Consider the following 144179-nt stretch of genomic DNA (forward strand, 5'->3'; position numbering starts at 1 on the left):
TTTTTGGTGCACTTCATTCTCCAGAGCTCCTGAAGAGATTAGGCTGGAACTAGAGGCAAGCTGAGATGTACTCTGTGTTTAGCTTCTTCATCTGCCTTTTCCTGCTTCCTTCCCTCCCTTTCTCCTGAGAGCATTCCCCTCAATGAATCACTGCATCCAAATCCTGTCGGATTTTCTTCTTAGGGAACCCTAAGACATAAGGTATTAATATGGTAGAATATGGGCGAGGTGGGGATTAGTTTAGGGGATTGCTGTCAGAATTAGCACTTCTTTTGAGGATAAAGATAGCTCTGGGTCAGCAAGTCCTTGCCCTATCCACTGTGGAGACAGGCACATTTGGGAAAACAAAGCTAAAAGAAGTTGGTGGGGCAACTCAAGGATGGTTGCATTTAAGCAGCACCAAAGACAACTTGTCTAGAAAAAAAACATTTAGGTGCTTACCATTAATTAAAGGATTGTGAAAGCCTCAGGGCTTTTCTTTCCTTGTGACAGCTCTTCCTTTCTGACCCCTTTTCTCTTCTTAGTTATTTTCTCAGTTAAAGATAAGATAGAGGAAAGACACTAAAACTGCTTCTCTTACTGTTTAAAAAGTTTGGGACTTTGTAAGTGCTTGCTGTGTTAAATTTACATAGCACCCTTGACTTTATGGAATTCACAATCTGGGATTCAGAAGCTTGGATTCACAGACTTGAAAGAAAATAGAGAACTTTGTAAAAATGGCATGTCTTCAAAGAATTCTGTGCACTATCAAAACTTAAAAATGACATAAATATGTTATGATTATTAAAAGCAAACTTAGTACAATTTAGAACAACTATCTGACCAATCATATCCAATGTTTTTATATTTCAAATGCATAAGCCAAATGAAAGCAGATTTTGTAAATAGGAAGGAAAATTGTCTTATGGACAATATCTAAAGAGAACTGAAGTCACATTGTTACTGTGTGGACTGAGACAAATCACTTAACCTGTATGGTCTTCACAAATAGTTCAGTCAAACAATGTTAAATGGTTATGCTACATCAGGGAGTTCTTGGTCCCTAGGGGTCATAGAGATATTTCAGTGGATTAATATCATTCATCATCCATATTGGTAATGATTTCTCTGTGTGTGTGTGTGTGTGTGTGTGTATGTGTGTGTGTGTGTGTGTGTTTAAAAACCCTCAATCTAAAATGGGTATCTAGGCCGAGTGTTGGGGCTGACACCTGTAATCCCAGCACTTTGGGAGGCCAAGGTGAAAGGATCACTTGAGGCCAGGAGTTCAAAACCAGCCTGGATAACAGAGTGAGACCTCATCTCTACAAAAAATAAAAAAAAACTAGTTGGGTATGATGGCATACACCTGTAGGCCTAGCTACTCAAGAGGCCGAGGCAAGAGGATCTGTTGTCTGAGCCCAGGAGTTGGAGGTTGCAGTGAGCTATGATCGTACTGTTACAGGAAAGTGGACCCCAACTCTGGGGTCCATACTGAAGGCCAAGCAGGTTCTTGGCTTCATGCAGAACACAATTCAAGAGTAAAGTATAAGTGAGTTTATTGAAATAAACATAAGGAAGCCTTGCTTCACAGGCAGAGGAGCCAGTGGCTTATCTCTCAAGAGTAACAAAAGGTAGCACTTCGTGAGTTTCCAGGGTCTTATTTTACATCTTCTATTTAACAGTATGTTAAGCAGAAGGAGGATTATTCATAAGATTTCTGTGAAAGGGGTGGGAAGTTCCTGAAACTAAGGGTTCCTCTTCTTTTGAAACCATATAGGATAACTTCTGAGAGTTGTCATGGCATTTGTAAACTGTCATGAAACTGGTGGGAGCTTCTTTTAGTATGCTAATACATTATAAGCAGGATATGATGAGAATGAGGGTAACCTGAGGTGGTTTTTCATGGCCATCTTGGTTCCAGTTGGTTTGGGCCAGCTTCTCCACCACCTTCTGTTTTATCACAGACTTTACTTTGAGGCTTATACTCTTGATTGAACAAGGCCCGCTGGTTCCCTGTCTCAGAACCATTGTGCTCCAGCTTGCGCAGCAGAGTGAGATTCTGTCTCAAAATAAAATAAAATATGAAATGAAATGAATAAATCTATAACTTTTTCTCTTAGAACAAGAATTTGAGAGTCTCCAAATTTATATCATGTGTTAGTGGGAACTAATGTCTGTACTAGTGTTGTTGTGTTGATGGTTTTAACTTTAATACAATTTAAATTGCTTTTATTTATTCATTTATTTATTTATTTTTATTTATTTATTTTTGAGACAGAGTCTCACTCTGTTGCCTGGGCTAAAGTGCCGTGGTGTCAGCCTAGCTCACAGCAGCCTCAAACTCCTGCTTTTATGTGTTTATTTTTTGAGACAGAGTCTCACTCTGTCACCCAGGCTAGAGTGCAGTGGCGTCATCATAGCTCACTGCAACCTAAAATTCCTGGGCTCAAGTGAGCTTCCTGCCTCAGCTTCCTGAGTAGCTGGGACTACACATGTGCACCACTGAGGGCCCGGCTGATTTTTTTCTATTTTTAGTAGATACGGGGTCTCATGCTTGCTCAGGCTGGTTTCAAGCTCCTGATCTCAAGTGGTGCTTACTCCTCGGCCTTCCAGAGTACTAGGATTACAGGTGTGAGCCACCACACTCAACCCTGCTTTTATTTTTAGTCATAAATTGTTTATTTATACTCATAATGGTTGCTTTAACACCGCATCATAAGGTTATAAATTACTGAGGTGCATGATACTTCTGCAAATTTGTCTCACAGTGATGTTTATCACTTCTGAGATGCAGTCATCTTCTGTTAATTTTTATGTAGACCACCAGGATGTTTCTCGTACCATAAAATATTTAAAAAGAGAAAATATGGTGACAATTTTATCTAACTTGGCATTTCCTTTATTGTGAGTAAAAACTGCCTGTGCTGCTGATTATTTGAGAAGTGCTTAAAACTAGTAGTTGGAAATTTGCTAATCATTTAGAAACAAAAGGTAGTATTTTTTTTTTTTTTTTTTTTTTTTTTTTTTTTTTTTTTGAGACAGAGTCTCGCTTTGTTGCCCAGGCTAGAGTGAGTGCCATGTGTCAGCCTAGCTCACAGCAACCTCAAACTCCTGGGCTCAAGCAATCCTTCTGCCTCAGCCTTCCGAGTAGCTGGGACTACAGGCATGCGCCACCATGCCCGGCTAATTTTTTCTATATATATTAGTTGGCCAATTAATTTCTTTCTGTTTATAGTAGAGACGAGGTCTCGCTCTTGCTCAGGCTGGTTTTGAACTCCTGACCTCCAGCAATCCTCCCGCCTTGGCCTCTCAGAGTGCTAGGATTACAGGCATGAGCCACTGAGCCAGGCCAAAAGGTAGTATTTTTAAAGTATTACTTTTTAGATGCAAAATGAAAGAATTCCAAATATCATAATTTGCAAACTCTTTTTGTTCATTTTTGATGCTATTTCATAGCCTAATTTCATTGCTTTAATATAAATTTAATCTTCAAAATAAACTAGTTTTCTTCTACACAACTAATTTAAAGTAAAATAAATAGCAGACATCAATTGTTAAATGGAAAATAAGCGTTGCCAGCATGTTTTTATTACAAACTTTGTAAAAATTGTATAAAAATGAATTTTATAATGCTACCTTAATATAGCAATATATAATAAAATACCTCTTCTTTAAAATTACCTTTCTTTTATATATAATGAAAATATAAGATTATTAAAATTCCTTGTAGTTAAGTTCTGATTGGCAGAGAAATAGAAAATGAAAGGTAAAATAAATAAATTAAAAATATAAAATATTTTTTAAAAGACAAAAAAAAATTCCTTGTAGTCCCAGCTACAGGGGAGGCTGAGGCAGGAGGATCACTTGAACCCAGGAGTTTGAGCCTGCAGTGAGCTATCATTGCACCACTGTACTCCAGCCTGGGCAATAGAGTGAAACGCTGTCGAAGGAAGGAAGGGAGGGAGGAACATTCAAGGGTTTTGAAAGATTACATAGTACTATGAAAGGGGGTTGTGAATATAAAAGGAAAAACATTAGATTAATGATTCCTAAGATTTGATTTAGCCCCAGAATACTCTACATACTCCCCAAAGGTAATTTTTTAAAGACCATTTCTACCTAATTCATCAGGTTTTCAATATTTTGATGTGTCAACTGAAGAAATGACGAGGTTCATAAATTTGGAAAGGAGAGCTTTATTTGTCATAAAGGATTGCAGCCAGCAGGGTGGCCATTCTGACATACTGGGTAACAGACTGGGGTAGAAGCTGAGAGCATTTAATTCCAGGGAGAGATGGGAACAGGAATTTATGCTGAGCTGGGCTGGTGAATAAACATGTTTAACAAATTACAGGAGGGAGGAGTCATGAATATTTATGAAAGGAGAAACATGCTTATGCACAATTGAGCTTCATGCCCCTTTGTAGGTTGCATGTACAAAAATGCCTGCATTATCTTGATCCGAGGGTGGAGCTTTGGGCCCTCTGAGATTAAAAAGTGAAGCAGAGGACACCCAAACCTTCACTGTACATCATCCGTAGACTTGTCAGAAGCATTCCACGTAGATGACTTCTTATCAGGAAGGAATTCTGGTCAACTGTAGTGCTGAAACCACAAAAAGGGAGGAGCAGCCTCAGTAGCTGATTGAAATCAGCAGTAGAACAAATCTTTCCAAAGGGCTGGTTCTGTTTAACCCTTAGGGAAGAAAGTTTAATGGCATTTAGGGAGGGGGTATAATAAGGTGTGTCTGACCTCCCATCCTGGCATGGATGGGATTTAAATCTTAGGGTTTTTCTGGGGTTCCCTTGGCCAAGAAGAGGTCCATTCAGTCAGTTGGAGAGGGGGGACTTAAGATTTTATTTTTAATTTTATTTCTCAGATGGCTTGTTTGTTATAATGCAAAATCATAGTAATAATGATATTAGTACCATTTTCCTGAAGTTGTTAACATGCATTGCCAGGACCTGAGAATAGAAACAAGAAAATAGTGGGAGGATTTGATGCCTACTGCCTTTCATCTGACCTTTTACCAGAAAGTATGACAATAGAGTGCCTCATCTGAAAACTATGCAGTGTTAAACAGAGAACTCTTATAATCTCATAGTTATTAAGTAATTTTTATTTTATAAAATTTTTTTTTTGAGACAGGGTCTTGTTCTTGTTGCCTTGGCTGGAGTGCAGTGGCATGATCGTAGCTCAGCCTCAAAGTCCTGGGCCCAAGTGATACTCCTGCCTAGCCCTCCTGAATAGTTGACTTTACAGGTGCATGCCACCGTGCATGGCTAATTTTATTTTTTTTTTGTAGAGACAGAGTCTTGCTATGTTGCCCAGGCTGTCTCCAACACTTGGTCTCAAGCAATCCTCCTTTGGGAGGACAAGTCCTCCCAAAGTGTTGGAATTAGAGGTTCAAGCCACCACCACCATGCCTGGCTAAATTTTATTTTTAAAATGCAAAATTTTACTTAAAAATAATGCAAACATTTTATAGAAAAACACAAAAAATAGGAGGGGAAAGGCCATAATCCTTCAATTTACAACCTACTAGCATTTTTTGATGTATTTCTTAACAGTCCTTTTATATAATTGTAACTATAGTATACACACAATTTTATATCTGTTTTTATTATTATCCTGGACACTTTCCACATTGTTATGCAGCCTTCATTATTTTCACTTTCAATGACTGCACAATAGTCCACAAAGTGGATGTATGTGCCATTCCCATATTACTGGACAGTTAGGTCCCTATTTTAAATAATGCCTCAATGATGACTTCTTGCCTACTTTGTATTGTTTTTATAGAATAAATATCTAGAATTGGAGTTATGGGATAAAAATATAGTCATACATCTAAAGGTTTGGATCAGGTGTGGGGAAGTTTTTCATGTTTGAAGGCTGTATTAATTTACTTGTAATCAAATAAGGCTGAATTCAAGAAACTTCAATTAGATATACTTAAAAATGTACATTATTTTGTAAAAATCTAACTACTATGTACTTAATAATTTCAAAATGAAAACTATTAGTTAATTCTAAAGTTAACTAATCTTTTAATGACTTTGTTATGTCTGATTTTTGTTGGAAAGTATTTGAATATTTGGTTGCAGCATAGAGGTCTGTAGTTTCAGTTGATCGTCTAGATGGGTATCAGTCATTTGTGACCTTAAGGTTTTCTTGATTTTGGTTGGGTAGGAGAATGTAGATTTGCAGCAATAAACAGTTGAAAAGCAAGAAAGCATTTCTGGGGCATGTTACCAAAGGTATGGGCTTCTTTTTAATATTTTAATTGGATCTTTGTTGGCATCAATGACTTTAAAATCTCATCTACTGAGAGTTCAATCAATTCCATCTGTAGTTCTTTAGGTGCCTTGGTGATATCAAGTAGGTGAGACCAAAATGCTAATTTGAGTGTGATGTCAAGATTCTCATAATCAGTGAACCTTTCATGGTATTCTCCAATTAATAGGCCTATAACAGTTCAATATTCTTCAAATGATTTGCATATATCATCCTGCTCATCAGTGACTTCTGCTAACTGGGGAAAATGTTCATCCAAAATTTTCTTTTGAAGAAGTGTTTTGAAAAAAGATAGCTTTTTTCCAAATGCTGGATTTTTTGCCACATATCATAGATAGACTAAGTTTTATGTTGCAAAGAAATATTCAAGTCATTTTGATTTGACATGATATCACACAGAAATGCTACATTCCTGTAGAATTCTTCTTTCAACAATTCACACTGCTAATTCTGTTCTTCATAAAATTTAACTATCTCTTCTGTCACAGATAAAATTTGGCTAACACCTGTCCCTGTGATAGCCAATACACTATAGAATGATAAGTCCACGCTGAATACCTCATTGTTCAACTTTAGCATGTTATAAAACTGATAATGCCATGTTGCATTTGCATGAATATAGTGAACAATACTTATAACTTGTTGCAAAGTGTCACTTAAAATAATAGCTTTAGCACAGAGAGTTTGCTGATACAAGATACAATGAAAAGAAATGAGACCAGCTGGATCTGTCAATACTTTTTGAATCTATGCAATAAACCCTTCATGTTTTCCTGTCATGGAAGGTACACTGTCTGTACGAACACTTACTAAATTTACCAAATTCAGTCCAACTTCAAGACATTTATCTTGAAAGTTGTTGATGATTCCCTGTTTTCTGTTGGCAAGAGTGCCCAAAGCAAGTAACTCTTCTTATGGGTCTCCTTGAAAGAGGCAGTTGTTTGTACTTGGAAATGTTATTGAGGTCTAAGCATCCTATAGCTTTGACAATACATTCTTTCACAATTTCTACATCACTGAATGGCCTCCCTTTTCCCTGAGCATATAAACTACTTTATAAATAGCATTAGTGGCATTATTTCCAGGTCTTATTGCTGCTTGAAAGAATTGTATTTGCTTTTGCTTTTCATCTTTTAATTTCTGCAACACAACCTTATGTGCCTCTCCCTCTATAAGTTAAAATATTTGTAGTCTGTTTGAGTGTTATAATGCTGAAGAGCATTGAATTTGTTTAATGTTGATATTGCAGTATCACAAAGCAAGTACATTATCTTATCTTTAGTAAAAACAAGCTAATATTGCAATTCTCAATCTTCATTAAAAAATCTGTTTTTCTTCCTTCAGCATTCTCCTGGTCTTCTTTGACATGTTGATGGGCTGTTAAGCAGACAGAATTAAAAAATACTGTTGAGCTGTGCAACTATTCACAAATCCCACTTCAAACAGAAACACAGTGCACTGTTGTCAAAAGCTGATAATGGACAGGCCTACCTGACCCCCATAAACTCTGCCAACCGGCCTCATACAATAATGGCGCTAGTCAAGAGGGGAAAGTTAGAAGTAAATCATGAGTGTAGCAGTCGTCACTTCAGTCCTTACTAATGTTTTTTTTTTTTTTGAGACAGAGTCTCACTTTGTTGCCCAGGCTAGAGTGAGTGCCGTGGCGTCAGCCTAGCTCACAGCAACCTCAAACTCCTGGGCTCAAGCAATCTTTCTGCCTCAGCCTCCCGAGTAGCTGGGACTACAGGCATGCACCACCATGCCCAGCTAATTTTATATATATATATATATTAGTTGGCCAATTAATTTCTTTCTATTTATAGTAGAGACGGGGTCTTGCTCTTGCTCAGGCTGGTTTCGAACTCCTGACCTCGAGCAATCCGCCCGCCTCGGCCTCCCAGAGTGCTAGGATTACAGGCGTGAGCCACCACGCCCGGCCTTTACTAATGTTTTAATTGTGCTGGTCAATCAGGGAGGGTTATTTCATTGAAATGTATTTTATTCTTTGGTATTTTAAATATGCTTATTTTACAAATAAAATAAAAATATAAAACACAAACACAAATGTATTAATAAAAGTAAAAGAATTTGTTCTGTAAAATTTGGATTCAGTCAAAAGGCTGCACTTAAGGACCTAGAAGGCCACATGTGGCCTTAAGGCCCCAGGTTTTTACCCCTGGTTTTTGAAATGTGTTTTATTACTACTTAAAAACATCACAGTGGATGAGCATATTCTTCCTTTACAGTATATAATGTTACCAAGTAAATATTTTTTTCTAATTTGAAAGACAAAATAAAATAAAAAGGTACCTTGTTTTAATATTATTGATCAAAAGTGAAAGTAATAGATTTCTGTATGTTTGTGCAGTAGCCACCTTCTTTGTGAATTGTTTTTATAAACTATAAAGATATTAAATCTTTGCATATATTTTTCTCAAATTTTCATTTATACTTAAAAATTTTTGTGACACATTGAAATGTTTTATCTTTACTTTTCATATCTGTTTTTTTTCTTTATAATTTCTTCTATTCCTTTTGAGATCAGACAGTTTCCTTCTGGTAGGGGTGGAATTCTATCCACTCAAATATGTTGAACTCTTTACTCCCAGTATATTAGACTGTGACTGTAGTTGGAGATAATGTCCTTAAAGAGGCAATTAGGATAAAATGAGGTCAGTAGGGTGAGCCCTAATTGAATATGACTGGCATCCTTGCAAGAAGAGAAGATGAGACGCAGACAGACATAGAGAAGACCTTGAGAAGACACAGGGAGAAGATGACCATCTATAAGCCAAAGAGAGAGGACTTGGAAGATTGGTTTGGTTCCCTGGTGACACCTTGACCTCTGACTTATAGCCTCCAGGAGTGTGAGAAAATAAATTTCTGATGTTTAAGCCACCCAGTTTATGGTACTTATTTATAGCAATCTAATAATATATCTTCCACCCTACAAAATTCTATAAAATTCTATACAATTCTCTTTTCTCCTATCTCCTCTATGGCTTTATTTTTTAGTTTATTTCTAAAATTTATCTCTATTTTTCTCTTGAGTCTAAATTGATGTATTTTCCCCATATGGCTAAATAGCTAACCCATCTTCATATATTGTCTATTTTTCCCATATTGCTAAATAGCTAACCCATCTTCATGTATTGTCTATTTTAATATGGTGTTATTTTAGCATCAGAGACAGAATTATCTGGAATATTTGGGGACCTAGGGAAAACCTTGTCAGATACCTCTGCAGGATAATTTATTTGCCTAAGAAGCACCTCTTCTCAAGAGTTCAATTCTTCTTTTTTTTTTTTTTTTTTTTTGAGACAGAGTCTCGCTTTGTTGTCCAGGCTAGAGTGAGTGCCGTGGCGTCAGCCTAGCTCACAGCAACCTCAAACTCCTGGGCTCGAGTGATCCTTCTGCCTCAGCCTCCCGAGTAGCTGGGACTACAGGCATGCGCCACTATGCCCGGCTAATTTTATATATATATATCAGTTGGCCAATTAATTTCTTTCTATTTATAGTAGAGACGGGGTCTCGCTCTTGCTCAGGCTGGTTTTGAACTCCTGACCTTGAGCAATCCGCCCGCCTCGGCCTCCCAAGAGCTAGGATTACAGGCGTGAGCCACAGCGCCCGGCCAGAGTTCAATTCTTCTTGTTTGACAATCATTTGCAATCTCTCTTCTAGAAGATCACAAAAATCAGAAAAGCAGCTATATCTTACTCATCTGTATTTCTATAGGCAGAGCACTGTGTGCACGAAGGAAGAACTGATGAAAGTGAGTCAAGGAATGTCATCTCTCAGTTAGACCTTGGTTTACTACAGGCTAGCAGTTAGATTTTGGTTTACTATGGGCCAGCAGTAGTCTGTGGGTCTCTGGGGCCATTTCAGAGCTGTCTGCAATTTTAAAACTATTTTCATAACACTAAGATATTATTTGCCTTTTCACTGTGTTGACATTTGCACTGATGGTACAAAAGCAATGGTGGTTAATATTGCTGATGCTTAAGCATAAACCAAAGCAGTGGCTCCAAACTGTACAACTAGTAGTCACCATATTCTACATGCCATGCACTGACATTTTATATAAAAATGTCCTTTATGAAGCAGTGAAAATTGTTAATTTGTCTCAACTCCTAAGCACATGTCTTTTTTAATATTATGAGAGATGACATGGGAAGTATGTATAAAACACCTTCTACTGAATATTGAAATCCACTAGTTGTCTCACGGAAAAAGCATTTGTGTGATTAAGTTGCTAGCTGAACTTGCTGCTTTTTTCATGGAACACTATTTTTATTTGAGGGCACTACTGACATCATGATTATTCAGACTTGAATATCTGGCATACATTTTCTTGTGAATTCAAGGAAGGAAACCTCAGTTCAAGGAACACAACTGATATTTGTTACCAATGCTTAAATTTCAAGTACAAATTAGAATTTTGGAAAATGTGTGTTTACCATCTGAATTCGATAGCTTCTCAATACTTGACTTTTTATCTCCATGGTGATATTGATAGGATGGGGGGGGACATTATATAATGAAGTCACATCCTGCATTGCAACTAACCTTTCAAAACACTACCACTTGTTGAGTTTGGAACAAATTTTCTTCATATACTTAAACAAAAACAACATACAGCAATAGATGGAATGCAGAAGCAGACCTGGGACTCCCACTGTCCATTAAGGTGGACAGAAAATAGATTTGCACACAATGCCAGTAGTTTCATTTTATTATTTTGGAAAATATAGTTATTTTTTCATTAAGATATTTATGTCATGGGTTTATTTTTTAAATAAATTAAATTTTTTCAGCTCTAATGTCTAATATGGCAAATAATCAGTAGATCACTTACACAAGCAAATGGTCTTTGGGGTCTTCAATAGTATTTTTAAGAGTTTTGTAACGCTTATTACAGTGGAACTTAATTCTTTGCACGTCCCTTTCCATTGCCAGAGTGAAAGAGGTCAGAATCTTTCAGGGCTTCACTTTAACGCTCTCTACGCACAGGGAGAAAGACGCCTAGGGTCACCTCAGTGCCAGAGTGAGGAGGAAGCCAAGAGGGCATCTCCTGTCTCTGTGGAAACCGCCCAGCCCCGGTTTTCCGGACCTTGTCCTTCGTTCTTCTCCGCCTCTGATTGGAGCAGGCTGTCAGTGGGCGGTGCGCCGGGGAAGGGGCGGGGCTTCATCTTCGTTGCGGGAGCCAGTCGCATGAGCGTACTGACGTCACGCAAAACGCCGCTGCCCTGACGCCCAGCTTGTGCAACCCCCGCGGAGACGCCGGGTTTATCCCTCAGAGGGGGCGTGAGCGGCCTGTGGCGGCGGGGTCCTAGGCCTAGACGCCAGCAGTCTCTCTTAACCCGCCTTTTTTCCTGCCTGGTGCTCCCTGGCGCGTCCTTGCAGTCGTCATGGAGCTGGTTTTAAACCGAGCGGATTATTTACAGGTAAACCGAAGGGATGAGGCGGGCGCTGCGCTGGGCGAGTCCCGTTCCCTGAGAGGATTCGTTCCTTCCACTGACGTAAAGCGGGGTCGCCGGGAGCTGGGCTGGGTGCTGCCCTCCCGGCTCCCCTCATCGCTGGCAGCTCCGCCTCGTCTGTGACGGTCCGCTGGGACTGGGAAAGAGGCGGCACAAGCTCGCGCCGTGCGAGCGCGGGCCGGCTCCTGGGGATGCTCCCCGCGTCCTGACGCGGTCTGATCCGGAATTCCTCCCCCCGGCCCTTCCCGCCCGCTCCCTGCCTGCTCCCATCTCCTGAATCTCCGTCTCTACCCGGTCCCTTCTCCCGAGCGCCAGATACTTGTTTTCTTGCTGTGAGCCGGACCACGTCAGTCAGATCATAATAAAAGCAATGCCAACCGTTTATTGTGCCTCTAGTTAGTTCTGAGAGCTTAGCACACATAATTGTTTAATCCTTTTAAGAATTTTCAAAGTAGTCAATATTAGAAGTGAGGATCCAAGGGCTTAGAGAAGATAAATAGTTTGCTTAATTGCTAAAAATTATGGAGTTGCTATTTGAATCAAAGTCTCAGGCTCTGGAGCTGGTGTTCTTTTCTGTCATACCACACTGCCTTCAAGAGTTCTTTCAGCCCTAGAATTGTCTCTCTCCCAATTCCCCGTCTCTTCCTTTTTCAGCTATCCCATTTTAGCTGATGGTACAAATGTTTGCCCAATTTTCCAGGGATGATGCTAGGTATTTCCCACCTTAATATCTTCCATATCCAACTGGTCATCACATCCTGCTGCTTTTATCTCCTGAATATCTCTTGAATTTGTATCGTTTTCCTCTGTTACCCTCAGTTTGAATTATCATCTTCCCTTGCTTGAATAATTGAAATAGCTTCCTATTTGGGCTTCTAGCCTCCACTTCATCTCTCCAAGCCATCCTTCACATCTCTTGCTAGATTGATGTTTCAAAAATACAAATCTAGATAGATTACTTTAAACTTTAATACTACGTGGAATGCAGAATAAAATCGTATGTCTATACTACATGCAAGTTCTTTCATGTTGTGTTGTTTTCTCCAGCTTCTCTCCTATTAGTCCTATTCTCCTCCCCTAACAGTGACAGTTCCCTGCCAAATAAGCCATGTTGTTTTCATTCTCTACCTTTTGTAAAATAATTTAAACCATCAGTTAGATAGGATGTTACTGACATCAGCATGTTTGGTATTTTATTTATTTTGGAGACAGGGTTTTTGCTTTGTTGCCTAGGCTGGAGTGCAGTGACACAATCACAGCTCACTGTTACCTTGAATTCCTGGACTCAAGTAATCCTCCTGCCTTGGACTCCCAAGTAGCTGGGACTACAGGCATACGCCACCATGTTTTTAAATTTTTTTGTAGAGTTGGGGTCTCGCTATGTTGCCCAAGATGGTCTTGAACTCCTGGCCTCCAGTGATCCTCCTGTCTTGGCCTCTCAAAGTGCTGGGATTATAAGTATGAGCCAACATGCTTCGCCATCATATTTGGTATTTTAGCAGAAATCTTCTACGTTGCATTTTTAATAACTATAACCTATTTCCAAAGATTTTTAATCACTTTAGAAAACAACTGAATGAAGATAGAAAAAAAGCTTCTAGAAATATTTTTTTCATAACATTCCTTACTGGTAATGTCACACAATTATTTTTGGCGTGACAACTTTATAGGATAAATTACTGTTTTGTTTGTTTCCTATATGCTTTCTGACTTTTATGACATATTTCATTAGAAAATAAGTTCATAGTTTGGATACTATGGCTCACTTTTATAATCCCAGCGCCATGGGAAGCTGAGGTGGGAGGATTGCTTGAGGCCAGGAGTTTGAGACCAGCCTGAGTGACGTAGTGAGACCCCATCTCTAAAAAACAATTTGTTTTAAACTTCATCACTGATATTAATAGTTATATTGCTAATTTCAGTAAAAAAAATAAAAGCTCACAATGACCTGAATCTATTGATACTTTTAATCTCTAATATAATAACTTCAAATTAAATTCACTAGGTGGCTGATGTTTTTCCTTAGGTGGGAGTGACCTCTCAGAAGACTATGAAGCTACTTCCTGCCTCAAAACATAAAGCTACACAAAAGGTACTGTATAGATTCTGATTGCTCTACTTTTCCCTAGCTCTGACAGTAGAGAGGTTCATATTAATAAGTTACTCTTTTAAAAGTGCTAATGTTAAAGTAGAAATTAATTTTTAAAAATTTGAACAGAAGTTGGAATACCAAGGGACATTTATAGACAATAATCTTGGACATTAAAACTATTACATACAATTAGGCCGGGCGCTGTGGCTCACGCCTGTAATCCTAGCTCTTGGGAGGCCGAGGCGGGCGGATCGCTCGAGGTCAGGAGTTCAAAACCAGCCTGAGCAAGAGCGAGACCCCGTCTCTACTATAAATAGAAAGAAATTAATTGGCCAACTGATATATATATATAAAATTAGCCGGGCATGGTGGCGCATGCCTGTAGTCCCAGCTACTCGGGAGGCTGAGGCAGAAGGATCACTCAAGCCCAGGAGTTTGAGGTTGCTGTGAGCTAGGCTGACGCCACGGCACTCACTCTAGCCTGGACAACAAAGCGAGACTCTGTCTCAAAAAAAAAAAAAAAAAAAAAAAAAAAAAAAAAAAAAACTATTACATACAATTATACATATATACTATTACATACAGTTAGTAAATAGTGTAGCAAATTTGCTAAAAATCATACTCTATTTTTCTGGTAATAATTTATTGTGCTATGTGTACTTGTGTCTACCAGATTGTGTGTGTGGAAAAGAGAAATAAAAAACACAATATGATATGGAGAAAATGCTTTTTTAAAACTTTAAAATAGTTACAAATAAGATAAAATATCCAGGAATAAATTTAACCAAGGAGGTGAAAGACCTCTACAATAAATGGAAAGATGTCCCATGTTCATGGATTAGAAGAATTAATATTGTTAAAATGACCATACTACCCAAAGAAATCTATGGATTCAATGCAATCCCTATCAAAATACCAGTGACATTCTTCACAGAAATAGAAAAAAAAAATCCTAAAATTTATATAGAAACCACAAAAGACCCCTAATAGCCAAAGCAATCCTGGACAAAAAGAACAAAACTGGAAGTATCGTACTACTAGACCTCAAAATATACTACACAGCTGTGCTAACCAAAACACCATGATACTAGCATAAAAACAGACATGCACACCAATGGAACAGAACAGAGAGCCTAGAAATTAATCCATGTATCTATAGCCAACTGATTTTTGACAAAGTTGCCAAGAACACTCATTGGGGAAAGGACAGTCTCTTTAATAAATAGAGACAGGAAAACTAGATACGAATATGCTGAAGAGGGAAGCTAGACTCCTACCTCTTACCCTATATAAAAATCAATGCAAAATGCACGAGAGACCGAAAGGTAAGATCTGAAACAATAAAACTACCAGAAGAAAACATAGGGGAAATGATTCAGGACATTTGTCTGGGAAAAGATTTTATGAAAATCTCAAAAGAACAGGCAGCAAAAGAAAAAAGTAAACAAATGGAATTATATCAAACTAAAAAGCTGCACAGCAAAGGAAACAATCAACAGAGTGAAAAGATAATCTACAGAATGGGAGAAAATATTTGTAAACTACTCATTTGACAGAGGATTAGTATCCAGAATATAAAGAAGATGTACAAATGGCCAACAAGTATATGAAAAAGTGCTCAACATCACTAACCATCAGGGAAATAAAATCAATACCACAATGAAGGGTTGGGTATGGTAGCTCATGCTGGTAATCTCAGCACTTTCAAGGCCAAGGTGGTAGGATTGATTGAGGCCAGGAATTTGAGACCAGTCCAGTCAACAACATGGAGAGACCCCAATTGTACAAAAAATAAAAAATAAAAATATAAAAAATTATTTGGGATTGTGATACATGTACGTAGTCCTAGTGACTTGGGAGGCTGAGGCATAGAGGATTGCTTGAGCTTAGGAGTTCCAGGTTGTAGTGAGCTGTGATCACACCACTGTGCTCTACCCTGTTTCTAAATATAAACCACCACAATGAGGTATCATGGTATCATCTCACCCCAGTTAGAATGGCTATTTTTTTGAGACAGAGCCTTACTCTGTTACCCAGGCTAGAGTGCTGTGGTGTCAGCCTAGCTCATGGCAACATCAAACTCCTGGGCTCGAGCAATCCTTCTGCCTCTGCCTCCCGAGTAGCTGGGACTACAGGCATGTGCCACCATGCCCAGCTGATTTTTTCTATATATTTTTAGTTGGCCAATTAATTTCTTTCTATTTTTAGTAGAGACAGGGTCTCGCTCTTGCTGAGGCTGGTTTTGAACTCCTGACCTTGAGCGATCTACCTGCCTTGGCTCCCAGAGTGCTAGGTAGGATTGCAGGTGTGAACCATCGCACCTGGCCTTAGAATGGCTATTATCAAAAAGACAAAAAATAACAAATGCTAGCAAAGATGTGGAGAAAAGGGAACACTTTTGTACTGTTAGTGGGAATATAAGCTAGTATAACCCATATGGAGAACATAGAGATTCCTGAAAAAACTACAGATAGAACTATTAATAGTATATGATCCAAAAATTCCACTACTGAGAATTTACATGTTTACCCCCATGTTTACTGTAGCATTATTCACAATAGCTAAGATATGGAATCAACCTAGGTGTCCAACAACAGATAAATGGATAAAGAAAATGTAGTCTGTATACACAATGAAATACTACTGAGCCCTAAAAAAAAAAAAATCCTGTCATTTTTGGCAACATGGATGGAACTGGAGGACATTATGTTGGGTGAAATAAGTCAGGAACAGAAAGTTGAAATGCTACATGTTCTCTCTCACTCATGTGGAAGCTAAAAAAAGTTGATCTTGTAGAAGCAAAATGTAGGACAGAGGATACTAGAAGCTGGCAAGAGTAGAGGGAAGGAAGGGATAAGGAGAGATTTGTTATAGGATACAAAATTACAACTAGATAGAAAGAATAAGCTCTAATGTTGTGTACCACTGTAGGGTGACTATAGTTAACAATAATGTATAATTTCAAATAGCTAGGAAGAGGATATTGAACAATCATAACACAAAGAAATATTTGAGATGATTGATATGCTTACTTAGCCCAATCTGATTACTATACGTTATATGTATCAAAACATCAATATGACACACTTAATCTAAACATTTGTACCTCCGTAATATGCTGAAATAAAAAAATAATAAACAAAAAACATCAGTATGTATTCCATGAATATGTACAATTATTATTTGCTGATTAAAAAATTAAGTGAAAAAAATAAAAACAAATCAAAGACTTTATTGCCACTTATTATATTCAGTCTACAAGATCAGTACTTCTCAAACTTCTTGGTCTTTAGGACCCCTTAACACACTTGAATTGTTGAGGATTTCAAAGAACTTTTGTTTATGTAGGCTATATCTATCAGTATTTACTGTATTAAAATTAAAGCAGAATATTTTGTTTTAAAAAAGCTCATTACATTTACATAAATGACACATTTTTACTGTTTTTTAAAACAAAAAAGAATTAGGTAAGAGTGTTACTCTTTTTGTACCTTCCTTACTGTCTAGCATAAGTAGAAGCACATGGATTCTCATATCTGTTTTTTGCATTTAGTCTGTTGTGATATGTTGTTTTGGTTGAAATATATGAAGAAAATCAGCTTACATTGATAAGATATTTGAAAATATGGAGGAATAAATAGCTTTTCAAGATAATTAAGACTCTGCCTATTTGACACTACATGTAAGCTTGATAAGTGGTAGTTTCTTAAACGCTAATTGCAGTGTGGAATCTGAAAACATATTGACGAACTTTTCATATTTTTGTACATTAAAATCCGTTGGTCTGTTTTTTCCCATACATGATTTTATAGCATCCAATAATGGTCATTTAATATGACCACTTGTTGGTTCAATGAGTTACACATATCTTTCAAATGTTGACATGTTATAGAATATTATTATATTCTGTAGAATATCAAATCACATTTGTTCATATCACTACTGATTTCATCAGAAAAGTTAAGTGTTTCAAAGCTGTCATGCTCACAGAGTCAGATACAAGTCTTCCAAGGTGCTGATTTTCATTTGGAAGCTCTAATTTTATCATTGGCAACAAATATTGTCAGTTGTTTTTCTTTTCTTTGAAGTGACAGGTTCACTTTTTTTAGTTTTAAGAAAATGTCTATGAAGTATCCAAGTGTTATAACAGTGGTTTTCAGTTATTCTTTAATTCTTAAAAATGGTGTTTCTTACACAAGGGCTTTTCCTCAAGACCGTTTTGGTATGTATGTAGCAGAAGTGCTTTATGCAAACTTCCTATTTTGTTTCACTAAATATTAAAAAGACATGTACTTGGATTGATTAAATAAAATTAATAGTATTTATTGCTGCATCAAGGACATTTTTAAGTGAAATGATTTTTTTTTTCTTTACTCTTAAGTGGAGATGAAGATTATGGTGACTACTGGTATAGTGTGGTGTCATCTTTTTTGAACTTTTAAAAAAATGTTTTTAGGTATCATTGTTTTGATTCTTGCCAGATACTTGCAGTTTTACCCACTATTGCTTCTGTATCATCATTGCAAATATCATCCCAGTGAAAAAGGAAAATAAAGATTTATAGTGATTAAAAAATAGTTTTGAACTGGCAGATTCCCTAAAATGGTCTCATTGACTTCCCCCACCCCCACCAAGTAGTCCAGGGATCACACCATGGGAATCACTGTTAATAGATCATTATTTTACAAATTATTCAAATAGTATATTGTCAATAAATTCAAAACCTTAACTATTCTTATATATTTTTTCCATCTTAAAATAATTATTTGTGAATATACATTATTCTCGGAAGAGTGTCCACAGCTTTCATCAGATACATAAAGGGGTTTATGATCCCTGCAGAAAATTAAGAATCAATGGCCTGAGAACATGCTCTGTACAATATGACCTTTTTGATATTTGAGACTTGTTTTATGTCCTAATACATGGTATATGGTCAATTTTCTAATGTTCCTATGCTTGAAAAGAAAACTTTAATTCTTGGAATGGGTGATTAATTTATTAATATACACCCCTATATATGTACATGCACACATAGATACATATGTGCATATATATTAGGTAAAAAGTAATTGTTCTTCTAATGTATATCCTTTTGTTTGCTTAATCATCCATTTCTGAGAAAGAAATGTTAAAATGTCCCTCTGTATTTCTTTTGAAATAATTCATTGGCCACATGTTGATAATTGAAGCTGGGTGATAGATACATGAGAATTCATTATAATATTTTGCATACTTTTTATATATTAATTTTTTCATTGAAAAGGTTTAAAAATTATCAACTAGGTCAGTCACAACCTTATTTGATAATGTGTTTTTAAAGTTAGTCTTGGCCAGGCGAGGTGGCTCATGCTTGTAATCCTAGCACTCTAGGAGGCTGAGGCGGGCGGATTGCTTGAGGTCAGGAGTTCGAAACCAGCCTGAGCAAGAGCGAGACCCCGTCTCTACTATAAACAGAAAGAAATTAATTGGCCAACTAATATATATAGAAAAATTAGCTGGGCATGGTGGCGCATGCCTGTAGTCCCAGCTACTAGGGAGGCTGAGGCAGGAGGATTGCTTGAGCCCAGGAGTTTGAGGTTGCTGTGAGCGAGGCTGATGCCATGGCACTCACTTTAGCCTGGGCAACAAAGTGAGACTCTGTCTCAAAAAAAAAAAAAAAAAGAGAAAGTTAATCTTAAAATCTTCTTATGCTCCAATTCAGAAAAAAAAAATTACTCTTTGGGCCACTTATGCCCATATTTTCTTGTTCTGTCAACATTGTAGGAATAAAATATGTGGCCAAATACTTTTGAAATGGCTTTCCATAGCCTTCTCTTGGCTCTTATTCTTAGGAGTTTTAACTTTTATGAGGGTGTCTTTTCTAGATTTTCTCATCTCTATTTTTAATGTCATAATTTATGTATTGAGAATCTTGTTTTCTCCATATACAAATTACTAGGGTATATAATAATAGTAATTTTAGATTTACCATTACAGGTGGTTATTGGAGATCATGATGGGGTGGTTATGTGCTTTGGCATGAAGAAAGGAGAAGCAGTGGTAAGTATAGCTTTTTAAAGGGGGAAAACTGGTTTTCAGAGAAATATACTACTTATTGAACACTCCTAGGTTAAAAATTTCCTAAAATACAGACAATGGAATACGGGTTGTGATGGAAGTAGTTATATGAAGTATGAGGCTGCAGACAGCACAAGGGTCATTTGCTAGCTATTTATAAAACATCTTTGGCGGCCTATGGTGGTGTATTAGTTTTCCATGCTGTGTAACACTGAGGTCCCCAACACTTGAGTTGAGCACGGGTACCAGTCCATGGCCTGTTAGGAACTGGGCCACACAGCAGGAGGTGAGCGACAAGCAAGTGATCAAAGCTTCATCTGTATTTACTGTAGTTCCTCATTGCTCATATCACTGCATGAACCCTGCCTCCTGTCACATCAACAGCAGCATTAGATTCTCATAGGAGCACAAACCCTACTAAAAACTGCATGCAAGGGATCTTGGTTGCCCATTCCTTATGAGAATCTAATGCCTGATGATCTGAGGTGGAGCTGAGGCAATGATGCTAGCACTGGGGAGCAGCTGCAAATACAGATTATCATTAGCAGAGAGGTTTGACTGCACGATACATGTGATGTGCTTGAATCATCCCCAAACCATCCCCCTTCCCAAGGTCTGTGGAATAATTATCTTCCATGAAACTGGTCCCTGGTGCCAAAAAAGTTAGGGACTACTGGGGTAACATTATTATTATTACTATTATTTTTATTTTTTAATAGAGACAGGCTCTTGCTTGTATCCAGGCTGGTTTCAAACTCCTTGAGCTCAAGCAGTTCTCCTGCCTTGGACCTCCCAGAGTGCTAGGATTACAGGCGTGAGCCACCACGCTCTGCCTAGTATAACATTATTACCTCCAATTTATTTTTTTTTTATTTTTTATTTTTTTTAGCGACTGCAATCATCTGGCAATATTACCTCCAATTTAGAAGCTTAAAACAATACACATTTATTATCTGACAGTTTCTGTGGTTCAGAAGTCTGGGCTCAAGGTTTCACATGGCTATAATTTAGGTGTGGGCTGGACTGTATTCCTTTCTAGAGCATGGGGTTTTATTCCAAGCTCATGTGGTTGCTGGCAGAAATCAGTTTCTTGCTGTTGAGGACTGTGGTGCCTTTATTGCCATCTGTAAGCTAGAGGCTGCTCTCAGCCCCTTAAGGCCTCCACAGTTCCTTGTCATGTAGTCCTCTCACAGCTCCTCACACAATAGGGTAACTTAATTCTTCAAAGCCAGCAGGAAAATCTCTAGTCTTCTAAGATGGAGTCTTATATAGCGTAATGTAATCAGGGAAGTGACTATCCATCACTTTTACCACTTAATGTAACCTAATCAAGGAAGTGATTCCTATTATATCATCATATTCACAAGTCATAGCTTACAAGTGGTGGGTCTGCAATGTGAACTTTGATATTCATTGTATATTATATGGCATTTACAAAAAGATGAGTAAAAACTACTAGGAACCCAATGTTTCCATTATTCATATATCCTTTCAGATATGTTATTCTCTGTATGAAGTCTTTGGTGGGAGAAGGAAAGAAATTGGTGCAAATAATAAAATGGAAAATAACCAGAAAAAAATAATGATAAGAATGTTGTTTTCAGTCTGAGCGTGGTGGTTCATGCCTGTAATTCTAGCACTTTGGGATGCCAAGGTAGGGGAATTGCTTGAGGCCAGGAGTTCAAGACCAACATAGTAAGACCCTGTCTCTACAAAAAATAAAAAATTAGCCAGGCGTGGTAGTAGCTGCCTATAGTCCCAGCTTCTTAGGAGGCTGAGCCAGGAGGATTGCTTGAGCCCAGGAGTTTGAAGCTGCAGTGAGCTATGATCACGCCACTGTACTCTAGCCTAGGCAATAGAGTGAGACCCTGTCTCAATAAAAATATAAATAAATAAATAAAAATGTTGTTTTCAGTTAAATAAAGAGATACATGATTATAGGTATTAAGTTATACATTCACATTTTCAGTAAATTCTGTAGTCCTCAAATATTAGAATTTATAAAAATTGAAAAGCCAGGAGAGATTAGTTTTTAAAAGTTGATTGAGAGTAAAAACATATTCATTGGATCTAAAGAATTTGCCAAGTGAACTTCCCTGTTGATAGGAGTATTATTTAACTTGGTGCTTCTCAAATTTTAATATGCATTAAACAAGCTAGAGAATGTTGTTAAAATTCAGATTTTCATTCGGTTGATCTAAGGTTGAGCCTTTTTTTTTTTGAGGTAGAGTCTCGCTCTGTTGCCTGGGCTAAAGTACTGTGGCATCAACCTAGCTCACAGCAACCTCAGCCTCCTGGGCTCAAGCGATCCTCCTGCCTCAGCCTCCCAAGTAGCTGAGACTGCAGGCATGTGCCACCATGCCCGGCTAATTTTTTCTATATATTTTTAGTTGTCCAGCTAATTTCTTTCTATTTTTAATAGAGACTGGGTCTTGCTTTTGCTTAGGTGGTCTCGAACTCCTGAGCTCAAACAATCCGCCCACCTTGGCCTCCCAGAGTGCTAGGATTACAGGTGTGAGCTACTGTGCCTGGCCAGGTTGAGCCTTATATTCTACATTTTGAATAAATATAGTGATACTAATGTTGCTGTTTAGTGAACCCTACTTTGATTTGTAAGAGTGTAGGTTTTCAATGATGTAATAAAAATATTATATTTATAGGAATATCTGGTCCAAAGTTTAAGGATATTTAGCAAAATACCTGAAGACCCACTAAATAGATTATTATCTATAGTTGTTTTTATGTAGTAGAACAATAGCATTTTGTAAGTTTAAAATGAAGATTTTTTTATGGTAAAAGGAAATGCTTATGATAAGATAATTTGTGTAATTTTTTCCAAAATGATTTTTGCAGGCAGTGTTCAAGACTTTACCAGGACAGAAGATTGCAAGGCTGGAACTAGGAGGGGTTCTTAACGCACCTCAGGAAAGAATATTTATTGCTGCGGGATCTGAGATTAGAGGCTTCACAAAGAGAGGAAAACAATTCCTCTCTTTTGAAACAAACCTCACTGAAAGCATTAAAGCTATGTATGTTTATTTTTTAAATTTTTACATATTTACAATATTTTGGATAGATGTAGGGCATCTGATTAAGCATCATATCTTAATAGGTTTTCTGGAAAATAAAATTTACTAAAGGTATTAGTCAGAAACTAAATTTGACCTAGAATCAGTATAAAATTGGTTGTTAAAATGTTTTCTTTTTAAGAATCTTACAGTATTTATACATTCATTTTTGACTACTTGGTTCAGTTTTGATTCTTGATCAAGGTATGGAGGAAAAATTGAGAGAAATTTCTAGATATTTAGGTTCATGTTCCTTGGCTATCTTTGGTAGTTTTTATTTTGAGGTATCATCATTATGTTAAAAAGCTGGCTGTCAAAAGTTGGTAACTACCAATAGGGTATAATTTCAGGTGAATCAGGTAAGACTCTAAGTGAAAAATAGCTCCCTTAATGGTTTCCTGATATTTGAAATTTTGCAATTAAAATTTTAGTTTTTGAATCATGACAAGCTGGAAAGGGCTTTAAAGTTCAGCTTATACCCTGTTCCTCAAACCTGCTACTTAGGAAGATCCCTTGGGACGCTTAAACAATTGATTCCTTGTTGCACCTCCTCATACCTGCTGAATCAGAATAATCAAGAGTGGTTTCTTGTGTTTAAAGTTCTTCATTTGAATCTGATGCAGCTAACTTGTATAAGCAACCAGACTCCTGGGTTTAGAAACTACTAATTCAGTCTGGAGTTCTGTGTAATGCACAGCACATCTCTTGATGTTTGAGCTGTGAAACTTTTGCTTGTTGGAAGTAGAAGTATGTGATTTCAAGTGGTTTAAAAAGAATGTGACACTTCTGAAATACTCTTATAAATACACATGGCCAATGATAATTGTGAAATACTAAAATCAAAGTAATACATTAATATATTTAGAGAGATATGTGAATAATGGTATGAAGAAGATAAGGAGTTTCCCAGTAATAATTTCTTTAACTATAATAGTTTCTTAAATGTTTTTATTAGAATGGAAGAAGTGGGATAGAAAAGTTCTTTACTCAGTTTTTGAAAATTGATTTTCTGAATCCCCACATTTATAAAGTTTTATAGGAAAACAAAGATTATTACTTGAAAATATTGAGTAAGGAAACTGACCACTTACATCATTGGTCATCACACATCCTTCCTTTCTTAATGCTGCCATCTGTCCCTACTCTTGTCAACAACAGTAATTGCTAAATAGTACTTTGGCCAATATAATGCAGATTTATTCAAAATGGAATTGCAAATCTTGAAAAAGATAAAGAATTTCGTGAGGTTGATAAAAATGATTTTAAGAAAACTGCTCAATCACATGCAGAGCCACAAAGTGAGACCACTTAATAATTGAAGAGAAACATCAGTGAAAATCATTAAAGGATAAGCTTTTCAAAGAATAACTTTAATATAAAAAATTTTAAATAGACCTTGGAGGTAGAGGAATAGCTGAAAGCTTCAAATAAAATTACCCTCTTTTTGATCATATGGTGATAGAAATCTAGAAGTGAAAGATATACTAGTATATAACTTTTGTCCAAAAATTTCAGCTTCCCCAAGCAAAAATTGATTCAGTCTAAGAATTAGAACATAGTTGTATGTTGCCTAAATTTTGTTAAATATAATTTGAAATAAACTTGATTTCATGTTTTTTCAAGATAAAGTTATAATAAAATCATTTTTCTACTGCTTCTCATTTAATTTGAAGTAGATTCACTTAAAATAGATTTTTCTGGGCAATTTAATGTGGTTGTAAGAAAGCTAAGTCAGGTACAGTGGCGCACACCTATAGTCCCAAGTACTTGGAACATAAGGCAGGAGATTCACTTGAACTTGACCCCTGTCTCAAAAAAACAAGCTAACTCTAGAGATTAAAACTACCTGAGTTGCAATCCAGTCTCCTACTTACTAGTTATGTGCCAGTAGGCAAGTTAATTAACATTTTATTATTCACTTGTAAAAAGGAACAATAATAGTCTCTGGTTTATAGGGTTATAAGTATTAATTGAGCTAATACATGTAAATCACTTAGGACAGTGATTGGCGCATAGTGTACAAAAAAGTTACTTTTTGACAACTGTCTTTGATATAGACAATTAAATCATTATCTTGTCTTTGTTTTCAGTTTTTCTGAGCTCAGCTTTTATTGAGAAGCATGAGGCCTTAAGATCCTCATTTTCAGTTTTTGAAATTGAAAACAGTATTAAACCAAAAAGGCTAGAAATTAACTGGGGAAATGAAAATAAATTGTGTTCTCTAAGTATGTGATACAGTGATAGTAAACTATGTAAATAAACTTTTGCTTTCATCTCTGAAAAAAATTCACGAGTTACTTGTGCTTATTTTCAGAAATATGGTTGTGTTAAATTACTATTTTAATGTTCTCAGGCACATATCTGGCTCAGACCTCTTTCTCAGTGCAAGTTACATCTATAACCATTACTGTGACTGCAAAGACCAACATTATTACCTTTGTGGGGATAAAATCAATGATGTCATCTGCCTTCCAGTGGAAAGATTACCTCGTATTGTACCAATATTGGCTTGTCAAGACAGAATGCTCAGAGTTTTACAGGTTGCTGTTACTTGCATTTTTATAATTTTTCATATTTTAGGTAAATGAATATTGATAAATATATTTGAAATAAATTACTTTAGTGATTACTACTTTAGTGTCCTACATAAAATTATATCTGAGAAAATGTTTTAAATAATTTAAATGATACATTTTTTAAATTGAATCAAATGTGTTGAAATCTTTCACAAGTTTTTGGAGAGGCGTATATGGAAGGAAAAGGAAACTTCCCTTTCCAATCCACAATTTCTGAGCTAGTACAATCAGAATGGAGTACTTTAGCTACAGAGAAGCTTTCCTAGCCTTATTTTGTTTTGTTTTCTTCATCCATTACCCTCTCCTTCCTCAAAAAATCAAATTAAAGGAGGAAATTGGGTTGGGGAGAGGGTGTTATATAACGAGTTTATCCAGCATTTTTGACAATATGTAGATTAAAGTAAGTACTCAGTAAATATTTGTTGGATAGGTAAATGAGTGATGGGGGAAAATCATTTTGGTGTCCTTATATTTCTGGTAAAAAACATAATTGGCTAAAACAATTGCTTCAGGTCATTGTTATTCCTAATATTAGTTGCCACTGTGTCTTGAGAGTGGCTTTTAATAAAATACACATACACATGCACACACTATAGGACCCTTACAATAAAGTTTAAATCTAAATAGCATATAATATGTAGATTAATTAGATCAGAAACTTAGGCTGATAATAGTTGATGCAGTTGATCAAAAAGTTTCACTGTGAAGTCCGTGCCATCTCAGGATATCTCTCTCTTGGAATTTCATAGCCAGCTGGCCATTTCTTGGCATCAGCTGTTTTGTAGAAAGAAAACTCTAGTGAGTCTATGAGGATTTTAACCCCCTGTGGGCAAAGTAATGGTCGAGGTTTATTCTAGAGGTATGAATAATTAATTTCTTCCCTTGGCCTATAGTTTCAAATATGAGTTGTTTGAAAATGGCTTCTAACAGAAACAGGCTAATATCCATTAAAAATTGATCTGGCTCAATTCTAGGATTCTGTTTTGTTTTATAAGAAGAGATCCATATGCTTAGTGCTTAAAAAAAAACCACTAAGGATTTGGAGAAAGTAGAGTTGAAGTTTTTCCCTATTCCCTGCACACTTCTCCCGTACTCCCTATCTGCTCATGTAGGCAATCTATTACCCCAGAATTTACTTCTTAACAGTTTTGTGTATATTTTGTATTTATATAGTTATGTATAGATATCTATAAATTTTATTTTATTTTTATTTATTTATTTTTTTGTTACCTGGGCTAGAGTGCTGTGACGTCAGCCTATCTCACTGCAACCTCAAACACCAGGGCTCAAACAATCCTGCCTCAGCTTCCCGAGTAGCTGGGACTTCAGGCAGGCATGCGCCACCATGCCCGGCTAATTTTTTCTATATATTTTTAGTTGGGCAATTAATTTCTTTCCATTTTTTAGTAGATACAGGGTCTTCACTCTTGCTCAGGCTTGTTTTGAACTCCTGACCTTGAGTGATCCACCCCCTAGGCCGCCCAGAGTGCTGGGATTACAGGCATGAGCCACCTCGCCCAGCTGATGTCTATAAATTTTAAAATGGTATTTTAAATTAAAGATAAAGCATATGGTTCTCATATGTTCTAAATATAAATTTTTTAAAAAACAAAAATATATTTACTATAATTTTGCAAATTGTTTTTTCTTTGAATATATTGTGGATATGTTTTCAGTGTTAGTATTATAAGTATTACCTCTTTTTTTTTTTTGGTAGAGATAAGTTGTCGCTATGTTGTGCAGGCTGGTCTTGAGCTCCTGGCCTCAAGTGATCCTCCCGCCTCAACCTCCCAAGGTTCTAGGATTACAGGCATGAGCCATTGCACCTGGCCAGCAGTTTTATTCTAGATGTTATTAAGAGTACCATATTTGAATATTGATGTTACCCATGAATGCCTATATTATTTTAAATATGTATTCTTTTTCAGTTATTAAATACTTGTTCTCCTTCAGGGATCCGATGTAATGCATGAAGTCGAAATTTCTGGCCCACCTACTGTCTTAGCACTACACAATGGAAATGGCGGTAATCAGGATTTCATTTTTCACAATCAATTAGGTGTTTATAAAAAACATTGAGTGAAAATGGGGAAGTTTAGAAAGGACATGAACTAGAATTGAGAAAGTTGTGTTCTGATAACTTGCCAGTAACTAACACTAATGAGTTATTGAACTTTAATTTTCAGTTTCTTCATCTTGAAATTAGATGATGGGGAAGGGTCTTAACTCTTAACGGTTATAAAATTCTGTGACTATATAACCATGCTCCCAAATTTAAGTTTTCTGTCCTTTTATAATACCTTTAAAAATGAGATTTTTACATGAAAATATTGTAATTTTAAAGATACTATGAATTGTAGTACAAATATAATATGTTGACTTTATAACTAGGTGACTCTGGAGAAGACTTTTTGTTTGGAACATCAGATGGAAAACTTGGGCTTATTCAGGTCACTACACCCAAACCAATACTCAAGTGGCAAATTCAAAATGAAAAAAAGAGGGGAGGTATGCTTTTGATGTATTTCAGACTCTGAAATTTCAATGTTTCTTAAGTAAAATATCTTAGATTATATAATTCATTGTGTTTTATTTATTCATATATAGCAGATTTAGCAATTCACAGAGCCACCTTTGATTTATCTACTGTTTCTTAGGTCTGCTAAAGTAAGAAATGCTTATAGTAATTGGGGATAGATAGCTTTTATAAGGTTCCCCATTCTATGCTAAAATCCATTTTTTATTGTGTGGGGTAGGGAATTAATTGAAATCTGGAAGTCTTTGGTATGAGGCAAAGAAGTAGTGTAGTGGGGTCAGGAATAATTCTTGTTTTCTAAGGAATTTATACCTTTTGGAGGAGACTTTATAACTGACTTGGTAGGTAGTGAGATGGCTATTTATATGTACAGAATGTTTATATATTCATTGCATATATATTCATGTGTATATATTCATGTTTATATATTCATATATTCATTTATTCCTTCAAATACTTGTTAGGGGACACAGAGTCTAAACTAATTAAAACATGAAGTAGCTTCACCTAGTCACTTGATAAAAATACATTATAGGGCAATGAATTCAAGAGTGATGGTGGAAAAAGAAGGGCTACTTTTCGACTACATTTAGGTGGTCAAAGAAAGCCTCTGAGAAGAGGCAAAATTTGAGCTGAGACATGATTGATAAGAAAAAGAGTTAGCAATATGAAGATTTGAGGGGAAAGAATGTTCTAGTAAGAGAACAAAATAAGTGCAAAGGATTTGAGGCAGAGGCAAACTTGATTCATCTGAAGAACAATAGGAAGACCAGTGTGCCTAAATGTATTAACATGGCAGGAGATGAAATCAGAGAGTTAAGTGTAGAGCCAACTTGTGTAGGTCCTCATAAGCCTTGGAAGAGTAAATTTTAATCTGAGTACAGTAGGAAGTCATTGGAGAATTGTAAGGGTGGGTGTGACATGATCTAATTTACTGAAAGCAAAACAAAGTACACTGCATGGAGAATGGATTTGGGGGAAGGAGGTCAAAATTGGAAGCATGGAGGCCAGTTAGAAGTTATAGTTAAGCTGGGCACGGTGGCTCACGCCTGTAATCCTAGCACTCTGGGAGGCCGAGGTGGGCAGATCATTTGAACTCAGGAGTTCAAGACCAGCCTGAGCAAGAGCAAGACCCCATCTCTACTAAAAATAGAAAGAAATTAATTGGACAACTAAAAATATATATATATATATATATATATATATATATATAAAATTAGCCGGGCATGGTGGCACATGCCTATAGTCCCAGCTACTCGGGAGGCTGAGGCATCAGGATTGCTTGAGCCCAGGAGTTGGAGGTTGCTATGAGCTAGGCTGATGCCACAGCACTCTAGCCTGGGCAACAGAGTGAGACTCTGTCTCAAAAAAAAAAAAGAAGTTATAGTTATAATTTATTCTAGTCAAGGCTAGGGTAGTCCAGGCTCATGGTAGCTGGAAATGGAAAGAAGACAAATTCAATATATATTGTGGAGGTAGAACAGATAGAATTTGCTAGTGGATTTGATATGTGGGGATGGGGTGTGAGAAAAAGACAGAAATCAGAGATGTAGCCAAGATTTTTGACTTGTGCAACTGGGTGGTATAATTTACTAAGATGGGAAAGACTAGCAAAGGAGCAGTATTGCAAGGGGTGGGGTGCTAAAGAGGAGATTGAGAGTTTTGTTTGGGGCATGGAAAGTTTGAGATGCAGATGTTTATGAGAAGATGCTGAATTGGATTTATGGGTCTGGAGCTCTGAGGAGGGGCCAGAGCTGGAGGGAGATGTAAACTTAGGGGTCATTGCCATGTAGATTACATTTAATATTTAAAGCCCTGGAAATTAGATAAATGTGGCTAGATAAGAGAAGGGTACCTGCTTATGCTAAAAGTTGTTTCTTCCCCCATTCTGAGTTGGTATATGTATTTTTTCATTCTTACTTGGTATGTACTTGACTATAACTATTTTCTTAATAACTTATCACATATCTTTTTTTTTAAGGTATTTTGTGTATTGACAGCTTTGATATTGTGGGTGATGGGGTTAAAGATTTGCTTGTTGGGAGAGATGATGGAATGGTGGCAGTATATAGTTTTGATAATGCAAAGGAGCCTGTTCTACGATTTGATCAGGTAAGGTTCATTAAACAAAGACTATATGTGCTTATTATTTGTCAAATTATTATACAGATGACTGATGGGTTGAATTTTAATAAGTGAGAATGTTAAATTGTTATGTTTGGTTTAAAATATTGCTATTTTGATGTTATCAGAATCTTTAAACTACTCTTATGTTTGAATAATAGACTACTGCCTTCAAGCAGAATAATATATTACTTTTTCATTATACTTTTAAATATTATAAACTTCTAAAATATTAAATATTTTAGTTTTTAATGTATAATAACACAGTGGTGGGAGTAACATTTTATATGTTTCGTTAATATAAATGAGACTTGTTTTATTTATTTATTTATTTTAGCATATTATGGGGGTACAAGTGTTAAGGTTACATATATTGCCCATGCCCCCCTCCCCCCTGAGACTTGTTTTAAAGCAATAAGATTTTAGGAATAACCTTCATATTGTTAGGACAGTATCAGAAATGTCCTTAAGCAGAGAGGAAAAGTAGCATGTTCACTTTTAGCTACTGAAGTGCCAACTTTATAAGAAGAAAGACTAGGCCGGGCGCGGTGGCTCATGCCTGTAATCCTAGCTCTCTGGGAGGCCGAGCCGGGCGGATCGTTTGAGTTCAGGAGTTCGAAACCAACCTGAGCAAGAGCGAGACCCCGTCTCTACTATAAATAGAAAAATTAATTGGCCAACTAATATATATACAAAAAATTAGCCGGGCATGGTGGCGCATGCCTGTAGTCCCAGCTACTTGGGAGGCTGAGGCAGGAGGATTGCTTGAGCCCAGGAGTTTGAGGTTGCTGTGAGCTAGGCTGATGCCATGGCACTCACTCTAGCCTGGGCAACAAAGCGAGACTCTGTCTCAAAAAAAAAAAAAGAAGAAAGACTAGATAAAGTAACTTTATAAACTATAAATGTAAGTAAGCTTATTTGTGCCAAGCTATAAAGTCATATACAGAAGCATTCTGGCATAAATTCATGAACTGGTGTTCTCCAATCCAGGGCTTCACCAGCCTGCCTTATGCAGGAAACACTGAGGCTATTAACAAAAGAAAAAGTCCACAACTCAGTCTCAACTCTTTTCTTTTTTTTTTTTTTTCTTCTAATTTCTCTTAATAGTGGTACATCCCAATCCCAACTTAGTTTAACTACAGTTCAGCAAATACAAGTGGTTTGGAGCATAGGTAAAATATATAGCTAATATGAGGATAAAAATGTTACACAGTTGAGCTTATTTTATAGATTTATTTTAAATTTATTCACCTTGTTGAAAAAAGTCATCCTGTTAATGATGCAAGTAATAGTTTAGGCTTCAAAGTATGTAATAATCCTTTGTTGATGATCTACTGTTTTTTCTCACCAGCCCTTGAGAAACTTTCTTATTTAGACCCCATTCTCCTCTTTGACTTCAATTCTAAACCCCCATTTACCTGCTATGATAGGCCTGGCACTAAGAAATCTTATCTTCTCTCTATTTCTTCTGTTAGTCTGATGACAGAGGTACTACTTTTACGTTATGCTTAGGCTGGGAATAATTTGCCTCATCTTGAATTTATTGTATTTTAACTTAAACTTATATACTCATTTGCCAGTATTTTCAGGGATGACCAAGGTTGTAAGTTTAATTCCATGTTATTTTCTTACATAAACTGTATCCATACAATATCATCTAGGGTCTCTGATTTTATGGTTCCATGACTGTTTTTTTTTAAATGTTAATAGATTTAGATAAATCTACATCTCCAAGAATTTTACAAAAATGTATTTAAAGTACATAAGATAATGAATTTCATTAAAATATTGGCAAAAATGTATTAGAAATGAACAGTTTTTAAGGTACTTCTAGGTGGAGAGTAAAAGTTATAACAGTCACTTGAAAAACCACTCAGCAAGTAAGAATGTATGTAAACCAGTTGACTGGGTAAATTAAATCATCTTTCTGCAAGTCAGGTGATTTCTAGTGTTTTGCATTCAATAAATTAAAGGAGGACCTAACTAAGTTGTTAGATGGTGTATGTGTGTCATTAAAAAACATTTGGGGGCCAGGCGCGGTGGCTCACGCCTATAATCCTAGCTCTCTGGGAGGCCTAGGCAGGCGGATTGCTCGAGGTCAGGAATTCAAAACCAGCCTGAGCAAGAGCAAGACCCATCTGTACTATAAATAGAAAGACATTAATTGGCCAACTAATATATAGAAAAAATTAGCCGGGCATGGTGGCGTATGCCTGTAGTCCCAGCTACTCGGGAGGCTGAGGCAGCAGGATTGCTTGAGCCTAGGAGTTTGAGGTTGCTGTGATTTAGGCTGATGCCATGGTACTCACTCTAGCCTGGGCATCAAAGCAAGACTCTGTCTCAAAAAAAAAAAAAATACTTGGGGTGGTAGATTAGTTGGTGATTTAGGTAGATAACTTAGAAGATGTTTAAGCAATTGGGTGAATTTTCTGTCACAAAATTTCTTTTATTCTCATCAACATCATTATGTGACCAAGGTTGATCAGGGCTTATTATGTAAAAATGACAGTTTGAAGACTTCTATTATGTATGATTGACTGGGACACTTGTTCAAAATGCAGGTATTTGACCCCACCTGTGAATCTAACTTCATTAGACGTCTAATCAAAGCATTGTTTCTTGAATTTCTCAGGTAATTAGCCCCAGGAACAACTAAGATATAAGATAGCCTAATTTGCAGGATAGCACAGAGGTTTGCCTCCTACAGGGTAGATGAAGAGAAGAGCATTTTGCTAATTGTCTAGTTTAATGCTAGTCACCCTCCACCCACTTAAAACAATGGTTCTGGCCTGGTAGCTCACCTCTGTAATCCTAGCACTTTGGGAGGATTGCTTGATCCAGGAGTTTAAGATCAACCTGGGCAATATAGTGAGATTCTGTCTCTACAAAAAAAATTAAACAAATAAAACAATGGTCTTAGCCTGGCTTGATAAGAATTTCTACCTGAGTTTTTCAAACTGCTAGTCAAAACCAGTTAGTGGGTTGCCAATGCATTTTTTTAAAAAATGAAATATTATTAATAGAATAGATTAGAATATATCAGAGTGCAACACAAACCTTTTAAGTTTTATACGTTGTTGTGTACATTCATGTGTGAATGTATACCAGATTGCAATATGCAGTTTATTGCTTGCTTTCCAAATAGCTTGGAAGCCAATGACCTAGAATGCTTGTTAAAAATACAGATTCCTAGTTGACTTACCTAAGTGATTGTGAAAGGCAAGCTTGGGAAGTATTACTTAGAAGATGGTTATTATAAACCGTGAGCCATCTGAGAAACTTGATTTCTCTCCATAGTAGCAGATTTCCTAAAGGTTCCATATAGGCTATCATCTTCTTTATGCATCTAAAAAACTATTTGGAGAAAACACAAGAGAGATAATAAACTAAACTTACTGGGAGTTTTGCTTATATAATTAAAAAAAAAAACTTGTTTATATAAATAAATAATTTGTGCTCACTAGATGATTATAGTGTTAGCTGAGTGGTACATACAGATATACTAGAGTCATTTCAAGTCTCCCTACCCAAGTTCAAAATCCTGGCCAGGCACAGGGGCTCATACCTAAAATCCTTGCACTTTGGGAGGCTAAGATAGGAGGATTGCTTGAGCCCAGGAGTTCAAGACCAGGGCAACATAGTGAAACCCTGTCTCTAAAAAAATTTTTTTAATTATCTGGATGTGTTGGAATGTGCCTGTAGTCCTGGCTACTCTGGAGACTGAGCCAGGAGGATTGCTTGAAGCCCAGGAGTTTGAGGCTGTAGCAAGCTATGATCAATCACGCCACTGTACTCCAGCCTGGGTGATAGAGCTATACCCCGTCTCTAAAAAAAGAAAAAAAAGAAAAAAAAAACCACTGCAGTTTTCTGCCATTTGTTCAAGATTTTGTCTTTCTAATCTCAGTGTCTGTACACAATAAGCATTCAATAAATAATGCATGTAGAATGTCTGGATACAGGAAAATAAGTTATGTGACTTAATTTAACATATCTGGGAAATTTTTAGTTACTGATGATGTGCTTGTCTTAAATTTTTCTAGATGTTGTCTGAAAGTGTCACATCTATCCAGGGTGGTTGTGTAGGGAAAGATGGCTATGATGAAATTGTGGTGTCCACATATTCAGGTAAAGTAAATGATAGGTAGTTGAAGAAAGATTCAATAACAAAAAATCTAAATTTAGTAAATAACTTTTGATGACAACTTTTTACAAAGTATTACAGTAGTTTCCCCTTATCCACAGGGGCTATGTTCTAAGACCCCCCAGTGGATGCCTGAAACCTCAGATAGTACTGAACCCTATATATAATGTATTTTTTCTTATACTTACATACCTATGTATAAAAATCTAATTTATAAATTAGGCACAGTAAGCAATTAACAACCATAACTAATAATAAAATAGAGCAATTATAACAATATTCCAGCATCACTACTCTTGTGCTTTGGGGCCCTTATTAAGTAAAATAACTTAAACAGAAGCACTGCATACCACAGCAGTTGATCTAATAATGAAGATGCCTTCTAGTGACTAACAAACAGGTAGTGAATACAGTGGGGGATACACTGGACAAAGGGATGATTCATATTCAGGGCCAGATGGAGCCAGATGGCTTTCATCATGCTACTCAGAATGGCATGCAGTTTAAAACTTATAAAGTTATTTCTGGAATTTTCATTTTATATTTTCAGGCAGCCATTGACTGGGTAACTAATACCATGGAAGGGGATACCACTACTGTATTAGTAAATCATTCTTACCTACAGCATTAAAAACTTTATTGGTTGAAAAATAAGGAGGGAGATTAGGCTTCTTGATTTATAAAATAGTTAATATTTGAATAATATTTTTAAGAGTGCTTAGCATGTCTCTAGCACTTTTAAGTATTAAATGACATTCTTTAAGGAGAAGTATTTATTGAAATGTAGTTTATGTTTTGCACTATGTGCATTTCTTATAAAAACTTGCTTTTGAGTAGATAATTTTTGCATTTGCACAATAGTCATATGTGAGTTTAAATTTCCATGAAAGTAATTTTTGAAAGACAATTCATATTTTTCAACTATTTTTGAATTTGCTAGAATGTGTTGACTTAATTCATACTTGAAAACTAAAACTGTTAAGACGTGCAAGACTCTCATAATCATAGTATTATAGTATGCAAGCAAAAAAAAATAGTATCACAAAATGCTTAAGTAATTTTTTTTTCTTTTTTAGGACGCAGTTCTTGCTTCAGATTAAGTAATTTCTTCATAGTTTGAATGTTTTCCAGCTTGATTTTATGCTTTGTTTCATTTTTTAAAGTAGTTAGGCTATGTTAGGTTAATGTTGGTGGACAAAGGGGCATGTCTTGGGGTTTCTGCTCTACAATGTATAATATATCTCTTTTAACACCGGCAGTACTAAATGGTGCATGGTTGTAATTCATCTTTATAGGCTGGGTTACAGGTCTGACAACAGAGCCAATTCATAAGGAAAGTGGACCAGGAGAAGAACTAAAAATCAATCAGGAGATGCAGAATAAAATTTCTTCTTTACGGTAACATTGAGCTTTTTGTTTGCTTTTTTTCTTCCATCTCATAAAATGTATGGTTGTTGCTTTTTGTTACTTATAGATGCAGTATATTTTATTGGAAGGAATAATATAATTAGTTTATCACCTTTTAAAATGAAAGTTTATGGGTTTGAGAAAATTAGCAGTGACGATTAATATTTTGGATTTAGAAATATACTTTTGTATGCTTTATTCTGTATTGACTTTTTCATAGATCAAGAATTGTTATTGTTTTTTTCCATTTGTTTGGTCATGGATAGTTTTTGTTTTTCACAGACATTAGAAAGAAACCAACACAGATGGCTGTGTTTGTCATTAACTCTAATGTTCACTGACTCTCTGAAACTATGCTGCTAGTTTTAAGTTTTCTTACTGGAACTGAGTAACATTGATTCCCTTAGATGCAGGGATTGCTTTCATGGCCTGCTTAATTTGACATGTCCTGTGAAAAGGAACCCTAGACTCATGTAGTTGCTTCATACAATGAAAAAGTGGGAGTTGCTGAAATTTTTAATGACTGCTTGGCCCATTTCAGCCTCTGCTAAGCTCTTGTGTAAATGAGGGCTGATCTTTTTTTGGTGACAGTTGAAGGGTTCAGAAACTTTTAAGGCAGAAAATGTCGCAACTACTAGTAGCACAACCAGTTCTCCAAAGCCACCAGGACAGCAAGCTGTTTGTTCTGGATCCTTGAGGGTGGCCTTTTGATTGAATCCAAATTTTATAGAACAAATCCTTCTAATAAAGGGATTTGTTCTGTGAAGTTTAGATTCAGTTAAGGGCCTGCACTTGGGGATCTGGAAAGCCACATGTGGCACTGAGGCTGCAGGTTCCTTATCACAGTACCTTTTATTTATAATCAAATCTACCCACCTCGATTCCACTGGAATGTAATCTTTCTGAGAAGTTTTGTTTGTTTTATTCATTCAATACCTGGAATATTGCTTGCTACATAGGAGTAAATATGTAATATTTAGCAATAAATATTCCTTGGATAAATGAAGCTTTTCCTTTGTTCATTGCAGAAATCCCTTCCAATCTCCTCCCCAGACTTTTCTACCTAAAATGGGGCTAGCTAAGCCTCATGTGCTACCCTAGTTACTATTAACTTCATTTGCATGTGGCTTTTCCCCTTAACTGGAGCTACTCTAAGCAATACTTGTACAATCTCAGCAAAATCCTCTCTAACACTTAGTAGAACTTAAGCTGTGCCTCTAGTTCATGATCATCTCGTTTTTGTTTGTTGTTGTTGTTGTTGTTTTGAGACAGAGAGTCTCACTCTCTTGCCTGGGCTAGAGTGCTGTGGCATCAGCCTAGCTCACACCAACCTCCAACTCCTAGGCCCAAGTGATCCTCCTGCCTCAGCCTCCTGAGTAGCTGGGACTACAGGCATGCGCCACCATGCTTGGCTAATTTTTTCTATTTTTAGTTGTTTGGCAAAATTTTTCTATTTTTAGTAGAGACAGCGTCTTGCTCTTGCTCAGGCTGGTCTTGAACTCCTGACCTCAAGCGATCCTCCCACCTCAGCTTCCCAGAGTGCTAGGATTACAGGCGTGAGCCACTGCGCCTCACCCATGATCATCTTTATGATCCCACAAATCTTAAAACTTGCAGCTTCCTCCTTATTTTGTTCGCCTACCTTAATGTCTTATTGAAAGGTACATATTTACTGGGTTCACCACATTTTGTTTCTTCTTCTTAAGTCTAATATGATCTTCTGCATATTAGTTTCTCTTCTGATTAGTACTATTAATGTATACAACTGTTACTAGATTTCATGTGTTAGAATTGATTATTTGCAACCTGCCTTGATGCTTAAATTCTTGATTAATTTTGCTGGTGTGGGACTGAGAAGATGTTTTAATTTTTGGATTAGGGATAAATAATGTAGAATCATTGGTCAGTCATAGAAACAAAAATTTTGTTCCTATTGTTGTTGTAGTTCTAGCTCAACCAATAAAACACATTTTGCAAAAGCAAATGTCTCAAATTTTTGTAAACATTCAGAAGACTTCAAATGTTTATACTTACAGGTGACAAAGTTGTATATATTTTCCTCTAGGAGTGAGCTGGAACATCTGCAGTATAAAGTGTTGCAAGAAAGAGAGAACTATCAACAGTATTCTCAATCAAGCAAAGCAAAATCAGTAGTACCTTCATTTAGCATAAATGACAAATTTACATTAAATAAAGATGATGCCAGCTACACCCTTATCTTAGAGGTGCAGACTGCAATAGATAATGTCTTAATACAGGTAAGCAAAATATCTACTTTCTTAGTTATATGACTGGATCTATTTTGCAAACTAATCATAAGCACTAATTATTATTGAATGCTTTTAGTGTTAGTATTTTGAATGTTTATGACTTTTTAGTTTTCTATTAGATAATCAGTTTGCTCATAATTTATTGGAATTATATCATTACTTTTATTTGCCCTATACTTAATAAACAAACAAAAGATGTACTTAATTTTCAGGAAAAGGACAGTTAGGATTTTCTTCTTTAGCTATCATCTGGGAGAATCTTAACACAGATGTGACTTAGAAAACTACTGTATTTAATGCCTTTATTAGAACTTCTTTAAAAAGCCCCAGACACTAAAATGATATCTTACAGTACAGTTTGCTCATTAACCTAATAGTTTCTAGGTAGGTTAACAGGCAAAGTAGATAATCCCAAAGGGTGAAATTTAGAGATAATAATGTACAACTCCATTTATCACTATATATATTTACTTATTTAAATTGGAAGATATTCAAGAAGTAGAAAAGGATGATAGGATGAATGTAAAACAAGCAAAAGATAGTAAACCCATCAAAAAATGAGAAAATAATAAATTAGAGAAAGAATACAAGATTTACAAAGATGTTATGGAGAGGTCAGATTATTAAGTAAAACTTAAAGGCAGAAAACTCTCAAGTAATGCTAGCTCCGGCTGTTGCATTGAACAACTCTAAGAGTGGCATTCACACATAATATGATGCAACAGCTTTGTCTTAGAAACTGCTCCAGAGAAGAAAAAAATTATCTTCTTTCTGTGTTTCGGGTAAAATTAAAATTGATAAAAATGAACTGATATAATCAGAATGGCCATATGATTATTTACAGCTCATGGTAACATTTTTAGCATTGACAAAAATAAGTAGCAAGGTTGTACTTTTAAGAGGATATGAGAGATGATATTTTATGATTTTGGATAATCCAAATTAGAAAAAAATAGGTAATTATAAAGTAATATTCTTTCTTTGTTTTCTAGAAGTATGTACTGTCAAATATCCATTAAGAGAACTCTTGAATTTGAAGATGAACTTAAATTAGAACTAAAGAGAACACTTAGAGAAAACGTAATATGTGAACATTTTTAGGTATTCCATGTGAACTTTTTTTTTTTATATTGACTGTAGAGTGATGTTCCAATAGATTTACTTGATGTGGATAAAAACTCTGCTGTTGTTAGCTTTAGCAGCTGTGATTCTGAGGTGAGTAAAAAGTATAAAGAATTCTTCACATGCTTTTATTTCTTTATGCCATTGGATTAAAGTCTATAAATGCTACTAGGGTTTGATGTTTCTTTTTCAATCATTTCTTACATAACCTTTCCCTTAAAATCTGCTTCTGTTCTCTTTCCCTGTCCTCAGATAATCCAGAAACCAGGGTGTTGTCCTAGATTCCTTCTTTTCTCTGATCTGTTATAGGTTTATATCCTTTATGTGAATGCTTAGGACCACAAGTGTTTCAGATTCTAGATTTTTTTGGATTTTGGAATATTTGCATTATATTTACTGATTGAGCATCGTGGATTCAAAAATCTGAAATCTACAATATTCCAATTAGCATTTTCTTTGAGTGTCGTGTTGGTACTTAGAAAGTTTCGAATTTTGGAGAAGTTCAGATTTCAGATTTTTGAATTTGGGATGCTTAACCCATGTATCCAGTTAGTCACTAGTTGACTAGTTGTCAGTTTTACTTCCATGGCTGTCATACCTCTACTTGGCTTCATTCCCACTTCTATTAACTTTGTCTGGGCTCTCATCATGTCGTGTTTGAACTACTTACTCTATCAGTTTCTCGGCCTCTAGGCTATGCTGTACCTTGGCCACCTGAGAGGTCTTCCTAAAACAGAACATTATGTTATCATTTCTTTCTCAAAACCTTGCAAATATTCCTTATTTCCTGGTGGATATAAGTCTAGATTCCTTATTGCAGCATAGAAAACTTTCCATGATTCAGCTCTTGATTAAATTTCCAACTTCTTTGTCACCAGCTGCTACTTCCCCTCCCATGCACATTATTTCTGCCAAATTGAAGTTCTTAAAATTTCTTGAAAATGCTATACAGTTTCACACATCTTTGCATTTGAACATGATCTATTCCTTCCCCCGCTCTTCCTGGTCTGCCCCACTTTTTCTGGGCTTGTTCAATGTGTGCTTAACCTTCATTCAACAGACATTTATTGAGCACTTACTATGTGCAAAGTACCTATGATGAGATCATGTCAGTGCTTTTGGACCTGCTTACTGTATCACTTCCTTTCTGCTTAGTACTAGGAGACAAGCAGTCTCAGAGTTAGGTGTGACTTCTGAAGAGAAGTTAGGGTAAAGATAAGGTCTGGATTAACTGCATTGGAGAATGCAAACCAGAGTAGGAGGAGATGGTGACTGGAGTTGGTGGGTAGTTAATTACATATTTTTAAAAAGGAGGAACAAAAGAATAAAGAAAAAGGTTGATAGTTATATGAGGGAATAATTTGCAATAAAAATTCATAGTAAGCATTTTCTTTTTAATAAGAGATTTTATAACAATTGTATTATGTTACCTGTATATGGTTTGCCATCCTTGTTTGAGAAGAAAACATAAAAGATTTGGACCTAAATTTTAAGATCATTTAAAAAATCAAGTTAACATAAACTTAAAATCTTTGATTCCTAAGTTACTATGAAAGATTAATCTGTTTTACTTATATCACTGCAGGATTCTCTGAAATGAGTTGTTTTATACTAATTTAAAACCTATCTTCTAGGATAATGGCTTTTTTAAAAAAAACTTTTTTTTCATATTAATCATAGCTTTTTAAATTAACAAGTAGTGAATAGGACACTGTAAGATATTGTTTACTATATACCAAAATAAACAGATCTGTTTAAATTCAGAAACCCGGCTGGGCGTGGTGGCTCACGACTGTAATCCTAGCACTCTGGAAGGCAGAGGCAGGTGGATTGCTCGAGTTCAGGAGTTCAAAACCAGCCTGAGCAAGAGCAAGACCCTGTCTGTACTATAAATAGAAAGAAATTAATTGGCCAACTAATATATATAGAAAAAATTAGCCAGGCATGGTGGCACATGCCTGTGGTTCCAGCTACTTGGGAGGCTGAGGCAGCAGGATTGCTTGAGCCCAGGAGTTTGAGGTTGCTATGAGCGAGGCTGACGCCATGGCACTCACTCTAGCCTGGGCAACAAAGCAAGACTCTGTCTCAAAAATAAAATAAAATAAAATAAAATAAAATAAAATAAAATAAAATAAAATAAAATAAAATAAAGTAAAATAAAATAAAATAAATTCAGAAACCCATTTACAGTAAAATGTGCTTATACATAAATATGACCAAATTTATTTAAAGCCCCTGTTAGAGAGGTCCTAAATATATGCAATTACCATGTAAGAACAAGACCATGAGGTTTATGTAAAAAATGACAAAATCACTAAGTCACCAAAACTAGAAAAAAATAATGAAATGGAAACTAAGATAGTCAAAACATAAGGAACATAACAAAGCAGCTTTAAAAGGCCATGCTAATCTTTCCATTTTCAAAATTTCTTAATCTAGTAATTCCAAAAACTGCCATTTATAAAATGACATTCTAAAAATCTACACTTGGAATTTCAAAGCATCCCAATTCAGAAAGCTTTGACTACTTTCTCCCCAGCCTAAAACTTCCAATAATGCAGGAAAAGCACTGACATAAGGAAGAAAATATTCCAAGGAAATGGTATAAATTTTAAAAAAACAAACTTACTGCTTTCAGAACCTTTTGATTAAGACCCACATTCATTATTAATAATAATAATTTTTCCTATTTTCATCCATTATTTTTCAATTTCATGTTAGAGATGAATAAATTCTTTGAGCCCATAACTGAAAGATTAATAATAAACCTGGTTTTATTACGTACAACATCGTATTTTTGTCATTGGTACTGCACAAATTATATACAAAGAAATATATACAAAATGTTCAGGCCAGGCACAGTGGCTCACACCTGTAATCCTAGCACTCTGGGAGGCCGAGGCAGGTGGATTGTTTGAGTTTAGGAGTTCCAGACCAGCCTGAGCAAGAGTGAAACCCCGTCTCTACTAAAAATAGAAAGAAATTAGCTGGAAAACTAAAAATATATAGAAAAAATTAGCTGGGCATGGTGGCGCATGCCTATAGTCCCAGCTGCTCGGGAGGCTGAGGCAGGAGGATCACTTGAGCCCAGAACTTTGAGGTTGCTGTGAGCTAGGCTGACGCCATGGCAGTCTATCCCAGGCAACAGAGTGAGACTCCATCTCAAAAAAAAAAATGTTCAAGTATTAGTTAAATTTCAATTCAAGGTTTCTGTTTCCAAAAGCTACATTTAGCATATTTCATAAAGATAGCACAAATTAGTCATTTCAAATAATCTTTCCAACTACATATATATATAAAATTCCATAGGCACTAAAAATCCATGAAGCTGCATTGTGAGGGGCTTGCTCCTGCCCTTAGGTATAAGCAGGTTCATCACTCCAGGTTGAGAGTTTGTCTACTATCCATTCATGCGTAAGTGCAGTAGATGATTTTATAAAATATGCTGTGATGCACTGGAAACCAGAGACCAGTGTAGGTCTCAAATCGTTTTATCTAGCAACAAAATGTTTACAGTTGTGCAAGAACAAGGATTCCATTTTCCTACCAAATAACAACAAAATAAAACATTTTATATGTAAGATAACTTATATCTTTGGACTCCTGAAAAACTTGTTAATTATGAACATTTTAAAAATAAAAGACAGCAGAAGCCCTGGTATTACCTCTTTTTCCTCATTTCTTATACTACGTTTTAAAATAAAGCAGGAAATGTTATGGAGATTTCAAATATACACAAAAGTAGAAAGACTAGTATAATAACCTCCGTGTACCCTATTAGTAATTTTCAATATATGGCAGGCCTTATTTTATGCTCTTCACCTTCTTCCCTGCTCTCAAACCTAATCCCAGACTTATTATTTCATTTGATTTATCATTTCAATCCCTAAATACTTGACTACTAACATTTTTATTTTTAAAAATTTTTTTTAAATATTTATTTATTTATTTTTGAGACAGGGGCTTGCCCTGTTGCATAGGCTAGAGTGTAGTGGCATCATCATAGCTCACTGCTGCCTCAAATTCCTGGGCTCAAGTGATCCTTCTGGCTCAGTTTCCCAAGTAGCTGGGACTATAGACACATGCTACCATGGCCAGCTAACTTTTTTATTTTTTGTAGATATAGGGTCTCACCATGTTGCCTAAGCTAATATCAGACTCCTAGCCTCAAGCAGTCCTTCTGCCTCACCTTCCCAAAGTGCTGGGATTACACGTGTGAGCTACTGCACCCAGGCTTATTTATTTTAAAATTTTTATTTTTATTTATTTATTTTTTTAGAGACCAAGGTCTTGCTCAGTCTTAGGTCACTGCAGGCTCAAACTCTTGGGCTCAGGTGATCTTCCTCTCTTGGCCTCCCGAATTGCTGGAATTATAGGCATGCACCACTGTATCTGGCTGATTTAAAAAAATCTTTTTGTAGAGACAAGGTCTTAATGTGTTGCCCAGGCTGATTTCAAACTTCTGGCCTCAAGCAATCTTCCTGCCTCAGACTCCAAAAGTGCTGGGATTACAGGTGTAAGCCATCATGCCCAGCCAACATTTGTTTTTAATCACATGAGTATATAATATATATTTTTACATTTTAATTATGGGTACATAATAGTTGTATATCTTTATAGGATGCATGTGATGTTTTGATATAGGCATACAGGTGAATTAATCAAATCAGGATAATTGGGGTATCCATCACCTCAGGCATTTAACATTTTTTTGTGTTGTATATTTACTTTTTTAAAAAAATTATTTAAGACCTTTATTAACAGGTGCTTGTAGTTTGTTGACTTTTTGAAAAAATCAAGTTGTAAACTTTTATTACAAATTAAAAATGAAGTTCTTAAAAATCTCAACTTGATCAGCTATGAAACAATTTAAAAGCCTTTAAAGGCATATTGAGAAAAACCAGGCTTTTTAAAAAAACATGTTTGTTATCAAAAAAAGACATCTTTAGGTAAAAATAAAAAAAAAAACCTATGCTACATAGATAATGCACATAGTTCTAGTTATCTGGTCAACAAGCAGAAAGCAAGCACTTAAGGTCTTCAGCTCCAATCTTTTCTTCATTTCTTTTTGCTGGAATTTCATGTTCATTTCTTCTTATTGGATGACTAAACCGGACGATGGTAGAGATGGTAAAGCCAGCATTTACTCAGCCCTGTCATGCTTAGCCTGGGGAGCAGATGAATTCTCAGCTGGTGGATTGGCTGCTTTTGTCTCTTTGCCATCTTGTGGTTTAAGGTTTTCTGGGCCTCTGCATTGGTAATTGGGTAACTGAAGTTGTGACAGTACAGACATTGAAGTGGTTGCTGACCTTGGGTCTCATCTCTTTGATTCTCTTTATCCTCTTCATTGCCATCCTCTCTGGGCTGTCTTTGGTGAGGAGGGCCCCTGCGGAATCATGATCTATAACTCCATACATATTCTATCTTACTGGTGGTCTACCTTGTTCTCCTGCACCCTGGTTGTCAGCACCCTCCATTGCTTCTCCCTGCACAGGGGGGTTGGAATACTGTGATCCACACTCATAGGGTCTCCTCATGTAGTAAATGGGAACCTTCACCTGCCATAGCACCAGTGTTGTTGAGCCTGGCCTTCAGAAGCACTCTCTGATCCCTCATTCTTTTTCCCACTGTCACTATTCTGGTAATTCTGCTGGTAATTGCGTGGAGGACCCCTGTGATGTGGATAGCGTCTATAATGGTTAACGTCCGTTGCGTATTTACTGACTTGAACTGGAATTCCACCAGGGCCTGTAACATTTGCTGCCTCTGCACCCTTTTCTCCTTCAACAGTATCAAACTCCATAGTCTCTCCATCTCCTACACTGCAAAGGTACTTCCTGGGGTTATTCTTCTTTATTGTAGTCTGGTTTGCAAATACATCTTCCTTGGTGTTATTCCTGTTGATGAAACCATATCTATTTCTTACATTGAACCATTTTACTGTCCCCTAAACCTTCGTTGTGATGACTTTGTCCCAGACAGCAGACCCCGGCCAATATGAGGCCGCCCCAGGCCACCGCTCCCTGCCTGGCTTGGTGTCGGCAGCGTTGAGGGCTGGGGCAGCGGGCGGCTGCTGGGTCTAGGCCTTGCTGCTCATGGTTGTGGTGATGGTGACAGGGGCCAGAGATTCAACATCAAACATTAATGTACATGAGTTTATAATATAAACATTTGGTGTTTGTATTGTCCGTTAGATTTTAGAACTCTTAATGTTTAAGAATGTTGCTGTAGAAACCAAGATGAAAAGAGCATGAGCTTTAGAGTCTTAAAGATATGAATTTGAATTCATATTTTCATCACTTACTAACTTTGGGGAAATTAACCCCTGATAAGCTCAGTTTCTTCATCTGTTAAAACTTACTTAGTAAAATTTAGTGTGCATAATGTTGTTCATAGGAATAAGTGAGAACATGTTCGAAAAGCATTTAGCACTAATTATAGGTACTCAAGTAAATGATAACTGTTATTGATGTTGTTTTTGTTATTAAAAACATGGATTCATTCTTTTCCTCAATTTTGAATTCTTCCCAGTCAAATGACAACTTTCTTCTCGCCACTTATCGGTGCCAGGCAAATACCACTAGGCTGGAACTCAAGGTAAAAGTGCTAGAAGTTACCTAATATTTGAACTGCCCCCCCACCCCTTTGTATATCTTACAACATATTATATTATTTCTTTGCATTGAATTTCTCCCTGAAACTAATTATTTTGGAGTAATGACTTTTTTTTTTTATTTCGGCTTATTATGGGGGTACAGATTTTAAGGTTTCAATAAATGCCCATTTCCCCCCCTCCCCCCAAAAGTCTGAGTCTCCATCATGACCATCCCCTAGATGGTGCACATCTCATCATTATGTATGTATATACCCGCCCCCCCCCCCCCCTCCCACCTGCCCAATACCCTATTACTGTAGCACCTATGTGTCCACTTAGGTGCTACTCAGTTAATACCAGTTTGCTGGAGAATATATCTGGTGCTTGTTTTTCCATTCTTGGGATACTTCACTTAGTAGTATGGGTTCCAGCTCTAACCAGGAAAATATAAGATGTGCTATATCACCATTGTTTCTTAGAGCTGAATAGTACTCCATGGTATACATATACCACATTTTATTAATCCATTCTTGGATTGATGGGCACTTGGGCTGTTTCCACAGCCTTGCAATTATGAATTGTGCTGCTATAAACATTCGAGTGCAGGTGTCTTTTTTGTAGAGTGTCACTGGATCATTTGGGTAGATGCCCAGCAATGGGATTGCTGGATCAAATGGTAGATTCACTTGTATCGCTTTAAGGTATCTCCATATTGCTTTCCACAGAGGTTGAACTAGTTTGCAGTCCCACCAGCAGTGTAGGAGTGTTCCTCTCTCTCCGCAACCACGCCAGCATTTATTGTTTGGAGATTTTTTGATAAAGGCCATTCTCACTGGGGTTAAGTGATATCTCATTGTGGTTTTGATTTACATTTCCCTGATGATTAGAGATGTTGAGCATTTCTTCATATGTTTGTTGGCCATTCTTCTGTCTTCTTTAGAAAACTTTCTGTTCAAGTCCTTTGCCCACTTTTTAATGGGGTTATTTGATTTTTTCTTCCTAATTTTCGTGAGTTCTAAGTATATTCTAGTTATCGAGTAATGACTTTTGAATGATCAATTAAGTTTTAATTTAGCCCAGACCACAATCTGTATTATTATAGTATTCAATTACCTTCTCTAAAATTATTAATCTTAAAGTTTCTTCTTACTGGAAATTTTTTTCCTTATTTTTTATTATGGAAAGTTTCAAACATATGTAAAATAATGGATTCCTATATATTTATCACCTAGTTTCAACAATGATGAACTCATGGCAATTTTATTTATGTCTCTTACTGCCCCAAATTACTTTGAAGCAAACACAAGATATTTATGATTTAATTTGTAAATATTTTAGTATGTATGTCTAAAAGAGTATTTGTACTCTTTTTTAAACATAACAACACTATTATCATACCTAAGAAAAATTAAAAATAATTCCTTAATATTATCAAATATTTAGTGTACAGATTAGACTGATTTTTGTTGTCACTGATTGTTTGATCCAGTCATCATCCACATAACTAATTTAGTTATTAAAGTATCTGGGCATTCACACTATATTTTCCTACTATCTATTATAGATTTTGCTGATTGTACTCCAGCGATGCCATTTATTTCCATCTATTCTAGAGAAAACCTTTTAAAGTTTTCTTTAGCAAATTAATAATATAATCATTTTTATAATTAAATATTGAATGTAGCACACAAATCTATTTTAGTTATTTGTCATGTGAGATTTTTAAAATTTTTTAGTTTTTATACACTTATGATTTAAAAATTAAGGACTATAACTGTTTTTCCTGGTGTTGCTGATGTTTTGAAACTCAAACTATTTTTTTTCAGGAGAGATGCTGTTATACAATAATTTTTTCACATCTGGTCAAGGAAGTACCAGTTAAATGTAATTTTTCCCTAAATAATCCATTTTTGTCTGCATAAGTTCCCAGTCATGTATTTTGAAAGAAAAATTAAAGACTAAGATAAATTTATTTCTAAAAGAATATACAGAGAAAAAAAATGCCCAAAAAGAGCCAAGAAAATTATGAAAAGATCTCAACACAGTATTCCTAAAAAAGGGAAAAAAAATTATGAAAAGGAAGAAAAGTAAGGTTTAACTTGCTTTGCCATATAATAAAACATGCTATAAAACTATCATAACAAAAATAATGGGGGGTATTTCCAAGCCTAAATAAATATGCCATGTAACAGAATAGAGTCTAGGAATAGATTCTAGCACACATTTATGGTAATTTAATGTGTGACATTTCTATTTAGGGAAAAATTCTATTAAATTACTATTTCTATTTAAAAACTAGTGTTCACACAGTTGGTATTCATTTGGAAGAAAGTTAAGTGGACGCTTATCTTCATAAATAAATTCAGATGGATTAAGTACCTAGTTATTTAAAAAGAAGAAAATTTGTCTTCCAGATAATAGGTAATTGTCAATAAAATACAAAGACAGCCTATAAATTGTTATAATAAAGACTATTAATTAAGGAATATAGGCAAAGGATACAGATAGGCAATTCATAGACGAGGGAATCAAAATAGTTAACAAAAAAGTCCCACCTCATTATTAGCTATTATTTGAATTAGAAATTCAACTCAAAATAACAAAAAGCAATTTCTGCTTATCAAACAGATTGGCAAAACATGTTAAAGAACAATATCACTAGGTGACATGAATGACTGTCAATCATAGCTGGGGGAAATATAAATTGTTACAGCCACTTTGGAATATAGGTAATAGCCTCATTTGAGAGAATCTATTTAATAGCAATAAATTCACAGTAATATACAGACAGATGTATGTATAATTAACTGCAGCATTGCTTCAAGAGGCAGAAAAGTGGAACAAAAGTGAATACGCAATTGAGTGAATGGTTGAATAAATAACTATACCATGGATATTTAATGGAATATTATATAGCTGCTAAAAACAATGAGTTGATCTATACTTGTTAACATGGAGGGAATTTCATGAAAAACACAAAATACAGATAAAATCCCTATATATTTGTATATATTTATATCTATAAATATTAAGAAAGTTATAAAAAGAAACATACCTGTCTGGTACAGCAGGTGATACAATATGGGGGAGGCATAAGTGGGATCAAAGTGCAGGGGACATGATAGTAACAGGAGAGGCAGAGATAAGGGGGAAAATGAATTTTGGAAATGAAAGCAAAGATGTCTATAGTATAAATAGAACTTATTCATGTGAAATTATCTGTTTGTTTTTGTACATGTGCATAGAGAGACATGAAAGAATAACTTCCCAAATGGTTACAATGATCATCTCTGGGTGGGAGGATTTCACGTGACTTGCATCTTTGTCCAAATTTTTCTTCATTGGTTGACTTTCTGAATAATATGAATTGTTATATTCATTATTAAAAAAAACCTTTTTCATAGAAAAATTGTTATAGTCATTATGAAAGCTCTTTTTTATTATGAAAAAATTCTGTTGCCAGTGTGAGTTTACCCTTTAAAAATAAACCCCAAAATATAGGTTTGTCAGATTTATTTTTTATTTTTTTCTGTTTTTATTCATTATTTTTCTTATTCTTTTATTATTCCTCTCTCCCTAGTCAGAGCAATATTCGTAATGCAACATTTGCAAAAACTTTTGCCATAAACTTTAATTTATATTTCTTACTTAGGTGAAACACTGATTTTTTTTTCCTCATGCCACAAAAAGTGTGAGTTAAAATATCAGATTAGAGAAGTTACCTTTGTAGTACAGGAGGTACTATAATCCATCTCATGAATTAGAACAGAGAGGAATGGAAAGGAGGGCAAGAGGAAGAATCTAGACAACTTTCTAACTCTTCTTATACTACAACTCATAGTTCAGTGAATTATTTTTTTCTGTTAAGAGTTTTGAATTATCAGGATATCCAACCTGCCATATTCAAAATACCCCAAAAGAATGTTCCAGTCCAAGTATGACATAATTAGATTGTGGGTATGCATCTCTATTTTCACAGAAAATTAAGAATTAAGTTCTTAGAAACATTTTGTTCTGTCAGTAGATTTTTATATTAGCAGTAGTTATATGCTATAATCTCATTTCTGAGGAAAAGAAGCATTTCATATAAATTTTAGTTATTTTGAAAACTTAACAAAATATCCAATTTTAGCCATTTTTATGTAAATCTTATAAAATATTAATATATAGAAGTGATGGGGTAGTAGATAGGAATATATGTCTTGGAATGGTGTAGTGGTGGAGATAACTTATAGATTAACTAATTTTGCTTTGACTACCAAAAATCTTTTTAATTTTCCTTTGTTCTAGTGGCAAAATGTAGTTGTTTAATGGAATGTCATAATATCCTTCAAAATAGTATAGAAGAGAATAAGGCATAAATACTTGATAACTTGTGTTGGACATTTTAAAGATGTATTTATGTTGCTAAATATTCTTTTCTTTCCTCTTTAATGTTGAATCAGATTCGCTCAATTGAAGGCCAGTATGGCACACTTCAAGCATATGTGACTCCAAGAATTCAGCCCAAAACCTGTCAGGTCCGCCAATACCATATCAAACCTCTTTCACTCCATCAAAGAACTCACTCTATTGATCATGACAGGTAGGACAAAAGAAAGAGCAGTTTATTTTTAGGATATTACACAATTCAGATAAACCTGATTTATATTTTTATAGTATAAATGCTGGTAGTTCTTTCTATATCTTAAAAATGAAATAAATATTTTAAATGGTATGGATTTAGTATTTCTAATAAATATAGGATTCTTTGTCTTATTTTAGAAACTGGTTTGAGTTGGTTTTTCCTATCTTTCTCATATATTACCATTCTGAGATCATTATAAGAGTAGTAGTTCTCTCATGCTCTCTCAAACACCTATTGTGAGCAAATACTGTTTAGGTTAGGTCTAAGAGTAGTCTGTAAATAGGACCTCATTGTATTAGCCTCAAGCATCGTATTTCCTTTCTCTTTCTCCTCAAGGAATAGCGGTAGAATCATTGGTTGTTATAGTCCCTTTTGTTTCTGACTTTCATTCCAACTTAAGCATCTGTTTGTAGTTTTTTGGGACTGAAGAACATGGGCTAAAATGAAAGTGAAGGGAAAAAGGTGAACAATTATTGATTATTGTCTTTGTGCTGTGTATTGTGCCTCGGTGTTTATATATTATCATTTAATTCTTACTCTAGTTTGTATAGTAATGTCTCTGTTTTATGAGTGACAAACAGAGGCTTAGAAAAGCAAGTAACTTGCTAATGAAAGGACCAAAGGTATGATTTGGGGCCAAAGCCCATTTTCTTTCTATTGCAGCTTGTCATTTTAAAGATACATAATTTAAATAAGATGCAAGGGGAAACATTCCTAACTAAGATTTCTGAAAAACATTAAAGAGAATAGATTCTTTTTGGGGTATCTTCCTGCTTAAACGTCAAAGTTGGTATTAATGGAGGTAGCATAGTGTGTTTTACAGAACAGCAAATTGAGAATCAAGAGACTTGGATTATAATAATCTGTTCCTATGTGACTTTAGGGAAATAATTTCTCTGGATTTTATTTTTTTCATCTGTAAATGAGAGGATTGGTCTGGATGATCTCAAAAGTTCCTTCTAGCTTTTAGATTTCTTTTTTATTATTATTTTTTTTATTTATTTAAGATGCAGGGTTTTGCTCTGTCACTCAGGCTGAAGTGCAGTGGTGCAGTGATAGTTTACTGCAGGTTTAAACTCCTAGGTTCAAGTGATCCTCCTGCCTCAGGCTCCCAAGTAGCTAGGACTAGGACTACAGGCTTGTGCCACCACACCTAGCTCATTTTTTTTATTTTTTTGTAGAAACAAGGTCTGACTATGTGCCCAGGCTAGTCTCAAACTCCTGGGCTCAAGTGATACTCCTCCCTCAGCCTCCCAAATGCTGGGATTATAGGCATGGGCCACTATGCCTGGTCAAGATTTCTTAATTCTGTATCCTATTACAGTTCTTCAGAACTTTTCATTCCATACACGTTGTATTCTCTTAACTCTTTAAAATTATCCATTTGATTTATTTTAAATTTATTTGATTTATTTTACAACCTTTTGCAGGATAGAAAGTATGATTCCATATCTCTGTAAGATAGAAGGTATTATTCTATAACTTGCCTAGTGACACATACCCAGTAAATAATGGAGCAAGGTTTTAAATCCATGCCTATCTTACCCAAAAGCCCAGTTCTTTGCCTTCACATTGTACTGATTCTTTTACTAAGGAGATTCTTGTGTAAGTATGTCTGATAGTTTATATAGTATAAATACTGGATGAACTTTTTTTTTTTTTTTTTATGAGACAGAGTCTCACTCTGTTGCCCGAGGTGGAGTGCTGTAGTGTCAGCCTAGCTCATAGCAACCTCAAACTCCTGAGCTCAAGCAATACTTTTGCCTCAGCCTCCCGAGTAGCTGGGACTATAGACATGTGCCACCATGCCCGGCTAATTTTTTCTATTTTTTTAGTTGTTTCGACTAATTTCTTTCTATTTATAGTAGAGACCAGGTCTCGCTGTTGGTTAGGCTGGTCTCGAACTGAGCTCAAACAGTCCTCCCGCCTCGGCCTCCCAGAGTGCTTGGATTATAGGCGTGAGCCACCATGCCTGGCCTAGATGAACTTTTAAAAAATAAAATCTACCTGAGTAAACTGAATCTTATTTGTAAAGCCTGTTATAATGAAAAAAAGCTATTTACATATATCACTTGACTGAATATTAAGATACCTACCTAGCACAAGTGCAGGTATAGGCAAAGTGTTTAAATTTTTTTTGCAGGAAATTGGAATGTTCATTTATTTGATGTGTGAGATTAACCTGAGGAAATTAAATGGGTTCTTATGTTTGTTTAACTACTGTTGCAGAATTTTGTTTATTAATGCATACATATAATACTTCCACATATTCTCTCACACAAATATGTATCTCTATCATTAAATTACAGACCCATGAATACACTGATGCTAACAGGCCAGTTCAGTTTTGCTGAAGTTCACTCCTGGGTGGTTTTTTGTCTGCCTGAAGTTCCTGAAAAACCTCCAGTAAAATGTGTGACATTTTACTTTCAGAACACCTTCCTGGATACACAACTTGAAAGTACCTACAGGTAAATCAAACTTATTACTGGTTCATAAGTGTTGTTTTATATAAATGTAGCTTCCAAGTTTTTATTTGTTCTAAGGCAGAAATAATTTGCGAATAATATGATTGGAAACCTATACCGTTCAAGAGAATCTGTTGAAAAACAAGTAGAATTAATAAGTTTAGAAAAGTGATTTGAATAAAGATGAATATGGAAAGATCAATACCTCTCCTAAATTCCCAACAATAACGTTAGAAAATACATTGCTTAAAAAACCCTTTCAGAGTAGCAATAATAACAAAGTAGCCACATAAAATCTGTAAGAATATTCTTAATTTGAAACACGCAGAATTTATGTAAACTATAAAATTTTATTGATATGAAAGATTAAATGGAGTAATCAATAGTCATCAAAATTAAGCCATTGTAAAAGATTGTAAAAGATCAGTGCTACCCAAAATGATTTGAATATTCTAACTCTAATAAAAATTCCAGTTGAATTTCTTTAGGCAAAAATATAAGATAGCTTAGAACACACAGGCTTTTTGAAACTGTCGTAATACAACGTGAAGGTCATTGTATCTTTTACACTCTTTCAAGCTTCTGGTTGCCTTCACCTCCTCTTCCGCTGTCAACCTCTCACTCATCTCTCATAAGCTCAATTTTTTAAAGCAGTGGAGGCTAAAAATTTCCTTCTATTTTTTCTGAATGTGAAATGGCCTACTTCTCGGGCAAGGCTATTATCTCTGCATCTGCTCTTTGAGCTTGGACCCTCTGGCTTCTTCAGGGTTTTTGCATTCTTATTCTTACATCTGTAAGTTTGTTTTTATTTTTGTTTTTGTTTGTTTCTTTGTTTTTGAGACAGAGTCTCCCCAGGCTAGAGTGAGTGCCCTGGTATTAGCCTAGCTCACAGCAACCTCAAACTCCTGGGCTCAAGCAATCCTGCTGCCTCAGCCTCCCAAATAGCTGGGACTATAGGCATGCACCACCATGCCTGGCTAATTTTTTCTATATATATTAGTTGGCCAATTAATTTCTTTCTATTTATAGTAGAGACGGGTTCTCGCTCTTGCTCAGGCTGGTTTTGAACTCCTGACCTCGAGCAATCCACCTGCCTTGGCCTCCCAGAGTGCTAGGATTACAGGAGTGAGCCACCACCCCACCCGGCCTGTAAGTTTGTTTTTGTTTGTTTGCTTGTGTTGTGGGAGAGAGAGCTTCTTATCCTCTCTTTGCCTTTGCCTGCTAAGGATTTTTTCCCTAAGCAGATAAATGAGGTATTCTATCATACTTCCTGCTCCTGCTCCCTAGTTGAGACTTTATCATGCTAAGTTCTAGAAACAGCAGTGAACGCATAATTTTACCTCAGAATTTAGCCTTTTGGGATCAAGAAGTTGTCGGAAATCTAATTGGTTTTAATATCAGTTCTATGTAAGTGTTTCTCTGTACCCTCCAAGGAAGCGTATCTGTGTCTAAACCTGTAATAATTACTCCTGTTTTGAAATACCACAGTGAACCTCACTCACTAATCCTAGCAGACAATTCAACATGGTCCTAGCATATTATATATTTTCATAACAGCATACCTTTGCTCTTCACCATTCTGTGTCTTTAAATTTTTTTCCTTAACAGTCAAAACTCTATTTCTTCTTCAAAGCCCAACTTTATAGTGACATTTTTGAAGCCTTGATTCCTTTCTCTTTTCCCATAGCATTTTATTCTTACCTGTCTTTTGTATTGTTATTTGCTTAAAGTATATAATAATTTTTATGTAGGCTTTTCTCTCTAAGTTAGACTGTATCCTCCTGGGCAGAGTTTATTTTTAATTATCTTCGTATGTATCCTCCAAGGACCTACCATGTACTTTTGCACATAGTAGATGCTCAACAAATGTTTTTTGGGTTCCTGAATGAAATACATGTATATGGAGGTAGTGTAGAAGCATGTGCTCTGGAGGCAGACATACTTAGGTTTAAATCTTGGCTTTGTGACTCACCAGCTATGTGACCTTAGCTGATTACTTAATTCTCTGAGCTTCAGTTTTCTTTTCTGAGGAATGGAAATAATAGCACTTCCTTGAATTGTTGTGATGTTTAAAAGAAGATAAACTATGTGAGTCATTCCATGGTGCCTGACACTGTATAAGTGTTTACTAAATATCATTGTTAAGATTAAAGACTAATAAAAATGTCGTGATTTCTAAAACATAATTAGGATTATGCCCACACCTAGTCAATATCAATGATGTGTGTGTGTGTGTGTGTGTGTGTGTGAAAACAAATGAACAGACAACATTGAATATATGAAAGATGGTATATATTATTTAGGAAACCTAGTCATCATAAAAAGGAAGAAAACAAGCTTAACCAAATAAAAGGAATTTATTGGCTCATATTAAAGTATAGCAGTAATCTGCCTCAGGTACAACTGGATCAAATTAACTGATGTCATCAAGACTTTATCTCTTTCCATTGCTCAGTTCTGCTTTTGTTTTTTCTTCACTTGGTACCATGCAGTTTCTGGAATCTAGCATTATAACTTTTCAGCTGCCATAGAGCTTCTCTTTCCCTCTAGTTTCGATAGCAGTTCCAGGATTTAGTAGTATCGTCAAGCTGTGAATCCCTGTAGTCAGGGATATGGAATATACTGCTAAATGCTTTCTCCTGAAGTCCCAAAAATGAATTGAGGCCACTGCCACTGAAACTATATGGACTGAGAAGGGGGAGGCAGATACAGAGAAGGAATAATTCCCTAAAGAAAAATAAGGGTCCTGTGGCCATAAGCTGTGACATTTGATGCTGGCATGTAGAAACAGCAGATGCCACTCTTTCCGATTTGATATCAGATTTCTTTAAAGAATGAAACATAGGCCAGGTATGGTAGCTCACACCTGTAATCCTAGCATTTTGGGAGGCTGAGGTGGGAGGATCATTTGAGGCCAGGAGTTTGAGACCAGCCTGGGTAAGAAATACTGTGTTTCCCTGAAAATAAGACCTACCCATAAAATAAGCCCTAGCAGGATTTCTAAGCATTTGCGCAATATAAGCCCTACCCCAAAAATGAGACCTAGTGATGGGCGTGGCTATGCAGTGTATCTGCACAACCCAGGCATTTCGGCACGGAGCAGTAAAGAAGATGAGCAGCCCTTCTCATCTGCCCCATGAGAGCTCTATTGCTCAACATGAGAGATTGGGGCCAGTGGTTCTAAAGGAAATAGAATTGCAAGAAATTCAGGATGGGATTTGGGGTTTGGAGAGTTATGATGATGTTCCAGAAGAAGAGGACTTAACTATATTTGAATAAATGTAGATTGTTGTACCGTACTTAAAAAAAATAACACATCCTCTGAAAATAAGCCCTAGGATGTCTTCTTGAGGAAAAATAAATATAAGACCCTGTCTTATTTTCGGGGAAACACAGTAGAAATAGTTATCCAGGCATGGCAGTGTGCACTGTAGTCCCAGATACTTGGGAGGGTGAGATAGGAGGATCACTAGAGCCCAGGAGTTTGAGATTGCAGTGAGCTGTGACGATGCCACTGCATTCCAGCCTGGGTGACAGAGCAAGACCTTTAGAGAATGCAGCATATAGTCATGGTGTAATTTGTGTGATTACACCAAAGAAAAACATACTGTGTATAAGTAAGCAATTCCAAATATATTTTATATATAAGAGGTTAGCTATTGGAAATATTAGTGAAAATGAAAAAAGTTGTTTTAAGTGAAGTACTTACATAAATTGTCATATGTTTAGGAGGCATATATCTAGCATATTTTGTTTAGTTTTACCAGTATGTTCAGAAGTCGAATTCATATAGTAAAGGATTACATGTTTATGCTTCATATTAATGATATATGTATACAGAGAAATCTAAAATCAAATGAAATCTAAACACTAATACACTTAGAAATAAAATATGTATTTACTGGACCACTTCCTTCTATAGCTTTGCTTTTAAAAATATATTAATTTTTTAGAAAAGGAGAAGGAGTTTTTAAATCTGACAACATTTCTACTATATCCATCCTAAAAGATGTGCTTTCTAAAGAAGCTACAAAAAGGAAAATTAACCTCAACATAACATACGGTAAAAATAAAGAAAAATTAATTATTCTTTCTGATTTTTGTTGTTACCATAATAATGTTTGTGATCAAAGTGACTTATCTAATTGTGCCTGGCCAACTCCTTCTAGAGATAAATGAAGTATCAGTCAAACACACTTTAAAGCTAATCCACCCAAAGTTGGAATACCAGTTGCTTTTGGCTAAGAAAGTGCAGTTAATTGATGCTTTAAAAGTAAGTATATATGTTGTGGACTCATGGTCATTATTTTAAGTAATGGAATTTTTAAAATTATGAATAGTTTCGTATTACACTGGATTGAATTTTGAATATTAAAGTGCTTCTATTTTTACTTTTAAATAAGGAATTGCAGGTTCATGAGGGAAATACAGACTTTTTGATACCAGAATATCGCAGTATTCTAGAAGAGGCAGATCATCTACAGGAAGAATACAAAAAGCAACCTGCACATCTTGAAAGACTCTATGGTTAGTGGACTATTCTAGAATACCGTGTCATATTTCTTTTGAACTGACTATTTTCCCAAGGATCATGTGAGAAGCTGGGCAGAAAGAGACAAAAATTATAGCAGTTATGAACCAATGACAACTAGTTTATTGCACAGAATATTTCTATATTTTGTCAAGCTAGTTGAATATTTTTACTTGATAAAATACAAGTAAAAAGAAGTGCACTGTGATGAATTTGTATATTACGAAGAAACCTTGTATAAAATGAATATAACCTAAGAAGCATTAGAATATAGACTATTTCACAGAAATAATTTTTAGGTTTTGTTGCGATTGTGAAATATAAAAATTATTCACATATATAGATTATATATAATCTTTATATTTTTAGGCAAAATTTAATTAAGGATATATAGTATATATGATGAGTAATTACTCATCAAAACTCAGTAATTACTCAGTTCAAAACTCACTTTGGGGACCGGGTGCAGTGGCTCACACCTGTAATCCTAGCACTCTGGGAGGCGGAGGTGGGAGGATCGTTCAAGGTCAGGAGTTCAAAGCCAGCCTGAGCAAGAGCGAGACCCCGTCTCTACTAAAAACAGAAAGAAATTAATTGACCAACTAAAAATATATAGAAAAAAATTAGCTGGGCATGGTGACGCATGCCTATAGTCCCAGCTACTCGGGAGGCTAAAGCAGAAGGATTGCTTGAGTCCAGGAGATTGAGGTTGCTGTGAGCTAAGCTGATGCCACGGCACTCACTCTAGCCTGAGCAACAAAGTGAAACTCTGTCTCAAGAAAAAAAAAAGAAGTAAAACTCACTTTGGTGGAGAAAGGTGTTTCACTAATTGTATTAAAGGAAAGAATGAAGGAGTTTAGCAGAGAGAGAGGGAGGAAGAAAGGAATGAACAGCTTAAGAATAACAATTTTGTTAGCAATCTCTACATAAGACCTATGGTGCATAGCATTTTATACCATCTTCATAATCAGGTGGGATTTTTAATCCTTGTAAGAGGTCTGCAAGGTAGATGGTGTTGTCTTCATTTTTCATATTCTTTAACTGAAATCTTGACTAAAGAAGTTGTTGTCACATAGCTAATTAGTGGCAAAGCCTGCACTAGTGTTCTCGCCCCAAAATGCATGCTTTTTACACTATGCCGAGTCTTCCATAGGCACTATAGAGTCAATTGATCCGTAAGCCTGCTGCTGAATTTCTTATTATATACCTAGAAGCTTTCTTATAAATTGTAGCAGTATCTAATATCTTAAAGTTTACTATATGTAAGTCCATGATCTCTTTTATTTATTTATTTATTTTTTTATTTCGGCATATTATGGGGGTACAGATTTTAAGGTTTCAATAAATGCCCATTTCCCCCCCTCCCCCCACAAGTCTGAGTCTCCATCATGACCATCCCCCAGATGGTGCACATCTCACTCATTATGTATGTATATACCCGTCCCCCTGCCTCCTCCCCCCTGCCCAATATCCTATTACTGTAGTACCCATGATCTCTTTTATTCTTATAACAACCTAAGAGATCAGTGGTGTAGATCCATTAACTCTTACCACTGTATTCCAAAATCCAGAAAGCTTTGAAAACTGAAGCTTTTTTCAAAAATCATTTGGCAGCAAAATCTTGACTTAATCTGAATTAATTTAATGACAAAACCTGACTTAGCCTGATGTGAGGTTATTTATAATCTTTTTTTATTCAATATAGTATATTCATCATATATTTTGTTGCAGAAATATTACTATTTTTTTTTTATTTTTGGATGCTGCTATTCATTCCCTTTGGGTTAATACCATATGTAGCATATTCCTTTCATTATCTTATAAAAATATGGAAAATTCTGAAATACATCTTGCATCAAGGGTTTTGGATAAAGGACTGACAGTTTGAATTATTCCCATTTTACATATGAGAAAACTCAAAGGTGAAATAATCTGCCCAGGTCCTTGAACCCAGGACTGTTTGCCTTCAAGATAAATCCCAAGAATGGTCAACATATAGGTGGAGTATTTTGATTCAGAGAAAGCTGTTAAGAATAGAATCTAACTACATTATGTCAAAATAGTCTGCTTGGTGGGAAAAATAAACCACTCCTAATGATGTTATATATACGGATAGCATTTCAAAAATGGACAGCAGTTGATTGTCTGAATTAATAGCTTGTAACCAGTTGTTAAGAGAGTTATTAGTCAAATGATTTATATCTTGAATTTGCTTTAAAATCCCCCCAAAATGACTATATTTAAAAAACATCAACTCTTTTAGGTTTGTGTGTGTTAAATAGTAGAATTACAGATGCTTAAAATAGATTATTAAGCAATCACTTTAATGAAATACTATGTCATTAAATAGAACTTATCAGTGACAGGAAATTAACATTTTTCTTTATAGGTATGATTACAGACCTTTTCATAGATAAGTTTAAGTTCAAAGGCACCAATGTAAAATCAAAAGTACCTCTTCTACTGGAGATTCTGGACAGTTATGACCAAAATGCATTGATTGCTTTCTTTGATGCAGCATGAAATATAAATAAGGTAAAGTCCCAAAGAAATGATCTTTTTAAATGAAAAATGTTAGAACAGAATTTCAGGCTAACTGTACATACTTTTATTTCAAATACTTTTTAATATAATCTAAAAATATTTGAGATATGACTTTTTAAATAATGTTTCTCTTTCTTTGGACAGATGGAACTGTCTAGAACCAAAGAGGAATTTTATTTTTAAAACACAAGTAGAATGGTTATAAGTAGGATTGTAATGAATTTTTGGCAAGTAGCTGTTTTAATTTTTTAATTGAGAAATAAAATTTGGAAAATAAAAATATATTCAAATGTTTTACAAGGTAAACACATAAATGTGTAAACTTGCTTTACAGGTTTCAAAATGTATCCTTATATATTGCCTTATTTGATCTTCACAATTGTTCTATAAGTTTGTGAAATCATTTAAGAAAACTGATTCTCAGTGAGATTACATGATTAAGAGGATATGCTAGTATTTTATAAAGCAGGGACCAGAACCCAAGTGCTTGGTACCTGGTTTGTGTCCTGGTTACTAAATATGGTCATCAACCAGTGTAAATAACCTACCAATTATTTTTTCTAGCTGTTAAGGTTGATTTGCAACTGATTTCTCTCTTGCTCGGTGTAATGTTTTATGACCCTGCTGTGGTTTTGTGAAATGCTTGACTTGGCTTAGTACTCTAAATTGTGGCCAGGGAAGTAAGTGAAGCTTGCATAGAGTAGGGGGATCTTAATTTGTGCTGTAACCAGTTGAGCTATACAAATGTACTAGATATATGTGAAGGGTACATAAATAGTGATGGCTTCTTAGATTTTTCTGCACTAGTAGCTTCTTTTTTTAAAATATTTAAATTCTTTATTTTCAATTCTTTTTATTTATTTTTTTCATGTAGTTCCAAGGACCATTAGCAACTGCACTAGTATCTTCTAATTCCCTTATCATTTACGAAGGAAAATATGTCTTTAAGGCTACAGAGGTTTTGTTCATAAATTTGAATTAATATATATTCATTTCAAGGGAAAATATTTTAAAATGGCATAAAGATAATGGAAAATAAACTATTCTTTATGTTTTCAGGAGGGCAGACTCACGAATTTTTCAGAAAACAATGCTTCATGATTATATGCCATTATATTTATTATGTGCCAGCCTTGTATAGAAATATAAAAATTTGTTAAAGGCACATATAATTAAGAGAGTTTTATTTTAATAAGGTCATACTGTTTTTATTATATTTAAACATCCTTCATTTCTGAATAGAGCATATAATCGTATCTCAGTCACTAGAATTTCACTGGGTGTTTTTTGTTGGCTTCCACAGCTTGGGAAAAATTAATAATTACTTGAATTTCTTGTAATACTATTTTTTATATATACAACAGTAGTTGGCATCTTAATTGCATCTTCATTAAGAAAAATAAAAAGCATAAGACACAACTTCTGCTTACTGTGAATAAACATCTAAATGGTAAGATAACATTACAGTCTGCCACTTGAGTACTGTATTTCTATGTGAGCATTACCAGGCATCCGCCTAGTGGCTCCGTTTAAAGTCGAGAGAAGCTCGACCCTTGAGTCCCCACTACCCCTCCGCCCAGCGCAGGCGTTTTTCCTCCCGCCCCATTTCGACGTTTCTCCGCCCCGCCCCGCCCCTTCGCCGGGCGGAGGGAACCAGTCCCGCCCCTTCGTGGCCTTCTTTACTTTCCTGCGACCCCGTCGCCTAGAGTGACGTAACGAACCTCGACCGCTGTCATTGGTCCATTTCAATAGTCGCGGGATACTTGAACTGCATGAACAGCGGCCGCTCCGGCGGGCTGCTTGCTACAACTCGGGGGCGTCTTTGGCCCGCCACGCCTGTCCGTGTTTGGCCGTGCCTGCCCGCGCCTTTCACGACCCCATTGGTCTTACGTGGTCCGGAGCCGGGTGAGCAGGCAGGCGGGCAGGCTGGCCTGAGCTGCAGCGGGCAGCTACGGCTGGAGTGTTCCTCGGCTGAGTTGGCGCAACTGGTCGGCGGGCGGGGAGTGCACGCTGCTGCTGCTTGGCGCCGCAGGCTGATCCCGCCGTCCGCCCCCGGGAGCAGTGATGTTGGGCAGCTCTGCGACGGGGCCTGCAGCCCGCGAGGCAGGCTCGGCACTGCTAACATTGCAGCAGACGGCACTCCAGGAGGATCAGGAGAACATCAACCCGGAGAAAGCAGCGCCTACCCAGCAGCCTCGGACCCGGGCCGCGCTGGCTGTACTGAAGGCCGGTAACACGCGGGGTCTAGCGCCACAGCAGAGGCCCAAGACGCGACGGGTAAAAGAATGGGAGATTGTCTATAGGAGGGTGGGCCGAGCGGGAATTGGGCATAGGCTTAGCGGGAAGAGTGGAGTGGTGATAAAGCATCCCCTGGGGTTTTGAGGGGAGGGAGTCTGGAGTTCACCTGGTCCCCAGTTTCCGGTGTATGAAATGCCACAGGAGGAGCTTCTCCTATTATTCTTAGCATCACGACCCCGCCACTGCGTATGCTGCCTGTCTGCTCTCTACTGGGGGCATTTCCCCATAGATAAAGGGATCCAACCAAGCCATAAAATGTGTCGTCTTTGCCAAGCTCAGCGCCCTTCTCTCCACTTATAAACACTAGGCAGTCCTTTAGGACCCGGTTCCTCTTCCTCATCTGTTTAAAAGATCTACTATAGGAAAAGTTATAAACAATACTTTGCTTTTAGTAAATTCCGCCATTTTAACCGGATTTGCTCTGTTGCTCCACCCTGGGGTGAAAGCGGTGAACCAACACTCTTTTGCCAACTCTTTCCTAAACTTGTCATCTATGGGTATGCCGCTCCACCTTTCTTGTGGCCTTGATTGATTGCTTTTACATAATTCCACTTAGTATTATAACCTTTGTGGGAATGCCTGTAACAAACTGGAACATCCTTTCTGTCTTTGCTCAAACTATTCTTTGCCTAGACTGCCTCAGAAAGTTTAATTTTCCTGATAGAGTATTTGGGAGAAAATGCAAAGGCTGAGACTCATAAGGAAAGAAAGCAAAACTCCATTTACAAGGCTCAAAGCCAGTTATCAATTTCTTTTTAGGGTGCACCTCTTAAGGACCTTCCTATAAATGATGATCATGTCACTGTTCCTCCTTGGAAAACAAATAGTAAACAGCCTGCATTCACCATTCATGTGGATGAAGCAGAAGAAACTCAAAAGAGGCCAGCAGAATCGAAGAAAACAGAACATGAAGATGTCCTGGCTTTTAATTCAGCTATTACTTTACCTGCACCACGAAAACCACTGGCACCCCTTGATTATCCAATGGATGGCAGTTTTGGTAAGTTTTAAGAAAGTCTCTATCAAATTAAGGTAGTTATAACTAGATTGGATTGCTGTTATTTTGCGTTTTAAGGTAGTGTCTTACTTGATCATTAGGATGGAGTAAGGTTTAATGTAACAAGGCTTCAAAAGGGTGTGACTTTCCTCAGGTATCACAGCTAACACTTGACCTAGTGAGCTACAAAAGGATCCTAACCTGGGCATGCTGTCAAAATTACATCAATCTAATTAGATTTGGAATACTTTAATCTGATCCCATAAATGTTTGCTTGGTTGGGAGAATAGATTTCAGTTATATTTATAAGACTCACTTCTTCCATACCACTTTAGAATGTGCTATTTGAGAATGCAGTCTTAAATAATGTGATATCTAACATCTCTTCCAGCTTTACAATTGTGTTTCTATAAAACCAGTCTCTGATCATTTGATAGCAGAAAGTGACACTGCCCTCCTGGAAGTCAGTCAATGGTTATACCATGGCTGTTTGCTCTTACCAACATATAAAATAGAGTAGCTATTGTAGATGGCTCTGCCTAAGGTTTGTGCATTTTCTTTACCAAAGGGCTAGAATCACTGGACAGCTCACTAAATCCAATCTCATGTTAGTTTTAGTTATATTGATTGTGAGGCCGGGCGCGGTGGCTCACGCCAGTAATCCTAGCACTCTGGGAGGCCGAGGCGGGCGGATTGCTCAAGGTCAGGAGTTCAAAACCAGCCTGAGCGAGATCCCGTCTCTACCATAAAAATAGAAAGAAATTAATTGGCCAACTAATATATATAATATAAAAATCAGCCGGGCATGGTGGCTCGTGCTTGTAGTCCCAGCTACGCGGGAGGCTGAGGCAGCAGGATCGCTTAAGCCCAGGAGTTTGAGGTTGCTGTGAGCTAGGCTGACACCACGGCACTCACTCTAGCCTAGGCAAGAAAGCAAGACTCTGTCTCAAAAAAAAAAAAAAAAAAAAAGTTATATTGATTGTGGGGGATGAGGGGTAAGGGGAAAGTCCTTTGAAAATAATTTATGTTCTTATTCAAATTTTGCAACAAATTTTTAACCTCAAGATGATCTTTGAAGTGAAAAGAATATTAGATGATATTATTTGCCTCAAGATAATTTATTACAAGAAATGAATCACCTTATAATGTTAATCTGAAGTGACATAACAAACCTAATTTCCTTATTAACACTTATTAATGGAAATCATTTCATTGATTCTAGCTATTGCCTAATTGTGCTTAGACTCTGAGGGTCTGCAATACCTCTTAAAGCAAATCTTAGACATTTTCTTAAAACTTGGATTTAAGTGCTTTATGCTATCAGAACCACCCACCACACCATTTGTTCCTTTTGCTCATGGAAGATGAATAATTTAAGATAACACCCAATCCTTGTTTTCTTGTTAGTGGCCTATCAATATTTTTTCTTATCAAAATCATTCCAAAGCTATGTGCCTAGAGATATAAAAAACAGAGTGAACTATTCTTTGTATTTTGTGATGAGAAACCCTTTTTAGTTGGGTGAAATAAATGCTTTGGTAGTATGAGATTCCTTACATGGGCAGTCATTTTTAGCTATTAAACCAAATAGAAAATTAAGCAATTAATCATATCTTTTTAACTGTCCCAGAATCACCACATACTATGGACATGTCAATTGTATTAGAAGATGAAAAGCCACTGAGCGTTAATGAAGTACCAGACTACCATGAGGATATTCATACATACCTTAGGGAAATGGAGGTAAAGGCTCTTTGTATCCAGTGTATATAATGTATTCATTAAATGTGGCCAAATGAAATTGAGAGGATAATGTTTAAGTTTTTTAACTACTAGTGAATTACTTTAATGCTGTACTTAAGATGCATGCAGCATCTTTGTTAATGATAAAATAACCTAATTGCACTTTTAACACTACTAAATAACTTTTTCAACAGGTTAAGTGTAAACCGAAAGTGGGTTACATGAAGAAACAGCCAGACATCACTAACAGTATGAGGGCTATCCTGGTGGACTGGTTAGTTGAAGTTGGAGAAGAATATAAACTACAGAATGAGACTTTGCATTTGGCTGTGAACTACATTGATAGATTCCTTTCTTCGATGTCTGTGTTAAGAGGAAAGCTTCAGCTTGTGGGCACTGCTGCTATGCTGTTAGCCTCGTAAGTCCACCTTGGTTTGCTCGATTAAAAGTGATCACTACCTTGTGTAGGGAAGAAATTGAGATTAATGGTGATATTACACCAGGCAGAGTCCGTGACTACTTTAAGGATGGTTCGGAAGAGTGGAGCAAGATGAAACTGTGTTCTAATTTAGAACACTAATTTTCCTGATCTGGATTCCAGGGTACCTTTAATGAACATGGAGACTGGCTACACTTTCCATACACTAGGACTGGATTACAAGTTTTAAAAAGCATAGTTCCTGACCGGGCGTGGTGGCTCACGCCTGTAATCCTAGCACTCTGGGATGCCTGAGGCGGTGGCTCACGCCTATAATCCTAGCACTCTGGGATGCCTAGGCTGGGGGATTGCTCAAGGTCAGGAGTTCGAAACCAGCCTGAGCAAGAGCAAGACCCCGTCTCTACTATAAATACAAAGAAATTGGCCAACTAAAAATACATAGAAAAAATTAGCTGGGCATGGGGCACATACCTGTAGTCCCAACTACACTTGAGCCCAGGAGTTTAAGGTTGCTGTGAGCTAGGCTAACGCCATGGCACTCTAGCCCAGAGAACAGAGTGAGACTCTGTCTCAAAAAAAAGAAAAAGAAAAAATAGTTCCTTCTGTAATAATGCTTTCTGGGATATAAGCAGTGTCTTGTCTTCTCTCAATTAAGACATGAAAACTAAACGTTAAAGTGAAAACATAGTGTTTACTTTCCTAAGACTTGTATTTCCTAAATTTCTAGTTGCATGGTGAATGCTGGCATTGCCCCCATCTTGGGAAATCTCATGCATTTCATTTATTTCCTTTGCATGGGGAGAAATCTCAACAGTCCTTTATCAATTTGGGCCTTTTAATTAGCAGTTAGCTACCCAGTCCTGCTGGAAATGATGATCAAGTGCCTGTGGAAGTGCAGTTGGTAGAGTGTGAGGTTTTGGGTTCATTCCGTATATTCTGCTAATGGGATTTCAGAATTGGGATAAAGCTTCTCTTGACTGATTACTTAAAACTTTTTTCATTGTAGAAAGTTTGAAGAAATATACCCCCCAGAAGTAGCAGAGTTTGTGTACATTACAGATGATACCTATACCAAGAAACAAGTTCTGAGAATGGAGCACCTAGTTTTGAAAGTCCTTTCTTTTGACTTAGCTGCACCAACAGTAAATCAGTTTCTTACCCAATACTTTTTGCATCTGCAGCCTGCAAACTGCAAAGTTGAAAGTTTAGCAATGGTAAGTTACTTTCATTTTGTTGGATGGAGATTCTTAGGTAATACTAGTTTCATTGTACAGCTTTGGTCAAGAGATTTAGTGTTCTGGGAAGAGATTAATGCTATACTATTAATAAAAAGCCTACCACTGGCAAAAGATAGTATCCGGAAAGCACTAGGAGTTAGTGGTATGAATGAGGATGAAGATTTGGGAGATGGTAGTCAGAAGAGTGGTTTTTAAAAAGTTATTAAAGGAGGGGAAAATACAAGATAGGAATGGTCCAAAACACTGATAATATATGTTTAATGATGAGGCTGTGGAATATTTTTTCTAGAGTTGCTACAGAGCCAATTACAAAGATAAAAAAAAAATAGGTCAGAAGGCAAGGATTTGAGGTTTGAATTCTAAAGCTCTAAAGTAGTTTCCATTCCAGTTTTTAGGAGAATTAAGCTTGATAGATGCTGACCCATACCTAAAGTATTTGCCATCAGTTATTGCTGGAGCAGCCTTTCATTTAGCACTCTACACAATCACGGGACAAAGCTGGGTATGTATTACATCGTCTTCACATATTTACCTTGTGACTGAAATGCTTGTGCCAGATAAGTTGAATAATTGTCCTATAGAACTGATGGTTGTCTAGATGTTCTTACTTGGAAAAACTGGTCAAATATATATGGTTGACCCTTGAACATCACAGGTTTGAACTGCAAAGGTCCACTTATCCACAGATTTTTTTTCAACCAGACATGGATTGAATACATATTTTTGAGATGCGAAACCTGTGTACATGGAGGGCCAACTTTTCATATATGCAGGTTCCACGGGGACAACTGAAGGACTTGGGTATACACTGAAGGTTCTGGAACCAATCCCCTAAGTGTATTGTTTAAGGCATCTTACCTGTTGAATAGCATGTGCTTGTACAGTAAGCTCAGTTATAACTTGGATTTGAAAGGTGCACTTAAAGAACTCAGGCCATCTGACCTGCTGCTTACAGGGAAAAGTAGTAAAAATGTATCAAAGTTATTAGCATAAATGAGATGGAATAGTGACCCAGGGAACTAGATTTGTTAGTTGGAGGTGTTAAAGATTATTACTGAAATTTAACATAAGTTAAGCTTAATGCCAGCTATTATTGTGTCTGTTACAAAAACAAAATTCAGTGGTTCTTTACTCCCTTCTCTGTAGCCTGAATCATTAGTACAGAAGACTGGATATACTCTGGAAAGTCTTAAGCCTTGTCTCATGGACCTTCACCTGACCTACCTCAAAGCACCACAGCATGCACAACAGTCAATAAGAGAAAAGTATAAAAATTCAAAGTAAGAGTTAACTTGGATATTGAAGAAACTTGCTTTTTCAGATTATTATTCAGGGATGTTTGACATTTTAACTTTATTAAAGGATTGACTAATCTGCCACAGCCTCCTTGAGAAGCTGTTCTCTTAACAGGTCCTTTGTTTGGAGATAGCTGTAGTTAGTGCTTTCTGCTCTGCATGGGGGGCGGGGGGAGGATGGGTGACATGAATGCATGTTTTGGGGACCAGACAGTGTTTCTGAAACCATCAACTAAATCAGATAGAAACAACATTTTTGATTTCCCCATTCGTGTATTATCCTATGATCTTCCAGTGAATATTGCTAAAAATGTTTTTTTGTCTTTTTACAGGTATCATGGTGTTTCTCTCCTCAATCCACCAGAGACACTAAATCTGTAACAGTGAAAAGACTGCCTTTGTTTTCTAAGATGTAAATCACTCAAAGTATATGGTGTACAGTTTTTATCTTTGGTTTTAATTTTACAATCATTTCTGAATACAGAAGTTACGGCCAAGTACAAATTATGGTATCTATTACTTTTTAAATGGTTTTAATTTGTGTATCTTTTGTACATGTATCTTAGATATTTGGCTAATTTTAAGTGATTTTGTTAAAAGTATTAATGATGCCAGCTGTCAAGATAATAAGAATTAATAAATTGATTTGGAAAACTTTGTTTTGCAAGTCACATTTAATTTGAGGTAAAAAATTTTGACTTCAGGATTTCACTTTTAAAAGTTAACTCGGGTTTACTGTATAATATGGAGTGGAAAGCCTTCCCCTAAAATTAGCTTTAGGAAAACAGACACTCAAATTTTGGCATTCATTTTTCTAAGCAACTGGACATTTTGCTGACTTGGGTATATCAGTACAGTAAAGATTCTGAGACTCTCTCAGCTCTTTGTACACACTGCAGCAGCTTACAAAAATGCTTGTTTTTTCATTCATTTCTCATCAACTTTTACACTTTACCAGGTCAGAGTTGTTTAAAACCTGCTCAGGTTTTGAGAGGACAAAAACTCAACAGGTTATGGATGTACCCTTTTGTGCAAATTAACAGACAAGGAAGTTCTCCAGAAGGTTTATTTTAAAGCATAATGTAAAAACAAAAACACCCTATTTTTAAAAGGCCACTAAGATTTTATAATGGATTTATGAATAAAACATACCCAGGGTTGTCAGCACTGAATAAATATCCTTTTAATAGTTATATATACAAATATACAACTATGTTAGCTTTAATTAGCAGCTCTCTTTTTTTTTCTCTTTTTCACTGGCTTTTTACTTGGTGCTTTTTCTTGCTTTGCACTGATGGTCTGTGTTCTGTGAATAAAGTAACAGTTTACTAACAGTATGTTAAAATTTATATCACTGAAATAGGCCTTACTTTCTCCTACTCTGAAAGTAAAATACAGTAACTCTGAAAGGTATCCAAAGAGTTTATACGAACTAGGTCTTATTTTTATAAATCATTGAAAGAACAGCTGGATATCTAATGAAAAAGGGGGCATCTTTTTGTTTATAGTAGTAAATAAAAAGAAAGCCTGAGAGCAAGCCTCCAAAAGTTTATGTATATATTTGAAATAACCAGAAATTTGTTACCTTATTTTCTTCGGATTCTTGTCTGGTTCTAAAATGATCATTTCTTCTTCTTCACTATCTGAGAGTACTATAGGGGCATCTTAAAAAAAAAACAAACATGTTAAATATAAGCAATCTCTTGGGAAACAAATCCACATGAGTTTATGTCAGAGATTCTAAAACTCCCATTTCCATGCTAACATAGATAGCCCAAGCTACTGTTTGTGTGGAGGCTTATAAATATACTTGTTCTTTCCCTACCTTTCTCTCTGAAACAGTTTCCTTTCTTACCAACTCTAAAAAACTCTTCTGTAAAAATTCAATGTTTCTTTAACTTTTATTTCATAAAGATTCTTTAACTGTATAACCACTTGATATACGTCATACCTAAAAGTTAGGGGGAAAGTCCATGTGGCATCTTTTGTAGAACCAATTTGGAAATGATTTGAAGTCAATATGCCAATTTTGTGCTACTTGGTAAGAACGCACCACAGTTTACCTTAGAATTTGGTTTTTTTACTTTCTCCCAATTAAAAACACTGGGAAAAAATTCTTAGAAACAGAATTGTTGAGTCAAAAGGCACATACATTGTAAGATACTTTTACCACATCTCTCTAGAAATAGTTTCCCATATAACCTTACCAATGTTGGTGTTTTTAATATTGCTGAGTAAGAGTCCAAAATGCCATTTAATTTTTCTTTGAATTTACTTTTTATTACTACCAGGGTTGACATGAAAAATATTGCCACTTGATTTTCTTTGAGAACTGCTTTTTTTATCTTTTGCCCATTTTTCTCCTGTCACTAATGATACATAAAGTGAATTAACACTTTTCCCAGTTGGTTATATGTCAATTCTCTGTTTTTGGTTTTCAATTGTTTTCTCCCTTTGTTCACATGCTTTAGAAAGGCTTTACCTGCTCCATCTTATGTCCACCTTCATTATTTAGTTGAAAATTGTGCTCTTTAAACCAGCAATAGAATGTCTAGCTATTAACCAGTTCTTAGAATACTAAACAAATATATAAAGCGGTATATGCACATTAGCATTTTTTTTTAACATGAAAAAAATGTTTATATGTTAAGTACAAAAGGGACATAAAATTGTATATACAGAATAACAACTGTGTAAACACACCAAAAATCTATGCACAGAAATGTCTAGAGGAACATTTAACACCAAAAGATTAACAGTGGTAGCAGTTGGGTGATTCTTTGTAAAATTCCCAAATTTTCCTTAATAAGCAGTAATTATAATGCAACAGGGAATAAAAAAAATACCCCTCTGGCTGGTGGTTGAGCAGTGCAGTGTTGCTGTCAAATATGAATCAGTGGCTTTGGCCCTGACTCTTAAGAAGGTGGTGAGCAGCCCCTCCCCCCAGGAGAGCTTGAGTATCTCTGGCCCCTTCTGAGGGCACCTGTGCCACTCAGCTCTCAGCGTCTCTTCTACCTTATCCCCTCCACCACATCCTCTGCACATTAGCATTTTAACAGTGAAAAAAACAAGTTACATATTCAACAATAAGGGAATGGTTAAACAAACTAGTTACATTCAATCAATGCTATAGAAGTTATGCAGCATTTAAAAAGAAAGTGGCTGATCTACATCTACTGCCTTGGGAAAACTAAAGATAAGTCCCTGTTTTTAAGCAGCTTACATCGCAGCACATACTATTATGTGCATACATTATTGCATATATAGTGAATAAATACATGGAACAAATAATGGAAGAATAATACCACATAGAAGTAAGTAATCACTCCTTGGAAAACTGAATAAAGGTCCCAGTCAATGGGGATTTTCCCCCCTTATCTATTTAGCTGAGTAATTATAAAAGCAAACAACATCAAAAAACCCAACAGGCTCTCAGTAGTGTTCATAATAAGCAAGAGTTTCTTCCTTGAAGGCAGGTGATATGTGCATTCACTCCTAAACAGTACCACCTTCACTGTTTCCTTAACCAGATTTAATGAGTGCATCCTCTAGTTCCCTGCCAGTCTAGTTTCTAGATCCTTGTATGATTTGTTTTTCTTACATTAAAAAAAAAAATTCGTTATTTTATTATATGGACCAGGCAAGAATTTGTTTTTTTTTTTTTTTTGAGACAGAGTCTCACCCTGTTCTCCGGGCTAGAGCAAGTGCCCTGGCGTCAGCCTAGCTCACAGCAACCTCAAACTCCTGGGCTCAAGCAATCCTTCTGCCTCACCCTCACGAATAGCTGGGACTACTGGCATGCACCACCATGCCCAGCTAATTTTTTCTATATATTTTTAGTTGGCCAATTAATTTCTATTTTTAGTAGAGACAGGGTCTCGCTCTTGCTCAGGCTGGTTTTGAACTTCCTGACCTTGAGCGATCCTCTCACCTCGGCCTCCCAGACTGCTAGGATTACAGGCATGAGCCACAGCTCCCAGCCAAGAATTTGGTTTTTTGAAAAGTAAAAATGTCCATTGGCAAAATCAACAATGTCTTTATTTCTACTGCTTTCAGAATGCAAGGAGCATCTAGGACAACTGGTATTCCAGTCACTTCTAGAAATTTATGTCCTAATACCATCCTATCTAATAGGGTAGCCATAGCCGCATGTGGCTATTTAATTTTATGTTAACTAAAGTTAAATAAAATTTAAAATTCAGTTCCTCAGTCACACAAACCACATTTTACGTTTTCAATTGCTACATGTAACAAGTGGCTGCTATATCAGGCAGTGTAGACACAGAATGTTTCTATCATTGCAAAAAGTTTTATTTAGACAGTAGTATTCTACGTTATGATATGGGCTTTTTATATCAGTCTAGAAATGATAATGATACAAAAAAAGACAGCATGGAGAAATGAGATCTTCAAGAAACTCATCCCCTTAAAACTGGCCACATATATACAGAAGAAAAACAGAAAAATTTTTTTGATCAAAAATGTTGCTATTATTTACATGCTGAAGTATACTACTACTCCACAAAGATAAGCATATTCTTTTAGAAAAGAATTGGTGGTAATATTGCAGTTAGCCTCAATAATTAGTTGAAATTTAAATCACAATATATTCAGCCTCTCTAAAAAAAGGATACATATATTCCTGTATATATATATATATATATATATATATTTCCTCTATATATAGGTAGCTATATATCTATAGTTCATATTAATATATACATATATTAATATATACATATTAATATATATAGCTATCTATAATATATAATCTATATATAATATAGGTAGCTATGTATCCCGTATATAGACACCTACATCACATAAAAGGCATAAAGTATCACCTACCTTGGCTTCCAATATTGGGAACTTCTACTCCAGTGTCCATTTTTATACTATCAAGAATGATAGCTTCATCACTGCCACCTTCATCCTCATCTTCCTTCCCAGAGTCTTCAAGATCTCCCCAGAAGTTTTCTATCCCCTCTCCAATTTGGGCAGTTCCAGTCGTCCATAACACAGGTTTAGATACACTTAACAAATTAAGGAAACTGAGTAACAAAAATGCTGCTATTTGATGGACTGTTGAAAAAGAATGAGAATTAAATTTTTCTTCTTGTAAGAGTGATTCAAGTGTGCCTCAAATTCTTAGAAAAAAATTTAATATAGCTATATTATGGATGGCTGAACAATGAAGAAGAAAGAAAAATTGAATTTATGACCCAGGCAAGATTTTATGGATGCAATTAATGGTAAGAAATATCAAGAGACAGGCTTTCAACCTTTTAGTTACAGTACTAAATTTAGTGAATGAATGAATAATTTGGAGAACAATGTACAATAGTATATAAAGTATTTGACCATGACATCAATATTATAGAATAACTTTTCAAAGGAAAAACGTTGCTACTGTCAATACCACCCAATAAAGATACACTTCTGAAGGAGGTTCAGCTTCAGCAATGATTTCTTCTGCTTTTTCCTCTACATCTGAGGTATCAATAGGGGCCTTTTCCATTTTAAATGCTGTGATCCTTTGATTTGCTATAGACTCTGCAAAGCCAAACTTTCCACCTTCTTTCCTGTATGCAGGATTTTTTTGGGAGGGAGGGGAGTAGGGGAGGAAGATGACAGATTAGAGAGAAGATAGGAAGGAAAAAATATTATTTTATTTTTGGTGGATGAGAACTATTAGAACAGTTTATTTGACTAAATTAACCTCACCAATTATGCCTTCAAGAGAAAAAATAAAAAGTTACTATAATTATCATTTATTGAACCATGTGTCAGGCCTCTACTAAGTACTTAAAGTATGCTATTTTCTAATTCTCAAATCAGCCCTACCAGGTAAGCATTAATATCCCATGTTATAGAAGAGAACACTGAAGTGCTGAGTTATATATCTTAAGATAACACAGTAAGCAGACATAGGAATCAACTCATTTGTGTTCTTCCCATTAATTGGTTTTTCCTAAAATGTTAACTTTTAAAGAAAAATCTTATGTAGCTTTGCAATACAAGTTATATTTAAATTGGATAAAATATAATAAACTGAATCCAATCAACTTTTAAAAAACATATTAAGTAGTATATTCAGCTGAAATTAACAAATAAGGAAAGATCATGTGTGAAAATTATATGATTGCCATTGTACAAGAACAATCCTTAACAGAAAAAATATATAAAGAGGGCATTTAGTTCTAAAAAATTAAACTTACCTAACTTTCTGGTCATTCTCCAAAGCTTTCTGTATTAGCTCTGTAATTTCTGCTACTTTCACACCAGCTATTTTACTGCATCTCAAAACCTATTTATAAAGGTGAATTCTGTTATTTAAAGAAAACAAACGGTCTTCTCTAAGGAAACTAAAACTATGAAATTAATTTTTCTACATTTATAATTTAAGCCTGGCTCTTTTCCCCAAATGTGAAAATAATACAATATAAACACAAATGAAAGCAAGTTTTGAGTTGTTTTAAAATATTTAAAGAACTATTGCATCAAGGGAACAGATCCAAAAACTTTCTTACAAGACAGCATAAAAAACACCATACAAGAGGCCACAGAAATACATATATATGCTCAGGAATGTACTAACTTCCTTTCTTTGTGATAATCCACAGAAATAGGGATCTGGGTAATAATTATGATGCTGGTAATAAAGACAATGATGTTAACAGAAACCAACAGAAACTAACATTTACTGCACACTTAATATATGCTAGACACTACACTTATATTTATCTATCCTTATATCCTTCTAACAACAAGATAGGTAGCAGTAATAACATCATTCCCTATTTTACCAATAAAAAAACTGGGTTCATCACCAAGGGATGAGATCAATTAAAAAAATGTGGGGGTGGGAGGAAGCTGGGACCAAAGATATGAAATAATTTGCCCAAGGTCATCTAGTATAAAGCAAGCTAGAATTCAAACTGAAGCAGCTCTCTATGCTCTTAACCACCTACACTATCTGCTATATGGCAATCTATGGCAATCTATTTTTTAAAAGCTCCCATGTAATCTGATATGTAGCTGGGTTTGAGAACCATTGCTTATTTTATCCAAATTCTAAAAGTAAAACTATCTTTTTGCCTAATTTCTACTTTTTGATTTTTTTTAAATAGGGATATAAATCTTTTTTTCTTCACTAGAAGAAAAAAGTGTTCCTCTAGTTGGAAGGATCAGACTCTGGAGGGCCAGACAAGGCAACAGCAAAAGAGGAAGGAGGGTATCTCACAGCCACCAGTCAACAGAATGAATATGGCTATAGTACTGAAACCAGATTGTAGCACAGCCTAGAATCAACCACTGAAAGTATACTCATTGGATTGGCTTAAAACACAAGCAGCAGCTTCTAAAGAGAAGCAACCTATTCTCAATGAGACATTAATCAAAGCACTAACTTGATCTTTCAGTAGCATTATCCCACCACTGGATTGGATGGTACAAATCTCTCGATGTTTGTTCATGGCAATCACCAGCAAGCCATCCATTACACGTTCTTCTCGTTCATTGGGATCCACCAATAAATATGTTCTGAAATGAATGTTAAATGGACCTGAACAAATCTGAGGCTGAATGCTTATCACTTTTAGGGTAATGAATTTTTTTAAAAAGATGGCATCAGTAAAATCAACAGAGTAAAGGTCTGAGCCTGTGGATTTGAGTCACTTAAATGAGGAAAGAAATGAAAATTGTGTTTATGAACACGAATGAATGCTAAGTGGATACCGCTAGCTATTACAGTGAAATCATATTAAATTCAGATTGGTTTTATTTAAATAATATATAACATAAACCTAATGCTCTCTCTTTGGTTAAATGACTTCTGGCTCATTAATAAAAACTTAGATAATATTAATTTGGTTAATTATAAAGTTGCCCTAAAGTATGTCTCTGAAGTTCTTCTAGGTTCTGCTAATGGCTCATTAAAAAAAATACCATCTCTTACCAGACAACATTTGTTGTAAAAATACACAAAAAACCCTGTCTATTTTTGCACCAGCTGATCCATTAGCCAACAATCACCTGTGGTTACTGAGCCCTTGAAATGTGGCCAGTCCAAACTGAATATATAAAATACTGGATTTCAAAGACTTAGTGGAAATATAAGAATGCAGAATGTTTCATGAGGAATTCTTTTTTTTTTTTTTTGAGACAGAGTCTAGAGTGAGTGCCGTGGCGTCAGCCTAGCTCACAGCAACCTCAGACTCCTGGGCTCAAGCGATCCTTCTGCCTCAGCCTCCCAAGTAGCTGGGACTACAGGCATGCGCCACCATGCCCGGCTAATTTTTTCTATATATATTAATTGGCCAATTAATTTCTTTCTATTTATAGTAGAGACGGGGTCTCGCTCTTGCTCAGGCTAGTTTCGAACTCCTGACCTCAAGCAATCCACCCGCCTCGGCCTCCTAGAGTGCTAGGATTACAGGCGTGAGCCACCACGCCCGGCCATCATGAGGAATTCTTAAGATACCAATTATATATTTAAATATTTTGGAATTCTTAAGATACCAATTATATATTTAAATATTTTGCATATACTCCATCTTAAATAAAATATATAAAATTAATTTTGCCTGTTTCTTTTTACTTTTTTTATATGACTAATAGAAAATTAAAAATTACAAATATGGCTCCCATCTGATTTCTTTTGGACAATAGTGGTCCATTTCCCTCTAATGAAACTCTACACTACAATGACTAAAAGTTGAAAGCTTTTCTTTGGGCTGGGTGTGGTGGCTCACGCCTGTAATCCTAGTACTCTGGGAGGCAGAGGCGGGCGGATTGCTTGAGGTCAGGAGTTCAAAACCAGCCTGAGCAAAAGCGAGACCCCGTCTCTACTATAAATAGAAATTAATTGGCCAACTAATATATATAGAAAAAATAAGCCAAGCATGGTGGCGCATGCCTATAGTCCCAGCTACTCAGGAGGCAGGAGGATTGCTTGGGCCCAGGAGTTTGAGGTTGCTGTGAGCTAGGCTGACGCCACGGCACTCAGTCTAGCCTGAGCAACAAAGTGAGACTCTGTCTCAAAAAAAAAAAGAAAGCTTTTCTTTGGTCATTATGCTTAACATTGTTAAAATATTTATATCTCCTCTTGTTTCTAAAGAAATGTAAGGCTCAAGCTTTCATTTGAAAGCATGATTAGAAAGACTCCAGGTTTTCTGTCATTGGAGGATTTAGCAGTGAGCTGTGAAGAAATTGCTGGATAGCTGAAGGACACTATAACAGATTTTTCCTCCCAGTTTGTAAACCATTCCCGCCTTGTAACCTGCTCCTAGAACTACTCCATCTAATATGCTCCAAAGCCCCCTATCTTCCATTAATCACAGTAATTCTTACCTTCATTTTCCCAAATTAGAGGCTAGCATATAATACTCTCAACATCTGTACATCCTTAGGAAAGATAAGATACTACCATGCCACAGTAAATTCATATACTTCTAAGTATGCTATGAAAAGAAAAATGTTGGGAAGTATCTTCATTATAGTATAAATGTTTTGCCACTTCTACTGAGAAAGCTATTTATTTGCCAGCTAATGCCCTTACAAAGAAAGAACTAGTAGGTGCTTTAATATTGAAGAGGTGTTTGTTCATTTATCCAGGACACATTTGAGTAGAGTAATAAGATTCCTAGCTGCATTTATGATTTTGGCCCAGGACAAGGCAAGACTTACCCTTGCTGGAAAAAAGCAAAACTGACACAAATAGGCATGTGGTGGATGCTTAATGGTACAGGATCACGCTCTTCAGGTGTATACTGTTTCCAAAGAAAAGGTTCAATAATTATAGTCACTAAGTTATGAACCTGCAAAAAATCACCTTGAACACCAAATACCAAAATAAACAATGAAATTCCTTTAATTTTCAGTAAATAACCTTTTACAAAAACTTTACCACTCATGTTCCTCAACACTGTACACCACCTTCAAAAAGCTTTAAAGTATAATTCATACCTCATAAAACCCACTCATTGAAAGCACATGATTACATTTTTAGTAAATGTATAGTTATGGATCCACCACCACAATCCACTTAATATTTCCATTACCCCCCAGAATTTTCTCAAGCCTGTTTGTAGTCAAGTCTCACTCCCACCCCAGCCCCAAGGAACCACTGATCTATCTGCTTTCTCTCTCTCTAAATCTGGCCTTTCTGATCATGCCATACAAACATACCAAACAATTTGTCATCTTTGTGCCTGGTGTCTTTCAACTTAGCATGTTTCATCCCCCTTGTAGCATCTATCAGTAGTTCACAGTTATATCTTTATTGCTGAATAGTATTCCATTATATGTATATATCACATTTCGTTTATTCACCAATTGATGAACATTTGATTGTTTCCAGTTTTTGGCTATTACAATTAATGCTATTATGAACATTTGTATACACTCTCATTCCTCCTGTAGATTCTTGGGCATGCATGGAATCGCTGGAAAAAAATTTTTTTCCTGGTTTTAAGACATTGTAATTTATTTTAATATTACAAGGTAAAATATGCTTAAAGATGTACATGTAAAAAGTATTTTCTTTTTCTATTGTTATGTTTCTGAATACAGAATGTTTACACTTTACTTTTTAAGAAACTGCCAAACTTTAACATGACTATGCCATTTTACATTTCCACCAGCAATAAAGTATTTTTAAATTACTTTTCAAGTCTATTAATTGCTCTCTATTTTTTACTTCCTTATATAAACACCTTCCTCTAAAAGAATATAATCTTTACTGTTAATAAACTTTTGTTAAGGGTCTGCTCCAGTCTAATGTCTAAAAGTAGCATTATGAATCATTGCTTAGAAAATTTGGGCATCCATGTTTTCTTTTGCAACTTTAGGAGTCAAACTTTTACTACAGTGCACTTATTCTAGCAGGTAATTTACATAAATCAAAACTGACATACTCAGCACAAAAGAGAAAAACAATGTAGGTCAATGGTATCCAAATGTGCTCCTGGGACCAGCAACATCAGTATCATCTGGGAACTCAAAGTTAGAAGTATAAATTCTTTGGTCCTACCCCTATCCTACTATAGGAGTAGAACCTAGCAGTATGTTTTAACAAGCCCTCCAGGTATTTCTGATAGACTTCTGTCATCTAATTTGCTTAGTGAACAAAAGTCCTGGAAAGAGATGTGAATCTACTGATTCTTCAGTACTTTTCAGTTTTACTGGATGCTCCTTGCAGGGTAAGCATCTCACTGTCCTGAAAATCAAGTATTTTTTAACACATTTGGCCCCTAAACACAAGCAACTGCTTCATATAATGCTCAATCCAAAGAAGTAGTCATCTAGTTTTATTCTAGAAAACCAGATTAAGGTGTATTCTTACGGACAGACATAAGAATACAGGAAATTTAACAGATTTCTAGGGCAATTTTGACTATATGTACATTTTGCCTTATGAACAAATTTTAGAATTTACCTAATTACCATCTACAACATAACTTCACTAGTAACAAGTTGTCTGCACATTTAGGATACTCATTCATTCACAGAAAGGATGCCAGCTCCCATCATGAGACTTACCAGTGTTACTTCATCTCCTTGGACAGAAACATCAGGTCTTCGGAAGTGACTTAAGGCCACGATTGCAGCAATGCTGGCAGCATCAATAATATTTCCATCATGATTTAATAAATGTAGGTCCACACGTATTTGCCAAACCTGGAAGTGAATTTAAAATAAAAATAAATCCTAACTGATCATAACCAATGGCTATCTATCAGGAAAAGTAACACTATACAAATTTTTTCTTGCTGTGAAAAGTTACTTCTTCTAATCAATAAAAATTATATTTAGAAAAATTTTAAGCCAAACAAACAGCTGAAATACCAACAGTTCATCTTTGTATGTGAGTCATTTGACAACGGTAAAAGATATACTCTAATAAATAGAACCACTCTAACATTTAATGCTAAGATTTTCCTAACACCATATCTAATTATATTTTTATTGTTAATTTAAAAACCTCAACCTCTTATTTTATTTTACTTATTATTTTTTTGAGACAGGGTCTTGCTCTGTTGCCCAGGCTATATAGTGCAGTGGCATCATCATAGCTCACTTAAGCTATTACATAGCGAATTCCTAGGTTCAAGCAATTCTCCCACCTCAGCCTCCTAAGTAGCTGAGACTACAGGTGCCATCATGCCTGGTTAATTTTTTTTTTTGGTAGAGACAAGGTCTCACTAGGTTGCTCAGGCTGGTCTCAAACTCCTGGCCTCAAGTGATTCTCCCACCTCAGCTTCCCAAAGTGCTAGGATTATAGGCATGTGACACCACTCCCAGATACCTCTTAGATTTCATATGATAATATTTTTGATAACCTTGTAGTAATACAAATAGAAAGTATTATATTCGGGTACAGAATGTGGAAAGCTACGGGACTTCTCTGGGGTCAAAAAGCTGGTCAAAATATCCTAATCAAGAATAAAGTTCTAATATTCTCATATTAGAGGGACTAAGATTTCCAAAGCCAGCCCTACTACTGACTCATTGTGTGGTCCATTTAAATCAATAAGCCTATCCAAAAGAAGAATTTAATCTACTCTTCAGTTTTTCATCTATAAAAAAGGAAAACTATCTGCTTCTATCAAGTCATTTAAATAACATGAGAAAATAAATGAGAAACTGTATGTAAAAGCCATAGTAAATCCACATTGCTATTTTCAGCCTTTTAAGATGATGGTTTTTGTCCTTTTAGAGAGAGAAATGGCACAAAGTTATAAGTGTAGCACTCAGGAACATCTGGAGTGAAGTGAACCAGTACAAAACTAAATTAACTAAAGCGCTGAGAACAAAAGCATAGATATAGGAACTGATGAATCAACAATATTCAACCTAAGATTGAGAATTTTGGGCATATTCCCCACCTTTTCACCAGCAACAACACAGAGAGATTCAGTGTCTATACACTTCGAATTTCTTAGACATCTTTCCAAGAGTCGATTCAACTTCACCAAGAGATCTGACTGCCTACGAAAATAGGAATGGGCTAATGTCATGAAATATAACACCAGGCATTGAAACAATAGCTCACTGCTGTTAGGTTCTCCTATGGCTAAAGCAGCTTAAGAAAAAGATTTAAATACCTGCCAGGTTCAAAAGCTGGAGCAGCCATCTGAGAGAGTTCAAGGTTAAAAAAAAGAATACCTTCTGTGGCCCTATTCAGTTTTGGAGACACAAGTTCACAGGAAACCTGTCCAAGAACTCTGCAAAGATAAAGGTACAAAATGATTAACTAAACATATTTCCTTTCCAATTAAAGTCATAGATAACAATTAAGTTGCAATCTTACTCAGTAATAACATACTCAGCAAATATGAAAGGTAGAAATTACACTCAGGAAGAGGAAAGTGGGATCTATTAATGACAAGATGCTAAAGATCTCTCTCTGTTCCTCACATTAGAATGTGAAGAGAAGTGCTCCAAACAAATTCAATGTAATCACTGCTGGTTTTCTATACGATTTACAGAGGTTAGAAAGATCTACACGATACTCATGTAAAATCATGAAATACATTTATGATTAAAAATTTAAAGTGTGACCACAAAACCAAAACATTGTGAATAAAAAAAATACTTATTTTTGGCAGCTAAAGTACCATCCAGACTTTTTAGCTGCTTTGTAAACAACCAAATCAATAGGTTATTTTCAAACTTCTCCCTTTTAAATCTGTATCTAATTTGAATCTTGTTACCTTGTTTTCCCAAGTTCCACAATACAGCATCCATAATCTGTTCCAAATGAGATCTTGATGTTCCTATAATCATAGGTTTGTCTGCCATCCAGCCGCTGTAAGCACAATATTCATTCATTTACTCCTTCAACAAGTATTTCTGGAGCAACTACTTTGTGTCTGGGCTTGGGCTAAGCAGTTGGAGGAGAGTGGGATCCCAACCAACCCACCCCAATAGGAAAGTGGAAACTACGGCCCCGATAGCTCCTGGGGCGACTCGAGCCTAAAAAGAACCCGTCGGAGAAAAATAACGCCTGAGTGGTTGGGGGAATGTAGAGACGTACAGGCAGTTCCCTCTGGGACTTCCCGGGCCCGCGCGGGATAGGTCTGAGTCCACACCGAGCGACCCGAGCACCCACGCAGCGCGCACTAGCGCGGGGACCGTTTACCTTCTTTTCTTCGATGGCACGGAGCAGGAATCGCCGCTCGCAGTTTGAGAGTGGCGTTTCCTTCATAGTGTTGGGTAGCGAGCCCCACGATCACAAGAATCTGTGGGGGAAGGGGAACCTGTGCCTCCTCACGCGCACCCCGCTAACTCCGCAGCGCAGGAGATTTACGTCATCAGGGCGCAGCGGCTGACGGTGCGGAGGCAAAGAGTCGGGCAGTCGCTACTGCGCAGACTCAAAGCCAGCTTGGGGCCGGTCGAGGTCGAGTGGGCTGAGCGATAGCTGCGTGGAGAGGCGTGTTTCTGAACGTGAAGTCCTTTCTGTTTCTTTTATTATACTGTGTGGAGAGAAAGGGACACAAACACTATCAGAATGATAGAAATTAATATCAATAAGCCGCTCTCACACTTCACGCTTTCTTCAGTCCTAGCGGGGTTGAGGCTAGACGGGTACTATTGCTGTTTTACAGATGCGGAAGTTGACATTGGCCGCTAGAGAGCCGCGGAAGCAGGGTTTGGGGCAGATTCAATGGAGAAACCCTGAGATAAAGAGGCCTGGGTTTGGGGGCCGGGGCGGGCAGGGAAGAGGTCCGAGACAGTGAAATGGGATGTTATTAGGGGCCAAAGGTGAAATCTTGTGGGATCTGAGAAGTAACAAATGGTGTTATTACTACTGTGGACTGAAACTAAATTTACTGTTTATTTCTTACAGTCTCTCCAGTTATTTTTACAGGCATAGAGAAATCTTAGTGGGGTCATACTGCCGACCACTCAGCTTTTTTGGAGAGGCAGTATTAAATTGGGGGCCGGGGGACACGTCTAAACTTCCCCGGTTCAAATTCTGACTCTGTCCTTAACTACTTCTTTGACCTGCGCAAGTTAATTAGCTTATGTGATTCACTTTACTAACCTGCAAAAAAGGGGGTGGTAAACCTATTTATTATGAGGAATAAAAAAACGAGCTAATACATGTAAAATGCTTAGAATGGTGCCTGGCAGGGAATAAGCACTTTTTAAGTGTTTGCATATTATTATTTTTTTTTTTCCTTTTGCTTTAGAGGTGGTAGGCACTGTACTCCTACACAGGCACCATGAGGCTTCTTTTGTCTCTTCTCACTTTTTTTTTCCTACTAGAGATACATTTTAGTCTCAGTTTGTACCACTTGCAATACATGTACTCAATAAATTTAAAGAGGGTCTACTGTGTCCAAGAATAATTTAAATGCTGGAGAAACAAGATCCTTTCTCTCAAGGAATTTGTATTCTCTTTGGAAGAGATAAACAAGAAAAACCTAAACAAATAAACAGAACAATTTCACACATCGATAAGTGCTATCTGAAAATGAGGATGCTATCTTACTGGGCTAGTTTCAGAAAGAGGTGACTGTAGAGATGACATTTAAGTAAATCTTTAGTGAAAAGAGCAACCTTGATATCATCTGGAGGAGAAAGAAAGTGTTTCAAGCAGAATGAGTAACATGCAAAGACTGAAATGGGATGAGCTGGACATGGTCTGGGGACAGAAGTTGTGAAGAAGGAGCAAAGTTGACAGAAATTACTAATTTTCAAAACAAGGAGATTACAAGGTACAGGCCATTTAAGCTCTTTAACAACATAAATTCATTTTATAGTATGGTTTCATACCAGAACTCCTGGCTGTTAAGTTGTCGTTTAAATTCTAGGGTTCTTTCGGTGGGCATTTAGTAATTTCTCTTTCCTTTCAGAGATGAAATAGGCCTTTATTGAAATAGTCTATTCTTTCCTGAGAGGCAGCCTGGCAGTTGAAAGAGAATGGACTATGGTTTAGATAAACTTCAGGTCAAATGAACTTTGAGTAAGTGAAATAATTTTTCTGAATTTTAGGTTCTGTATCTTTAGATCAGAAATAATAATTACTCTGTGTTAAGTAGTCTGAATGAAAGCATCTAATGAAATGTCTTAGACAAGATAGTTATTCAAATCTTAGTTTCCTTCCTTTTTTGGCTTGGCAATGCTTGCCGTGAAACTGCCCAAATTCAGCATGACAGATTGCTGTTCCAAGATTGTTGCTTGATTGCCTTGCCTGTGCTTTCCTTCCACTTTTATAGAATTTCCACTGTTCTTCCCACTTTCAATATTCTATTATTGTAATTTTAACACTCCTGCGTTTGCCTTTATTGGAGTTAATCCAAATGTTTATGACGCATCTCCACTCACATCTCTCACAAAATATATTTACTTCACAACCTTGTTTTTAGTAAGAAATTTTTGAAAACCTAAGGAAAATTTGTGCTTTCAGGGGAAAATAGTGTTTTGAAGCATGAGAAGAGGTTCAGATAACATTATACATTCTGCTTTTTAAAGATGAATCAGTTGGAGTCAGCATATCAACCTGGATGATCTGTCTAAAAATAACCTAGTTCTCAACAAAATGTTTTAGTATATATCGTCTTTATAGAACATTCGTTATTTTGTCTGACCAGCACCCTTCTATTTCTTGGAGAAATGCCCTGTCCTGACCTCCTGTGATTCTGCTGTTAATGTTAATAGCAGATGTGTCCAGACCTTGCTAATTATGGAACCCCAGCCTAGTCTCCCCATTGACCGTTTACCCAGGCAGGGTCAAGAATTGCTTCTCCATCAGTCTTGACATGTGAACTCTGGGAGAGTGTCAGACAGTCTTTTCTTTCTCTGAGATTATAAACTCTAAAGACCATGCCAAGCCTGGAATAGCAGAGGCCATTTTTGCCACCACATGGGGAGACCCTGTTTGAAGATGAAGTTACAGAGTGGCCCGAGAAATGAGAAATAAGAGAGAGAAGTGGAATCTTTATGTAGAAATAGAGTTTACACTACTTCTTGGACTTCCCAGTTAGGTGAGCCAGTGCATTTCAGTTGGTCTTTTGTTAAGTGTGTCCAAAGGAATTCTAATACACTTCTACTGGAGTACAAAGATCCATGTTTTATTAACCTTGTAGCACCCACAGAGACTGGTAGCGTACCTTGTGAATAAATGGATGAATGGCCTATTACAACACATCTGGTGAAAGAATTAGTGGATGGATGAATGAATAAACAAATGAAAGCTTACCATTTTATTTACCATATAATATATCTGCCATATAATTTCTCATTATAGAAATTGGTGACCCAAAAACTACCCTGGAAGAAAAGAATATGAAATGTTAAGAATGGTTATCTCTGGGTTATAGAATTCTGGGAAAATTTTTTTAAATTTTGGTTTTTTTCTTTATGATTTTCTCAAATCTTCTGCAAGGCATATGAATAGCTCTTATCAGAAAAAGTAAAAAATGTTTTGTCTTCTTTTTATTGTTCTGACATATTAGCTATTTTTTTATTTAAGGGAATTTTGACTTTTAACTACATTTTAACAAAGACATTTGTTTTGTTGTTTTTTAAGACTCAAACTAGAAACCACATGTCACTTAATATGTTGAAAAGATTTTATGCATTGACAAATAAACACTAGTATGTCAAATGTAGTGTATATTTCCCCTCCATATTTTTTTCTTGATATTATAGATTTTAAAACCTCCTAGATTACTGAGTCCATCTCTGACTTCTACTGACTATTTAAAAGAGCTTTGCCTTTCATTCATATATCATTTGGTATGTCCAGGAAGCTATATATAATCTCTCATATTATTAATCTTTTTCAATAAAAGAGGAATAAAAATGATCAGTGTTCAGCTTATAAGTACAACACATGAGAGGTGAAGTGAAGCAGGGGACATTTTGATTTCCAATGCACGCAGACGGTTGTGACATGTGAATAATCCTGGACACATAAACAAAAAAATTAGGCATATGGCTATATCTTGGACACATCACTGAAGTCCTTTGATCTAGTCTCATCTGTAAGGGTCTTGTTCACTTATAGAAATCTGTAGGAAATTATGTAGTTTTATGTCTAAGCAATAAGTATGTTCCAGAAAAGTTGTGTTTCAATTAGATTTCTACAAATAATAAATTAAGTAGAATTTGTTATTGTGACTTGAACACTTTGTAATGCAAATAACAACCATATAGTTGTATAGTAAGCAAAATAATGGCCCCTCTCAAAGATGTCTATATGCTAATCTCTGAAACCTGTGAATATGTTGCCTTATGTGGCAAAACTTATTTTGCAGATGTGATTAAATTAAAGATTTTGCGATAGGGAGATGGTCCTGGATTATCTGGGTGAGGCCAATGTAATTACAAGGGTCCTTATAAGAGGGATGAGAGAGAGAGAGAGAGAAGATATGATGACAGAAGCAGAAGTCAAAAAGGAGAAAAGTTGCAACATTGCTGGCTCTTTGAAGGTAGAAGAAGGTGACCATAAGCCAAGGAATGTAGGGGGCCTCTGGAAACCTGGAAAAGGCAAGGAAATGGATTTTCTTCTAGATCCTTATGGACACATTTTATACTTCTGACATCCAAGACTGTAAGACAATAAATTTATATTGCTTTGAGCCATTAAGTTTATGGTAATTTGTTACAGCAATGTCTTAGTCAAGATTGCTATAAAAACTATTAATGTCATAGACTGAGTGGCTTATAAACAACACACTTATTCACAGTTCTAGAAGCTGGGAAGGCCAAGATTAATGCACCAGCAGATTTGGTGCCTGGTGAGGACTAGCCTCCTGGTTCACAGATGGCCATCTTCTTGCTATGTCTTCACGTGGTAGGAGGGCAAGGGAGCTCTCTGGGACCTCTTTAATAAGGGCACCAATCCCATTGCAGAGGGCTCTGCTCCCGTGACCTAATAACCTACCAAAGACCCCACTTCCTAATACCATTACATTAGGAGTTAGGATTTTAACATATGAATTTGGTGGAGGGCACAAATATTCAGTCTACAGCAAGCAAAAAATAGAGAACTAGTAGAGATTGACAGAATAAAAGATGCTTAGCTAAAATTGAACTTCGGATAAACAATGAATTTTTTTGTATATCTAATTTGTTCCTAGTATAGCACAGGACATAGAGTAAAACAATTATTTGTTGTTTATATGAAATTCAAATGAAACTAGGCATCCTGTATTTTATTTCTACTAAAAATTTTATTTTTATTAAATTTTTACTAAACCAGATTATAATGTGCCTTATTTATTAATTTTGTATTAATCTTGATATCCAGTCTTATATGTCAAATTCTCTTTAAAAAGGTGCTCATCCTGAATTAAATTATTGTGGGGAGATATCGTATTCATGAAGAGATTTTTTTACCTGAGAACTTCTCATTGCAAGGAAGGATATGTAGTTGAATTGGGTAGCAATGACTCTTTTCTGTGCTAGTAGGAACTTCTTCTCTAGCACAGAAGGGAAAAGTCTGTAGACATCATCTCATAATTTTAAAGCTGAATGGGATCTGAAATATTTTCTAGTATAGGGCTTGTAAACCAACTGATTTCAAGGTCCAGGCAGATTATCAATATATGAAGCTGGTCAGTTACAGGATTATAGGAAATAGTGGAGACCAAGGTGACCCACACAACACTTGGCCTGTTTAAAGGATCTAAATATTGTTAAAGCTCTTTGAGAGAAAAACAAAACATGGGCTTCTAGCTTGTTTAGTCTCCTCTCATAACCTCCATCATCCTCAGTCCATCCAAATGAACTCTTATTCTAAGTAAACACAGTGTGCTCACCAAGCAAACGCAGACTTCTGAGAAGTTCCTTAGTCCCTTTCAGCCAGATTGCTGATCCCAAACTCTTCCTATTTATAAATTCCAGAATTTCTATTGAGCAGAATTCATCTCTAAAAATCTTCCAAACTCTTGCAACTTTTACATGTGATGCTGACCATTAGCATCAGCATCACCAGAGAGCCAGTTAAACGTGCAAATTCCCAGGTCCCACCCAAGATGTACTGGATCAGAAGCTCTGGAGAGGGGCTCAGCAATCTGTGTTTTACACCCCCTGTGGGCGATTCTAGTAAACACTAAGTTAGAGAAGTCCAGATCTAAATTTTTGGGGGAAAGAGATATATTCATTCTTATCTAACTCTAGGATTCCCAGTCTGTTTTGTGCAAAATGTGCTGGTAGATGTTATCCACTCCCCTGTCCCCAGAGCACATTGCAAACTGCATGTTTACAGATTTACGGAATTAGTCGGCACATGAGAGGAATGGAATTCCTAGTACCTCCTAAGCAGTGTGGTTGATGACAGCAAAGTTCAGTGAGATGTGCTTCCCTACAATGTTTGCAAACTTGTTCTTCACTCATTTTGCAGAAGGAGTGCTTTCAGTTACAATCTAATCTTAAGGCATATTTTAACTTCACACTTTCAAAAAAATTAATAGACAATTTTAGGTTCACAGCAAAATTGAGGGGGAAAGTACAGAGAGTTTCCATTTACCCTCCACCACACACAGCCTCTCCACCCCGCCCCCGCCACCATCAACATTACTCATCAGTGCGGTACGTTTGTTACAGTGAACCAGCATTCGTTCTCTCTCTCTCTTATAGATACCTGTTTTATAAGGCACAGAGAGTTTGAGTAATTTGCCCAAGTTTGCATAGCTAGTTAATCATAGAACCAAGATTCATTCCCAGACAGTCTGGCTTCAGAGATTGAACTCATAACTACTGCACTGCACTGCTTCTTGTAAACAGCAAGCCATTCCTATGCCAAGTGTATTATCTTCAGCCTTAACACCAAACCAGGTTATTGCCCATCTCTCTGCGAGAACTTTCTTCACTTGACGACTTTGCTATCTGATATCTATATAAAGAATAAAGCTGCTGTCTTTAGATTATTTGACCTCAATTACTTTTTTTTTCCTTTTTCTTTTTGCTGTGTAGAAAGATCAGCTGAAATCAAACTCAATTTCTTATGCTTTGACTTGACACACAATTAGCAGTATAATCATGAAGTAGGGCTCATTAATGCAAAGAGGCATAAGAGGTCTGACTACAGCTCCAAAGCTAGCATGCTGGCAAGAGTGAGATGGAGACTGAGGTTTTATTACAAGCAATAGGAGGAGTTGTACGTGCAAAAGTGGTCTTGGTTCTTGATTGAGAGACTCTTACAGAATATGTCATTTGTACAACCTTGGCCACTCTTCTTTAGCCACCAACTACAGAGATGGTGTTCTCATATCATTGATCAAGTCTTTATTCAAATAAATGATTTAAGAGGAAAAATTTCTGCTTTGACCTTACCTTGTATACTTCTTTCTGAAGCTGCTTGGGAAAGAAGACTTAGGTTTCAGAGGCAGCAGCTTCAGAAGAAGGGGGAGAACACCAGATGATACCGACTCTCCTGTGAGGTGACAATGGACTGCAAGGCTAACAGGTGAGCTAACCATGCGAGCACATTTCTTCAGCAAGCAATACAGTATTATTTTGAGATAGTACTTCAGCAGTATGCAGCCTCTAAGATGGCCCTAGTGACACCTACCTCCTGTTGTTTAGGGACTTACGTAATCCCTTCTCCTTGAAGGACTTGCTTGTAACCAGTAGAATACTTCAACATTAAGGAAATGGCACTTCTGTTATTAGATTACAGGAAAATGTAACTTCGAACATGCTAGCAGACTCTCTGTCTTGCTGGATTTGATAAAGCAAGTTTCTATGTTGGAGGACCCACACAGCAGGGAAGTCGGGGTATTCTGTAGCCAATTGCCAGGTAAATATTGAGTCCCTCAATCCACAGCCCCAAACAATTTGAATCCTACCATCATCATATGAATGAGCTTGTTGAGCAGGGGTCCTCAAACTTTTTAAACAGGGGGCCAGTTCACTGTCCCTCGGACGGTTGGAGGGCTGTTGGAGAGTGTGGCGCACATTCCACACATGTGCACTGTGGGCCTGGGACGAGTCAGCTGCTAAGCAGGACAGGCAATGGCGGCAAAAACACCCGGCAGGCCAGATAAATGTCCTTGGTGGACCGCATGTGGCCCACGGGCCGTAGTTTGAGGACTCCTGTTGTTGAGCATCCTGTGTTGAGCTTTCAGATGAGACCTCAGCACTGGCTAACATTCTGATTCCAGCCTTAAGAGAGACCTGTAAGCAAACCCAGTTAAGTTGTGTCTCAATTACTGACTCACAGAAACTGTGAGGTCATAAGAGTGTGTTGTTTTAAGCTAAGAAACAATAGACAACTAATGCAACTTTGAGTGCCAACTCTTCTAAGGTGAGCACTGCTTCTGGATTTCATGGTTCACTGGTTTATTCTCATCTTGATAATAGTGCAAAGAAAATCTCGACTTGACATTTTTGTTGACATCTGCGGTCATCAAGATGTTGCTAATGCCAGGCATGGTGGTGCATGCGTGTAGTCCCAGCTACTTGGGAGACTGTGGCAGGAGGGAAGCACAGGAGTTCTGTCTTACAAAAAAAAAAGAAGATGTTGCTAAAATATTTTGTGAAGGAATTTGTAGCACATCAAATGCTAGATTTGTATCACTGAAGTATGCTCTCTTTAGTGAATTTTTAAAAATAATCTCTAAGAGGTTACTTGGGAGAAGAGCATGATTTGTATCTCAAGAGTTTTGCTAGAGTTAAGTACTTCTGGACTATAACTGTAATTTCTACCTCTTGCAATATAAAGTACAGGGGTGCATAACTTCTAAATTACAAGTGAAAAGACTTTGATCAACTTTGCTTTTACTAAAAAAAAAAAAAAAAAAAAAAAAAAACCCTGAGCCTGAAAGTGTTGTTTATCAAAAGTCAAACAAAAATTCATTCAGCAATGGATTTTTTGTCAGATCTGATAATGTTATATAAAACTATAAAATGCACACTGGAATCTCCATTATTAGTATACATTATGAGTAAAAAGAAATATCAGTGTCTGCTTATAAACAAGGACTAGAAGGGAAAATTGAAATTAAGAGAGTATATATTTGATGGTCAGATTTTTCTTTAATTTTTGTTTTTGGCATCATTTATAAAATTGACATTTGTAATAAATAAAAATTTAAAAGAACCTAGTCATGTAAGTATTTCTGTGAACCTGCTATATGCCAGGCTCTATTTTAAGCACTGGGATAGTGTAGTAAACCAAGTAGAAAAAGTCACATGGAGCTTACGTTATAGAGACAGGTGGACAATAAAATGATCAACAATCAATCAACGATTCCTCACAGTGAGAAGTGGCACAAAAAAAAAAGTAAAGCCAGGGCAGGTGACAGAGATGGTGGCCAGGAGGGGACTGTGCAGATAAGTGGGACCAGAGGAGACCTCTTTGATGAGGAGGCATTTGAAAAAACCTGGAAATGTAGGGAATGAATAATTAAATAAATCGACTTTAGTATTCAAAATGGCCAAGGAGGCTGTGAGGAAGGTTGCTGGAAACAGGGCAATAGAGTTTTGAAGAGGTCAGTGACTTCATTGCGGTTCTTATATAAGAGTTCATCACATGTCTGGATGTGGTTTCAGGAGAGGGAGTTTATGGATAGAGAGTGCAGCCTCCAGAGCAAAGCAGCCTGGTGTAAACTCCCGCTCTGCAACTTACTAGTTGGGTGACCTTGGACTAATTGTAAACTGCTCTGAAAAAAAAAAAAAAATGGGACTAATAATAATACCTTACCTCACAAAGTGGTCATGAGGATTAAATAAGTCAATATGTGAAAAGCACTTAGAACAGGCCTGGACCCATATTTAGCAACAATAAATATTAGCTACTATTCTTTTGTTTTATTTTGTTTTGTTTTTTGAGACAGTTTGAGACAGGGTCAGGCTAGAGTGCAGTGGCATTGTCATAGTTCACTGTAACCTCAAACTCCTGAACTCAAGCAATCCTGTTGCCTCAGCCTCGCAAGTACCTGGCACGTGCCACCATGCCCAGCTAGTTTTCCTGTTTTTTGTAGAGATGGGATCTCGCTATGTTACTCAGGCTGGTCTTGAACTCCTGGCCTCAAGTGATCCTCCCATCTCAGCCTCCCAAAGTGCTAGGATTATAGGCATGAGCCACAGCACCCAGCCCCAATATTTGTTCTTTATTAAATGATGTCAACACACACTGCTCTCCAGAGGTGGAATGATATACCTTTTTAAATGGGAGGGGTGTAGCTTTCAAAGTTGCAAACCCAATTTCCTAAGTGACTTTCTGGCCTCCAGGAAAGTCTCAGCCCAGAGCATGGCTTCCCAGACACATTAGGTACAACATACAGTGTTGAAACAAAGGTATAAAGAAGTGAGTGTCAAGGGTTCTTTGAAATCAGCCCAAAATTCCACACATTTTTAAAAATGTAATTTTTATAGTGGCTCAGGGCATGGACTTTGGCATCAGAAAGCTTTGGCTTTAGATCTTGGCTGGGGAAACTATGGTGTCTTGGATACATGATCTTCCTACTTGTCTTAGGCAGCTTAGATTGCTATATAACAAAATACCATAGAGTGGGTGGTATAAACAATAGAAATTTATTTCTCACAGTTGTGAAGACTGGATAATCCAAGATCAAGGCACTGTTTGCAGATGGCTACCTTTTTGCTATATGCTTACATGGTGGAGAGAGAGGTCCTTTCTCTCATAACTCTTTCTAAAAGGCACCCTCATGACCTAATTACCTCCCAAATGCCCTAACTCCAAAAACCATCACATCAGAAACTATTAGGGCTTCAGTATGTGAATTTTGGGGGAGACACAAACATTCAGTCAATAGCACCCATCTAAAATGGAGTTGTTACATCTGACACTCATAGAGCATATATTATGTGCCAGACACTTTTCTGAGATGTTTAAGTGCATTAATTTATTTAATCTCCATAATCCCTTTACAAGGTACTTAATATTATCATCCCATTTTACAGATGAGCAAAATGAGACAGACATTAAGTGACCCCCTTTCTGGGGGTCACACAGCCCTTTAAGTGACAGGGATAGGATTTGAATGCAGGCTGTCTGGCTCCTAGACTGTGTGCTTAAGCTACACACTCCATTGCCTCTTGATAATAATGGCTTCTATATCACAGATAGGATTGTACTAAAGGAGATGATGTGTAAACACTCAGCACAGTGCAAGACACAAAGTCAGGGCTCAGTAAATACTTGTTGAATGATTGACTTTGCAAAGTCATAGTAAATTGTAACATAGTAAATAGAATATCTACATACTATGTTATGGCTAAGTAATTCAATTTTTCATCTTTTTGAGTTCCTTTGTGTGTTTAATAACAGCTTTGCAAATCTATTTTTGCAAAATAACCCTATTTTGGTAGGACATTATATTAGTTAGCAAAATTTGTTTATACTGAGCCCATGGTGGCTCCCAATGGTCACCTCTTACATTTCTACATGATTACAGACCATCTGTTTGAGAAGCTGGTTTAGAATTTTTCCTGCAATCAGTGTAAAATTCTTCATTCTGTTTAGTTTACAGTATTTGCCTTCTTTGCATTTTTGGAACTTGGGGAACCTCCCATTCTCTTCAAGATGAAAATCCGGTTTACGTTACAGGTACACTTCATTAATGATGAAGACCATTAGAAAGTTTCCACATAATTTTAATTTTTTTATGAAAAGTGAGGTGACTACCTTGTGCTTGAAGAGCATTTGAATTATACAACTAGCAACTGACTCCTATTTCAAGCCATAACTCTGTATCAAATTGTGGGGCTGATCCAACATAAAATAAGATTACTCATCTGTTAGAGGAAAAGTTCCAACAGGAAAATTTAGGTAGGATGTGAGTCATATAATGTGACATTCTTCTGCCCTGTAAATAAATCCTGTTAACTAAACCATATGTTTTAAAGGAGTTTAAAAAAATGAAAATGTAAAATTTTTATATATCTAACCCCTTGACCAATTATGTATTTTATACATTTGAATTTCTCAGGTCTATAATTGGACTTTGGAAATAAGTCAGTCATTTTATTTGCAGGAAGCCTTTCCAACTACATTTTTTGTTTAATAAATAATTTCTTTTTGTATCATTTAAACACAGCAAAGACATTGAGCTATGCATAATTCCCTTTTGTTGTTATTGTTTTTATCTAGATGGTACTGTCTGAAGCAAAAGCTAGTACTAAAAGTTCTGAAATGTTAAATGTATAGTCCATGATCTCCTTTCTTAAATTTTCCAAGGGTTAGTTGAGTTGTTGGGAGATGAGAATTAAACTTCATAACTTCGATGGTCAAGTTAGCATTTCACCTCTACAACTTGCCTTTAAAATGATGATATAATAACTTGCTTCCATTGGGAAGTTTCAGTGCAACAGCTAGAATCAGGGTACTACTGAAATGGATTTAGCTTTGGTCACAGAATTTTCAAGTTGCACCCCACTCCTTGTTTCTTTTTTCTTTTACTTTTGGATCGCTAAGGACCACTTATGAGTCACAGAGTGACTACAAAGGATGGGGGTGGTAGGAGAAGGAAAACAGGAGACAGACCTTGGTGGGTCTTAGAGGGACACTAAACTATCACTTGAGGATTTAAAGCCTCTGACTATGGGTACATGTGTGTTAAGTGTTTCTGTGTATGTTTGTAAAACGTAGATGGATTTATACCTCTATGTTGTTAAAGCTAATGAAAATTGAGTCTCTACTTAATTTTTTCTTTATAATTTGATATCATTTGTCTTCTTGAAATACCCTTGACTTAAGCGACCTTCTTCAAGTACCTTTTTCTCTTCAGTGACTTGTAATTCTCCTGATTTTTCTACCTCTCTGGATGTTCTTTTTAAGTCTTCTGGGGGGGGATTCCTCTCCCTTGGTTCATCTCTTAAGTGTCAGTGTTTCATGGGATACTGTTCTAGAAATTTTCTCTTTCTAGACACTCTCCCTGGTTTTCTACTTCTATGGTTTCAATTGCCAGCAATATGCTGAGTGCATCCAAATCGATTGTACCAGCCCAGACCTCTCCTCTTGGATCTGGATGTCTCCAGGTGTTCTCTGGACATTTTAAATCCATAGCGTCCATAATGGAATTCCTTATCTTTCTTCCCAAACTTGTTCTTTCTTGTGTTCCCTCTAGTGAATGGCCACACCCCAGCAGCCAGTCAGCCGGAGTGTCATTCTGGATCCCTCGCCCCCCACACCCACTGCTTCTCATAAAGCACCGAGTCCAGCTGAGACCACCTACTACACACTTAACCCATGTGTTTTCTCCATCCCATTGCCACAACCACAAGTCAGGTCACGAGCATCTTTTCCCTAGATTATTGTGTCAGCCTCCAATTTAGCCTCCCAGCCTCCGGTCCTGCCCTCTAACAGTTCATTTTCCGAGTTACATATAATGCTTCTAAAACACAAATCTGCCCATGCTGTTTTACCTCCAGTCTTCCCATGACTTCCCATTGCATTTAAGATGATTTCCAAGCCCTATGCCATGGTTTACGATGCCTTTTATGATCTAGTCCTTGCTAATTTCCCCAGCCCCATCTGTAAACACTTCTCTATTTATCTTATTTTCAGTATCATTGAATTATTTTCAATTATTCAAACGTCAAGTTCTCTCTTACCTCCAGCCATTTGCATTGGGGTTCCCTGCCTGACACACTTACCCCCTGCATTTTCTGCCTGGCCAACTCCTGTTTCTCAGTTTTCAGTCCAGAGAAAGCAAGAAGCCTTTCCCGAAACTCAAGACTGGGTTGAGTCCTCCCAGGCATTTGATACTTCCTCCATCTAAGCATTTATGGCATCAACTTACAGTGGTCTATTTGCCTGGCTGTGTCTTCCGCTAAGTTCCATTAGGAGAATCTGTTTCATTCACTTTTCAATACACAATGCCCGGGCCCGGAACATGGAAGGGATTAAGTACATAGTGAATGAGTGAATGAATAAATGAATGAATGAGAGAAGGGCAGGAAGAGGATGAAGATGGGAGCATATTTACCTGGAGCCACAAACCATAGCCACCTTTGCGTTCCTACTGTGTCCTAGGCACTGTTCACAGCAGCTCCGGTACATTTAATGTTCCCAACAAACTGGAGCAGATGAGGATTCTGATGCCTAGAGAAATAATGTAACTTGCTAAAGGTCAGACCTTTCTTAATTTGGCGCTTTCTCCTCTTTGGTGGGGAAGCTGAGAGTGTTCACTACATCTAAGGAGATAGGTTACTAATCACATTTTGCATGTAAGTATCACTAAAGTGATTATCACAGACTTCAAGGCTGAGGTTTTAGTTTCTATGAAGCAAACTAACAAACAAAGATATTAAATCTTTAAAGTAAGTATCATTTTATTTGATACTTTAATTTGATAATTTGATACTTTTATTTGATACTTTAAAGTAAGTATCATTTTATTTGATAAAGAAAGTATCATTTTATTTGATAAAGAAAGTATCATTTTATTTGAAATAACCCTACATCTTTGTTATGAGAAAACTGTTAAATAAGATTAATAACTTTCCAGAACCTTTAGTCAACATTATATAAATTATGGAAAGTTTCAATGAAACTACTCTCCTTTCTTCAAAGCCTTCTTGAGAAAGACAGATGGTGTTTTCATGGGGAGGATATGAAAGGAAGCCGAGGTGAGGCAAAGCACCAAGTACTATAGAGACAAGCTATTGATTTACAACGCGTAAAGAAATTTGTTTATCACTGGAACACTTTACAGAATCCAAAAAGACCCCACAACAGATCTAGCCATACAATATATATTTCACAAGCTTCTCAGTACACTCAATTTGCAAAAAAGAGATTAGTCAATATTTTGGTAATCAGGTTCGGGGAAGGCAATTTAAAACTCTGCTTTCCACAGAGAAGGTGATCAGTGTGTATTTGTTGATGGAGTGGTTTTAAATGGTGACACTTTGAGCTTCATTCTGAAGGAAATACAGGCTGGTTGATTAGCATTGTGTAAAAATAATTTCATAGATGGGTATTGAAAATAAACTTAAAGCAGTGAATGTGTTAGAGTAGTGGAATTTTCCCTCCTTAATTTTGTGGAGATGTTGTGTGGGCCATAGATAAAAATCAGGAAGAAATACAAGGTTTGCCTAGCAACTTGTGCCGGGGGCAGACTCACGCGTCTCCTCACATCTAGGCGAACTCTGTGAAAGCAGCCCTGTGGACTGGAATACGTGGCTTCACCCTGTGGCCATTGCCCTCAGGCTTTGATGCCTATTTTGGCAGCAAACTTGTCACACCAGTTAACAAGATCCCATTCAGGCTGGGTGAGGTGGCTCACGCCTGTAATCCTAGCATTCTGGAAGGCCAAGGTGGGAGGATCGCTTGAGGTCAGGAGTTTGAAATTCTGTCTCTACTAAAAATAGAAGAAAAAAAAAAGTAGCCAAGCAACTAAAAACAGAAAAAATTAGTCGAGCATGGTGGCCCATGCCTGTAGTCCCAGCTACTCGGGAGGCTGAGACAAGAGGATCACTTGAGCCCAGGAGTTTGAGGTTGCTGTGAGCTAGGCTGATGCCACAGCACTCTAGCCCAGGCAACAGAGTGAGACTCTGTCTTAAAAAAAAAAAAAAAAATCTCATTCTGTCCCCAGTCACAAAGCAAGCTGTGATCATTTGATTAGCCCACAACTCTGTAAGAGCCCTGAACTCAGTAGCATGGAGTCATGTGAACATACTTGGTTGATAATTGTTGGGTTTTTAAGAGCCTCCAGAGGGGCCTAGGGCAGAAACAGGGATGATCCCTGGGGCTGAGTGCTCCCCTTCCCTTCTCTGTAGGCGTCATGCTGCTTGGGCACAAATAGGGGGAACAGCTGGAGCTCAGCAGGGCTCTTGGCAGCAGAGCGTGGCGTCAGAACCCACTTGGCGAAGAGCACCCATTGGTAGTTGCATCGGGAGCCAGGACTTCCCAAGCTGCCAAGAGAGAATGATGGTGGGCGGGTGGGTGGAACAGAGAGGCAAAGGGAGCACAGGCCTGTTTCCCAGGAGGGGCAGGAAATAAGCAATGGGAAAGCTGCCCTCAAAGACGGGCCATGTTAGTGGCTGTTCTGGGGGTGACACGATCTGTATTAAGTGAACTACTTACAGATAAGGTAGGTTGAGGACTTGCTTGAGAGGCTGTATGTGACATGCTCAGGGGTAGAGCTCGAAGACAGACTTTGCTCTGACGCCACACGGAGGTCTGGAGAGGGACGCAGGACTCCTGGCATCTCTGCGACTGCACCATGTTGGCCCAGGACACAACTCACTAAAACCGCACGGCTCTCGCGTGAATTCTGGAACAGAAAAGGGCTCCCTGAGTATTGAGAAGCTATGTTTGTGGTACCCCGGATCCACCAGGCTTGCCAAAGCAGATTAAGTAGTCTAATTTACCAGATCTGATCTCTTGAAAATCATGTATCTAAACATATTATAACAAGTGGGCCCTGGTTGGAGAAGTGAAATACTAATATTTAGTATATTGACTCCGTATCTGTAGGCATTTTTAGTTCCTTTTGCCTTTTGTTCTACCCACCACCCACCTACCAATAGTCCTTGTCTCTTGGCCTCTCGAAAACAAGCAGTGGGCCCCCCAAAAAAGGCAGCCCAACTAGAAAAACTTTCTTTTTAAAAAAATTTGTTTTTATTTTTTGGAATCATTTTCAGTGGTTAAAAAAAAAAAACTTTCAATGAATGTTGCTCTCAGTCTTTCCTTACTAATCTCACTGCCTTATACTTGTTAATATCACCTCGATACATACAACATTACATTTTGTAGCTCTCTTCCATATTCTCCTCTGCGATTATCTACTTTTCCTGAGCTTAGTGTCTTCCTGATGACAACATAAAAATTCCTTAAAGATGAGGATGAGTATTAGTCAGCTTGGGCTGCTATAACAAAACACCATAAACTGGGTGGCTGAAACAATAGACATTTCTTTCTCACAATTCTGGAGGCTGGGATCCTGCTTAGGGCTCTCTTCCCGGCTTGCAGTTGGCTGCCTTTCGGATGTGTCCTCAACAGGGCGAGAGCCAGTCAAGAAAGACCACACAGGTAATGCTCTCATTGATATAAAATGTCCTGAAATGCCAAGTCTACAGAGTAGATCAGTGGTAGCACAGGGTGGGGAGGGGGCGGGGAGGAGAAGGAATGAAGAGTGCCTGACAAGGGGTACAAGTTTCTTCGAGGGATGATGAAAATGTTCTCAGATTAGGTTATGGAGATGGTTGCACAAGTCTATAATGTACCAAAAACCATTGAATTGTGTACTTTATAGGACTGTACTTTATGGTATGTAAACTATATTTCAATAAATCTGTTACAAAAAAATGTCAATCTAAGCTGTAAGATAAACTTTTTCTTAAATGATTGATTTTTGGACAAAGAATCAGAGGTTCCAGTTTCCAGCTTTTATTCTGCCACTACCTTGGACAAGCTATTTAACTTTTCTTGACACAGTTTTATTAACATGCTTTCCAGATCCAAATTTTTATGATATAACAATAAATCCAACCCTAAAAAGTCACTATTATGTTTTTTCCCCTAAACTTCCTGAGCATAACAGCAAAATATATTTGAATAAAGAATATCGACATTATTAAATTTGAAAATAATTCCAAATAACTCTTTGGACTTAGAGCAAGTTCATTTTTAAAAACAATCGAGGGAGTTCTACCCACATCTCTTCACATTGTTGGAGTTGAATTTGTGCACTTTGCAGAAAGCACTATATTCTAAACTGAAGATTGTGGTTGGGATCAAATTATGAATAGATAATATGTGTAAAAGTGCCCTGTTAATTGGTCTACAGATACATGTTGCTATTATCATTAATGACAACGGTAGTATGGACAGCCAGGAATACATTTAGATAGGGAGGAACCGGAACCTCACTGGGTGTGGTGGTTGACCAGGAGATAACTAGACAACTAGGTGCACCACTCTAGTGCTTCTCAAACCTTAATACACACAATGAATCGCCTGGATATATTGTTAAAACCCTGCTTTTGATTCAAAAGCCTAGGGTCAGGCCTGAGTGTCTTCATTTCTAACAGGGTCCCAGGTGATGCCAACATTGCTGATCCACAGAACACACTTTGACCAGCAAGTTTCTAAGTTTTTATGTTCTTGGAAATGCAGACCACCCATGATCCACTCTCATAGCAAACGTATGAAAAAGAAAAAGATGGGACAGAATTTTAGGTTTATATTCTATTTTGCTTTTGTTGTAAATTTTAAACATTTTATCTTTTAATTAAATTCAATTGATTTCAAGAAACATTTACTGTGCAACAATTAGGATAGTTGGTCTCACACAACTTTTGTACTTTGCACCCCTAAACACACACACACACACACACACTCCTAGAAGGGGCTGAATAAGTCTACCAAGGTATGAACGTGGAGAAGACATGCTAGGATGTGAGAAACGCAGCAGTTTGGGATGCTTTTTTTTTTTTTTATCACAATCTCCGTTAAAAGCTTTTTGAAAAATGGTATACCCTCTCGAATAGTTTTAAATTGACATCTAAAATTTTTCATCATACATTTAAACAGTAGCAAAGGACGTTCTTTATGACACATTGCAAATAGTTATATTTTTAAATAAAGCTATTTTACCACTCTCCGTGGAAAATAATATAAATACCACAGTAATTTGAAACCCATCATCATCCATTTAAAATATTAATAAACAAGTTCCTCCGTAATAGTCAGAAACCTCGTATTGTCCTTTTTCTCTTTCAACATTTCTATTCCATGTCTCCCATGGATATTTATCCTAATGAAATATATTTATGTTGAAAGTCTTTTATTGGTATTTTATTATAATGAATATAAAATATATATTCTATGACCATATGTATAAAACAATTTCTTTTGTATTGACTTATTATTATTAATACTGGAAATATTCATTTGATTAAAAAGGCATACATTACGCATTATGATAAACAATTATTATATGACTATTAGTTGGCATAAGCACCCGGAATGATACACAGGCACTAAGGTTTATCAGGAAGTCTTATGTCTAAGAAAGCAGCAGAGCACACAGATCTCTCCGGCTATCATTCCACAGACAGGGGTGTTTAGGCTCAGGACTTCACTTCTGTAAACCTGGGACATTGAGAGGAAACAGGGACACTTATTTGGCTACCTAACAATAGAGCTTCCTAGAGGTGGGATGAATTTCTTAGAAAATGGAGGCCAGGCGCAGTGGCTCATGCTTATAATTCCAGCACTTTGGAAGGTCAATGTTGGGAGGATCGCTTGAGGCCAGGAGTTGGACACCAGTCTGAGCAACATAGTGAGATCCTATCTCTACAAAAAATTTTAAAGGATTAGGTGAGACCGGGCATGGTGGCTCATGCTTGTAATCTTAGCACTCTGGGAGGCCAAGGTGGGAGAATTGCTTGAGCTAAGGGGTTCATGACCAGCCTGAGCAAGAACGAGACCCCCGACTCTACTAAAAAGAGAAAAAATTAGTCAGGCGTAGAGGCATGCACTTATAGTTTCAGCTATTCAGGAGGCTGAGGCAGGAGGATCGCTTGAGCCCAGGAGTTGGAGGTTGCAGTGAGCTGGGATGATGCCATGGCACTCTTGCTGGGGTGACAGAGCAAGACTCTTTCTCAAAAAAAAAAAAAAAATTAGCTAAGAGTCATGGCACGCACCAGTAGTCCCAGCTACTCGGGAGGCTGAGGCAGGAGGATTGCTTGAGCCCAGGAGTTTGAAGCTGAAGTGAGCTGTGATTATGCCCCTGCACTCCAGCCTGGGTGACAGACCAAGACTCTACATCTAATGTTTTAAGAAAGGAAAATAGTTGGAGCTTAGTGAGGCTGACACCACTTAGAAGCCTCATCTCCCTATTTTTGAGCTGGCTTATTGCTGGGCTGCCTAATCGAGTAGGGAGAGAGCCACTGAAGCCATTCAGCAGAGAAAGGGCTTGTTTCTTGTCACCCAAAAAGTAGAATTTATTGGAAATGTATCTCTTAATGAGGTGGATGGGGGGAAATGCAATGTGCTGCCTTGATTAGAGGAATTGTTGAATTGTTTCTTGATTTGGCAATGTGCAACAGTAAGATTAGGAACGGGTAAGTGTTAAAGTGGGAAAAAATTTGGAAAGTGGAGTATGAAAAGAGACCCATGACCTACTGCTGAGTGAAGGAGCCAGTCTGAAAAGCTGTATACTGTATGAGTCCACCTACATGGCATTCTGGAAAGGGTAAAACTATGGAAACGGTAAAAAGATCAGCGGTTGCCAGAGGTTAGGGGAGGGGGATGAGTAAGTGGAGCACAGAAGATTTTGAGCACAGTGTAACCACCCTGTAGGATACATAAATTATACATTTGCCCAAACCCACAGAATGTACAACACCAAGAGCGAACCCTTATGTAAACTATGGACTTTGAGTGATGATGTATCATTGTAGGTTCATTGACTGTCACAAATGTGCAGCTCTGGTGGGGAATGTTGATTGTGGGGGAGGCTGTGTGTGGGGAGAGGCAGGGAGTATCTGAGAAATCCCTGTACTTTCTGCTCAGTTTTGCTGTGAACCAAAAACTGCTCTAAAAACTAAAGAGAGAAGGAGAAAGAGAGGCAGGGGACACCAGATGACAGGCATCTTCTCAGGCAAATTATTTTAGAGAAAAGTACATGGAAGTTGAGCATCTGGACATAGCCTAAAACTAACCATGCTCTTGTGCCCTTTAGAAAGTCTTCATCTGCCCTCAAGTGTATCTTCAGCCTGGTTTGAAGACCTTTGGTCTAAGGGTGTGGAGAGTGAATGGGCAAGGGAAGTGTAATAGAAACGATATATTAGTATTATTCATTGAATAGATGGTTTGGGGAAAACAGCTTAGTCGTAGGGGAAAAAATAAGAATGGATCTCAACTTTACATCTCACCAAAAATTAAATTCTGTATGTATCCAAAACTTAAATATAAAAAGTAGCTGGGTGTGGTGGTGCTCATCTGTAGTTCCAGCTACACACACACACACACACACACACACTCACACACACTCACACACACACTCACACACACACAACTGAGGCCTCAGGAGGCTGAGGCAGGAGAATCACCTGACCCAGGAGTTCAAGGCCAGCCAGAGCAACAGAGAGACCCTGTCTCTAAAAGAAAAAAAATATATATATATTAATAATTTTTGAAAACCATAAGCATGCTAGTAGAGACACGAGCTGGAAAGCGATGAGTGTGATTAGTGAGGTAGGCAATGAAACATACAGCTGGTTTATGTAATCACATGAGTGCTCACCAATGAGCACTGACATCTGTATGTTCATATCCTGACTTGTGAAATAATAATAGTAATAATAGTTAACCTGTACTGAGCAATTTTTTATGTTTTGGGCAATGTTTTAAGCATTAAATGGTTTATATGTGTGAAACCATTTAATCTTCACAACTTAATGATGACAGTAATGTTACCTCCATTTTACAGATGAGGCAATTGAGTCACACAGAATTGAGGTCACAGGCTAGTTAGCCAAGATTTATTAATATAGGCAGCAGGCTCCAGAGCCTAGGGCCTTCATCACTATACCCTATCATGAAGCAATGGTAATACTATGTACTTTTAAAAAATGCTAGATAAACCAGATTAATGAATATTAAATTTTGACAAAGTTATATCTGCAGTAAGTTTAAACAATTTGTGTATTTTCTTTAGAAAAGGTTCAGAAAAAGACTCTTTGTTTAACAATTCACTGGAAAAACAGTACTATTTTATCCCTTATATATTTCACCAGGGGAGTATAATTTTGACATTTTTGCAAGGCTTATTTGACAATTTAATTTCATGGTATAAAAAAATCACAGCATGCACAATCACACTGCCATAATGCATGAATTATTTTACAAATATGGTTATCAATAGTTTATCACAGAATGGTGGACAAAGCAATTGTCCTTTGCATTGGTATTCTTGTGTTGAAGCTGAGAGCGAATGTTGTCATATCATTTCTTTGGCAGAGTGAACCTGCAACTCTCATTAGAAATGCATGAATACCAAATAGCATATAAAATATACTAGCTTTGTAACACTGTTGTGAAATGATTCTTGCGATATTAAAGAAGATATAAAATAATGGATTGTCAAATGCTTGATATCAGAAAATGCTCTATTAGTACTTTAGTGTTTAAAAAGGATTCTGTAAGATAAGACCAATTTTTGTTGAAAATTACATGATAAGTAGGTGAAGCTTTTTTCTTGGAATGGTAGAGATATAGAAAGCTTCATTCATAAGTCTGTACAAATGCATTCTTATTTACCCTAATCTGAAAGAGACTAAAAACCACACACATTCACACTGTGCACGAAACTGTCCCCGGCAGCATGGCTTGGAGGGCTTACCAGCACAGCTCTCTTCTTCTCACACCATTTTCTTCTCCTTTTTTTTTTTTTTTATTTCAGCATATTATAGGGGCATAAATGTTTAGGTTACATATATTGCCTTTGCCACACCACGTGAGAGCTTCAAGCGTGTCCATCCCCCAGATGGTGCACACTGTACCCATTAGGTGTGAATATTCTCCTGCCATTTTCTACTTGGAAAGGTTTGGACTGGATCAGAGCAGAAGAGGTATGTGTGATACTCAGGGGAGAAATATCTTCTTTGCAGCTAGTAGGAGAATTCCTTGTGAGCACGGTTCATTTTATTTAAAGGGGAATTTGATAAACCTACGGGTAGAAGCTAGCTCAGGTTGGTGTCCAAGTTTCCCGCATAACGAAGAAAGCGAAAGAGGGGCAGTGACAAGTTTCTTGGGGAAGAAAGGGCTGTGGAAAGGAGGGCAGCTCCACGGGCTCGCTCCGTTGCTTTAGTCGCGCTCTGGGGAGCGACTTTCTCTTTTAGGAAAACGTCACGTGATGCTGAGTCCTGCTTCATGGTTTGCACGCATGAAAAAGTGGTTGATATGTGGGTGACAGAAGAATAGCTCCCCTTGAAATAAAGGGGCGGGATGCAGTGGTGGGAGCGGGCCAGGTGGCGGTGGGCAACCGGGTCCTTCATACTTTCATTCAGGTTTTTACCGAGTGCCTACCAATATATGTCAGGAGGCACTTAACTGGGCACTGGAAGGCAGAGAAGAATCGAGAAGGGTCCCTGCCTGGGGCAAGGGAGAAGCAGTGGGGAAGGTATATATGAAGACAGACCCCTGTAAACCTGTCTGTAAAATATGAACCTTATAGTGAGTGCCTGCTAGGTGCCAAGTTTCGGGGCCAGCTATGTTTCATGTGCCAATGCATTCTAGCCTTGTAAATATGATCTGAGTATTATCGTCCCGTTTTATAGAAAAGTCTATGAGGCTACAAGAGATGAAGTGACTTGCCAGAACATTTTAAAATCAGTGTAATTCACTATATTATTAATAACAGAAAGAAAGGAAAACCATCTCAATAGATGCAGGAAAATCCACCAAGCTTTGTCCCTTTTTCTTGGTTGGAAATGGGAGGTGTCTTCTACATGCTAGATGTTCTAGCATTTGACAAAATCCAACATTCATTTCTGATTTTTAAAAAAAAACCTCCAACAAACTAGGAATGGAAGGGGGCATCCTCACCCTAATAAAAGGCCTCTATGAAATACAGCTAACAGTATATTGCATAATAAAAGACTGCTAAAAAAAAAAAAAAAGAAGAAGAAGAGTAAAGGGGGCCGGGCGCTGTGGCTCACGCCTGTAATCCTAGCTCTTGGGAGGCCGAGGCGGGCGGATTGCTCAAGGTCAGGAGTTCGAAACCAGCCTGAGCAAGAGCGAGACCCCGTCTCTACTATAAAATAGAAATAAATTAATTGGCCAACTGATATATATATAAAAAAAAAAAAATTAGCCGGGCATGGTGGCGCATGCCTGTAGTCCCAGCTACCCGGGAGGCTGAGGCAGAAGGATCACTCGAGCCCAGGAGTTTGAGGTTGCTGTGAGCTAGGCTGACGCCACGGCACTCACTCTAGCCTGGGCAACAAAGCGAGACTCTGTCTCAAAAAAAAAAAAAAAAAAAAAAAAAAAAAAAAAGAAGAGTAAAGGGAAGCATGCCATGGCTGGGGAGAGCTGTGAGCAGAGGGGAAATAATCGCTTCTGCTAATGTGCCAGAGGCCCTCCTGGGGCAAATTGCTCTCCTGAAAGAAGGCACTGTGGGCTCCCAGGCTACCCCGTCATCATGGCAACTGGCAGCAATTCACCCAGATCTTCTCACTCTTCCACCACCCCGGGTTTTGGCAGTAAAAATGATAAGCCATTTGAATTTTGGAACTAGAAGGGATATAGAGATAATTACATTTAATCCCCTAATTCAGGGAACAGGAGCGTGGAGAAGTCAAAGGCATGCCCAGTGCCGTATGGCTCACGCTAGCAGGCGATGGTTAGAATCCAGGCCTCTGAAGTTTCCAACCAGTGCTCTTTCCACAGTGCCAGAGAATCTGAAGCAATTTGGAGAAGGAGGAAAAATCCTACTGATAAATATAACTAAGGTATCAGCAAAATGATGAAACTGATGTGCAACTGTTTTCCTCTTGCAGAAGAGTTTTTCATCTTGACAAGATGAAAACACGAAGAACTGAAAAATATGTAGGTGGCAGGTGCTGAGCTTTGTATAACGAGTTGTGTGTTCATTTCTTCTCATAGGTGAGAAATGGTTCAACCACAGCTGGGGTGGGTGGAGAAACATAATTCCTGATGGTGTGTAATGAAAATCATAGCCCGCCGGCTCAGCCATACAGCACGTGAAGAGATCATGATTACAAGGGCCACACACAAGAGCCAGATGTGTACCAGCAATTAAAAAATGTGCGTTTTCTTCGGCTGTCACAAAGCCTCATTTTCATTATTGAGTAATCGCTCTAATAGCATCACTTAGTTCAGCCAATGGTATCTGTGATGGAGCAAAAGAGGAGCTCAAGACGATATCAGTATTTGAATACTACTAGTTTCACAAACAGCCTAAACATTTTCTTTCTACAATGTTTCACAGGTCATAAAGAAAAGGATAGGACCATCTCTTTATTGCTGAAAGAATATAAAATCCATAGCTTTTGAATTCTGGAAAAAATGCTCTTGTGTTTGTTGTCTCTATGATGCTGACCATCTTAGTGTTCAGGTGCTTGGGTCCATTAAGCTAAAAGAAGCATGTAGGAGTGAAGTGATAAAAAAATAAAAGCCTTTGTCTCTCTCTCCAGGCTGGTAGCTTCTAGTCTGGAATAGTGATTCAGGGCAGAGGGTTAGAAAGTTCCTTGGAATGGATTCACAGTGGTTTCCAGATGCAAAAGCCAGGGGGAGGCTTGGGTGAGCAATTATTTGCTGGTGAGGATAGGAAAATGAATACCCAGATCTATTTTTAACTAGAGGCCTTAGAGTCTGTCATCAAGGGTTTCTCTTGTAGATTCCAACTGGTATTCGTGACAATGGGCCTTCTATTATGACATATTACAGAGGCAATCATACCAAGCCTGTACCTCAGCCACTGTGGAATTGGCCTCTTTAAATATGGAAAACCAAGTAGAAATATAGTTCTCATATGCAAAACAGTATTGTGGCTTTCTGTATTAAGTATATTTAAACTCTCCAGGAAATAGTTCTTCGGGAGGGATATGCATATGCTTTCCTATAACCTATAGCCACCAAAGTAGATTATTTTAATGTTTTATAGCATATGGTAAAACTGCAGTTTGACTCAAAATGAAATATCTACAGGAGCAGCATATATAATACATATAATGGAATATGTAATAGTGTTCTCCAGAGAAACAGAATCAATAGAAGACCTTACATATGTATATACATGTGTATGTGTATACACATGTGTGTCTATGTATACATACATGGATATACATTACACAGAGATTTATTCATAAGAATTTGGCTTATGTAATTATGGAGACTGAGGTTGCCCAAGATCTGCATTCAGCAAGCCAGAGACCCAGAGGAGCCAATGGTGTAGTTCCAGTTTAAAAGCTGGAAGTCTGGAGACCCAAGAAGAGCCGATGTTTCAGTATGAATCTGAAGGCAAGACAAAAACAGATGCTCCAGCTTGAAGGCAGTCAGACGGAATTCCCTCTTACCTTGGGGAGAGGTGGGGGGAGGGATGTCAGCCTTTTTTGTTCTATTGTGGCCTTGAATTGATTGGATGAGGCCCACCCTCATTAGAGAGAGCATCTGCTCTACTGGTCTACCAATTCAAAGGTTCATCTTCCAGAAGCACTCTCACAAGACACACAGAATAATGTTTGACCAATTATTTGGACAACCCATGGCCCAGTCAAATTGACACCTAAAATTAACCACCACAGAATATCATTCAGTCTTAAAAAGGAAGGAAATCCTGACACATGCTACAACATGAAGGAAACTTGAGGACATGAAGCTCCATGAAATAAGACAGTCACAAAAAGCCAGTACTGTGTGAGCCCATGCATGTGAGGTACCTAGAATGGTCCAAGTCATAAAGACAGAAAGTAGAATGGTTGGTGCCTGGGGCTGGGGGCGGAGGAAATGGGGAGTTATTGTTTAATGGGTACAGAGCTTCAGTCTTGCAAGATCAAAAAAATTCTGTATATAGATGGTGGTGACTGTTGCACAAAAATGTGAACATACTTAATACCAATGAGCTATAGACTTAAAAATGGCTAGGATGGTAAATTTTATGTAAGTGTATTTTACCACTATTGAAAGTAAAAAGAAAAGAAAAAAAGCTGTTTATAAGAAATATTTACGTAGATGCAAATCAAACAAATTCTAATGTTTCCAGCTATTTCAGGAGCATACCTAGATGGTGTAAACCTCACTTCTATCAAGGTCATCACACAAGCATATTCACAATTTCTACAGAGAGGGTTGTGAAGAAGATTTACCAGACAGTACGGATGGAGTCGATATTAGATTGTCAGTTTATGCACGGGCATATCTTCATATCATCATAAAAAAGCTTCTTTATTCAGTCCCCTGATATACTGAATATTTCTTTAAATAGGGAAGGTTTTAACAATCTACTTCTATCTATAAAAATGTATAAAATTGGCCGGGCGAGGTGGCTCACGCCTGTAATCCTAGCACTCTGGGAGGCTGAGGCGGGCGGATTGCTCAAGGTCAGGAGTTCAAAACCAGCCTGAGCGAGACCCCGTCTCTACCATAAAAATAGAAAGAAATTAATTGGCCAACTAATATATATAATATAAAAATCAGCTGGGCATGGTGGCTCATGCCTGTAGTCCCAGCTACTCAGGAGGCTGGGGCAGGAGGATCACTTGAGCCCAGGACTTTGAGGTTGCTGTGAGCTAGGCTGACACCACGGCACTCACTCTAGCCTAGGCAAGAAAGCGAGACTCTGTCTCAAAAAAAAAAAAAAATGTATAAAATTGAGAACAAACTTATCAATCATTGGTTTTACCTTTGGTGTATTAGATTATAATGTACAGAATGTTTTTGTGAGTATCTCATTTGATTCTTAAAACAATCCTGCAAGGTTTTATTGTTACTATGGATGAAATTTAGTGTCAGAGAGGTTACACAATTTTCCTGAAGACACACAGCTAGTACGCAGTGGGTTAGACAGGAACTCCCACCCCTCAGAGGAGAGCAATTGCCTGTCTGACTGCCTTCCAGAAGCAGAAGGGAAACGCCTGGGTAGAGTGTCGACAGTGGTCTGCCAGGACACAGAGACACACGCAGAAGGGATGATCAGAGAGATGGTGTCTGTCCGGAATGCTGGAGCAAAAATGCACCGGACTGGGGAGCTTAAACAACAAACTTATGTCTCACAGTTCTGGAGACTGGGAAGTACAAGGTCAAGGCACCCTCAGGTGATGGGTCCGACGAGGCTTCCTGGTTCATAGACAGCTGTCTTCTCGTTGTGTCCTCACATGGCAGAAGGGCTGAGGCAGCTCTCCGTGGTCTCTTTTATGAGCTCACTAATCCCACTCTTGAGGGCTCTGCCTATCAAAGGCCCTATTTCCAACACATTGGGGGTTAGGATTCAACATAAGAATTTTGGGAGGCCAGGTGCGGTGGCTCACGCCTGTAATCCTAGCCCTCTGGGAGGCCGAGGCGGGCTGATTGCTCGAGGTCAGGAGTTCAAAACCAGCCTGAGCAAGAGTGAGACCCCCGTCTCTACTATAAATAGAAAGAAATTAATCGGCCAACTAAAAATATATAGAAAAAATTAGCCGGGCATGGTGGCACATGCCTGTAGTCCCAGCCACTCGGGAGGCTGAGGCAGGAGGATTGCTTGAGCCCAGAAGTTTGAGGTTGCTGTGAGCTAGGCTGACGCCATGGCACTCACTCTAGCCTGGGCAACAAAGCCAGACTCTGTCTCAAAAAAAAAAAAAAAAAAAAAAGAATTTTGGGGGATGCAAATATTGTCTTAGTCTGTTTTGTGCTGCTATATCAAAATACTTAAGACTGGGTAATTTATAAAGAACAGAAATTCATTTCTCACAGCTCCAGAAGCTGGGAAGTTCAAGATGAAGGCACGGCAGGTTTGGTTGTCTGGTGAGGGCTGCATCCTCCTGAGGGGAGAAACACAGTCTCCTCACATGGCAGAAGGCTAGAAGGGCGAGCTAGATGAGTGAGCAGCACTGTGTGAAGCTTCTTTTACAAGAGACTCAATTCCATTCATGAAGGAGGAGTCTACGTGACCTAATCACCCCTTAAAGGCTGCACCTCTCTTTTCTCGAGACAGAATCTCACTCTGTTGCCCGGGCTAGAGTGCTGTCATATCAGCCTAGCTCACAGCAACCTCAACCTCCTGGGCTCAAGCAATCCTCCTGCCTCAGCCTCCCGAGTAGCTGGGACTACAGGCAGGCACCACCATGCCCGGCTAATGTTTTCTATTTTTAGTTGTTTGGCTAATTTATTTCCAATTATAGTAGAGACGGGGTCTTGCTGTTGCTCAGGCTGGTCTCCAACTCCTGAGCTCAAGCAATCCTCCTGCCTCAGCCTCCCAAAGTGCTATGATTACAGGCGTGAGCCACTGCACCTGGCTGTCTGCACCTCTTAATATTGTCACATTGGCAACACCTGAACTTGGGAGGGAACACATTAAAAGCATAGTACACATTCAGTCCATAGCAGATGATAATGAAAAGATGATTTACAAAGGTGAAGACAGGGTTAAAGAGATAGCAACAGTGGGAAACTATTACCACCCATAATCTTGAAGAGGTAAAGGGAGAAGGTGGGTGCTAGGACCTGGCGTGATCAGCAGTTGGTGGAAACTGAGACCTCCTGCAGAGGAACTCAGCTACTACCAACCTGCAGCCCGCCAGGGAGGGGGCTGGGATCAAATACAGCCACTCTCTGCATCTACCCTCCCATGGTACCTCCCCCTGGCCAGATCCTACCGGAGGGCACAGGGCAGGGGATGCCTCATCAGTGTGAGCGAATGGGGCAAGGGACAGAGTGCAGGACCCCTGAAGGCGCATGCAGAGTGTCTAACACTCACAGAAAAGAGGTTGGCTTCATATTCAAATTCTTTTAAATGGTTGACTCATTTTCAGAACTTCCAGGTACTGTGGTGAGTAAGATATATTATTTTCATTACAAATTTTAAAACATTATTACTATAATTTTTGATTAACAAATTAGATTGCGTGTTACTTTCATTTATGAAGAATTCATTTCTTTGAGCTCTCTCATGTAAAAGATTTCAGTCTGTTATATTGTGAGTTGATAAGTTTTTAAAGTTTAGTGCAGGTTTTAACCAATTCTAACTCAGAGGCAAAGTCACTGTTTTTGAAAACAATTCTAACTACAGGTAAAACTGCTGCATAGTTAAAAGAAAGAAAGGAAATTCCCAACGTGGTGTGGTAGAAAGAACATTGAGCTATCTGACAGTCAACTTGAATTACAGTTTTCACTTTTGTACTTCCTTTTGTATTTCCTTTGGGTCTGACTTTTGCACCCTTTTCTCCTTCCTTCCCTTCCTGCTGCCTCCCTTATTTCCCTCCCTCCTTCCTCTCTTCCCTCCTTCCTTCTCTCTCTTCCCTCCTTCCTTCTCTCTCTTCTCTCTCTTCTCTCTCTTCCCTCCCTCCCTCCCTCCCTTCCTTCCTTCCTTCCTTCCTCCCTCCCTCCCTCCCTCCCTCCCTCCCTCCCTTCCTTCCTTCCTTCCTTCCTTCCTTCCTTCCTTCCTTCCTTCCTTCCTTCCTTCCTTCCTTCCTTCCTTCTTCCCCCAACTTACTTTATTTAAATGAATGGTACAAATGTTGAAGGGGAAAAAACAGGTGGATTTGGGGCTACCAGTTATGAAAAGAGTGAAGATAACCCAAAGCTGCATGTACTATATCGGTGGCCACAGAAATAAAACCCCATGGCTGTGAGTAGCCAGCCTGACACTTAGGATCGGCTTGTCAAAGAGATCCTCTGCATGCCAGTTAATATGGCTACCATTTTCTGCAAGTTGTTTACACCTGCTCATTCAGCTAAGGAGTCTCAAGAAAGTCAAACCATCCATACATTCAGCTCTCCTAGTTCTCATGGTCTGGATTCCTGATGACTGAAGATTTGGTCACCTCATTGGTTCTGCTGTTTTACAGATTTCCCAGCGTGATTCCTCTCCACGTCATTCAGACGACTTCCAGAGGGAGGTGTGGAAGGTAGAGACAAAGAGCTCCGGATTAATCAGGTCTCTGAGTCCTGGTGGTGGCTCTGGTGCTCTTGTGAGGGGGACTAAAGGGAGGTGGAGGCTGCTGGCATGCCGGCCTTAGGGTGCTTGGAGAGCTGCATGTGGCAGAGACGGAGGGCTGGCCCTGAGTGGCTGAACACATTTACTCTTAAGCTATATGTGCATAGCAATACTGAGATATTGTTTTTTACCTTAAAGAATGACAATAATGATAACACAAACCACCATTTGTTAGGTGCCTACTGAATGCCAGCTGCTTTACATGTATTATTCCATTTATTATTAACAGTTACAACACCCTTATTCAGGTAGATGCCATTGTCATGCTATTAACCCCATTTGACAGATAAGAAAATTGGGGCTTTTTTTTTGTAACGGAGTCTCACTCTGTTGCCCCCAGGTAGAATGCAGTGGCATCATCATAGCTCACAGCAACCTCAAACTTGTGGGCTCAAGTAATCCTCCTGCCTTGGCCTCCCAAAGTGCTAGGATTCCAAGCATGAGCCACTGCACCAGCCAAACTGAGGCTGTTGCGTGCATCAGTAGGGTGCTCCCAGCTGTTAATGATAATTCGACTCAAGATCCAGGTGCAGTGGCTCATGCTTGGAATCCTAGCGCTTTGGGAGGCCAAGGCCCCCGCCTCCCTGGGGTTGGGGGGAGGATGGCTTGAGCCCAGGAGTTTGAGGCTACAGTGAGCTCTGATCGTGCCACTGCACTTCAGCCCAGGCAATAGAGTGAGACCCTGTCTCTGAAAAAAAAAAAATAATAATAATCAGACTCAAACCGGCTAACACAATAACGAAATGTATTTTTTAACAAAATAGGGTATCCAGAGGTAGGTGAGCCTTCAGGACTGGCTGATTTGGTGGCCTAGTAATGTCATCGGGGAAGCAGGTCCTCTCTGCTTTGTCATTTACCGAGTCAGCGTCGTCCTGTGGCTGAGTCTCCTCATGGACATAAGGTGGCTGCCAGCAGAAACTGGGATGCCATCTTGTTTATCTATATTTGATACGCACGAGGGGGAACCCTCTTCCCAATATGTGGCTCGTGCGCACTTCTGTGCCAGACAGTGTCTGCTGTGTTCCGCTTCGCTCTTGCCCTCCCCTCCTCTCTACCGTCTGGCCGAGAGCCCGGGCTCCCCTGCCACGCAGCTTCCGACAGACTTGGCCCACGGGAGGCACTGGCAAGAGGCTGGTAGACGGGAGGAAGGGACAAGACGGCTTTCTTTCCTGGCTTCTGGTGGGGTCTGGGGAAGGGGCTGGTGAGCACAGGCCCTTGCATCCTGCTGGGGGACCCACCCCTCCAGGGCGGCCTTCCTGACACAGCGGCCCTGGGCTCTGTGTAAGCCCACCTTCCCTTTTGCTCCTCTAGCCCAGCGGGACTATAATCTTGCGGCAACCTTACCTTCTCCTTTGTTCAACAGCCTTGGAACCACTTTTACCAGTTTAACCAGTATTAAATTTCTCTGCTTTAGGTCGCATGCTCCCTCCTGGACAAAAAAAAAAACAAACCCAAAATGTCATATTGCCTGAATGAATTTTAGTCCATCTTCAGGATGCACGTCCCTGGAAAGGTTCCCTGTGAGTCACATGGGATGCACAGGGAAGGGGTAGATATCTGAATAAAGTCAGGATTCTATGAAAAGGAAGAGCGATGAGGAGCTTAATAGGCTACTAAAGATGTCCAGTGTCACCCAGCTAGCAAGAGGTGAAGTCAGGGCACATGTCCAAATCCATAGCACTGGAAATTCCTTGCTGCACGTCACGGCGCTGCAGAACCTAGAGTGGCACAGGCTAGAGTGTCCAGATCTGGCCCCAACTGTGTTCACGGCCAGTCGGTACCAGTGTGTCCCCCTAGGTGTGTCTGGAGGGCAGCTTGGGTCGGCAGATCTGAGAATGCAGCCCTAGATGTTGGGGAGGTCAGATCTTACAAGCTGGCGTTTCACTAAGGAAATAGGGGTTATAGACAAAGTCCACTTTTTCCAATTCCTTTTCCCCATGAGGCCGTCCAATTTTAGTCCCGTACGTGCGCGCCCGTGTGTGCAAGCCCCTGGCTCCTGATCATTCTCGGCTCACACGGAAGCTCACAGACCTCCCGCTAGCAGCAGCAGTTTCACCACTGCCATTTGGGTTGTGCCGGACAAAGCACACGTTGCTCTGTGAGGCTCGGATGCTTCATTGTGCTGCGTGACATCGTGTGTTGATCAAGTCTAGAGTCAGCCACAGTCACCTCGACTTTTTCCAGCGTTCCTGCTCATTTACTGGAAAGAGTCTATATTAAAGAAATAGTGTTTGGCCATAATCACAATCCGCCACTTAATATTTTTCTTTTTCAGTGTTGGACAGACTCAGCGCATCCTTCATTGTGTTTAAAGACATTCTAAATCAAGGACAGAATCTAGAGTGTTTTTCATGGAACTATTCTTAGTGGTGAATTCTGGATTCCAAGGGCTACCCACATAGGCTGAGCTCCCACGTACCCCTCAAATACATTTCTTCCTTAGATTTCCCATCTTCCTCTTTTCTTCCTCCCTCTCCCTCTCACTCCCTCCCTCCCTCCTAGCCTGCCTTCCTTCCTTCCTTTTCACTGGAATTCCTAAATGGTTACATGAGATTTAAATAGCTTATCGCATATTATAGATTTTACTTGTTTCCTGAAGTGTATCCCATTTTATATGCATTGTATAACTGCTGAAGTTATTCATTCGAGGATGGGCCAGGGGGGGAGGTAGGGATGGGAAGAAGGCTAAATCCTACCACTGGGGCAGTACGATAATGATAACTGTTGATTAATTTACATGACTCCCACAGATAGAACGATTTGCTTTTTGCTCTCCTACAGCAGTGAACATTCTCGTAGATTTTCTGATTCTGAGCTACAGAGTTGTAGGGGTGATAAAAAATGTAAATAAGGAGAGATTCCAAGGAAGCCCAGTTTGTATCTCCGGTGTAGACAGGAGCATGGTGGTATATTGCGTAGGAGGTAGGGGAAGTGGGGTGTCGAGGAGACAGGGATAGTCTGGCTGGGATATTTCTGAGACATTAGGGTCAGCAGGATCACCGGAGCTGATTCTGGCCCTGACGAGGTAGCACAGGGTGTCCTAGAACCTGGAAGCTTCCATGAGTACGGACTTCATCTCCGGCACATGCATGGGGGGTTTGAAGGACAGACCATCTAAGCAAAAGCTATTTGCGTGTAAGTCAATTTTTATGGCCCTCAGCACCTGAGAAGGGGTGCAGTTACACAAGCATCCAGTCTTACTAAACAGGTTAGCAACACATCCCAAGTCTGGAGCATGGTGGAAAACATTTCTTCCACGTTGGAGGGGTTCATGTGAGGCTAAACTGAGTCAGCCTTAGAAAGGTCCCTGGAAATCTCATGTTCTCTCTCTCCCAGTCATCCTGCCCTTCTCATGGGGCGGCTGCTTTTATCCTGCTGGTGTCCCCAAAAGCTAAGTGCAGGCAGGACTGTGATAGTCCCGTTTTCACAGCCCTTTCTGGGTGTCTGCTTAGGTGTTTAGACTCTTTAGAGAAGCACATTTACAAGACAAAGAAATCCTTCTATTGCTGCTGTTAAGCACTTCTCATAAATATCTGTAATGCTTGTTAGGATAAAAGCCCTTTTTCCTATCAGAGGCGAGGCGGGGAGGAGGGATAAAACAGGCAAAAAGGAAGAGGAACCCTGTCCTGCAGCAGCCACTGAGGGCCACAGGCTGGGACTGTGGGCAGCCCGGGGTTCCATCCAGTCGTTTGGGGGAGGAGACTGCGGGGGTGAAAGCTGCGTGAAGTCCAACTGCGAGCAGGGGATGAGGCCTGCTGTGAGAAGTGGGAGCACCTGTGGGCGGTGGGACAGGACCATGGTGACACAGCTCCCTCCACCTTACCTGTCCGTGCTCCACGGGGGCTCACTTTTTAGCTGCTGGAACCAGCCAGGGTCTTACCTATGGTGAGTGTCCTCTCTGCCTTTTAAAATGCTCAGGTTTTCTTTCTATGGATTTCTACGGATGTGCATCTTTAGGAAGAGAAAGATTGTGCATTATTTTTAAGGAGTCATTTATACACCACAGACCCAAACTCAGACCTTCTTATGAGGTGTATAAATACTACCAGAGGGTAAAAAGCACTGGGAGCATCTACTAAATGTAACATGTTATTCTTTGTGGCAGCAATATTATTTTAAATACAAATTCTATGGAGAGTGAATATGAGGATTTATTAGTTAATATTTATAAATCTACTTAAGCTGCTCAGATAAAAGGATGACCTAAATAGTTACGGTTAGGAAGGCTGAGATGGGTTTGAGCTTGGCAACATGAAACCTTCACCCCTCGGCCTCCTTCCCCAGGGTCCTGCTGGCAAACCCTGGCTCATGTGAAGCTTTGACCTTCAAGATTTTAAAGGTAGTAGCCGAGATGTACGTATGCATAGGTATGCATATTTTGAAATTTGTTTCTTTTTAGTCAAAAGAAAACATATGGTCATTAATTTGATGGTCATGCACTAGAAGAGTGTACTTTTCCCTATGAGGCAGTAATGCCATGGGGTGGGAGTGTAAGCTCTGGAGCCAAACTCCCTGGGTTCCCATCCCAGTACTGCCAGTTGCCAGCTGTGTGGCCTTGAGCAGGTCACTTAAGCTCTCTGTACTTCCATGTCTGTCATTTGATGGCTTACATATCTGAATAGAGATATGTCAAATGGCATATGCCTTTTCTATCAAACACCTTGTTGATTTTTTAAACATTTTTTTTCATTTTTTTTAAAGCCAGTCAAACTTAGCAATGGAGGGTATATACCAACTTTAGTGAAACTAATGTTAATGAGTCCTGATAACCCACTACCATCATGTCACCCCACCTTGTTTATTAGCGTGCTTGGCATGTGCAAGTATGTAAGTAATGCTTTTTTTTATGCATCGGCATTCTCATCTGCAAACTGGCATTAACCACTCTGCCTAGCCCTAACAAGCCTTCCTGGGAAACCAGCGGAAGCTTACAAAATGGGAAGGAGGCAGAGGGCCCAGTTTGGGAAAGGGCCAGGAGTTGAGGGTGCTGCTGAGGCAGGAAGGGGGCGGGGGGAGCCATGCCCAGTCAGTGCTGGGACCCTCCTGGCCCCACAGAGAGCCCCTGCAACTGGGATGCACCTGGCCTCAAACATTGCTCCTGCTCTTTCAGCTCCCAAGCTTCAAAGTCCTGGACTCCAGGACTTTGGCTAAATTTGGCTAAATTTCTGGAGTGGCTCTCCCTGCCTTCCCTGCCCTCCTCCCCATACTGTATCAAGAGTGGGTAAAAGATATATCTGATCCCCTTGGTTTTCATAATGGAAGGTGGCAATGAAAATTAGGCACTGGGCCTGTCCTCTTGCCAAGATGACATAAAATGTGCCTAGAGTGGAGGAGTGTGGATTCTGGGAAGTAAAACTAATGACACATCTCTACTAAACTTGTATAAGACTTCAATTTTTTCTCAATAGCTCCACCAGCAGTGGTGTGCTGGTTAATGTAACAGCTGCCTCTCTGGTCCTGATGTGTGTAGCATGTGTCCATTTCCTCCCGACAAACACTCTCACCATGGCCGATTTCAAGCTACCAACACAACATCACTGAACACAGTTGGGAAGAGATGTGCAGTAACGTACCATTATATAGTATTTCTACCACACAGCTACAGCAGATGTAAGCACCCGCAAGTGCATAGATAATAGCGAAAAGTAGTAAATAATTGGGAAGTGATGAGTTTTGAGAATTAATTACGGTTGTTATTAACATAATTTATTTAATTATAAGTTTACATAATTTAGTTTTTAATAATAGCTTTATTTTAATAATTGATTTACAAAATTGAACAAACAATCAGCTCTTGTGAGTGATTATGAGCCAGCTTCAGTACGCCACTGCTTATGAAGTAGATCAATATAGTGTTACTGAGAGAGAGATACAGAGAGATTTCTTATGCAGTTAAGATGCTTGGTGGAGAAGCCTGGAAATTTTGTACAGTGCCCTGTAACACTGGCACCCTCGGTAATAGAATAATAACAATATCTGACATTTATACAGCAAAACACATTCTTATCTAACATTCACTCATTTTTTATTGTCACAAACAAATCTGATGGAAAGGTAAGCAAGACATGTCACAGATGAGTGGATGGAGAGTCACACAGAAAAGATAACCCCTTACAGGTAGAGCTGAGTCTGCAGTTCAGTCCATGAGACTTCCAGTTCCCAGCTTTTTCCATACCACCCTCTCTCTTGGGGCCCCTGCCATAGCTGGAGCAGCCACTTATTACAGACAGGTAAATACTATAGGCTGGGATGTTGTCAGGCCTCATTCCCTTTAATTCAGTCTAGAGGGCTCTCATGTGTCTTCACAAATAAAGAAGGAAATAAAGTGGGGGGCCCATAGAATGGGCAATAATAACCTGCTGTATCAGCAGCTGCGACGACCAGACTCAAGGGTGGCCCCCGGTGATCTTTATCTCACCCCCCACCTCCACCCCAGCTCCCGTCCTTGGACTCCACACTGAATAGGGCTGACCTGGGCAACCAGTAGGACATTGCAGAGGTGACGGTATGTGACTGCAGCTTCTTTCTGCCTTGTTGTCTGGGATCACTTGTTCTGGGGAGGCCAGCAGCTGTGTGGGAGCACCCAAGCAGTCCTGTGGAGAAGCCTCCTGGGAGGGGCTGAGGCCTCCCACCAACAACCAGCGTTACTTGTGAGCCACAGGAGTGAGCCACCCGGCAAGTGGATCCTCCAGGGCCAGACAAGCCCTCAGAGGCCTGCGGCCCTGGGTGATGTCTGACTGTAACCTCCTGAGTGACTAACCCGGAGCTGGAATTACTCAGCTAAGTGCTCCCAAGTTTCTGACCCACAGAACCAGTGAGAGACAACCAGTGTGATCTCTTCATGTTTATGATGTTTTAAGCTACTAAGTGAGGGGGCTATTTGTTACACAGTAATAGATAAACTGAATTTCTTCCAAGGCTGCACCACGTGGGTGATGTCAACCAAACACAGAGAGGTATTAGGGACTTAAAGAGTCACTTTGAGTAAATTATTTTGCTCTTTTCACCAAATAAATTGACTTTCAAGCCAACATTGGAAAGCTTTGTACAACAGAACTTTCGAAATGCATTTTAATTGTAATGCTTTTCCAAATGACCTGTTGTCCACAGAAAAGTACACTGGATACTGAGTGCATCCGCATCTCTGAAGAGCAAGGCAGCTGCAACTGGAATTCTCTCAGGCACAGTAAGTCAGCTCACAGCACGGAATCATCTAACAGCATTTCAGACCCCATCTTCACCGTCGCCCTCCAGTCCTTGGGATCTGTGGGCCCTGGCGTCACCTGCACTTTCTCGGAAAGGAGGAAATAATGAGAATCAGGAAGGGAGGGGTCCAGGGACCCTACAGGTTGTTGGGGGTAGAAATTTGGAAATCATGTGCAAAACATCAGCGCCGACACCCACTGGGAGACTAGTCCTGGTCTCCTCTCGCGTCCCCGCCCGCTCTAGTTGGCTCCCTGGAAACCTGCTGGCGCGCTCCAGAGCACAGGGGAGGATCTCGGTCGCAGGGCTCTCGTGCCTGGCACCGAGTGTCGGAGCCGGATCTCACCAGCTCCTTGGCGCGTCTCCTGGCAGCTGGGGGAGGCCGAGCGCGGACCCCGGAGCCGGCGCCCAAAGCGGGGCGCCCTCGCGCGGGGCCGGCGGAGCGCGCGGTGGGTGTGCGGGCGGCGCGCCTCGCCCTCCGGCTGCAGCCCGCGCCGAGCGCGCACGGCCACCGGGCGCCGCGCCTGCAGCATGGAGTGGGAACTCAACTTGCTGCTCTACCTGGCGCTCTTCTTCTTCCTGCTCTTCTTACTTTTCCTCCTCCTCTTCGCGGTCATCAAGCAGCTGAAGAACTCCGTGGCCAGCACGGCCGGCGCGCTCCAGCCCGGGCGCCTCTCGCTGCACCGCGAGCCCTGGGGCTTCTCCCGAGAGCAAGCGGTGTGACCCGGGGTGCGGCCACCGGGCCGGGTCCTCGCCCGGGTTCTCCGTCCGCGCGATCGCCCAGCATCCAGGTGCGGGGCCCGCGGCGCCGCAGATCTGCTCAGGCGGGAGAGGGAGCGGCGGAGGGACGAGGCTCTGCTCTTCGACAGGCTCGGGTGCCAGGGACGGCGGTGCATGTGGTCTGGGCTGGCGCCTTGCCCCGCGGGAGGGACCCCGAGTTTTTCTGGGGTGCGGAGAGGAGGAGGAAAGAGGAGATCATCAGCCTTGGGAGCCCACATGGCTTTGGGCACCTACAGGCTCTTTTGTCCAGTCCAACTGCATTTTTAGCAAGGGGTGGGAAACTCAATTATTCAGATAACTCAGTCCAGCCGCTTCCAAACAACATCGAACGTCAACCCAAATATCCAAATTTTTGAGAAACAGTGTGGTCTTTGGGATAAGTGGCAGGAGGATGGCACACTTGAAATATTTCAAACAGGAGACAGTAAATGGAGTTGTGCTGGCGATGCGCAGGGGGCTGGGAGAGAATTCAGTGGCCCATTGTGGGGAGGAATCCTTGATCCTTAATCCTATTCGAGCCAACAGCCCCGTCAGTGCCTGCGATTGCCACGCAGGGTGGGTTTGGAGTCTGGGACCGCGCGGGGTGAGCGGTGCAGCGAGAGTCATTTGGAAGACCCCTTTGGGTTGGCCGTGCGTGACCTTGTGAGTGACCGTATGGCAGGCGGGCGAAAGAAGGTACCGTTTGCACCGCGTGGGGTAACAGGAAAAAAGGACGGGGGGCGGGCCTGTGGTTTCAGGTTAAATGATTAGAGCAGCTTTCGCGGGAAGATTGACAGGCAGGACTAAAGTCACCAGTGTGCCCTCAGCACGCTCCGGGCGATGTTACTATAGTTTGGGAAATAACTTCACCCTCCAGATGCTTTTTTTCCTAGATGTGTGTCGTCTCGCATCCCGGAGCGAGCAGCTGCCCTTGGCCGGTGCGCGGAGGACCGCAGCTGCAGCGACAGCTTGGGAGCCCTGCGAGGAGAAGGCGGGCACCATGGGAGGTGGAAGATTTGGTAAGCAAAGCTGCAAACGGTGAGTTGGGACCACTCGTGGTTTCACGTTGCCCCTAGTTAGGGCTAAACTTCTGAATATCTAGGGTCTATAAAAGTGAGGGGGTCACGATGGGGGAAACGGGTCCAGTGGAAAAAAAAAGGGCCCTCCCTTACTCAGAACTGGTGGACTACTGGAACCAAGAAGCCAAACTTACTCCTCTCTCATTGCAAGAACTAGTGTCTAGGTAGAAGATTAGGAAAATGAGAATGGGATGTCAGGAGTGTTTGCAATTTTAATAATCATTCTGCTGTTTTGGAAAACAAAGCAGGGGTTCTTGGAGTGAAATATATGATGCAGATATAATTTGTCTTTGATACAGGAAGATGTGGGTTTAGTCATGTTAGAGTGGGATAAGCTATCTGTGTCATGAATGTAGTATTGAAAATACTTATTAATTTTAGATACAAAGACAGACCACGTAGAGAGACTAAAAGCAATGAAATACCAAATTTTGCCCAAGTTGATAATCTAACAATGAAGTGTAAGGTAATTATTTTGATACTTCAAAGGAAGGAGAAAATATTCTCAGGTGAATAACTATGGAGAAAGTTTTTGGCCTGAGATATTCAGGTAATTTCCCATATTTTGTATTTTACTTTACCAAAATAGACCTGTTCTTAATGAAGTAAGTGGTTTATTTTAAATATTAAGTCATGAGCAAATTCTCACCTCTTTATCAGGTTTATGGTAAGACTTGATTTGAACCCCCAGTTTGAATTCTCCAGATCAACTGCAGTGGTTCTGTATTGTGCTGTGAACAATAGTCCTCTAATTAGTTGATGTCTCTGCAGTGGCATTTAGTTAAAGGGTTGTATGATTAATATAGCCATTGAAGATGAATGTGGGAGTAATTAATTAGCAATTACAGTTGTTTATAAGGATGGAAAATCATCATGTCATACTTTATAATACTCAGAATGCAAATTATTTTAACTACCTGCTTGGCTTCTTGACTTTGTAATCCTTTAATTTTCCTAGCAGTGCCACTGGTGTCCAGAAATTTAACCTGCCCATGATTCTTCTTAGACAGGAGAACTCGAGGTGAGTGGTTTATTGCCATCTCAGTATTACTCCAATCTCTCTGTTGGTTCTACTGATTTAGGTTCCTATGAAAGGTGAGGTTGCCTTTCTATCTTGTGCACAATGCCATTATACAACCTCCTTGTAGTTGAATTCATTAATTACTAAGTTCCCATTTATCCAGGCAAAAGAAGTGAATATTTATTCCTATTACTCAAACTCTGCTTAGAACTTGGCCCTAAACTCTAGGAGAATTAACGTTCCTCACATCTGCTCTTTGAACTTGCTGCTGCTGGTCTCTTGCCCTGCCCTTGCTTTGTTAGAGACTCTGCTTTTGAAATTTTGACACCTGTAGATGAGCTGCCTTTGTTTATTCATTTAGTCAATCATCATTTGTCCATGACGCGGCACAGACTGATCTCCCAAATTAGAACTACTTTGAACTCACATTTTTGGCTACCTGTATAGATTTTTTGGCTTAGATCGAATACTTGGACACCCACAATGGTCTAGGTTCTAGCCTTGTACATGTGGGATACTCCATGCACTGATCTCCCCCAGGTTCAGTCAATCTCTATGCCAAGTGTCTTTTTAAAGATTGTGTAAATATGAGCTAGACAGTAAAGCATTCAAAAAGTCGGGAACATTTAAAATGACTGCTTATTATATAAATGTAACTTGATTATAGAAGAAGACTCTTATGTTTTATTTTCAATAAAAGACTTTTAAGCAATGTTAGAAGCTGAGTTGAATTTCCTTTTTTTGTGTATTTTAATGCATTTTATTAGAAACTATATAATTCATATATCAGTATGCTTTCCTGAAACTCCAAATAGGCAAAAATTATTATTTATTTATTTATTTTACCAAGTTGAATTTCTTACGTTATAAGAAAATGAACCATAATTCTATTATGTGATGTTTGTATTTTATTTCAAGTTTTATTATTTCATTATTGTTTCTAAATTTTAGCTGTTCAAAATGACTTCAAATCTTATTAGGACAATCTTGATGGTTGCACTTATTTCCAAACTTGTAAGTACAGTGGATCTGCCCTTGGACTTGGAAAGATAATTTTAAGTTGGATTTTAAGTTGGATGAGAGTGATACCATACTCACATCTGCAAAATCTAAAATGTCTAATAAAATAGATTCCTATGTCTGAACTTCAATTTTAGGGCACAGCTGTAGATGCAGAACGGATGCCATCTGGTGTGATTCCACAGAATGAGAGAGAAAATTTACCCAGAGTGTGCCATGCACTGGCTTTTCTGGGAATGACAAGGTGCCAGGATTTGTTTTTGGTTCACTTGCAGGGGTGGAAACTTGGAACTAGGTGAGTAAAAAATATGCAATACCCTATTTTTAGCTTGACATTCCATGTTTCCAATTTTGCTATAGTTTCAAAATAAGTGCAATAGAGTTAAATTTTAAATGGCCAAAATTTTAAAGATTGTAAATGGTTAAATCATTTCAGATGGTGGGAAATGTTTATTTTTTTCTAAGTCATACTTACTCATCTAGGGACTTTTAGAATGCTAAACATACGAATGTAGTACACAGAAATTACCTGCAGAGTACTGTACTTAAAAAAAAATGTTTTTACAGCTACTCTCAGGGATTTGTGCATATTTAGACTCAATCCACAGTTAATACTCTAGGATCATTAGAATATCACTGTCATCTGTCTATGTCACATACGAGGGAAACTTAGGAATTGAATTGTAGATCTTTGATATAGACTTTTTTTGTTTGAATTAGTGAAATTAATTTCTTAATTCTCCATTTCTTGTCTATACAAAAATAATGAAATCATAGGTTAATAATGATCTGATTAATTATCTGAGTAGTGAGTATCTTCCCATAGAGAAGTTGGGTAGTCAGAAGGGCAGACCTATATTTGGAACAGTAATCAGAACCTAATAGGCACTAAGAAAAAGCTTCCTGATGGATTAAGGTTAATAACCCCTCTTATTTTCCTTAGTAGCAGTTACTGAGCTAATGAGCCTGATCATTTTTGCCATTCTTGGTCTGTAGGCAGATCCTGAAGACATAGGTGGGTTCAAGTTAAAGCCTTTATATTCAACTTTTCTTTTATTAGTGTGACTCTGAGGTTACTTGGATTTATTGAATAGGTTTAGATTCTTCAGGCAAGATTTTCTTTTTTTTTACTTTCAGTTGAAAAAAAAAATCTCATTTTCCTCTTGGGAATAAAGATGGATTCCTCTCTTGATAATAGAACAGGAAGTTACTGATCTGAATAGTGAGTTAACCAAATGTGAGGTTTTGTTCTTTTCTCAGGTAGCAAGGAGGTTAGAGGTAGGTAACTGCTTGCGGTTGAGTCAGCAGTTTACAGATGTCAGGCTGAATGAAGGTAGCTGCTGAGGTTCGCTTGACTTTTTCCTCTAGGTTTCAAGAGGTCCCTGCCGCTCCCCAAGAGAAGAAGGAGGAAGCCCAAAGGGAAAACAGGGCATGCCAGTTTGAATCCACTTCCTTTTCAAGAGCTTTCTCAGTAGCCTGCAAATGTTTGCTCCCATTTCATTGGCCAGAATCGTGTCATTGGCTACTGCTATCTGCAAGATTGCCTGAGAAATGTAGTTTATGTAGCCAGACATATGACTTTCTTCATCAAAAATCCAAGTTCTCTTGATAAGGAGGAAAATAGCTGTGGATCTTGGGTGGACAACTAGCAGTTTATGCCCTAGTTATAAAACACAGTTGTGAAGGAGCATAGTGTTTGAGGAAGATCAAAACTCTATCTCCTTCACAACTGGCAAAACTCCAAGCAACCCTGCTCACTTCTGACAGAGTGAGCAGAGTGAAGACATGTCAGGTTTTCTCAAGAAACACTTGACAGGACTGACCTTTTCTCTCAGACAATCTACCTGTCCAGCATCAGGATTTGCTAGAGGAGGCCCCTGGGGACCTGCATACTTCCTTGGTGGACATAATTTCTTTATGGTGGTTTGGTATAGGATCAAGAATGTTCTACTTTGCTGCTTCCTCATCTGCATCATTTATCTCCTCTCTAATTTTCCTGTCAATTAGATTCTGATGGAGTCTAGGTATGTGTGTTTGATCCTTATAAAAAAGACCATCCCTTTTATGCACGGAGGAGAGTAATCTATGCAAAGAAAAGCTACCTTACTCCCGTCTGTGGTTCCACCACCAATCTCGGAATATCCTGGGAGAGAACTGCCTCTCAGAGCTGCTTCCATAAGCAGCCTACATCCTGGCTAAGCAAAGGGAGAAGAAACACTTCCCACATTCAGGGCTGTCCAAAAGAACTTCATGTGATGACAGAAATGTTCTATATCTGTGGTGTCCAATACAGTAACCACTAACCGTGTGAGGCTAGTGAACACTTGAAATGTGGCTAGCGAGACTGAAGAAGTAAAATTTAAATTTTATTTAGTCATAAGTAATTTAAATAGTCACATGGGGCTAGTGGCATTTGTATGGGACAACACAGTATGCAGTCCTCTCTTGCTTATGTTTTAGAACCAACTGGGAGAGATGTGTGCTTGTTGCCCCGTGGTCTTCACTGGGCCACCATTGAACTTGTCTCCCAGAGGAAAAGAAAAAATGGTATTTTTGAAACTAAATTCAAGATGCTAATTCGACATCTACATACACATATTCCTGTAAGTGAATGGGATGGTCTCCCGGGAATAGGTCTTGTGATTGATTTTAGCGATAATGGAGAATGGAAAAATGGCATTGTTGGTCCACTCAACCTTCCTAATGACCATCGTGTGTTCCTAGTCAGTGATTCAGCAGAGATTATTTCCTTCTGTTGTGCAATTTATCCTGTGTTATTTTATTTTTGTAATAATGTGGCTACTAAACGATTATTCTGTGTATGTTTTTTAGTGGTTTATATTTTTTAAAAGCTGTGAAATAAAAACAAACCGTATGTAACTCAGTTTTTAATGTGTTTTTTTGTGAACTGTTATTACCTAAACTTTGCTAAGAGTTAATTAGGATGAGATTAATAGGTAGAGATATTTATTTTTATATTAAATTTCCTTTTTAATGGGTGAGTCTATATGCTAATTGATGTTATCTTTTTGAAATAGAAAGTGATTCTTCCATTATGTTCAGAGTTTCAATGAAGTATGAAGACCATAATATTATTGGATTAATTCTTTCCTCAGGTATCTGGATGTTTTTCCACATTCATTTGGACCTTGTTTCTCTACAAGTGCCTATGTTGGGTTTTTGTCTTTTATTATTGAGTTGTGGGAATTCTTGATATCTTCTGGACACTGTTCCTTTATTGGATATGTGCTTTGCAAATATTCTCTCCCAGCTTGTGGCTAGCCTACTCATTTTCGTAACAATGTCTTTAAAAGATGTATTTTTAATTTTGAGGTTTAATTTATTTGCTTTTTTCTTTTATGTCTATTGCTTACTGTGGCCTCTCTAACAGACTTTTGCCTACCCTGTAGGTCACCAAAAATATTCTCCTATATTTTCTTCTAAGCTGAAAACTTTATAGTTTTAACTTCTGCTAGGTCTATTATCCATCTCAAATTAATTTTTGTGTATGGTGTGAAGTAAGGATTGAGGGTCCTTTTTTTTAAGCCCCAGATACACAACTTTCTTTTATTGGTTGAAAAGACTATCCTTTCTCCATTGGATTACTTTGGCATCTTTGCCAAAATGAAATGACCATATCAGTGTGGGCCTGTTTCTGGGTTCTCTATTCTGTTATATAGGGCTACTGATGCCATTCCTACAGTGTCTTGATTATTGTAAATTTTATAGTAAATCTTATAAAATGTTAGGAATCTGAACTTTTGTTATAAACTACTATTCAAAGTCTGAGTCCACACACACTAAAAGGATTGAGTAATTTCAGTTGAAAATGGTAAAAATTCAATTAAAAATCCCCCACCCAACAACATGCTTTCTTTATTCCTGTCTTCATGCCACTCAAAATCTGAGTCCAGATCTGGGGTAACTCTTGCTCAAGAGAGATGCCCTCATGTTCCAGACTATCAGGACAAATGTTTCCTTTTCTGTTATTACAGTCGAGAGCAATGTGTACTTTTTAAAAGGGAATTTTTACTAGAAAGCTGAAGTGATAAGAAACCAAACCAGAACAAAGCACAAGGCACATGCGTTCCAGCTTCTTTATCAGCTTGGGTCTAGCCACAGATTAGACAGCCTGGCTCAAGTATCGGGGCATCCATTTTGCTTTTTTCCTCTCGTCTTGGTGCTGTCTGACTTTGGGGTGGTTGGATACTGGATTGTGCTTTTTGGAAATGTATCTGGAGGTGGTTAGATTGGCACCATGTCATGTCTTGAGCCTCATTTTTACTTGCATGCAGTTTCCTAGACACATTGCTTCTTGCCCTTTAGACATCTTAACTTGGAACTCATTGCAAAGTTTAGACCCATAGAGGAAAAGTGAAAGGTTTCCTCCATTTCTCACTTCTGTAATCACATTCCACCCCTCAGAGCCAACTGGTGGTAACAGCTGGGTGTATATCTTTTGAAATAATTTTCTGTGCATTTGCCACACACCATCATACAGTCAAATTTATTCACATGCACACATACCAAAAGCTTTTTTCTTTTTAATACAGATGGCACCAGATTATAAATATTGTGCTAGTTGCTTTCTTCTCTAATATGTTGTAGCAGGTTGTATTTTCCAAAAGATGGCCACGGAGGTTTATCCCACCCCACCTAGTATTACAATGGGACCTTAACATCTTGACATTGACAGGCAGGATCTATGTGCCATTCCCTTGCTTCTGGGCAGCCTTGTGACAACAGAATGTGGCAGAAGTGACACTGTATGACTAATGAGGAGGCTCAGCCAGGAAAGGCAATGCGGGTTCTCCATTGTTGGATGGATTGTTCACTTTTTGAGCCCTGAGTCACCAAGTAAGATTGGAATATCCTGAGGTCATTGTTATTCTCTGAGGAAGCCCAGGCAGAGGGAGAGGCCCTGTGTGGGTGCTCTAGAAGAGAGCCCCAGCTAAGGTCCCTGCCCACAGATTCCAACCTCTAGACAATGAATAGCCCCCAGCGGTTGAGTCCTCCTAGCTGAGGCTCCAAACATTGTGGAGCAGAGACAAGCCAGTGTCACTGTGCTCGGTCTGAATAATCCTGGTTGTTTTAAGTAACTAAGTTTGAGATAGTTTGTTGTAGCAATAATAACCGGAGCATGTATCTTAAAAAGTTGTAATAAGAATAGAATCATTATTATTACTAAATTGTTGTGTGTTACACTCATCAATGCATTTAAAAAAGTGTATGCTCTGGATGGGCATTAAGTTTGTTGCCCATTTTTCTACAGGTTGCATTTATAGAAGTATGGCTGCTGGGCTAACTGGTTTAGAAATCACAAGAATTGGTAGATGCTGACAATCTCTACCCTATATGACTGTGTCAGTATATCTCTTCCACTTCCCTATACCTATTTGACATATGGGTGTTTTAAAAATTTGTCATTTTAGGCCGGGCGCGGTGGCTCACGCCTGTAATCCTAGCACTCTGGGAGGCCGAGGCGGGCGGATTGCTCGAGGTCGGGAGTTCGAAACCAGCCTGAGCGAGACCCCGTCTCTACTAAAAATAGAAAGAAATTAATTGACCAACTAAAAGTATATATACAAAAAATTAGCCGGGCATGGTGGTGCATGCCTGTAGTCCCAGCTACTCGGGAGGCTGAGGCAGGAGGATCGCTTGAGCCCAGGAGTTTGAGGTTGCTGTGAGCTAGGCTGACGCCACAGCACTCACTCTAGCCTGGGCAACAAAAGTGAGACTCTGTCTCAAAAAAAAAAAAAAAATTTGTCATTTTAATGAATAAAAATTCAAAAAATTACCTTATTGGTTTGACTCAAAATATCATGAGGGAGTTTGATATTCTTCTTTCACATTTATTGACCATTTCTATTTTCTCTTCTCTCATTGCTTATCATATCCTTTACCTATTTTATAATAGGTTGCTTATCTTTTTGTGAGTAATTTATATATAATGACTATATGTGTAATGAATATGCATATATAATTAACATATATATAAATCACTAAATGTGTATGCATATGTACATATAATTCATTAATCTTTTGTCAGTTGAAAGTTGAAACTATTTTCTCCTGGTAAGTTGTCTGTGTTTTAACTTTGTTTTTATTTTACCATACTGGAGTTTAAAATTATATATACATGCTGTTTAGTACCATAACTATATATACTATGGTAGGGCAATTATCCAACCTCATTTGATCATCATTTTTCAAAATTTTCTTGGTTATTCTTGTGGGGTGTATATGTGTTTCGCACAAGAAGTTAAGATATGTTTGTCAATTTTCATTAGATGCATGATTTTGGATCATTTGGATTTTGGTTGGGATTGCACTGAATTTCTATGCTAATTTGGAGGAAGAATTGACATCTTTTTTGTCCTTCAGTGATGGCTTAGATTGCTTATTCCATAGGGGCAATCTTAGATAGTCCTACCTTAGTTTATGCCTAAGTATATTATAGTTTTGGTTGATTTAGGGAATATTTAGTGGTTATTGCTTATATAAGAAAGCAATTGGTTTTTTTCATTCATCTTTAGCTAGCCCTTTATTAAACTTTTCTATTCACTGTAATACTTTTTTCAATGATTTTCTTAGATTTTCTAGGTGGTCAATCATATTGTACAAAGAGTTAAATATCTGTGCAACCTGCATTTATGCAATTTATTTCTTTTATTTCATATTACAATCATCAGAACACTAGTATAATGAACATTACTGATGACAATAGGCATTCTTGTCTTTTCTCTCATTTCTAATTTTAATAGTTGAACTTCTAATTCTCAAACCTTAAGTATGAAATTTGTTGCAAGTTCAGATTTTTTCTTTTTATTTTTTTTAAATAGAAATGCTTACTGATTTCTTTTGTAATATGTTTTCTATTACTCAACAATATGTTGTGAACAGCTTTCCAAATCCTGAAATATAGAGCTAAATAATTAAAATGTGTGCAAATATTTCATTGAATATACATATACTAAAATTTATTTACCTAATCTTATCTAAACAGTTTTCATCTATGTCTATATCTATATATCTATATCTATACTGCTTTGAATCTCTTTTTGCAAACAATTTTTTCCATTTGTTTGATTCCCAGCAGTTGGCTAGCTTGGGTTAAAGGTAAAGAGGTATGGAACTTTATTGTATATTTTATTACAAATTGTCGAGGGCTGAATACCTTTCCAGAAAGGACATACCTATTTACCCTTGCATCACTGGGGTAGGTATAACCATTTCCTTCTACCCTTGCCAACTCTGCACTCTGAGAATTTTTCATCTATACATTTTTTTATTTTAATTTTTTATGTGACCTTTGTAAAAGAAATATCATCTATAAATTTAATAGGTAAAAAAGTGATGATTTGTTGCTTTTATTGGTATTCATTTTATTATTAGTTTGAGCAGTAATTTTTCTTTCTTCTTTTGGGAGTTGCCTATTTATATCTTGCCCATTTTTCTATTGGGACATTTTTAGTTTCTTATTGTTTTCTTTCCTTCCCTTAGAGAATTTTATGTATAAATAGGAAACATAATGAGGTTAAATCTTCCTCCATTCCCTAATTCCCAATCTTCATTTTTTTCTACATGGTTACCAGATTCTTATGTATCTTTCTAGATTTACTATATATACATATATTTTTTTCCAAAATATATATTCATGTATATATATTTTATATATTTTAAAAATGAGTAAAGGCAAACTATATGCACATTGTTTTGTATCTTGTTTTTAAAATTTTTAACAATTATTATTTATTTATTTAGTCAACAAATATTTATTGAAGGCCTACTAAGTGCCAGGTACAATTCTATGCAAATACTTATGCTATATTAGTAAACAACAAAAAAAGATACCATTTTCTTCTCTCATGGAGCTTAATTACTTTCTGAATATCTGGTTGCCTCTTTTTAACTGCTCTATAGGATTCCATGTGTAAAAGAAGCATAATTTACTTAACTAAATCTTTCTTAATGGATATTTAGTTGTTTCCAGGCTTTTGCTATTATTGACAACACAATCTTTTGACATAAAGCTTTGATCACTTTGTGCATATATCAGTAAGATAAAATGCTAGATGTAGAATTTCTGGGTATGTGCATGTTGTAAACATTTGTTATAGAAATTTGAAACATATATAGAAGTAGAAGGAATGTTGGTTTGAAATTTATTCTCATTGATCATTTAAAATTTTTCTTTATTTGTTCTTTAACCACTTTGGTACGGTGCTCACAGGCCGTGAAACCTTGCCCACAGCTGGCACTCATAGTCCCTTCTGCACGACAGTTTGTGCTGTCCATTGATGACAAATCCGTTTTGCTCTTGTGTGATGAGGAAAGCTTTAAAACACTGAAAGCTTGTTTTACTTTACAGGCAGCTTTACTTGTAATGTAAATCAGAATCGGTAACATATACATATATGTTTTCATTACGTTATTTTTAAATGTTCATGATTTTATTTTGATAAATGAAAAATTAGAAAAGTCATACCATGGCTGTCGGCTAAAGTCACTGTGCACGTTCATCTGTGGCTATCAACTATAGTTGTCACTAGTACCAAAGTGGTTAATAGATTTTATAATGTAGAGGGGTAGTTTTAGGGGTACATAAAAATAGAGTAGAAAGTATAGAGTTCCTACATACCCCTCTCCCTGACCACACACACAGTTTCCTTTATTATCATTAAAATTTTATATTAGTATGTTACATTTGTTACAATTGATGAGCCAATATCGATACATTATTATTAACTAAAGTTTACAGAGTTTACATTAGGTTTAGTCTTGCTGTATGGTCTATGGTTTCTAACAAATGTATTATGACATGTATCCGCCTAATACGAAACAGTTTCACTGCCCTAAAATTTCACCTATTTGTTTCTCTTTTCCTCCTGCTAAGCCCCTGGCAACCACCGATATTTTTAGTCTCCACAGTTTTGCCTATTCCAGAATGTCATATAGTTGGAACCAAAGTAAGCCAACCATTCTGACTGGCTTCTTTCACTTAGCAATATGCATTTAAGTTTCTGCCATGTCTTTTCGTGGCTTGATAGATCATTTATTTTTATCTCTGAATAATATTCAATTGTATAGATGGACTACAATTTGTTTATTCATTCACCTATTAAAGGACATCTTGGTTGCTTCCAAGTTTTGGCAATTATGAATAAAGCTGCTATAACTTTCTCATGTAGGTTTTTGTGCGGACATAAGTTTTCTACCAATTTAGGTACATACCAACGAGTATGATTGCTGGGTCATATGGTAAGACTATGTTTAGTTTTGTAAGAAACTGCCAAGCTGTCTCCTAAAATGTCTATAGCATTTTGTATTTTCACCAGCAATGGATAAGAGTTTTGGTTGTTCTAGATCCTCAGAAGCATTTGATGTTATCAGTGTTTTGGATTTTAGCCATTCTAATAGGTGTGAAATGATATCATATTGTTGTTTTAATTTGCAATTTCCCTAGTGACATTTGATGTTGAACATCTTTTCATATGCTTATTTGCCATGTGTATATCTTCTTTGGTGGGGGTGTCTCTTTAGACTTTTTACCTGATTTAAACTTAGGTTGTTTGCTTTTTTATTGTGAATTTTAATAGTTCATTGAACATTTTGAGTAATGGGTTTTTGTTGTTGTTGTTGTTATTTTGTTGTTTTTTTTTAGACAGAGTTTCACTCTGTTACATGGGCTAGAGTGCTGTGGCAGCAGCCTAGCTCACAGCAACCTCAAACTCCTGGGCTCGAGCAATCCTTCTGCCTCAGCCTCCCAAGTAGCTGGGACTACAGGCATGGGCCACCATGCCCGGCTAATTTTTTCTATATATTTTTAGTTGTTCTGCTAATTTTTTTTCTATTTTTAGTAGAGATGGGGTCTCGGTCTTGCTCAGTCTGGTCTCGAACTGCTGACCTTAAGCAATCCTCCCGTCTCGGCCTCCCAGAGTGCTAGGATTACAGGTGTGAGCCACTTCGCACGGCCCTGGGTAACGGTTCTTTATCAGATAGATGTTTTGCAAATATTTTCTCTAGGTCTGTGGCTTATCTTTTTATTCTCTTAATAGTGTCTTTTGCTGGGAACTTTTTAATTTTAATGAAGCCCAACTTATCAATTTTTTCTCTCATGGATAATGATTTTGACGTTGTATCTAAAAGTCATTACCAAACCCAAGGTCACCTAGATTTTCTCCTAAGTTATCCTCTAGGAGTTTTATAGTTTTGAATTTTACATTTAGATCTGTGATCCATTTTAAGATAGTTTTGGTGAAAGGTATAAAGTCCTGTCCATATTCATTTTTTTGCTTGTGGATGTACAGTTGTTCCAGTACCATTTGTTGAAAAGTCTGACTTTTAAAAACAAAATAAAACATATCATCAGAGGTGAATCCTCATCTCTTCATATTTCATAGTCCTGCTGATTAAATTGTCCTGTTTTTAGTTCTTTTGCACAATAGAAATGATTGACATATTCTGAACCTAATAAATTATTAAGCCGTTACTGGCTTAGACTACTGGTCCTGCCTACTTCCTTATTACCTTTTGGTTGCAAATAAGAGAAATTCAAACTCAAATTGGTTTAAGCAAACAAAGAGAATTTATTGACTTAGTAATGGAACCATCCAAGGATAGATTTAGTTCAGGTACACAGAGACAGAAATTCAAACTGGATCAAAATCCAGTTTTTATTTCATTTCTTAGCTCCACTTTTAGGTATTTAACATTCATATGTATTAAACATCTACTTTGTTGTAGACACTGAGTTAGATGCTCAGGAAGCAGTGGAAACCAAACAGGTAAGGTCCTTACTTTTACTGGGTTTACATTCTAGTTACAGTCTTGTGATTCACTCTGACTAGAATGGCTTAGGTCATGTGCTTACCTTTGAACCAGTCACTTTGCCAGCAGGACACAGTGTGCTAATGAGGCTTAGGCCTGCCTGGGTCATGTGCTCCATCCCTAGAACTGGGGAGGGGTCTGCAGCTGGAATACCTAGACTGAGATTAGGGCAGGGCTTGATGCCCAGGTGAACATCTGGGTTATTGTTGAGAAACGGCAGAATGATTGCTGGGAGACCGATAACCAATGTTCCCTTCAATTAATTTATTTGGGATGACTGACTCTGTTGCCTGGGGCGAGTGCCGTGGCATCAGCCTAGCTCACAGCAACCTCAAACTCCTGGGCTCAAGTGATCCTCCTATCTCAGCCTCCCAAGTATACAAGCTTGAGCCACCACGTCCAGCTAATTTTTGTTGTTGTTTCCATTTTTAGTTGTCTGGCTAATTTTTTCCTATTTTTAGTAGAGACGGGTTCTCACTCTTGCTCAGGCTGGTCTCGAACTCCTGAGCTCAAGTGATCCCCCTGCCTCATCCTCCCAGAGTGCTAGGATTACAGGCGTGAGCAAGAAGCTGTTTCTTTAACAGTGGTTCTCAAGGGGTCAGGATGTATTAGGATCACCTGACAAGCTCTTACAACATATTCCCTGGGCCTTTGTGGAACAAACTTGATTCTATTCAGAATGGTATATCTGAGACACTATTTTTCCAAGACTCCCCTCCCCTGCCAATGAATAGAAAGCTGTAGCTACCAGACAGGAGGCTGGGAAGACCCTTAACAGGCAAAACTGCTAGGGCATGCCATTTGTCCTTTCTGCCTTCCTGGTGGCCTCAGCTCCAGCAGCACTCTTGGAACATCAGCCCGCTGGAAACCTACGCTGAGAACGGCAACCAGAAAGTGTCTGATGACCATGGAGCACTCTACCTGCTCTGGACCACTTCTCTCTGAACTCCTGTTTCAAGTCATCATTATTTTTACTTTTATGTTATATGCAGTTGAATTTAATCCTACCTGCTTCACTTCTTCACCTGCATATTCTGGTACGTTTGAGGTTGAGGGTGGACAGTATATTGGAAATCCTTCCTCAGTGAGTTGGGTGTGGCCTTGTCCTGGTTGTTTGAGGACCATCGTCCTATTTATCTATAATTTTGGCTTTCCAGGATCAGTGGTAACAATAGACATAATCATGAATGGAAGAGAATCATTCAATTATCCTTTTTTTTTTCTTTTATGATGCACCAGGATGTGCCTACAGCTTTGAAGGAGAGGACCAGATAGGGGCTAGCAAAGGGTCCTCCCACTGCTGCTTAGGATGAAAAGCATCCGTGGCCCAAATTGCCTTTGTCTGGCTGCATTTGTGGAGAATATGGTTTAAAAGACTAGATGTCTTCTAGTTTCTTTCTTTTTTTAAATGATACAACACAGTTCCACAAAGGTAATAGTTATTTGTTTCACTGTTATGAAATACATAAATAAAAATATTTTATGGGTTGAATTGTGTTTCTCCCAAATTCATATGTTGAAGTCCTAATCCCTAGTACTTCAGAATTTATTTGGAGATAGGCCCTTTACAGAGGTAATTAAGGTTAAATGAAGTCAGGAGGTTGGGTCCTAATTCAGTGTGACTGGTATCCTTGCAAAAAGAGGAGATTAAGACACAGATGTGCACAGAGGAAAGACCACGTGAGGTAGAAGATGGCTGTATTAGGGTTCTCCAGAGAAAACAGATTTATATATGTGCATATATATATATATATATACATTTATATATGTGTGTATATGTGTGTGTGGTGTGTATGTGTGTGTATATGTGTGTGTGGTGTGTATGTGTGTGTATATGTGTGTGGTGTGTATGTGTGTGTATATGTGTGTGTGGTGTGTATGTGTGTGTATATGTGTGTGTGATGTGTATGTGTGTGTATATGTGTGTGGTGTGTATGTGTGTATATGTGTGTGTGGTGTGTATGTGTGTGTATATGTGTGTGTGGTGTGCATGTGTGTGTATATAAAGAAGATTCATTGTGAGGAACTGGCTCGTGTGATTTATAGGGGCTGAGAAGTCTCACAATCTGTGTCTGTAAGTAAGCAACCCATGGAAAGAAACCCATGGAAGCTGGTGATAGTTCACGTTCAAAGCCCTGAGAACCAGGGGATGGATTGTGCAAATCCTAGTCCAAGGGTAGGAGAAGATGGGATGAGATATCCCAGCTGAAACAGCAGGGCAGGCTAGAAGGCTAATTTCTCCTTCCTTCACCTTTTGTTCTGTTCAGGGCCTCAGTGGATTGGAAGATGCCCACATGCATTGGGGAAGGCCATCTGTATTACTCGGTCTACCAATTCCACTGCTAATCTTCTGGAAACATCCTCAGACACACCCAGAAATAATGTTTATCTGGGCATTGTGTGACCCAGTCAAGTTGACACAGAAAACTAACCATCACAATGGCCATCCACAAGCCAAGGAGACAGGCCTCGGAAGAAATCAACCCTACTGGCACTCTGATCTCATACATTTAGCCTCTAGAACTGCGAGAAAATAAATTTCTGTTCTTTAAGTCACCCAGGCTGTGGAACTTTGTTATGGCAGCCCTAGCTAACTATTACAGAATCCAGTTACTTTCCAGACTCAATTTGGTCAGATCCTCTGACATGCAGAAGCCTGCTTTAGAAGAAACAGAAGACAGGGTTTGTGTTATCCATGGGTCAGGGTCAGGGGGTAGCCTGTGCAGGCAGAGCATATAAAATGGATATAAGTAGAGTGCTTCTCATGCCCCCCATGGATGTATAATTTAATGTGGCCAAAGTTTGCTCACTTCTAATTTATTTTATTTTCACTTCTAATTTCTCAGGTAACAAATGCCCAAATTATTCCATATAGTTGTTCCTCTTGGATACTATTATGTAGTGATGTTTCTGAATGCTTATAATTCAGGATTTGGAAAAGATGAATTTATAATCAACATGGATGACAATTGGATGTGAATTTATGCTAATATTAGATTATCACAGTGCTAATGTTTATATAGGGCATAAACTTAAATAAATGTAGGGCTTTTTTAATGGACCACTCATAGTTATCCATAAAACCACAATAAAATTTGATAAAAATGCTCTAAAATCACATTATGATATCTAAGATACATTCTTTCTTTTTCTTTTTCCTGGTGATCTAAGATGGTTTTCTTCATCATAATATTTACTGAGTTTCAAACACTGCACGGTAAACATAATAACAGTGTGGGGCAACTTCAGGGCCTCTCTAGATCCCTGTTACTGGAAAATATATCAGTTCCTCAAGGGTAAAAACACAGGGGAACAAAGAAACAACCTTCTAAATTTTGGGGCATTAGACAGTAACTGGAAGAGGTTTCTGGGAACGCAAATTGGGTAATATAATAGAATCTTCCTTTAAAAATGTTTTTCCTTTCATGTTTCAATATGAGCTTTTAAATACTGTATTATTTGATTATGTGGCCATTTCAATTTTTTTGTCCTTCTACATCATTTTAGGTGCTCTTATTTCTATTCCAGAGCCTTGTACCACAGATGTGAATGTACTTAAAAAGTCAAAATTGTCCTCACAAATGTAAGGACAATTTTTATTGATTTTATGACCATATCATTATCCTGCCAGTTTTTTTTTGTTGTTGTTGTTGTTCAAGGCAGTATCATAAATGACATAAACTTTGAAGGAGAACAAATAAAAATATCAGTTATATATATCCCACGTGTTAATATATTTGGATTAATTTAATAATCCCAGTAACATCTCTCTACTGCTATGAACAGCATTATTCCTAAAGTTATTAATTTTGTGTGAATCATAGATTTACTTCAGCTGCTTCCCAGTTTTCTTTCTTTCTTTATTTTTTGAGACAGATTCTCACTCTGTCACTACAGGCCCATGCCACTGCAGCAGGCTAATTTTTTCTATTTTTAGTAGGGACTGGGTCTCGCTCTTGTTCATGCTGGTCTCGAACTCCTGAGTTCAGGGGATCCTCCCAACTCAGCCTCCCAGAATGCTAGTATTACAGACGTGAGCCACCACACCCAGCCAGCTTCCCAGTTTCTTAACAGGTGTTTAGTGTCCCCTTTGTTTGGTTGAAATTTTAACAAAGGGCACACAAACTCAGATGCCTTCAGAGGCCAGGTAGGTGTGTATTGGTGTGTATGTTTGTGTTTGTGGTTGTGTGCCTATGTGTGTGTTTGTATGATGGTGCATGAGTGGTTGTGTTTGTGTGTATTTGTGTGTGTGTCTGTAGTTGTGTGTGTGCATACATGTGCATGAAGTGACAGGTGAGGACTGTGGTTAGCTGGATGACAACCGCTCTAACTTTAGCTGTTCTTATTCACAAATTTACAAAAATACCATAATGGCCAAGTAAAACACCATAGGAAACAAGTCTTTATGCTTAGACTCCAAAATGTCTTGGTAGCACAAGATTAAGTTATCCTTTATTTCAAATAAAAGAAATTTGAAAAGTTCACCCTGATTTGCCCTAAGATTTGACGTTAGATTTGAGTTGTGATTTTGTGGCTTAGTATTTATGTACCTCATCTACCTACCTTTTTTTGTAGGGATTATTGCCCTGATGCCACAAAGTTAGTTTGAGGATAAAATGAAAGAAAATATGTGAAAATATCTAGCCCAGTGCTTAAAATATGTTCTCAAGACATTTTTTATTATAAAATTCAAAGAGAAAAATCTTCATAAAGACTTTGCATATTCTCTACATTTACATAGATATGATCAAGATATCATCTGTGTTTAGATTATAGGCAATATAGAAATAGTCAATAAATACTTAACAACAGATTTATTCCAGTAATTGAGGAATGATTAAATAAATCATGATATTTACTAAATGCGATAATACACAACCATTTAAAAATGAGACATGAAGTCTATGTAGCAACAAGAACAATGTTATGTGGAAAAAAAGTCTGATTGTAGAATTTAATATTTACCATGGTGGTAACCATATAAAACACACATAAAATGCTATCAGAGAATATTTATATTAAATAGCAGGATTTATAATTGCCCCACCTATTTTCTAGACTTTAAACATGTTGCTTCACTGCTTTTATAATTAAAGAGTAAATTTATTAAAATTTAGGAAAACCACATTGTGCAACTGAATTCGAGCTTAACATCCATATCTCTGACACACTTTGGTGGGATGAGACGTTCCCCGCCTGGCCAGCCGCAATACTCAAAGACTGATCTTGCCTGATTCTAGAAAACCTGGGTCTCAGGAACTCTTGAGATGGAGGGCCTTATGGATGACTTTTCACTTCCTTTTTTGAAAAATATTTCAAATATATCTTTATTTTTTTCTGAATATAGAAGTAATGTGTACTCAGTACAAATATCCAAACATTTCATATATTCCATAATCCTATACATCTCAATAGATTCCCCATATCTTTTCATGTACACAATAACACATAATTTTTTTCAGCCATAAATTGGAACCTACTCTATATGCTGCTTTTTGTACTTTCTTTTCTCGAATAACAATGTATCTTCGACAATTTTTATCGATATTATTTTTTATTTTGAACCATGTTGTTTGCAATGACATCAGATATTTCTTGAAAATAATTTAATGAACAGGCTGCCTTCGAGAAATATGTGAAAAGGTAAATTATTAGTGCAATGCAGCTCTTCACCTACCATGCTCACTCTGATACAAAAGCTATAGCTAATGCTATTATAGCCATGACAGTCAAACACTGTGGCTTTTATCAGTCTGAAAATTCCTTTTAGGATAATAACACTAAAATGGTCTCGACCCAAGCGCACTTGCTAGAAATTTGTTTTGCTTTGATCTTCACCTTTACTTCTGTCTGCTGCTTTTTTTAGTTGTACTGTAACCTTGGCTGAAAGCAGTAAAAATGTTATAGAGGTTATCACAGGCTGAAGCAGAGCCTTTCAAATGGTTTTTAGCAAGACTTAGAGTAAGAAATGCATTCTGCCTTGTGAACCGGGACATAGACATATACATGAAAACAAATGAAGTGCAAGTTTTGTTATATGGTATGCTTAAATGAAATGTACTTTGATATTTTCTGTTTTATTCTAATTCTATTCTGGTCTGTTTCATGTCATTTAAGAATACTGCTTGCCCCCTCTCACCCTACCCACTAAATTGATTTCAGGACCCATTCATGGGCCTTGAGCTGCATTTTATAAACCAGATTTACAAGATAACCTCTGCCTTGTAGCTAGAGGAACCCCCTATTACCTATGAAAATGAAAACCAATGCTGCTTACAGATTGTCTCTATCCTAGCTAAAAATCTAAATCATTAGTGTTTAAAAGGTAATTTTGATGAGATCTTATGGATTTAGAAAGTTCTTTTTTTTTTTTTTTTTTTTTTTTTTGAGACAGAGTCTCACTTTGTTGCCCAGGCTAGAGTGAGTGCCGTGGCGTCAGCCTGGCTCACAGCAACCTCAATCTCCTGGGCTCAGCGATCCTACTGCCTCAGCCTCCCGAGTAGCTGGGACTACAGGCATGCGCCACCATGCCCGGCTAATTTTTTGTATATATATTTTTAGTTGGTCAATTAATTTCTTTCTATTTTTGGTAGAGACGGGGTCTCGCTCAGGCTGGTTTCGAACTCTTGACCTTGAGCGATCCGCCCGCCTCGGCCTCCCAAAGTGCTAGGATTACAGGCGTGAGCCACCGCGCCCGGCCAGAAAGTTCTTATTAAAACGTAAGATAATGTGTGATAAATATATCTTGACATTGAGAAAAATGCTATTCCCATTATTTAAAAATCTTCCTGGAGTTTTCAAATTAGGGCTGAGCACCTTACATGTTTTATTTTTAAAGTATATTGGAGAAAGTAATCATGTGATCAATGAGGTAGCTGGTATTTCTTCTCTCAGCGGGATTCTTACTGCTTAATTTAAATTCGTGGTTGTCTGTGGGTCTTTACTTTGACCTTAACACTTCAGGACATGTTCCCCGTTCAATTTATAATAGTGTTTTGTAATGGATTACTCTTTTTTCTTCACCTCTCAGCTTGATACTCTATCTTTTTAAATGGCACTCTCAAAATAAGCTATAATAGCTAATACAGAAAGGTGCAAATTTTTGTGTATTTTAAATTCCACATGCAACTCAATGTTTTCGTGCCCCCTTACACGACCTATGTCACCCTATCCAGCCCTTAAATTGCTAGACAATTTTGGAAAGGATAGCATGAAAATGGAGAACCCCAAATGATGTATTATGTCTCTCCTCTCCGTTTCTTTACTCCTTTGTGTTTGAACTTTCAACCATGGATGGCAGAAGTTAAAGCCACATTACAGGACTGAGGGCAGGGTTGAGGGGAACCGAGGAAGACGGATCAAGCACGCCAGGGACAGCCACATTGGGGAGCTGGAGCGGTTACCACTTCTATGTGTAAAGGGGCAAAGGGAAGGTACGGTTGCCATGACCCAGGACGGTCGTGGCGAGAGATGGCATCTCAACAGGAACCGAGGTCTTTGCAAGACTCAGCCAGCCTCAGCAGGGAGGAGAGAGAGGGAAGGAATACTCCTCTTTCTTTCAAACTATTCACTTCCTACCAGTGCTTCCCAATGGCCAAACCCAGCCAGAAGGCAGAAGGACAACGAGGGAGCCCACTCAATCCCCTCCCAGGGGCACAGGGCAGGGTGGAGAAGAATGAGAGATGGCTCTGTAGGATCAAATGGGAAACACCCAGCACCTGGATCTCCTTCGAGACTTTGGTGGCTGCACGTATTCTATTATGCTTAGTAATACAATGCACATAACAAATCGGGCAGAGATGGATATTTAGTCTCCAATTTTTCATTAGTATAAATGAATGACTTTGGAAGTCCTTGTGAGCTAAGTTATTGTCCATGTCCATAATTATTTCCTTAGGAAAACTCCTAGAAATAGAATTACTGGCTTAAAGCATGTGCACATTTTGTATTTCTGTCATTGTTAGATTGATTTCCAAAAAGGTTATAACCCTTTATGCTCTACCCAACAGTGCATGAAAGTATTAATTTCCCTAAACTTCTGCAAAAAGCTTTTGCCAGTCTTTTCTATCTTTTTCAATCTGATACATTTTTTAAAAAACTTCATTTGTAGCTTCAAATTACTGATGCGATGGAACATCTTTTCAGAAGTTAATGGGCTTTAAGAAAATTTTTATCTCCTACATGTCATCTTAATATCGGGGTCTAAGCAAAACATGAGAAGAAATTGTTACATTGTTATAATTATGAGATGCCAGCTCCTTAGCAAACATGATACAAAAGAATATTCATTTGATATTTTGCCCCTTGGTCATTACACAGATAATTTAAGCCACTAGCATCACCTAGGTACTCTCATGAAATTCAAAACAGGTGTGAGTCACCTTGCTCTGTGGATAAGCACAGGAAGGCAGGACTTTACCAGCACTGGCAACGACAAAGAATAATTTGAATTCTGCTTTCACATGAGAGCTCTTCAAAATTCTCTCTTCTCTAGGTTAAACATATGAAGTTTCTTTTAGAGGGTGCCAGACTCTACCATTCTGTTTGCTCTCCTCTGGAAGCCCTCCAGTTTGACAAAATTCCACTTAAAAAGTGATGCTGTTGGCATGGGTGTGGGTAAACAAGTTATCTCATACACTGTGGTAGGAATGTGAATCTGAACAGATACATGGATGGGCGATTTGGCAGTATCTATTAACATTTAAATTGCACATAACCAGTAATTCCACCTTTTCTACCTTTTGTAAGGGTATGTATGCTCATTGCATCACTGCTAATAGCAAAGAAATGGAAACAACCTAAATCGCCATCCACTCTGCTAATTCATGGCTCATGAATTGATGGCTGCATTCATTTATTTATTCAGCCAATATTTACTGAGTACCTACAGTGTGTCAGGCAGTGTTCTGGGATATGGGATACATTGGTGAAAACAAAAATGGAAAACAATGCCTGCCTCCATGGAACTTATAGTCTAGAGTAGGGAGACAGAAACTCAACGTTAAACAAAATTAGTCAGCTATCTCGTATTGTTAGGAGACAGTGGTGTGAAAAATGAGAAGGTAGAGTAGAATAAGAGGCCTTTGGGGGTGACAAAAGGCGGTGGTCAAGTGGGTGGTTGGAATAGGCATCAATGAGATGAGGGTTGAGGAAGGATCAAAGGCGGCGGGGGGCTGGCACTGCAGGTGTCTGGGGGAACCATTGGAGGCAGAGGGAAAAGGTAATGCAAGGGCTGGAAGGCAGGAGTGTGCGTGGCTTGTGGGGCTGCAGCAGACAGGCCTGCATGGAGGAGCCACCTGGAGCTGGGGCTGGAGGGGCGCTGGGAGAGAAGGCAGCCATGTGGAGGGCCTTGGGCACCATGGGATAAACTTTGGATGTGATTCTGAATGAAATGGGGAGTCCCTGGACAGTTTCAAGGGGAGGAGTGATGGGATTGGTCTTAGATTTTTAAAAATTCACACTGGTGTGTTGAGAAGAGCGTGAAGGGGTTAAGAGTGGGGTCCACGACACCAGTTAGGAGACTGCTGCAAGGGTCCAGGCAAAAGGCGATGGTTGTTTGGATCAAGACAGCAACAAGGCAGGAGGGGAGCTCTTTGAGTTGGCGCATGTGTTCCTTTGACATATCCCCATCCTTTCGTTTTTGAGCACTTGTTACTTCCTTACAAGATGCTCCATGTACAGATTGTATTTTCCCTTTTCCTTGATTTTTCATAGTTAGAGTGTTTTCATTTTTGTTGCTGTTTGTGTGT

General features: G+C 38.1%; 5 protein-coding genes and 1 pseudogene across 9 annotated transcripts; 4 read left to right on the plus strand and 2 right to left on the minus strand.

The window, feature by feature from the left end:
• The first annotated feature begins 11533 nt into the window (after positions 1–11533).
• On the plus strand, positions 11534–61338 carry BBS7 (Bardet-Biedl syndrome 7). 3 transcript variants are annotated; one of them, XM_012784204.3, is made up of 19 exons: positions 11534–11720; positions 13780–13845; positions 19825–19887; positions 22759–22934; positions 25327–25513; positions 27503–27575; positions 27941–28057; positions 30067–30197; positions 34250–34334; positions 35646–35748; positions 37823–38015; positions 39168–39242; positions 45681–45746; positions 50190–50329; positions 52681–52842; positions 56793–56902; positions 57009–57112; positions 57243–57366; positions 59760–61332. In XM_012784204.3, the coding sequence occupies exons 1-19, from the start codon at positions 11685–11687 to the stop codon at positions 59891–59893; spliced, it is 2145 nt and encodes a 714-aa protein (XP_012639658.1). In that variant the 5' UTR covers positions 11534–11684; the 3' UTR covers positions 59894–61332. The 3 variants fall into 3 exon arrangements, with proteins under 3 accessions (XP_012639658.1, XP_012639661.1, XP_075866756.1); XM_012784207.3 differs by lacking the exon at positions 45681–45746 and having other exon boundaries at positions 59760–61334; XM_076010641.1 differs by lacking the exons at positions 22759–22934; positions 25327–25513 and having other exon boundaries at positions 59760–61338.
• LOC105882111 (Y-box-binding protein 1 pseudogene) lies at positions 44256–45462 on the minus strand (annotated as a pseudogene).
• Positions 61339–61669: 331 nt separating the features above from the next.
• CCNA2 (cyclin A2) lies at positions 61670–68581 on the plus strand. Of its 2 annotated transcripts, XM_012784210.2 has the most exons (8): positions 61672–62191; positions 62972–63212; positions 64840–64952; positions 65147–65370; positions 66398–66605; positions 67018–67131; positions 67776–67909; positions 68257–68581. In XM_012784210.2, exons 1-8 carry the CDS (start codon positions 61979–61981, stop codon positions 68303–68305), a joined length of 1296 nt encoding a protein of 431 aa, XP_012639664.1. In that variant the 5' UTR covers positions 61672–61978; the 3' UTR covers positions 68306–68581. The 2 variants fall into 2 exon arrangements, with proteins under 2 accessions (XP_075866758.1, XP_012639664.1); XM_076010643.1 differs by lacking the exon at positions 67018–67131 and having other exon boundaries at positions 61670–62191.
• Positions 68582–69082: 501 nt separating this feature from the next.
• On the minus strand, positions 69083–82264 carry EXOSC9 (exosome component 9). 2 transcript variants are annotated; one of them, XM_076010642.1, is made up of 12 exons: positions 82068–82264; positions 81640–81734; positions 81031–81150; positions 80812–80914; positions 79466–79603; positions 77612–77694; positions 75334–75466; positions 74143–74231; positions 73360–73506; positions 72773–72957; positions 69510–69588; positions 69083–69252 (listed from the first exon to the last, which is right to left on the minus strand). In XM_076010642.1, exons 1-12 carry the CDS (start codon positions 82131–82133, stop codon positions 69189–69191), a joined length of 1302 nt encoding a protein of 433 aa, XP_075866757.1. In that variant the 5' UTR covers positions 82134–82264; the 3' UTR covers positions 69083–69188. The 2 variants fall into 2 exon arrangements, with proteins under 2 accessions (XP_075866757.1, XP_012639662.1); XM_012784208.2 differs by having other exon boundaries at positions 69083–69230; positions 82068–82263.
• A 37960-nt stretch (positions 82265–120224) lies between these two features.
• Positions 120225–121460, plus strand: SMIM43 (small integral membrane protein 43). The gene is made up of 2 exons (XM_076010644.1): positions 120225–120512; positions 121374–121460. The coding sequence occupies exon 1, from the start codon at positions 120253–120255 to the stop codon at positions 120442–120444; it is 192 nt and encodes a 63-aa protein (XP_075866759.1). The 5' UTR covers positions 120225–120252; the 3' UTR covers positions 120445–120512; positions 121374–121460.
• Positions 120528–123759, plus strand: LOC105882112 (small integral membrane protein 43). The gene is made up of 3 exons (XM_012784213.3): positions 120528–121518; positions 122518–122580; positions 123738–123759. Exons 1-3 carry the CDS (start codon positions 121244–121246, stop codon positions 123748–123750), a joined length of 351 nt encoding a protein of 116 aa, XP_012639667.1. The 5' UTR covers positions 120528–121243; the 3' UTR covers positions 123751–123759.
• Positions 123760–144179: the final 20420 nt, after the last annotated feature.

The sequence above is a fragment of the Microcebus murinus genome, chromosome 15 (genome assembly GCF_040939455.1).
Source record: "Microcebus murinus isolate Inina chromosome 15, M.murinus_Inina_mat1.0, whole genome shotgun sequence".
In the NCBI taxonomy this organism is placed as follows: domain Eukaryota; kingdom Metazoa; phylum Chordata; class Mammalia; order Primates; family Cheirogaleidae; genus Microcebus; species Microcebus murinus.

What these genes read in the sequence shown, in the direction of transcription:
- BBS7 (XM_012784204.3), top strand. Translation starts at nt 11,685, where the DNA reads ATGGAGCTGGTTTTAAACCGAGCGGATTATTTACAG. An exon ending in GAATGCTCAGAGTTTTACAG is followed by an intron (nt 25,514 to 27,502) that starts GTTGCTGTTACT and finishes GTTCTCCTTCAG; the next exon opens with GGATCCGATGTAATGCATGA. An exon ending in TAGATAATGTCTTAATACAG is followed by an intron (nt 38,016 to 39,167) that starts GTAAGCAAAATA and finishes TATTGACTGTAG; the next exon opens with AGTGATGTTCCAATAGATTT.
- CCNA2 (XM_012784210.2), top strand. Translation starts at nt 61,979, where the DNA reads ATGTTGGGCAGCTCTGCGACGGGGCCTGCAGCCCGCGAGGCAGGCTCG. An exon ending in CATACCTTAGGGAAATGGAG is followed by an intron (nt 64,953 to 65,146) that starts GTAAAGGCTCTT and finishes CTTTTTCAACAG; the next exon opens with GTTAAGTGTAAACCGAAAGT. An exon ending in GAAAAGTATAAAAATTCAAA is followed by an intron (nt 67,910 to 68,256) that starts GTAAGAGTTAAC and finishes GTCTTTTTACAG; the next exon opens with GTATCATGGTGTTTCTCTCC.
- EXOSC9 (XM_012784208.2), bottom strand. Translation starts at nt 82,133, where the DNA reads ATGAAGGAAACGCCACTCTCAAACTGCGAGCGGCGATTCCTGCTCCGT. An exon ending in GTGGAACTTGGGAAAACAAG is followed by an intron (nt 81,151 to 81,639) that starts GTAACAAGATTC and finishes TTATCTTTGCAG; the next exon opens with AGTTCTTGGACAGGTTTCCT. An exon ending in CCAGCTTTTGAACCTGGCAG is followed by an intron (nt 80,915 to 81,030) that starts GTATTTAAATCT and finishes CTATTTTCGTAG; the next exon opens with GCAGTCAGATCTCTTGGTGA.
- SMIM43 (XM_076010644.1), top strand. Translation starts at nt 120,253, where the DNA reads ATGGAGTGGGAACTCAACTTGCTGCTCTACCTGGCGCTCTTCTTCTTC.
- LOC105882112 (XM_012784213.3), top strand. Translation starts at nt 121,244, where the DNA reads ATGATTAGAGCAGCTTTCGCGGGAAGATTGACAGGCAGGACTAAAGTC. An exon ending in GGTAAGCAAAGCTGCAAACG is followed by an intron (nt 121,519 to 122,517) that starts GTGAGTTGGGAC and finishes TAATTTTCCTAG; the next exon opens with CAGTGCCACTGGTGTCCAGA.